At 29.1% G+C, this 144,179-nt stretch overlaps 3 protein-coding genes across 4 annotated transcripts; 2 read left to right on the top strand and 1 right to left on the bottom strand.

The window, feature by feature from the left end:
• The first annotated feature begins 29,160 nt into the window (after positions 1-29,160).
• On the top strand, positions 29,161-41,653 carry LOC136972927 (fez family zinc finger protein erm-like). Its single transcript, XM_067267586.1, is given in 3 exon segments — positions 29,161-29,459; positions 39,932-41,277; positions 41,280-41,653. Coding segments are annotated over 2 exon segments (1,461 nt in total). The 5' UTR covers positions 29,161-29,459; positions 39,932-40,062; the 3' UTR covers positions 41,526-41,653.
• A 32,611-nt stretch (positions 41,654-74,264) lies between these two features.
• Positions 74,265-103,728, bottom strand: LOC136972924 (vezatin-like). 2 transcript variants are annotated; one of them, XM_067267583.1, is made up of 13 exons: positions 103,603-103,728; positions 98,354-98,497; positions 97,316-97,390; positions 96,129-96,268; positions 93,760-94,071; positions 91,041-91,204; positions 88,966-89,117; positions 84,355-84,460; positions 84,050-84,278; positions 80,345-80,529; positions 77,935-78,038; positions 75,218-75,298; positions 74,265-75,144 (listed from the first exon to the last, which is right to left on the bottom strand). In XM_067267583.1, the coding sequence occupies exons 1-13, from the start codon at positions 103,636-103,638 to the stop codon at positions 74,545-74,547; spliced, it is 2,328 nt and encodes a 775-aa protein (XP_067123684.1). In that variant the 5' UTR covers positions 103,639-103,728; the 3' UTR covers positions 74,265-74,544. The 2 variants fall into 2 exon arrangements, with proteins under 2 accessions (XP_067123684.1, XP_067123685.1); XM_067267584.1 differs by lacking the exon at positions 103,603-103,728 and adding an exon at positions 102,528-102,696 and having other exon boundaries at positions 74,270-75,144.
• Positions 103,729-103,760: 32 nt separating this feature from the next.
• On the top strand, positions 103,761-139,023 carry LOC136972920 (translation initiation factor eIF2 assembly protein-like). The gene is made up of 8 exons (XM_067267579.1): positions 103,761-103,900; positions 109,679-109,747; positions 114,128-114,170; positions 122,635-122,673; positions 127,129-127,331; positions 129,879-130,021; positions 133,659-133,781; positions 138,968-139,023. The coding sequence occupies exons 1-8, from the start codon at positions 103,815-103,817 to the stop codon at positions 139,021-139,023; spliced, it is 762 nt and encodes a 253-aa protein (XP_067123680.1). The 5' UTR covers positions 103,761-103,814.
• Positions 139,024-144,179: the final 5,156 nt, after the last annotated feature.

Genomic DNA, 144,179 nt, shown 5'->3' with positions numbered 1-144,179 from the left:
ACCTCAAAAGATTTTGGGTAAATATTCTACTGAAGATTTAATGTAGACTTAAATCATTTACTCCGGTAATTAAAAAATAAATAAATAAAATTTTGTTTTTATCTGATTTATTTTTTCTTTTCATGAATTTTCGAACAGAACGATTTAACTAATGTTTCGGTTAAAGAGAAAAAAGGAGAAATTAATAAATAAAGAAGAAAATAAATTAAAAAAGCCATTTGAGAAACTTATCATTTAGTAAATTTGTAATGCACAAAAACATTCCAGCCTCAAAAAAAGAACATTGCACAAACGCAGTTATGTCAAACGTCAAAACTTATTTGTTGACATAAATTCCCTTTCAAAACGAAGAATTGAGTTAAATATGCATCCGTTAACTAAAATAAAGAGAAGGACCGATATTTAAATCTGGTAGGATATTAGGGTAAAGGATGACGTTTTCAAACGGAGCGTAACGGATCGAGTCTAAACAATACACACTCAACCGTCATTCTCCTCAAACGAATGAATGATTTGTGATGTTTAGAACGAAATGAATCTCTCATTTTCCTTGCACTTCTCCCGTGTCATCTCCAGTGGAACAAAAATCCGCTTTTATCCGGATTGCGTTAGTGTGCGCGTGGCTGGAAGTAATGAAAGTGGTCGGACCGCAATTAAGAGTCTAAAAAGTACACGGATCGACGAATCACAATACGATCCGAAACGTCAAACTACAGATCGACCCCGGGCTAATCAGGTGACCGATACGTTGCTATGGTCGTCCTAATCCACTTTGTTGCTCGACGTTACCGAGACTCCCCTTTGTCTATCTCGACGCATTGGACCTCTCGGCCATTGTCATCGACATATGATTCCTACGTCACCCGAATTCACCCAAAGGCTCCCGAGTCTTGTTTAAATTCCCTCACACCTTTCCGTCCCGGGCTATAATCGCAATTTTTTACTCCTGCCAACATCCAAAATTTCACTTCTATAAAACTAATTATGCTTTTAATAAGACGTGTTTTTCGGCGATGGAATCTAAATTTAACTTGAATAAAATAGGCCTATAACCTTTAAACCAAAATAACAATTCAATAAACGTATGGCTATCAGTCGATAGATGGAATCTTCTTCAAGTAATACACGCGTAGACCTACATACCGAGTGGTTGATCCATTTCATATAACTTATAAATCTGGCCTAAGCAAGTTTTTATTGTTTACTTTATAATTCAAATATTTACTTTCATAAATTTTCTATTTAGGGCAATGAGAAACATTAAACATGGAAGGAAAGGCTCGACAATTGGCAAGTTTATACATAAACAAACAAACTATTTTAAAACATGAAAAGTAAAGAAAAGCGATTAATAGTGAATTTTTATACATAAAAAGTATAAAATAGTGATTTGATTGTTTTTATAATATAAAGTAAATATGGAATCTCTCGGAATGAATAGCAAATGGATATTTCAGAATAGATTTTACTACTCAATCTACAATTTTGTTGTATTAATATTCATAAGTATTAAAAATTATTTTAAATATTATAAAACTCTAAAGCTTGTAAATTTAAATTGCATTTATTATTACTTTGATAAACATTGAATAATTTTTTGAATTTTATCATTCAAATTTTGCATCAAATACAATTTTTGAACGTTTCAAACACTTCGGTTTTATTTATTATAAATATAGGAAAATGGAAATTAATTTTTTGAAAATAATTATTATTTATTTTGAATTATTCATTTAAATGCTTTTTATTTTAATACAGAAAGGTATGAAAAAACTGATTTTAATTTTAAAAATTTAGTTTTTTTATGTATTTTTTATTTATCCAACAGATTCAAATCCTCGAGGACTACCCTAGTCCTTCAAATCCTAAATAACAAAACGCCTTTATTTATTTTGAATAAAATAAAAATTCAGCCTAAATTTTAAATAAATTTTAAAGCTGTATTTCTAAAGAAAGCACAAAAAATTTTAACGGTAATGAGAAAACGAACCTTTAAAAATTGGTTTTATCGTTTAAAATTCAGAGACGAAAGACCCCCTTTTTTAAAAGAACTCATTTATATCATCCATGTAAGATGAGCTTCAAACTCTTTTTTTTTTTTTTTTTGTTAGCTCTTTTCTGTTCTGCTGTATTGAAGCAGTCGATGCAGTCCTTAGTTAACAATGGAATAAAAGTGTGCCAATAGTAAAACCCCAAGAATATTAGATTTTTTCGACATTACTTTTATTATTTGGATACTTGTGTCAATAGGAAACCTATTTGAGACATTTTGACATTACTTTTGTTCATGTATCCTTCGACGATCAAATTTAACGCGATTTTGTAAATGCAAGAATTGAACAATTCTTAGCTTTGCTAATCTAATAATAGAATTATAATGGAGTTGAATTCGTCGTTTTCAATCCAATGAAGATGAGAAATTTCTTTCAAATTCCTCCTTTAAATTTCCTGGCAGAGAAATGAAAGTTTTTTTTAAATATTATTTTTAAATAGAAACTTATTTTTTAAAATAATAGAACGGCTTTAAAGCTTTATATTTAAAAAAAAAAAAAAAAAAAAAAAAAAAAAGAATTCCATTCGACTAGTGGAAATGACGTTCCCGCTTCATTTGATGACGAAAAAGAAGAAATTCCGGTAACATAGGCGATGCTGCGTTTCCAGCCCCACCTGCGGATAGGCATCGAAACGTATGTGCCCCTAACCGAGCGGGTCCCCGGCCCTAGAGAATAGAACTGTGGGTAATCGAGGAGGCGGGTCCCGCACGTGCAGGGGAGCGGTTGCAATGGACCATACGACAATAAGACGGGGAGCGGGAAACGGCTATTGGGCATGCGCGTTTATCCCATCTTTGGGAATCTCCGTAGGCGTCCGTGTAACCAGACATTCTCCATATTGTAGAATATTTCATATTAACATTGCCAAACCGGTGCGGGCTTAACAATGATTTGAAATCCGGCATTGAATAATATTAAAGTCTTTGTAACTAGATGGCACCACCGGCTTCCGATTCAAATCGTGTATTTAAAACAAAAACAAAAAAAAAAAAATGCATAAAGGAAGTTGAATTTTAATCTAATTATTACAGTAGAAAAATCCGATTAAAATGCGAGAAAGCGTGAAAATAAATTAAGAAACATCTTTTCTGTTTGATGGGTAATTTAACTTATTGTTTATCGACTGATAGGTGCCATTACGGCCGTTAAACGTATCCGGTTTCTGTCGCGTTTTGTGACGTTCGTGACTGTATCGGTTGGAAGGATTCACGACTTTCAATCGGAATTCGTGACTAAAACGATTCTCGGAATTATTTGAAGCTAAAAAACTGTAAATATAGGCTACAAATGTATATGCAAATATATTTTTATCTAAATTTGATCTTGATTTAAAAGTTTAACGCAGTTTTCTCTTAAATATGTTTATGGAAAGTTTTAAAAGATTCATTTTTTAAAAATATTTCTTGTAGATGTCTCGATTTTGTGTTGAAATTTTGACAAATTGTAATAGCAGAGGTAGGAGAAATAAAGGAGAGAAATACAAATAAGATTTAAAAGATGAAGATGGTGCTCATTGATATAAATTCTAATTCATATTTAGTAAAACTTGTCTAAAAATGGAAGCTGGATAAAACGGAATCCCGACTAAATGGAAAAATAATTCCGGTGTATATAGGTTTTACTATATAAGATTTTACTTTAGCATAATTTTTTTTAATTAAATGATATCATTATATTGAATTTGATTAGTTTCTGATGAAAAATTTAAAAATGTAAAAAAGAAAATATATTTTTAAATAGTTTTTAAGGATATCGATTTAAAACTCATTATAATTATTTTTTTTTTTTAGTTTAAAACATTTTACTGACAACAGGAAGAAAAAATTATATTTATGTTGATTAGAAAGATTTTTATAAATCAATTGGTTGTTTATTTTTTTTAAAAAACTAATGAAGTATTCTTATAAGAGCCTAAGTATTTCAAAGAGCAAATTTAAAAGAGTTCGGATATTATCGTAATTCTGTACACGTTCATCAAAACTTGTAAATTGATCGCCAACACATTGTTAGATTGAACAACTTTAAGACAATCATCAAAGAGTTTGACCAAGCCGAAACTACGTCATTAACAACAAATTAGACGGAATAAGCGCGTTGAAATGCCGTCGGCTTCTCCCCATTAAGCCAACAAGGACCATGTGTCGAGGTGTAGAGCTAACGATGCAAGTTGTCAAAAGCCAATCGTTGCGACACCCTGCAGACAATATGGAGACTGAGAATCGTTAGCTACCTCACATCAAATTGTCTTTCTTTTTTCTTTCACAGCTCCCTTTCCAAGGCGGCGGAAGTGTCGCCGCCTAGGGAGAAGTTGCTGTCACTACCAGGAAGTTTCGGCAATTACCCCACCTTCTACAGAAGCTGGTATTGTCTGCCTTCCCTGCGGGATAGGTGTTAATGATGCGGATGCAGTCGGATAGATCACACCTCCTCCTATCTCATTTCGTATTCAGCGCTTCACTAGGTTTGGGAGGGACTAGCGATATTCTAGAGCTCACCCAAATCCATCGGTCACATACATTATATATATAAATTGGACTACGACACAAGATTAGCTAATACTTTAATTAAATTACTATTAATGAATATTAGTGCATTTTACAAATTATCCTAAGATCGATCGCCTGAAGAAGAGTCTTTTCCTTATAAACTTGTGTTTAATAGGAAAACCAATCCATCTGGGGATAACGTTCCTTGTATGCTTAAATTCAGAATGAGATATTGGCTACTATAGTTTGATTTGGGTATGTTTGAAATCTAGCTTTTGTCGCGTAGTTATGTTTGACAAATATAAATATTGGGTCTCTTTAAAATACTGATATGCAAATTAGCTCTTCCACTTTGTTCCGTTGTTGATATGTTGCGGACATTCCTACTTGCGAGAAAAATTCCAAGAGGTTAATTAAGAAATAAACTTTAAAATATTATATTAATTCTATTCTTAGGTTACATTAAACAATTCTACATTTGTTCTACTTTTAAGACTAAGCCTATATTCGAGCAATTCGCTCTACTCCAATCTAAACTTTGTAACTGAAATTCAAACATAAAAAAAATTTCTAAACAACTCAATCAATGGATTTTTAGAGAAGTTATCTTGAAATATGGGTTAATAACAAACGTCCTGAGACACAAGAGAAAGAGAGACTACAGTTGGAGTTCAGCGTCAAGTGGAACCACTTCAAACCGTTTTATCTTCTCATTAGTCACGGAGATGGCTCCTACCGTCACGTTCTGAGCGTGATTAGCGTGTTGAGATGGTTGGTGCGCCTACTGTCTATCTATTGGTATCATCTCGCCCGTACGTGAGACTAGGCAGAGAAAGCAGAAGTGGCCGAGGAAGTGACATGACAAGTGGAAATGATGGGCAAGCGCGATCTGACTTATCAGTTCCAGTTGATGGAGAAGTAAGAAGTCTCTGAATCCTTATGATACTTTTCTGTCTCCGCTCGGGATGTCACGCAATGAATGTTACTATACTACAAACATAAGCAGGTTTTTTTAATGGCCAGACCTCAATAACAAGAACATTTTTTAAATTTGTGTTTAGAAATTTTTCAAAAGGAAAGATAATTTCGAAAATATCTATTGAAATTTCTCCTAACGCATGTAAAATCGATTATAAATTTTAAATTCTATAAAATGAAGCAAATTCAAACCGAAAATGCGAATTAAGTTAAGTAGACTCTTAATTTTTTTTTGTTCAAATGTAAACAAACAGTTTAAATAAGATATTAAATAATTTCATCGAAATTTGATCTCGACGACACACAAACACGTCCCTATTTATTATAAATCATCAGATAATTATAAAACTTTTCAGGACATATTTACAAAATCCTGAATACGAGTGATTTCACTACACTTCAAACGTAATTCTACAACAAAAAAGAAATTTATCGTTTGTAAAGAGATTAAAATGATAAAGAAAATTAAATAAAATCTGTAAATTATAAAAAGGAATGGCTTTTGATTATAAATTAAATTATTTTCGAAAATAAAGAGATAAAAAACAACTACCAATGAGATTAACTCGGTAGAATATTTTAAGTCAGTGTTATACCAATCTAGTTTGTTTCGTAAATAATAATTAGCTTGATTAATTAAATATACGCTTCCTAAAATATATTTTTTTGTTGAATATAGGCCTACAGTTAATAAATATTCATTTGTTTTGTTTGTTACGTATAAAAACTAAATTTGTCCTCAGGTGATTAAATTTTATTATTCAATTTGTCTTTTTTAATGCTTTAAAATATATATATATATATATGTTCTTTAATCGTTATTTGAGTTTTACTTCGATTATTTAAAAATCTTTTCAGCAAATTCCTATTAATTATACTTTCTATGACTTTACACTAATTGAATATAATTTTTTTTTTAAGATTCTTTTTAAAATAAGCCATTTGATTGGTGTTAAACCATTCATATTTTAAAAAGTATTTTATTTTACTTTTTCGAAACGAATATTAAAAATGTCTGAGACGAAACTTTTTACGTTTTTAAACGGATGGAAAACGAGTTGAAGTAATCTCATGAGATAGCTTAGGATTAATTCGATCCTCTAAATGTAAATCCTATCAGGGATGAGGTTAGAAATCAATAATCCAATCCTCAATTGGCTATCGGATGAGGCTGGGGATGGAGGAAAGAGGTTGACCGCCCTCGTGTCAACACGAGGGACCACCCGCGGCCTAGTGGGTCCCCCCGCCCTCACTTCCGACACTACGCCACCTGGTGTTGACAAGTGTGTCTAATCCTTGTGCAAGAAGAACAGATGGCGTTACGATGAGGAACAATGGGGCCCTTTTCCCCCGCTGTTGGGTCATACAGTCCAAGTTTCTTCCCTCGACAATAACACCGGATTGATCTTTCAAAGAGAATGTCGATCATATGACGAAACAAAATGTGTTCTGTAAATATTAAAAGCCGTCCTATTAAATCTATAGGATGTGGATTAGATGTGTCATCTTTATACAGATGATTTTGATAGGACTGAGCATCTACCTTTTTGTAAACTGGATAAAGCCCACCACATGAAGAGCATATCTTATTCAACAATGTCTATTAATAAAAAAATTTGTTCTTTTCTTATAAAGCTTGTAGAGTTTAATCATTTAAAATAGCATCCATGGTTCTATTGATAGAAAATTAAAATGTATATCGATCATTCTGATTTTTAAGAGAGCTTTTTGATATTTTCATCAAAAATGATGTTAATATTTCAATTAAAATGTTATATAAACATATCTACTTTCTCGTTATTACTATTTTATACATAGAAATTAATAGGAAATTTAAATTTAAAAAAAAATTCGAGTGTAGGCTGTTATAGAATCTGAAGTTGTGTGGGCCTTTTATAAATAAGCAAGATAGACAAAAAGTAGAGACTCAATTTAGAGGTTCAATTCAAGAAAGAGGGAGACAAAATTGGATTTTGACACGAGCAAAGAAGACACCCACCAGAGTCAGTTGGTGATTTCTAGAAGCAAGAGGAGGGACAGAGGTGGAGAGGGGCGTTTCCCAATCACATCAATTCGACTTCTTTCAGCGACCCGAACAGATCATATCTGCAGATAATCACTCGGAAAGAAGAATCCGACAACTAAAGTTAAACTCTAATCCCCGTTTCTAACAGGATCATAAAGAATAATGAAGCTGCTCTGGATCGTTCATCTCGTTATCTGAAGAAGAGAAGCGATGGGCGGTAAGCGAATTATATGGTTGGATGCAGCGTGTCATTTAATAAAGAACTGTTGATCTGGGAAGTCGCCTTGAGTGACGTGACCACAAATCCTATCAAGCTTCTCTTATTCATTCAGAGAGGATTGATTATAAGGATACATTGATTTTATGCATAATTCACAAATAATGTTTCTTTCTTGGTGTGTTTTATAAGAAAAAGTTTTTTTGATAAATTATTCTATTGCGGCTCATTGCATTTAGATATATCGATAATTTAATTATTTAAATCTTAAATAATGTGTTTAAAATTCTCTAAGATTTATCAACTGCACAAGTCAACTTTACTTCACGTATCGAATACATTTTATGTAGGCCTAATAATGAAATTTAAAATCTTTATAATAAATAATGCTTACTGCACTAATTATTCTTATATTGGTATATCATTAAAATATAGTTATCATTATGTACTTGTTTTGTAATTTAATTATTTACTAAGCGAATTATAACTATACAAAAGTAAATCGCGATTGTGTCTTTACCTTTGCATTACGAAGCTATACAGGAAAAGCTGTTTTCCGTTAAAGTAATTTATATTCAATATTTGCACATAAAATTCAAGCTAGTTCGTTTTTATAATTATTATAATTTAATAATAATTTTGAAACAAAATTCGGAAATAATCTGCAATCGCATGATTTTACTCAAAATACATTTAACTAAATGAAAGTTTTGCTGATCAAGTCTATGTTTATCATAGAAATTATGAAAATGTACGAGTAAATCTAAAAACAACAAAACATTTAGTAAACCATCTGTATTTCGTCGCCTAATTCAAAAAAATCCTTTTGTTAAATCTAAAAAACAACTGAATTTTCATAAAATAATTTCATGTTTAAATATATATAATAAAAATTTATTTATAAATTATTTTTTATATAAATTTCCGTAATATATTATTCATTTTCATCTTGGTTGACCATCTTTCAAGCAAGCAACAGTTTAATCTTTTGAGATGAAAAGCAAGATAAAACACGAAAGATCTTCAGTTTGTAACAAGCCTTTATCAGATATGTTAGAAAGAAAGAGAGAGAAACTTGTGTTTGTATCGCGATTTCCAACTCTTAATGGCTATCGTGTTGACAGATCAGACTGTGCACTTAGTCCATCAAGTCGCTTGGCTTTGTTCACATTCTGCGGTCATCGTGTCTTCGTTGACAATTCTTTGTCTTTAGTAGGAAAAAAAAAATCGCAGTTTCTTTGGTTTATTTTGATAGAAAAACTAAATGGAAACTAGAAAATAAAAGGACACTATTCCCCATTATTCAAACTATTCGGTAAACAAGATAAACATGACTTATATAAGTGTATACATTATTATACCTTTTCCATTAGTTGGATGGAAAGCATTAAGAGAATATACAATATTAATCAGTGTTTATTTAACGATGGATGAGTATATAGATTAATAATGAAAAATATTAAACATCTAATAGTGTTAATCAACGATTAGTTTATGTACGAAAGATAATTTTTTAACAAATAAATTAATTATCATTATCTGCGCACAGTTCGCTTATACAAATGTTTACAGATACGCTTTTCACTCCTATTCCTGCTTATATAAATAATATACGAGAAGGCCTATATAAAATATTGATTTTTTAAAAGTGCTTAAATATTTTTATTTATGATTAGGTCCATTTATTATTAATAAATCTACTTTCCCGTAAAAGTCAAAGCTCTATATTTATAAATACATGAAAAATTTAAGTTTCAATTTCATTAAAATATAAAGATGGTTTAATTATTTAACGGTTTTTATATTATTAATTTAATGATTACATTTTATAAATAAAAAAAAAATGTAAACTTAATTTTAAATTGATTTAAAATCAAAAATTATTTTTGTAAATAAATAAATATTATTAATATGCATTTATAAAACTGAAGCATTTTCAATAACTCTGGCAAATATGAAAGCTTGTTGAAATATAATGTTAAAAATTAATCAATTTTCGAGTCTTTAGTAGACGAAAAGTAATTTGGAACTATATGCATTAATGAGAACTGCACGAACGTGCATTATCCGCGCTTTTAGGAGTGTTTACATCATAAGCCAATTATGTTTGAATCAATTGCATGATAATATGTATACAATCTCGTTCACACGACACACTATCATTACGTCAACACGGCTGGTGTTTGTCTTTCCCACATACTTAATGAATCATCCACGTGTGTCTCGCGTTTTCCAACATCCCTACGGATTTCTCTACAGAGCCCAATGAAACCAAAAGTGTCCCGTGCAGGCGCCTTTTAAAATCACGTCACAGCATCCGGATCCAATAGCTTTCCGAGTTTACTTTTCTCTCCATTGGGTAGTTTAAATTGATCGTAAAAAGAAATTCGAGGACCGAAAATGCGTGGATATTAAAGTGGATCCGCTGTCACGCGGAGGACTTGTTTACATTCCTCGGCTTAGTGTCTAAAGCAGACGTCTGTGGAATCACGCAAAGCATTAACAAAACCTGCTATTGGTCGTTCTCACGCGTATCGGACACGTGAATTGGGAGATCAGAGATAGACTGTGATAATGCTCATAATTCGACTAAAAAAAAAGGTCGTAAAACAATCGAAAATACGATAAATATCGTTCCAATGTGCTTCGCGACCATTGAGAAAGAATTAAAATTTTTAAACCGGTTACGCAGCTAATGTCTAATGTTCGAGCGTTAACTAAATTAAAGGGAAAACCCCGTTCCAATAATTTATCTAAGTTATAAAAATCCACATAAGCGGATTGAACAATATCAGTTTTAATTCTGATTATAATTGCAGTAGTCATTCCGTTTTACACTGACGGAAGTAAAGTAAATCATAACATTATCTAGTACTCTGCGGAAGCGCGAGAGGGGATTAATTATGATGCGGGATTACAATCGAGATAAAACATAGTTCTTAACGAATTTATTAATAAATGAAAAGAAATATTAGAACGGGGAAAAGCGCGAGTGGGATTTCGATCGTCAGCGGAATCATCCAATCAGAATCGTCACGAGCCAGCAGAAGAAGGTAAACCGCAGACGCCAGTCTAGGTATTCACCCAATCGTCTGCTTGATCATTTATTCCCGTTTCCGTCTGTTCGACGCGTTATTAAGAACGCATTCGATCAGACGGACGACAGACCAACTTTCGAATTGCATCTAAACGCCAGACCGTTCCCATGCAAGAGGTGAGTCAGTCTGATTTTTGCTAGGGAAGTCTCTATTTAATGGGAATAAAAAGAGCAACAGATGCGCCATTACGAACTCGGACGTGACTGTTTCCCGTTTCTATGACAACCGTCTAGACATCATCAAAAATGGCACTCGTTTGTGCCTGTCATTTTAAACTCCCGCTTTTCTTACATTATTATTAGTCTTGTATTTTTGCAAAATTATTAAACAAAACATGATTATTCCCCTCGCCATCCGTAATGAATAGCGAAGGGAACGATCTTCCGCAATAGCTTTAAAAAAACAATCTTCCGATTATTGTATTGTTAATCGTTAGTGTTAAGTCGTATTTACGAGTTGTCTTAATTAATATTTCTAGAATACGAAGTAATTTTCCGCATGGTTTATTTCAATTCAAATGAATTGACTGTTTCGTTATAGGCCTGTGACCTGATTAAAAACGATAGGTCGGAAGAGTTTCGTTTGTAGGAATTAAAAGATAAAAGATTTTTAATTCCTAAGGAATTTTTTTTAAAATTTTTCTTTTAATTATTATAAAATACTAAAGGCATTAAAATTTTATATAAGATTATATAAATTAAAAAGAACAGGATGTATTAAGCTACTCTAACTAAATGTGTTTAAATTTAGGTTTACCCAATAAAAAGATTTTAATATTATTTAAATTTATATAGGGCCAAATTCAAAATAAATTATGCTAAAACAGACGTATACTTTTAAGTTCTTAATGCAAATATATTAAGCATATGAAATATTTAATAGATCGGTATTAAACATATTTGCTATCTTAAGAAACGCTTAAAACTGATTTTCTGTCTCTTATTTTAACTTTGAATAAGATTAAAATGTAACTTACAAAATTGTACTAAAGATTTTCAAAGTTTCATGTGATGATAATGGGCCTAAATCTGTTTGCATAAGATTTTTCATTAAATTTGAGTTTACGGTTCTTGGAGGATTAATCAAATTAGTTTGTATATAAATGCTTTTACCAAATAATTAATACTTAAAAATCATATCCGAGATATTGCATCAAAGTTTTATATAGCAAAATTTTTTATACACATCAATTAAATACATTTATATATTTCTTAAGCTAATAAAAAATTTTATATGTCATAGTTTGCTTACGCTGATATTATTTAATAAGTTCTTTTAAATACAAATGGTAATACTTTTAATTACGAAAATCAAACGTTTTCAGCTGTTCTTGCAGCCACCATCACAAGTTTATCATTACAAGTTACATCATTACAAGTTAAGAATATTTTTTTTGTCATATATGCATACATTATAAAAAAAATTAACTAATGGAATTTATTGTAAAAGCAGAAACCGAATCTGTTTTTAAAGTTAACGTTTGATATTGAGTATCTTTATAAGTTACAAAAGTGATAGTTACTAGATTTTTCTTTTTAAAAAGACATTGATTTATCATAGTTTATACTTAAATGATAGTGCTGTACTGTCTCTTATCATCTGCCACCCGTTCTTGAGAATGAGACGTCGCCACTTCTTTCCTTTCTAAACAAACATTGGAAGTGGATCGATGAACCAGGTGCGTATTTACAGCTTTAGTCGGAGTCACTTCTCTATTCGTCAACATTCCGTACTTACCTGAAATCCGATATTTATCGCTTCAAGTAAAAGTAGCTTAAAAATCATAATGTAGAATGTATTTTTGCCAATTGTTTTTAGAAAAAAAAATAATGGCAATTAAACGTTAAATGAAGTATGTACAGTACTGTACACAATTCGAAAGCCGCATTAAGCTTTTGATATTGAAGAGATATTTTATAATAGGTTAAAATATAATTAAAATCTAGCGATTTGTTACGCTAAGTATATTAGAAGTATAAATAGAATCAATTTAAATATATAAAAAATGATCATTTGAAATTCGATTATACATCTAAATCCACTAACGCTTACGAATAATGGGTATTATAGTTATTAACACTTCATTTAATGTTCAAAGCACAATTGCTAATGATACACCCCTAAAGTATGTCCACCCAACGCATGCGTACATCCTATCTATTGTCGGATTGGGGTGTGAGAGCACTAAGTGTAAAACAGCGATTGAAAGAGGACAAAACTGTAAGGGGGTCGACATTCTATATAATTGGGCGTCAGTCAGTACATTGGTAGAGAATTAGCGAGTTCGGACACAAGTCTCTTATTGTGGAGAGCCGATGGGGGCAAGATCCCCACTCACTTGGGACAATCGTTTTCCCTCCACTGGGGGTCGTGATTGTGTATTTGCGCTTTGGGGTCCGCCGGGAACGACTATATCCAGAGTTAATATGCGTACATAGGGTACAAATTTGACATGGGTTAATGAACTACGCGACATTCGATAACTGAAGGATAGAAGTAAAAGCAAGCTTGTTTGCATTTGGATAAATGTAAAGTAAATCTATTAAAATTAAGTAAGGGCACGATCCGATCTTAGAAAATTATATATAGCCTATATTTTCGACTTTATATTCACATTAAAACTAATTTCTAATAATCATATAAGGCCTAAAATTTATTTAACACACAGATCTATAATTAGTTACTTGCTAGATATATTAAGTTAAAAATACAATTAATTTTGGAAATCAAAAATACGAAAATATTTACTAATCTAATCTCGAAATTCTATAAAAGAATACATTCCAATATTCATAATTTATACTTGCATACATAATTAATTGATTCTTGTATGTTACAGTAATCAATATCAAATAGTGGCTGTGTTTAAATTTTATACTGGCAAAAAATAAAAATACTGTAGACTTGCAAGCATTAGAAACTGCTATGTTGGAGTATGAAATGGCACCTCTCATATACAATTTAGTTAAAATAGCGAGTACTTTTAATATTAATAGCTTAAATAAATTTTATTACTGCACAAATTTCTATTCAAATTTTATTATTTCAATCAATAATTATTATAAAATGAATTTTAATCATTTTAGGAATCTTCTATTACTAAAAATACTATCGATGTGAGCAGTTATTGCACAGAACAAAACGGTATTATCAGTAAGATGCGGGATCTGGGACGGTGAAAATGCTTTCATACCACAAAGAGATTTGCTGAAGAGAGGGATGGAAGAGGGTTATTTTTCAAGGTGTAAGACAACCATACTTGAGGGAAGTGGGCCAAACCGCCTCTCAATACCCTTTGTAGTTTTGAAATGTCCCGGTTATTGAGTTAGTGCTCTTAACCACTGGCAATATATACTAAGTCTACATTGCTAAGTGATGAAATAGATCGTGCCAATAATGGTAAAGGATTCTATAATTCTCAAAATCACTATATTGGCCTACCTGCTAGCAAAATAAATGCATTAAAACAATGCAGAGAAATAAAAATACGAATTAATAATCAATAATACTTAAATAATGTTATATGGCAGAATTATTGGGCAAGAAACAATTTTCTTCTAAATGTCAAATAGCCTATTTCAGTTCTATGAAGTATATAATTACGCTTGTTATTTCTTGAAGACGTTATCGAAAAAAGAAAAAGTATAGGGTGACCGCATCTGTTAGTAACTCTAAATATACGTCTGTAAATCTCCTTATAAGATAATCTGTAAAGGAGGATTAGTCTTGTGGATAGACCTATTTATCATCTGCGAAAAGAGCTCTGAAGATTAAGAATTTTTTGATCAAATTTTGTGGTAAACAGCAGTTTATTCAAGCAAATATCACTTTAGGTGAATAGTAAACTAATTAAAAAAAACAACTCATTATTATTTTGTAGATTTTTCCTTTTATATTTTTTCATCGGATATTAATCAACATGTTTTCGAAACGAAAGATCAAAATAAGAGATAATTGAAATCGACTTTTAGCTGAAAGAAATAATTAAAAAATAGATCTATCGAGATAATCTATGTAATAATTTATCTAGCATTAGGCCTATTCTAGCTAGAAAATCTTCGATAGACTAATGAAACTACAACCGTTAAGCCAGTTTACATTATAAGTTTAATGTTAAATTCTAGTAGATAATGATTAGTGTATAGTACATAATTATGTTAATTACATTATAAATAACGTAAGAATATGAGGTAATAAAATCAATTAGAATTCACGGAATTAGTCTATAATTTATTTTGTAACTTTCATTAGAATTGTCATTAGTTTTACGCGTAAAACTATTTATTATTTAATGAGTATATCATATACAAAATTTACAAATAAATTCGTTTCAACACTTTAGATATTGAATAAAATTGGTTGTAAAAACAAACAGAAAAATAAGAAGTAAATCTATATAAAATCGAAAACTATAGCCTAATTAACTGAAGCCATATTTACTGATTTTTTTTTGCATCGAGTGTTAATTAGAATTAGTTTAATGCTTCATAGAAGCAAGTAATTCGCTTCAAACGGAAATTTTCTAGCTCTACTGTTTTTCCTAATTAGGAATACATTACATTAATATAGAAAGAAAATATATTTCAATGCACTTATTTTGAAATATTATGATTTGATTATTAATCGGAAATTCAAAATAAAATGTATTAGTTTTAAAATTACACTGAAAATTTTTCGTGTTTACATCAATATCTGTTTTTAAAATTTAATTTAAATCACGACAAGTTATATAATAAAACGTTATCAACATTTTAAAATTAGCTTTTCAAACTTATTCATTACACAGTCTATTTTTGTGTGTTATAATTATATTAACACATACGTATTACATATATTAACACATTATATTAATACAACGCAAATAATTTAACATTAAGTTAAAAATAAAGTATATTTAATATACTTTATTGTTATCTTAATATTAAACTATTTGCTTGTATATTAGAAATATAAGAAATTACAGATGAACACAAAAATTTAAACAACGGCGATGAAGATAATTGATAAATTCTTACTGCATTTGGAAATTGAGGTAAAAACACTGATCAGTCGTTGATATCTGGTTTATTTATAGTAACTTAAAATTTATCATGTAGGCCTACACACTTTTGCCTTCAACGCCGTGTTTTATTTTTAATCAGAGAATAATCTCATAAATTAATCTGTTTTCTTCGGGTTCGTGCGAATGAAATAAAAAAATTAAGAACAAATTTGTGCATCACGTAACTGTTACCATTTTACTAATATATTTTTACTTTAATTGTAAAAATTTCTTACTTTCCTACTCCATCTTTATAGCAGTTCTTAGTATTATAAATACAGTTATATTAATACTTCAATAATGGATGTTTCTTTCTTTATCAACTCAATTATAATTTTTAGTAAAGTTTTTAAATTGTTTCCTGCTGTAAAAGTATCACTTTATGTTGTTGTTGTGAAATATTTTGTTAAAATAGAATAACGTTAAAAACAAGAATAATGTATTTTAATGTCGAGAAATCAGATTTACAACGAGTGATGTTAGTATCTTTATTCCACGTACAGTACTGTACAGTATATTTTCTTCTACAACTCCATTGTAAAATATTGTTGGAGTTTATAAAAACAAGAAAAAGTTCATTTTATATTAAATCGAACGATTCAGATTTGTTAACTGCAGGCTAAAATTTATTATTTAAACTGTCATTATGAGTTTTAATTTAAATGAATAATTAGCATATTTTTCTTAATAACTAAGAGACTACTCTTCCGTACTTGTAAATGTTTACAAATACGAAAAATAATTTTAAAATTATCATTATTTTCTGAATTTTTTTAAATCATAGAAACTACTTCAAATAAATCACAATTCCATTGGGATGCGAAGTTTGCAAAATGGTCAGTGAAAAACGAGAGGGAGAAAACAATTCAGTGAGAAAAAAAGCGAAGCGAACACGTGTTGAGTTGTAACAAGCGACAAAACATCGTTCCACTAGTTTGATAGAAAGGAGGTGGGTGGGGAACTCACGTGTGCCTCTACACCCTGCGAGTGACGACCGAGTGAAAGCTGGAACAAACGATAACTTGAATGGAGTTGCGGTGAATGCCGAGGACAGTAACTGAGAATGTCAGCGGGAGGGAGCAAAGCGGGGTAAAGCATGGGAACGGGTCACCTCAAATGTACCTGCTGCGACGAACATGTCGCGGTTTTTACACAACTGTCTTATCAACCTGTCTATCTTACAAGCAAATTTAACCGACCCAGGTCACACTACCCGAGATTTTATCTCCATTGGGACGACATATAACTTGACTTCTAGCGATTCTCGAATATTCGACCGTTTATTTTGCGTTTTGGCTCCCTCTTGTTGACTCACGGTGGGTGGAGAAAAACGTTGGAATGCGGTCTTCTTTCTTGCCACACCTGCGTGCTTTCCTTCATTCTTTGATCTGGTCCGCATTTAGACACCAGGATTCTGCTCTTGAGAAAAGGGATTCAAAATTAGCTCTAAAGAGATCGAAGCTTCAAGTGCTATTTCAATGCAAAAATAACTTTCTTTTATATAAAGATTAGAACTTTAAAATGTTATTCGAAACTTAAACAATATTGTCAACACAGTTTGTATAATCTGCCGAATAATACGATATTTTCTAGATTTAACGTTATCAAAATGTAAAAGATTTTTAATTCATTGAAATTACAGACTTATAAATTAAAATTTGCCATTTGAGATAATTTAAATCCAATTTATTTAAAACTAACAAATCTTTAAGCAAGTCTAATACTTCAAATTCTTCTAGAACATTCTTTAGGAAGAAAAAAAGCTTTCGATCCGTTGATGAGGATGTCATCCGAGAAGACGAATCGCTTCATTGTCAACTTGTACCCGCCTTTCCTCCCCCACTAGAGAGTCTTTTTTATACAAAAGCCGATTGCATCGCAGTAAAAGACTCATGCATTGAAAGTAGGTTACATTCCGACAAATGCAATAATGTAGTTTTGCTTAAAAGCTTGCCTTTTGCAGAAAGTGTAATCTTTCTGATCAAAAGAAGCTCACAAACCTACTAATAATTGTCATTGCTTTCCTTTTAAGAAACTATAATAAATTTATGCTTTTAAGTTAAAATAATAATAATAATAATAATAATAATAATGCAACGAATAACTAAACTAAAGCTTAAATAAAGACTAAAATATAAAATATTTCCACATTTTCATTAAAAGCAATGCAAAAAGGAAAAAGGCTCTTAAGAAGAACATATGCATCCGCAATTTACTTCAATTATTTTTACTATAAGAAACAATTTTTATTTAAGGCCTATTAAGCACCATTATGCTTATTATCTGTATAAATAACTTTACGACAGTTATATATATTTTATTTTAGTTTTTACGTAAATTTAAGTTGAAGTAATTAAGAACATTGGTAGTCTAACGTAGATTTATACGCCAACAGTATTTGTCTTAAATTTTTGTAAATATAGTAACATTTTTATAATGATAATAGCTAGACATTTTTTACTGCTGAAAGCTTCTGAATTATTGTTTAGTAATTTTTCCCCCAGACGTATTTGTTATTTTCAAAAGTATTAGTCTGGTTAGTTTCAATATTATCTCAGATTCGTAATATGTTTTTACTATCATTGTTATCCTGTATAAAATAACTATTCTAAATGCAATTTTTTAATACTTATCATTGCTTCCTGAAGACAACATGATTAAGATAATGTCACGTTATCTTATAAAAGATTCTTGTGTTTCGGCTTAGTAGGCCTTAGTTTATAGCTCATTAGTATAGAAAATAAATCTGATTTTTCCGTAGAGGTTCGGTAAAAAAAATTAAGCGATAAAATAATGACGACAATGAAAATATTTTATCAAATACATTTATAATAAAAACTGGAATAATTACAAACTATTAAATAAAATAATTTTACTATTAAATTTATAGATGCTTGTTATTTTAAATTATTTATAATTTAAAGTAACAAGCATCTATATATTTAAAACTAATAACCTAAGAAGCACAAATATAGTATATTTACTATAAATACAGAAAGAATAATAGCGCTGTCTCTTTGCAATTTGCTCAATACAGACCGCGTCTTTAAACCAACAACAAATTGGGAGGGAGTAGCGAACACGCCCCTCTAACTGGTGCTCTGTTGGACTAGCAACTGGCATATATGAGCATCTTCGCAAATGTGCGTGTTCTTCATCTTCAAAATAGCATTCGAGAATTTAGGTAATCATTTAAATTGACTGATTATATTGTTTTTTATTTTACTTGTTTAAAGGATTTCTTTGTCTATTACTTATATACGCTCGTATTTTCTAATTTTTTGGCTTATTAATTATATTTATAAAAATTATAATTTGAAATTTTATGTTGATTTGATAAAGTTTATTTAAGGCAGATCTAAATTTAAGATGCAAGTAGTAATTTTAATATTTAATTTAAGTTTAATAATAATACTCCGTTGTATCTTATTTTTATTATTTTTTAATAGATTAAACGTGTAATTTTCATCATTTATATGAAAAATATTCTTGTAGATTTTTTTCTTTAAATAGAAATAACTTGATACTTTATATCTTAAGCTAAAATTCTTTTTATCTTTAGTTATAATATGTTAAATAAGAGAACACATTTATAACAAATTAATTGATAATTAATACTGTTTAACTATTTAAGCTAATCAACAATTTATCTATAATATTTTATCGCACAAATTTAAGAGTTAGAGAGCGTATAAACTAATCTATTTATAAGCTTAGTATAATCTGACCGGTAAAGTCCGAGGCCTTGTAATCCAGTAGCAGCCAAGTGTGTCCAAACAGCGGGCGGAATATCAAAGGAGGAATGGGTAATCGGCTAGATTTAAGGGATAAAGAGTGTTGAATGCGCGGAAAACTGACTAAACATGGACGGGAGCAGAAATGACAACCCTTATCCCCCCAATGCCCTTCTATTGACGTCCCTCCTCCGGCAGTAATCAAGTGGGGTGGAAAACAGAACTTTATCTCCGTTTGTTTACTACTCTCCCAAGCAGGTGGCTCTTTTAAAAGGAAGGCCGCAGAAATAACAGACGTAAAGCACAATGAAGAGACTTATTACAGAGTAATTACTCTTTGCTATAGATCGACTCTTCTTCGTTTAAGATTGCAGCACATATAGTCCTTTCGGCAACTTTTCATCCAAATATCTTAAATTAAAGATGTGCTAGCCAACTATTTTTAATGACTGACCAAAACTTAAATTTAAAACTATGTAAAATTTGCAATTAATATAAAAGCAACTCTTCCTGAAAATATAAAACGAAATTATTACTATTTTATTCATCTTTTCCTTGCGAATGAAATCCGAAACAAGATGAATGGGCTAAATTTTACATTAAACGTTGAGTTGCATATTTTTTATGAAAGTTATAAAACATGTATGGGATTATCATCGTATTTTCTGAATAGGTTTTTTAAATAGTATTCTATTTATGTAACTTCAAAGTATTTAATTTAATCTAAGTTCTAAATTAATTAAGCAAAATTTATCGATAAAAACTTAATAAGATCTTTTAGAAAAGTAATTATTTTTGAAATATATTTCTGATAATTAATTACATTATTTGAATTTTATTTATTTTAACTGATAGGATTAAAAATATTATTAAAAATTTTAAATAACTACAATTATAAACTTTTATAGGCCTTACAACTTACACGTGGTACAACTATATCTTTCATTAAATGAACCAACCTTTTCATATTCTGATCGCAAAACGAAATTAGTAGGTTCAACTAATAGAATATAGAGTATAGGCCGGTTAAAAACTATACTAGTATATATGTCTACGGTTATTAACAATATAGTATAAAACTAATTAAAGCGGGCACATCGACCTTCCGATTTTATTTATTCTTAAAACTACGATCTAGACTATAGAAAATTGCGATCCATTGATAGACCCTCGCCTGTTTCATGGATACGTAACCTAGGCATTTTTGGTTTCAGGAATTTTAAGAAGCATTTTGTTTATGAAAGTACTGTACATGGGCCTTAGCCCAAAAACCCATGGGCTGAAGAAGGTTCAGTATTTTAGCGTATCCTGTTATAAAGAGCTATAGTATTTTTGTCCCTTTATTCCCATTCGCCTCAACAAGTGTTGGTAGCCCTCTAATCTGCCACATACACGTCACGGCTGATACCTTAATCTGGAGAACTCCCGTTCCATTGTGATCAATGCTTCTTTCCGAATGAATAGTTCTATTCATGTTAGCTTATAGAGCTTGGGCCTGGACGAGATGTGTAGCTAGACAGCTCCGACTGAATGTTACATGTCTTCCATCACGCTTAATTTGTCTTATATAAATAAGCTACATTTGAGTTACCCTGACGTCTTATTTGCTCATTCGGAGCCTTTTGCTGTGAGGACTGGAGGTTGAGCGACGAAATTCTTTTCACTCAAGCAAAAAATGATGAATATCTCGTGATTTATGGAATGCTTTACAACTAGTTTATATTAAGTCTTAAAAATTTCTTTGAAATAGTTTCGCTTTAAAAATTTTTATTTTTCTAGTATTAATATAGTTTTCTTATGGTTTCTGTTTCAGCAAATCTACAGCCATAAATATATTTCATAGGCTCCATTCAAAATTAGCCTCAAAAATAAAAATTTACAATACACCTATATAAAAGTAACCGAGTCAAATAAAAAACTTCAAAGATTTGAAATTTTTGTAACATAAGAATATAACTTTACAGTTAGGCCTACATTTGTTTTATTGTAAACTTTATATAAACTATTTTTTTAACGGTTTTAAATAAAAATATTTAAAATATTATTATTCTACATTTGTGTTGTAAAATGAAGTAATTAAATAATCAACAATAAAATTTTAGTTCTTTTTAAATCACAGCCTCATAGGCTCGGAATATTTCATTTCTAGGTATTGCTGGTTAAATCTCTACTGTTTACTTCAGAAAGAATTATTTCAAAAAATACTTAAATAATAAATAAATATAAATTAACTTTTTTCATAATATAAATGCAGAATATGATTATATAATAATAATAATAATTTTTTTTGTAATCAGTAGCCAACTAGTTCAAAAATTTATAAGTAAAATAATGGCCTAATTGAAAACGTTTAATAATAAAAGGAAATTATATATATTATCATTTATTCCAAAACAAAGATCTAATACTATTGTTTAAATTGTTTAGTTAATATTTTTTATGAAATTCAATGAAATTTTTCAGTTAAGATTTTTTATCTTGATTCAATCCCAGAATAAGTCTATATTTTAAGTCTATTTTGTTCTTGTTTTAAACGCTTTTACTTTGCTATTAAGGAGAAGAAATATTATTAATGGTCATTAATATATAGACATTTACGTGAATGTTTTTCTCTACTTTAAAAAGAAGCGTTATACAAAATTTGAAGTTAATTATTCTATTTTTATTAATGTCCGTGGTAAAAGAAAAGAATCGTCAGGTTCAAATTAGTTGAAACATCAAAACTCAAGTTACTATACGCGTCATAACAGCATATTAAACAGTGTAAATTAAATTTTCCTTCTTGACTGAAGAATTGAATCACCAAAAGAAAATTCTAATCGATGATCTTAATTAGTCTCTAGGCCTGAAGAGCTTAGACTGTGTGTGGTCTAATAAATGCGATATAGGCTACATAATATTCTAGATAAATATATTCTATAATCATTAAGGAATATTTCTTTTATTTTATATATTCGTTAAATCTTTAACGAAATCTTTAAAGACCACAACGACTGCTTTTATATATTTAAATTCGAGTAATTGTAGAATATAAGACAAATTTATAAAAAAAGATTTTTATTATATGACTTTATTATTTATCTAAACTTAAATATAAGATTGAGTTTTCGAAAACATTTTTAAATACAATAAATCTGTTATAAATTAAATTAAACATGACAAAATTTTATTGAAAGATATGATAAAAAGTTTGAACAGTTTGATTTATTTATGTTTAATTCTTTTAATAATAATAATAATTAAATGATTGAATGTAAATTTATGTTGTGATTTAAACTTTAAACTTTTAAAAACTATTAATAAAATATATTACTATTTTACATTTTTTGTTTTATCCCATTCATGTCAGCGTTATAAAAAAGCAATTTATTTTAAGTCAACGAAACCAGAATGAGCTTTGTATTAATTACGAGTATTATTATGTTATTCGAAGAAATTACTTGAAGTTTTAAGTTGAAAAAATGTTAGGTTAATAAAAGTATTGATTTTAACTCAAAAGCATTAAGTTGTCTTATATTATATATCAAATTTGTATATTTAATACTTTCAATAAAACTTAAAATAAAATTGAGTATCCATGCTAAAATCTCAGATTTAAATTTCTATAATTTATAAATTGAATTCCTTTCCTTTGGAACTTATCGTCAACGATTCTTTAAAATAAATTCTAATTATATCGTAAAACAGCTTTTAAAATAATTAAAGACCTTTTTTTTAATCATCAAGGAAAAAATAAGAAAAGACAATTACAAGAAATTAATTTAATTAAATTGCCATTTTTATGGAAATTTGTTTGCCATAACATTAAAAAATGACCTTTTTCAACTGAGGTTTGAAATATTTTAAGCTTTCAGTTTAAATTTAGTTTTTGTCGATATTGATATTTAAAAAAAAGAACTATAAATCTATATGCTCCCATAAAATCAACTTTTATTTGATTCGTGTATTTTAGAATAAATAAAATTTTTCATATAAACAATAAAAGTAAAAGAGACAGGACCTATATTCCTAGTCTGTGTAAATATTTTTTAATGTCGCCTGCATTGAATTGAGGGAAAGTCTGATTTCTTCGAACAAAAGGAGCTATTAAAAATGCTGAAAAAAGAAACAAACGAACATTTATTCAGTCATGATTAGACTCAATATTTACTTTGCACAACCGCATATTGCTTAGACAATCGTCTTGAAAGGAGTTTAATTTCCAAGCAAAGTTGCATTTTTCTTCTTCCTCTAGAGCAAAGAGAATATTTTCATTGATGAATATACCTTATCTTTTATAAATGGCAATTCGGATATAGCTACATCCTCAAAGGATTTAGGCATTCATCGCTGTCATAAACCTACTGAATTGGAGCAACAAGAAATTAAAAACAAATCATGAAAAGTAGAGAAAATTTCTGTATTATAATAGCATACGGTGTGTTTGATTCAAAAATCACATGTTTTTAAATTCCGATTCTCTGAAATTTTAAAATAATTCAAAATAAATTACAGCTATATATATATATATATATATATTTTTTTTTTTTTTTTACCGAATTCTTTAGATTATAATCTACTGCAATTGAAAAATTTAATAATTTATGAAGAAATCAGAGGAAAATTGGATTTAACCTAAGTAAGTTATTTATGATTTTGTAATGAATTCAATGGTAATTTGATAGGCCTAACTTAGAACACAATTAAACAATAACTAATAATTACAAGATTATAGAAAAAAATCTAATTTGTTTGTAATGCGTTATTTCTTTACCAATTTAAGACAAATTTAATGCTAATAGTTTTTAGTAACTAATTAAATACATTATAAGAGGTAGGCCTATATATGGAGCTTTAAGTATTTAACTTAATCTTACCTTTTAATTAGATCCATCACGCTCTAAATCAGCACTTTCTTGTATCAAGGACTAATTTTTTTATTAAGTCACAAAAAAGCAATAGGCTTACATGATATCTGTAAACAGCACAAACATTTTATGAATAACTTCATATATTTTTAAAATTTTATTACTAATATATTTAATTCGAGAAATAAATGTTTAATATTTTTGAAACTACGAACGTATTAATATTCGAAGTCCTCTAAAACTCTTTCGCCCACTGCATTTGGACAGGCTGAACTATCTTAATTTTATAATAGGCTATAATTTGAAAAATGGACCCTTCTAAACTTTAAAATATGTTAAAACTTATTTAATAGAAATCAGACTAAATAGGATAATCTTACTTTTAGTTTCGGAAATTATAAAAATTATAAACCGATCGTTATTAGTGTTAGAAACTTTGTATTTTATATTACAATGACATATTATTTATCCTGATTTTTCTTATTTATACTTATAATATGGAAAAAGTTTTCCATATTATAACTTATACAGGTATACCTCGAGTTACGTCGCTCTCGAGTTACGTCGTTCCCGATTATACGTCATTTGTCAAAAAAGTATATAAAAAAATAAAAATCAAGTTTAAGTCAGTTTATTCAACTTTAAATCCGTCCGCCATAAACATTGAAGTCGTAATATCACTAGAAAAGCGTTGAAAGCATATAAAATCATATTAAAATATGTACATTTACAGTAAATGTTAATATAATCATAAATCCTAGAAAACAAAACATGAAAACATCTGTGTTTCTGTGTTGTCGTCTTTAAGTGCTCATTAATTATTGGCGTTTCCTCTATTATTGGCGTTTAGTTACGACGTAAGTCGTAGTTTTGACTTACGTCGTAACTACACAAGTAAATTCGACTTACGTCGCCTCTCCTGGAACCAATTACCGACGTAAGACGAGGTATACCTGTATTATATTCCATATATTATAAATATGAGAAATAGGATATTTATACTTTATCATCCTATCCCAAATCCGAGATAAGAATATTTTCGCATGGAATTTCTTGTTGACGAAAATCTCATAAGAATTAATTAATGATCATAACAACATGAACAACTCACAGTTTATTAATTCAACTACATTTCGGAATAATTGTTTTATATTCTACGTAATTTTTGTTAGATTTAATTTTTTTTTTTTTCGGTCAAAAAGTTTGTTTTAATTCTAACTTAAATTCTATAAAGTGTAGCCTCTTCATAAAATTCACGTGAAAGTACTGTATACAAATAAATATCCGTATAAAATTGTGTATCTTCTTGTAAATCGTCTGTACTATTTCATCCAAATTCAACTGAAAAAAAAATCCTATTTGCATTTATCAATATGCATGACTTTATTCTTTTTGTTTTCTTTATTTCTATTTTTTATTTATATAAATATTATCACATGAAAAACTTGCAATAAAATGTACTATTTCAGTAATAGTAAATATGTGTTAGGTTATAGGCTACTCCCCGCTCTCCCCTACAGGCTAATATATTCATAATATAAAAACATCAATATAGGCATAATTTTACAGAACGAACCCAGTTTTCAAGCGATAAAAAGTAAATACTTTATTATAAAACCAGCAGCGAAGCGAATGTGTGTGGCCGATGGAGCCCGGCCATAGGCGCAAATTGATCTAAAGTACCTATATTTATTAAATCAATAATGATTACATATAGTTCGAGCAAAATAACTTGAGACTTAATATAGCCTATATATAGGCTCTATATGACGAGGATCTTTTTACTTTTCTTCATATATGCCAAATTTCCTTGTTTCGTTATTGATAAAAACTTGTGTTTATTATCAATGATGAAAATAAAACAATTACTAGAAAAGTTTATCGCAAAATACAGAACAGTATTGAATGAAACTGAACAAATATAAATTTAAAACGAACATAACTTCACAAAACAAGTCATTAAGCTACATTATATAACATATGCAAGGCATATTCTTCTTAGCATAAGTCTCTCTAATCTTTTAAATGATCTACGTATATTTTATAGATTTGTTAAAGTTTTATCAAATCCGCTGATTACCTGATCGACACTATCTAAAACATAAAAATTTTAGTAAAAAACTTAAATATTTAATAACAAACTTAATAATCAGAAATTCTAATTAAAAAATACAAAAATACAATGAATATTTTTATTGTATGTTAAATACACAGTTTTTCAATAATGCTTTGTTTATTATTCGGAATAATCTTCTATTTTTGCCTTCAAAATGTCCTTTGTAGAAAAACCATTTTTAGTATAGACTCATTTTTGGAGATTTTGTTAGAACATTCTCGATATAATATAAAACTTATTACCGAACTATCTTATACTCAATATGACAACGTCCAAATACGACGTTTGTCATTATTGGCTAGACTACGTTCCCGTCTCCCATTTGTCATTTACTCAGTAACGTGGTCTTGTTTTTCGGTTTATCTCACATTGATTCCAGAAAATTGTCTCTGATTTCTCATATTTATAAAAAGGCGTTTTATTATTAAATAAAAATTCTCAATTTATACTGTACAATTATTATTTTCTTACTTTTTTTTTGTGAATAGAAAAAATGAGTAACTTTTAACTTTTAATAAAAAGTATTTTCATTAAATGATAAGTTTAACCGTTTTAAAATTATCATTTTATTCCTGTGAAAATATTCAGATATAATTAGGTCATAAATAGATTAAAAGACAGTGTTTGTAAATAAAATCTTGCGCTCCTGAATTAGCTCTTCCTATTCTCTCGAACAATAAAATAAAATATATAATAATTAAATTAAGTTAAAATTAAATTTCGTATTTAAGAATATGACTATTTAAATCGTAACTAGAACTAAGAGTAAATATATAGCTTATTTAAACATAAACATGTGATAAATTTAATAATGGTTAAAGCTAAAAGATAAAATTTTTCTGGAGTCTAATAGACACTTCTTAAGCATTACGTTTATTCCTATTAAGCACTGTTGTGTTAGCAGACTGTATGAAATAGAATTTTATACAATTAAAATTAGTCACGTTTTTATTTGGCTTGCTAAACGTGGCTTCAAATCTCCATCATGAAGATAGAAATATACAGATTTAAATATCGTAAACAGGATTTTATAGTTAAGTAGTTAAATGTTTATTTAATTTTATGTCAAAGTATATAATAAGCTATTATAATGTGATGTTGGAAAAAATTTCTCGTAGAAAAATCAGCATGAGTAAAAGGTTTAATGCCGAAGAAACTCGACATCATTTATGTAGGTTATGGTAAAGTGAATTGTCACCTTTAGAATACAAAACCGAATTTCCTTTTGGAAATATTCATTTGTAATCCTTCAGAGCAGCATTAAAAGTGTTGAAAAGGTCTACGCTTTTAGATCCAACCAGACAAAAGAACAAGAAATGTATTCGAACGAAACAGCTGCTTGGAACAAGAAAAAGAGGGCGGTCTTTACGTTACCACGCCTTTAAAACATCATGTGATGTCTTTCTGACCAATGAAAGATTAGAGAATCGTTGCTCGTTTCAACGTGCTGTGTCTGTATGTGTGCATCTGGAGTGTTCTTTGTACGTCTTTTGAATGGATGGACATCTCTGATTGTCATCGACTGGGAAAAACCACAGAATTATACAGAAAATCAAACAAATTTCGTTTCGTTATCCATTAATGATGGGAGCAGAATAAAAATACTTTTTTTTTTTTTTTTAAATCGTTATATACTTAAAATTTGATAAGTTTAATCGTAAATTTACTTCAACTTTTGAAAGTCGTATATCACAATTTTAAGAAAAATTTACACTAGAATGAAATATTTATTATCTTTTGAAATAGTTTATCATGAAATTAAATTAGTCAAACAAAAATTTAAAAATTAGTTTAATTATTAGTAATTTAGGCTTAGTAGTATAAACTAGTTAATATTTTAATATTAACTAGTTTATACTACTATTAATATTTTAAAAAAATATTTCTATCATATTTACATACTTATTTATTTTCTTTTTAATTACTTAGTTTCAAATAATCGTAGAAAACAGAATTAAATTTAATTGAAATCTTCAGTTTAAGAAATCGATTATTGTAAAATAAAAACAGAACATTGATGATGTTTTTAAATATAAGAATAGATTATATGAGTCAAATAACTAGACTAATTTAGACTTAAAACCTCTCTAAACGGTTTTTTGTTTTGATAACTGTCAACTGCCCGAAGTCAAATATAGGCCTATATAAATTTATCATTTATTTAGTTGTAAATATTACGAAATTCGTCTCCTTTATAGTAATTTTAATTCAGAAATAAAATAGAGAAACGTGTTTAATTATTTTATAAATATTTATAAGATTTATATGATGATTAAAAATATTTTTTAAAAACTCAGTTATTTTGATATAAATGATCTTTCATATTGTGTATAGATGAGTGGAAAAGATTTTATTTTAAAAAGCATATTTATCAAATAATGGCTGTTCAATTCATAAATCGTTTCTATTGGACAATAGTGAGTAGGAAATGAGCCGTTGGAAAGCTTATTGGTCGCGTTGAAAATAGTCATCTTCTATTGGACGATTTCTAGGGATGACTGCACGAAGCTGCTTTTGCATTTATGTTAGCTCTCTGCCGTTTGTGGTTGATAAGTTAGCTGAACGATAAAAATTTCTGTTAAACCTAGAAGACATGAAGCTGCTAATGAAACTTCAAAATCTCTAAAAATCTTCTTAGTTTATAATGTAAAAAATTATTGAATGACTGTGTTGATGTATATACTGAACTTCATTATAAGCTGCTTTGTCTTTTTCATCAGAGTATGTAAATTTAAACAGAAAGAAAATTCAGAATTTTTATTGATAACATTCATTAGGTCTATTTTCAGAAATTTCATAAGTATCTTAGTCTAGTTAAACAAAGTTCAAAGTTTAAAACATATTTGGATCCAGTTTTCAAACGTGAGTAATTTAGATTTTTCGTAAATTTAAACTAAAATCGATTGCATGATAGATTATTTTAATTTTATTAAAACATTATAATATTATTTATTCACAATAATGAAATAAGCTTTAGAGAAATACAAAAAGAATAATAGCTTTTTGTCTAGAGGCTTAAGATATACGCGAAATTAAATCACTAGAAATAGATAGTAAACTTGAAATTCAGTTTAGTTTCTAGTAAAGAAATTAAAATATTTTATAAATTACATGTAAAATCTCAAGAAAAACGAACAAAAGATTAATTTTATATTTTAATTTCTTAGTATAGATTTAAAGAAACAAAGAAATAGACACTATAGCATTGGTTAAAACAAAAGTAAACTAATTTAGGTTAAATTAATATAAATACATAGCTTAATATCTATATTATAGGTACTGTACAAAATATATTTTAGGTTTAATTTCATATCTGAAAAATCGTAATTATTAAAGATTAAATCTGATTTCTCTTAGCTTTTATTCAAAACAATAGACTGTTCTACTTGAATTTGGTACAATTTCGTTTTTTATATTATTATTTATAAGCATTAATATGTTATTTTTTTTAAAAAATAAATTAAACAGCTATACGCGCTAAATTTAAACTATTTTTAATAAATTAATTAAAATGTTTAATTTATGTATATTATTATCAAATTTACCTCCGATTAAATTATGCACTAAATTAATACCGTATATATATATATAATATATATATATATATATATATATACGGTATTAATTTAGTGCATAATTAATCGGAGGTAAATTTAATAATATATATATGATATATATTATTAAATTTACATATTAAAATAATATATATATATATATATATATATAGCCTATATTTTATGAAAATAGATTCAGCCTAGAGCATTAAAATTAATAATCTAAATGTAGTCCATTTATTGGTTTTAATTTGAGCAATTAGGGCTTAAATTTTTTCAAAATCTAAATCAGTATAATATTCTTTTTCTATTCTTTTTTGATTAACTGAAGTTTTTTATTTTGAATTAAATAGCTTTCTAATATATAAACTTTTAAAAAATATTAGATTAATTACCTTATAATTATTAAAAGACCAGAAATAAATTTGAATATTGATAAAGGCTATATTATAAATTAATTTGAACTTTACAAAATATGTTTATCAAAATAAGAAATTCTTATTTTAAATAATTCAATTCTAATTCTAACTGTAATTTATACTTTTAACCAAAACGCTAACATCGATAATTTTATAAATTTACAGACTAATGAATACAGAAATTTCCTAACATTAATGAAATAAACTTATGCATAAAGATAGGTTATAGTGGTTAGTTATTTTATTATAAAAAAAAGAAAATTATTCTACTTTTCTATTATATGCGACTTAAATACAAAAATTAATAGGCCTATTTTAAATAGAAAATTAGTTCAGAAATACAAAAATATTATAAAATCAATAAATGAATTAATTAGTGAAACAAATTGACAACAGTTTTAAATTAAGACGTTGAGATTTATAAAGATTAATTGCTGCCATTTTTTTTATTTAGCCTAATAGAAGCACTGTAATATAGGCTATAATCTATCTATGTTAACATTTTCAAACAGTTTTTAAGTTTAAGTTAATTTGCTCACTTAATTTAAAAAGCAAAACTTAAGTGATTAACTAAATATTGTGTTATGAGATCGGCAATTTACAAAAGAATAAATGATTAAATTATCAAAAAAATATTTTATGTAAGTATAATAGATTATTTATAATTTAATTTTGAATTTTTTAATTCTAAAATCATTCAATAGAACATTAATCAAACCAATTTATATTATATTTCATTGAACTAAATAATTCTTAAATCAGTAAAATAATTTGACAAAAAAATCTTCAGTTTTTATTGTAATATGCAAATATGAATAAAAATTTTATTTAATTTATACTTGAAATTAATTTAAGATTATTATTATTATTATTATTATTATTATTTTGACGATTCTGATTTCTGTACTTATTTTGATAATTCAGAATCATCAAAATAAGTACAGTACCGTAGATAAGTTAAGTTATCTATGTAATAATTCATACAGAGATGTTATAAAAATGAATTATTACATAAGCTTCGTGTATATTTACCTAATATCTATATGTGTATTTAGTTTTACGCATTTAATTATTAAATTTATTAAATTTGATTTAATAAATTTCTTAAAATTGCCAAAGATAATTATAGTCTATTCTTATATTGATATTTGATTCTATAGTTGAATCGAACTTATGTCTTCTTGAAGTTGAAATGACAGCTTTTCTTTTTCCGTTGTTTAAAAACTTTTGAGAAATTAAATCTTTCACCTCGCCTTTACACCTTTTGAAAGTTTAATATTTCATTAAACTAGTCAAATTTCTTATTTTGAAAGTTGTGACCTGAATTTTGTAATAAATTAGTGCTGTTAGAAATTCGTCTGTTGTCTATCGACCACAAATCGATAACCTTTGTGACAAGTTTTTCAACGTAAAGATCACGTTTTTCATTCCTATCCGAACAAATCTTTTTAGCTCTTATTTAAAATGTTTTTATATTTAAGTCTACATTTATGTAGCCTAATTGTTAAATTTTAACTCATCTCTTTATCGTTTCCTTTACAAATAAAAAATTTTCATATTCCCATTTCGTAAAATTTTAAGAAATGGATTAGAAACGTAAACCAATTAAGTATTTTACAACCAATTTCTTAACCAGTTAAGAAATTTTTCGAGGAAAAATCCGCTTTATGATATAATGATTATATTTAAAGATAAATTATACAGATTTTACCTTATGCTTATTTAGCCCTGTAAGTTTGTAAGGATTGTCTTTATTCATAATTTATTTTAGAATGTCGATTTAAAACTTGCTTACGTTTTTAGATTAAACAATTGAGTTACAAACGAAAATTTAATATTAATTTAAACATTATATTAAATATTAATATGATAAATGTTAGTTAATCATCATCATTTTAATATTCAGTTTCCGAGTTTATTTAACTAAAATTTTAATTATTATTTAGTTAAAACGCAAGTGTAATCTACACTGAATAGATATAATTTAGTAAGTATAAAAACATTAAATTATTATTTATATAAATTGTTGGTAAAATTGTTTCAATTTTCATTAAAGCAATATATCCTACATTAGGTTAAGTAAACAGGCTAACTTTCATTTAACTTTATCATTATAAATCTCATCTAAATACTAATGAAGAACATAGATCTATCCTAAATTTCAAAAATTTAGATTAATAGGACTATATCTCATATAGGATTTAAAATCGCAACATGGGGATATTTAAAATATAAAATAAAATCGAGAAAGTTCAACGCTCTGAAAGAAATCAAACAAAAGTTAATTAATAAACATCGTTATTTGTTATTAATCATGGCTAATAACGTTTATTAATACTTTTAGCTTGCTTTACAAAATAAATTAATTAAATAAAACTGTTTCATAATTAATAAAAATTATATATATATAATTGATTAATGAGATAAATCTAAAGCTAACAGTTTAAGTTTCTAACTTAAAACAATTAATTAATTAAGAATTGGAAGCAATGCTTCGTGGATCTATTAAATTTAATGAAACTATTAAGTTAAAAATAAATTTTATATCAGCAGTATTGAGGTTCAGCTCAAAAAAGAAGAAAAATAAATAAATAACTAAATAAAAGTAATCGTTTCGAAATAAATAAAATTAATTATAGTTTGCCACAGTAATTTTTAAAGCGAGTTTTTATAAAACAAGGAATTAAACATTTTAATTTTGATAAATAAATTTTAATAAGCAATAGTTCATGAAGTAAAATTGAACGTGTAGGCCTATCAAATTCTAACAATTCTACAAAACTTTACTTATGCGAATTACTTCATTTTTTATTAAGTTTTTGAACACTACTTATCCTATGAAATTAAAAAAACTTAAAATATATAGTTAATTACATCGGGAGCTAGAATTAATGGAATAATCAAAATTTTTATTACTTTCCAGTAAGTATTTTTATATTGAACAAAACATATCTTTATTAATGAACTCAAAGAGCATAATCCGAAAAATTTCAGATTTTTTGACACAAATTAAGTTTTTTAATGTGTAAATAAAATATTTTTATGCACTGTACAGTAGGCCTACATTTAATTATTATTATTTTTTTTTTTTGTTTTTTGCTAAATCTATTTTTCTGTGTCAAGGTGATTTGAATAATGATAATTATTTCTATTTACACTTTTTAAAAATAGTTAACTAATAAGAGATTTAAACATGTATTTGAAAAATTCAAATGTTTAGATTTTTAATATATTTCAGTAGAAGGGTTGAGTAGGCTGTAACAACAGCAGTACTATAATAATAAAGATAACAATAACAGGAAATCACGAAAAGTTTTAAACTCTTGGTGTAGGCCTACTGATAAAATCTTAGTATAGAAAATATCAAATTCTGTAAGATGAAATAGAAAAAACAAAATAAAACGAGACTGGGAAAGCGAAAGTGCCTGTTTGCACAAATCCCCGAAGGCTACACAAAATCGTGTGCTGTTTTAACAGCAATCAATTGGTAACTGTTGCTGCAAATTGCCTATTTCCGTGATGCCATAGTGCCGAAGGGAAGAATTGTTAGTTCTTTCTTTTATTGCCAAATCATAGATGCGTCATCAAATTTTCTGATATCTTAAATATCAAATAATTTTCTCCTATAAACAATGTTCGAAAACTACAAAGATGTCGAGTTAGAAGAGAAAGAATTTCTGGGCCACCCCGAAGACTGCGGTCAGAATCTAAGTGGGTTAAAATGACCCTGTATGTAACCGGAGAAGTTTTTAACAGAGCGTGACCCTGTTCTATCTCAAGTTACAAGATCCTGACATCCGATAAACAGTTATCCCGCTTTTGCTTAGCTTCTATGGAATTATTGAAAGCTAGAATCTGTTTAAATGGTATATTTACTAATGCTAATCTGTCAACAAAATACCTAGCGATCTTTCGGAACAAATTCAATTTTGTAAAATGAAAAAGGATTGAATTGAATTTGTTTACAATAATACATTCTTGTAAAAAATATAAAATACTCATTAAATAAATGGCAGAATATTTCACTTTTATAGTTTGTATTTAATATTAAATAGATAAAAATAATTTAAATTAAAATTATTAATTTAGATATTTCCTTATATGCTTTCATTATATAAATAGAAGAACATGAAATTTTATCTTTAGAATTAAATAGTTTATTAAAATTGATATAACTACTGTATATAATTTATAATATAGTTGTTATTTAATAAAGCTACTTAATATTCTAGCTAATGAGTTAGTTTGAGCTGAACATGTCTCTAGGCAATTTTGTTTCCTGCACTTTAATGAAATGAATTGAAATTTGTCGTCCCGAGAAAGCAATAACAATTAATATTGATTCAGAACCAGACTAAGTTTACAGAGTGGCTATGAATTACAACAAATATAAAGGCTATCAATTAATACAGATGATCAAGAGAACTCTTCAAAAATTAACATGTTTTTAATGCATTCATTAGAGAAATGTGATATGCATTTTATTTAAGCTTTAGAATGGTGTATACTAATTTTGTACATAGGCTATTTAAAAACAAAAGTTGAAGAAATCTTGATTAAAACAACTGAGCAACATAAACCATTTAGTAAAGTTAAGGAAATTACTGTAGTTTCTTCACTCATAAAAAAAAAAAAAAAAAAAAAAAAAAAGAAAAGGAAAATCCTTGATCTTAATTTAAATGACACAAAACTGTCTCTCCTTCTCATCTATTATGGCTTACCATTCATTCATTCATTTTAACAGAGATGGACCCATTTCTTTGCATGGGACGAATACAATGAACCGAATAGGTTGTCGTCCAGGGTGGACTTACTCGCAACTGAAACCGACCATACGTGTAATGAAAAAAGACATTAAATAGTCTAATGCTAGTTATGGTTTAAAAACTGGAAGAATCATAATAAAGATTTTCGAACAAGAATATTGATCATTTATTTTAAAACATATATATTTTGTAAATAGGATGTTAATACGCAATATACGATTTTTATTAAATTTATGTAGCTAATTTTTAATCGAAAAAATTAAGCCAATACTTAAATAGTTAATATTTTTAATGCATAATTTAACACGTTTATAGCAAGTTTGAATGTATTCATAGCCTAATATAAATTGATATTTTATTGAAATGTGTATGAATTGCGTACTTGGACTTAAACATTTTTACCAAGTAGCTGTTAAAAATAGTAAGTTATATATTTTTCATTTGTAAGTTATATATCATAAGAGATGATCACTAAAAACTCTGTAAATATTTGACGTTATTAATTTTGTTTCATAGATAATTCGATATATTTACGAACTTAGGAAAGTTTTAATGCGAGATTGTGAATATGCATTGTTTAAAGATCCTTATAGTCAAATGTTTTTACTTTACAAAAGCTAAATGTTTGTAAATAATTAATTTCATCGATCAACTTTATAAAATTCTTAATGAATTTAATTTGTAATATGCCTTCGATGTACTTCAATTACCGATATTTAAATGATAAAAATCTGAACAAAATAACATGTTTCTGCTGTATAGGCCTGCGTATCATTTATCTTTATTGAAATTTCTTGTTTTTCTTTTTTAATTTTAAATTCATATTTGCTGTTCGGTGAAAGTTTAGTCCTATATTCTTAGAATTAATTTTAATGCATTCTAAATATCTAGCAAATCAAATATAAATAGTCCACATTTTATTGATTAGCTCTACATAAATTTTTACTAATATTTCTAGATTTCAACGCAGCTTCGATTTTCTTTTATGTAGTTTTATTTACTCTTAACTTGATGGATTTGTAGTAAGAAGACAGTTTTCTGTTTTAAAATGTTGATCCCGCTTTACTTTGGCAGTTAATGGATTTTTCTTAGCATCTTAGATTTTTGCATTTCTCTAATGTTTTGTTTTCAAATACTTTATGTTAGATTTATTCCAACCACGATAATGTAAAAGTCAATATTCAGTTTACCACATAATTTATTTAAATATTGGTAAAATAAGGCTCTTTTTAAAGCGTAAAGTACATAGGAATTTTATATTAAAAGTATTTACAGTTCACATTATATTATCTACTGCAAATTACGATTTCGGCCTAAATGTTTTGAGATATTCTCTTCATTAGATATACATATACGTACATTAACTTATGTAATATAATTAACAGATACGAATATCCATGAGAAAAATATTTTAAAAAACAAATATTAATTAATTGTTTTACTTTTATTTAATTCTATGTGAAAAACGAAAATTGAATCAAACGGAGAAAAACTAAACTTAGCATCAATTATTTTAGAGACTCTTATTACAGATTAATTCAGACTTCACTCCAAATTTTACTAATCTTAAAACTTAAAATCTGATATTAGTAGGCCTAAGTAATTAATTTCTATGTAATCTTAAATTAGTTTTTTCAGCTGTAGCATTATATCCTTAAAGTTTGTAAGGTTCATAAGACATAAATATTAGTAAATAACCTTACAAACAAAATTTTATAGATTTATTTAAGTAATAGCCTATAACTATAAGTTGTTATTTAAATAAATCTATAAAATTTTGATTGATGATAGTTTAGTTGATGTAAGTAAACATTAATATAATTTTGATGACAGCTTTATAAATTCAGCGAATATATGATGAAAATTAATAACTATTATTCATCTAAAATAATTTTTTATTATACAAAATAAATCTATGTAAGTTTGGAATCTGTTCTCATTTATTTTGCTTCATTCTATGAATTTTTCATATTTAATGAAAACAATTTATTTTAATTTATATTTTTTTAAATAAAAGGTCAATTAATTTCAAGTAATAAATTGTATTTTTATAAATTATAAGTTATCATGATTTGCTTCTATTCTGTTTGCAATCCTGTCTGTTCTGATTACCTTTAATCAGGAGAGTTTGTTTTATGAATTAGGAGTGAGCAAGTCTTCATAACTCTTTACAATAATCGATTCAAAAATAATTATAAAAATTTTAGATGTAAACTTAAATTTTACTTCCAGTGAATTCGATATTTTGAAAATTTTACTCAAATAATTCCTCACTAGTTAAATACATGCTATATATAAAATAAATACATCAATTAATAGTCTAATCTTGAAGTTTTTATTTCTATTAAAACAAAGATTAAGATGAGAATAAGATGGAATCATTTTAATATGAGGAGCCTATCATCAAAATAGCTCATTATAAGTAAGCTATAGCCTATATTTAATTCTCTTTATTATTATTATTATTATTATGGTAATATAAATCACGATTAATAAATTATACATGAGAAAAGTCCTTTGAATGATTGACATGTTTAGACTATATTATTATAAACTTAGATTTATTTGCATGTATTAATATTCCATGTTTTAAATTATAAACTTAGATGTATGCAAATTTTGTTTTATCGAATGATACTTAAATCCTACTACAGATTATAATTGGTTTTATAAATTGATAAAAATAATTCTTACATTACTTTCAATTACGAATAAATTATTGATACATAAACTTTACCTGTAAAAGTTGAAATATTAAAAAATGATTTTAAAATAAGATTAAAGTGTAAAGAAACGTAAAAGCGTATTTTTCTGATTTCAATGTTTTAGGCCTGGTTAGAAAATCATTTGAAACGAAATTTTCAATGACAAATTTAAAATTCGTTTTATGAAACTGGTATAGGCCTAATGGCGAAATTATTCGAACTATTTAGTTTGCAACTATTAAAAGTAAATTATGAAATTTATTCTTAATTAGTTTCACAGTATTTTTCCAATTGTTATTTAAAGGAACGTTCTTCATTTTCAAATTTTAAATAACAGATTTAATTTTTGATAAAATTTTGCTAAATACGATTTTTATTCTTAACAATAATTGTATTTAGGATAATTTTATGTTTATATTAGGATTATTATAAGGTTTACAAATTAGTCAAATGTAATAGTGTAGTGGTCTGTTTATGCACATTTCTTATAAACGTGTAATAAAAAAAATAATTACGGTTAAATGAATGTTAAACTTTTATCAGCAAGGCAAAAATTTCTAGTTTTTCTCCAGCTCGCACGGATTTCTTCTACATAAATTATAAATATACATTTCCGTTAGAAACAAAATTTATGTTTTGTGAAAATTTAAATATAAAGTAACAGCTTCTACTCCAATAAATTCACTATCAACGCATCAAATTTAATTTTTTTTTTCAAATTCATTTTGATTAACAAGAAAAAAAAAAGTAATCTTTCATTTTGGAGCGAACCTTTTTCTTCCATGACGCATCGTTCGTTGTATAACGCATATTCTACAACCAATCAAATCGAATGGTTAGTCTACAAGGCTGCCCTTTCCCAGCACAATAGGGCAAGAGAGAAAGAAAAAAACCACGGTACATTTCCTGGACGATTGCCTCCTTCAAATCGTACAGATAGACAAGGCAGGTGTGGTGGACCGCAAATAGAGCCCACCTGTAGGGCATCTGTTCTCGGTCCTTATTGTAGCTGTTAACTATGCCGAATACTACGTGAGAAATAACTAAAGCGCACGGAATTTGAAATTGAAAGTTTTACCACCTTTTCTTACACTTTTAATAATCGGTGAGTAAGCGAAACGCAAACAAACTTTAAGAAAATAATTAAAATTTGTATGAAATATACGAAAAAATTATAATTTCGTTATTGATTTATCAGCGTAATTATTTTATTCAAAATGATTGTTCCCGGTTGTTTTCTTAAATTTTGTTTAAAATCAAAAGTAAAGTTGACAAAAATTTTCGTGGGGAATATGAAAATAAAATTTCAAAATACAGATTTCACTAAAATTATACCATTTTATTTTTACATCTTACAGGAAAATAATAATAATATAACTCAATTATTATTGACTCGTGAGATATATTTAGTAATATTGCATTATTATTTCAAAATTATTATTGAAAACTAATAGAAAATAGTATAATAGACATTATAACAATTTTAAAAAATTAACTTTAAAATCATAGCTATATTTATTTAAAATTTAAAAACCTTTAAAATCTCAAAATTTTAAGCAGTCTGTAAAAGTTTTTCAGCGACACTTTTTAAACAAACTAATCTCTGATAATCCTCTGGCATTACAATAATCCTTGGGATTACTGTTGTAATGTCTACAATAGACTCAGTTTCTATTGACCCTCTAACTCGGCTAGAGTCGAAAGAAAGAAATATTGACTCTTCTAGATGTCCTCAAATATACAAAAATATTTCTTGATTGGATCTTACGCATATATGATTTTAAAATTATTTAATTTAATTATAAAATTTTTTATTAATAATATGAAAAGCACATACAAATTAAAGGAATTATTTATTTTAGTTAAATAAATCATGTTTTTCTCTTTCAGATTTGGAAATTCGTTTTAAAACTTACAAGTAGATCTATATATCATGCGACATGCTGTAGAAATTAGCGATGATAATTAAATTTAATGAAAACCAATTGAAGGGATAATATTTTAATTCTACGAAAACCATCATGATGACGGCAGCCTCGTGTCGTCCTTCGACATCTCCGAACAATAGCTGTGATGATGAAAAAAAGATCGGCGACGTCACCCCATCCGTGCAGTCATCACCGAGTTCCAAAGCAGAAGCAAAAACTCTGGCCTTCTCCATAGCCAAGATAATGGAACCCGGTCCAAAGAAGCAAACAAATCAGCAGCCCTGTCTGGATTCCGTACTCCTAGATTTCAAGAAAAAGATGAAGAATATTAACTTAATGAATCCTTTAGGTAATATGAACAGTGTGATGAATAACGGGGTTGTGTCGGGGGTACATTCTTACGGTGACGTACCCGATATGCACCAATCAACATCGTTTGTTGATTCTGTTTATGAGGCAACGTTTAAACGATTAGTCGATGGAACGGCTCTAAGATACCATCTTTCATCCTACGGAACAGAAGCACTTTCTCGATTATGGCAAAACAGATCGCATGAACTATTGAGACAATACAGTTTACTTTATACTCTGTGTCCCTCTCAAGGAATGATAGGTCAAGTGCCTGAACCTCCTCGAAATCGTGATAATTGCTATTGGAGAGAACTACCAGTCTTTACAAGACCTTCCGAACCTTCATACGGAGGTAAAGTGGTTCGACCTCAGCCGTTAATTCCTTCTGCAGGATCTTCGAGTACTATACACCAGTCAGAACATAGAACAGTTACCGATAGGGCACCTAACACAAGTTCTACAGCCCTCGAAGAAAGAAACAAGAATTCAAATAATGGCGATTACCAGCAACAATCAAACCAGTCTATTAGATCGAAAAGATCGAATAACAAACATAAAACTTTTACTTGTCCCGAATGTGGAAAAGTGTTTAATGCTCATTATAATCTGACAAGGCATATGCCTGTTCATACTGGTGCTCGACCGTTTGTTTGTAAAGTTTGCGGGAAAGGGTTCAGACAGGCAAGCACACTCTGCAGACACAAAATTATTCATACTCAAGAGAAACCCCATAAATGCCAAACGTGTGGCAAGGCATTTAATCGGAGCTCCACTCTCAACACTCACATCAGAATTCACGCAGGTTACAAGCCTTGGGTATGCGAATATTGTGGGAAAGGATTTCATCAAAAGGGAAATTATAAAAATCACAAATTGACTCATAGCGGGGAGAAGGCTTACAAATGTTCGGTGTGCAATAAAGCTTTTCATCAAGTATATAATCTAACCTTCCACATGCACACACACACAATGATAAAAAACCCTACACGTGTAAGGTATGCGGCAAAGGATTTTGTAGAAATTTCGACTTAAAAAAACATATGAGGAAATTGCACGAATCTAATCAACAATCTCAAAATGGAGTGACTTCCACTATGTCAAATTCGACTCATTCGAATCCATCTGTAAATGTGAGTCTCGTAAATCCATTTTTCGTAACTCCGAGCACTAGTAATTATTTGGAACCTCTTTCAGGAATTATATAAATTTGTCCATCTCTCTAATCAGTTTTGCAATATAAAAATTATAGTAGTATGGATTCACAATGTTCTCTAAATTTATTACGCGTTTAGTTAGATTATCTTTAATAGGAATTAAAAAATCTGTCTATGAATTTTATTATATATTACTATTCTGAAGTTAAAAATAATAAATTATAATTTAAAAGTATTAATAAAGTTTAAAACTTATTTTTTATTGCAGAAATAGCATTAAATTGCTTACTGTATTTATCAAAAATACCGTCAAATAATTTGAAAATCAGGATGATTTATATACAATCAGGCCCGACTAAAGTCTGTTTAGGCCTATGTATATAAAGATTTTATTATGTGAAATGTTTAATAAGAAACCTTCAGAATGAAATCAATTTTTTATAAGATTCTGTTTGCTTTGACAGATTATCTATTGAGTAATTCATCAACTCAGAAAATTACTGCGATTATGAATTATCTGATGAATATTTCTTTATGAATCTACCAAATTATCTAGTCACTTTAATTTAGTGAGTTGAGGTCTATTTATAATTAACCATCTACCATTATCTGAGTACTTAGTGATTATGCCTTATAAATTTAATTGACTTGATTATATAAAATTGTTAACGGGAGGAATTTAATTAAACATTATTATTTTTATTTGTTACACAAATTTTATTTTTATCATTTTATAAGACAGTTAAGTTATTTAAAGTCCAAATTTGGGTTTTTATTGATGACATGAATTTAAATTGACTTTATTCTTATTATTAAATGCTAATATCACCATATTTAAACACAATATTTTGGTTCTCTCTTCTTTCTTATACAATACTTTTTAATTGAATTAAATATTTTCAAAAATTGTTAAACTTATAATTGTCGAAACTTAAAGTAAAACTTGTGATATAAGATTCAAATACCTTCCTAGAATATTATTATTTTAACATTTTATGGAATATAAGCTGTTAGAGATCTATAATATAAGATTTTTGCAGAGGTGTAGAGGTGACAAATAAACGCAACGAAACGCAACGCAAAGCTAATCGGAGATATTTGAGGGATATTCCCTTCTGTAAAATTGTAGTCATATTATAAATGATACAAAAAAAATATATAGATTATATATAGCTATGTAAATATTATATGTACTGTATGTATGTACTGTACGTAATCAATCACATGTAGATGCGAATCACGTGTTTATGATGTATATTTTCAGGCGAAAAAATAAATACATTGGCACTGGAATAAATGTCTTCATTTTTCATTCACGTGAAAAAAAAACCTATCTCGTCCTACGTGTTATGTTTCTATTATATTTATTATACATACAGAAATAATAATATTGAAAATACATTGGTAAATTGTAAATTTATTTGAATCATTTCACATTTAAAAGAATGTAACTTTTAAATTGGAATTATAGTATTTTATTCATGTAGATTTATTATCTATAAAATAAGCATCTTTGCGAAATACATTTTGTATAAATATTTATGAATAACCTGATAAATTATTTTTTAAAAAAACTAATTTTTAGAAGGTTTTATCGTCTAGGTCTATGAAACCACGGCTTAAGACACAGATTTTTGCAAATAATCAGCAATTTTTTTAGGAAAATAAATCGCGAAAGCGGGAAGAAAGAGACCAGAGAATATACATCTAGTCTATTTTCCACATAAATTAAGATATCTTTGAACATATTTTTGAAATTTGTATAATTTTCTCGACATTTTAAATATGTAAAGCTGATGAATTAAATTATTAAATGATGTAAGAAAAGTTCATACCTATTAATTAGGAAAGGCTACTTAAAATAAATAAGAATAAATTTTTTAAAGCTAAAACCTCATTAAAATTACCTTTAAAATTTTATTGAGAGGGAGTGTTTTTTTTTAAATGAAATAAGTTTGAAAATTTTTCACTTTTATGAAAATAATTTGATGGATTAATTCATTAAAAATAAAGATTTAACTATTAAAACATAGGAAAATTGATTTAATTAATTAATTTTATTCTAAAATATTTTAAATAAAATTATTTAATTAGTTAAACATTTTAATTTTCAAATAGTTTAAACGATAATTTTTCAAACTTAAAATAAGTTACATTTTTAAATAAATTTTATTAATAAATATTAATTTTTTTATTCCAAAAATATGCGAAATCAAATTCAAAAAATAAAATAATTCTGAAATCTTGAAACGTTTACAATATTTTTTTTAGCTTTTTATTCTAAAAAAATTCAATTTATACCACTTAAAAGCGAGGATACAGTTATGGAGATAAGTTATCAACAATAGGATATGTTTAAAAGCTGTATAAAATGACTAGATTATAGTAATATTTATATATATCTGCCTATGCGTAACTTTAGTCGGTTCTCAATATTTTTCGATTGGATCGTTCCATCAAGAAAGTTTCATTGTATAACAGTTTTACTCTGCAATTCATTTATATTTCATTAAATGTGCAGGTTAAAGTACTTGATTCTAATTAAAAAAGAAAGAAAGAAACTAGAGAGATAAGAGAGAGCGAGGGAGATAAAATAAAATGCAATTTAGAAGAAATGTCAAGAGATTGGAATGATTGTACTTCTAACCTCTCGTAAAAGAAATAATTACTAAAATTGAAAATTTGTCTTACTAAAAAGAGGTTGTTCAGAAAGAGCATCAATCTTTCCCATTGATTTACCTTCTCAATTATCTACATCTTCATATCTCAACACAACTACAAATTTTAAATTCAAAAATTCTTTAGAATTTAATTTTAAAACTTCTTTTTTAAAAACATTAAACGGAAAGAATAAATTAATTATTAATAAGATATTAGATATAAGAGATAATAATTAATAAGATATTGCAAAGATTTTTAAAAGGAAAACATTTCATAAACATTATAAAATACAAAATTTTATCAGAATACACGTATAAAATATCTCATTCCTTACGCGTTGTCAAATTTTGGTTTTAGAAATAATAAAAACGTTAAGAAATTTAATAGGCCTATATTTAACTTTCTAAAGTAAATATATGCATGCAAGTTTATATTGCTTTTGCAATATATTTATATAGGTTTAGTATACAAAATAAGGATTAAGCTATTGCAAATACTAAAAGAAAGACAAGTAGATTATTATTATTATATACAGTATTTAGATTTACGAAGCGATGACATTATTAGTTTCTCATTTTTGGCCTTTTGCTCCCTGTGAGCACTAAGAAGGCCTTTTCTCCATACCCATTATGGGTTCGGTTAGGCCTACAATGGGGCCGGCTGTGGGACGAGGTCCAACATATACGGGACAGACGGCTCACGAAAAATTCCCGGAGTTGTTGGCCCGATTCGGTTTAGGGTCTCCCAGAGTGGTAGGCTGTCGCCTTAACCGATTCGCCTGTCAGATGGTATTATTGATAACAGTTTAACAGTAACAATAAAATATATTTTATTGCTTTTCTAATTCAGTTACGAATGTAATGTTGTTATGCCTAACTTCTATTTCTAATAACTTTTGAATACGTAATTTGAAACAATTTCGTACAGAATTTAATAGAAATGGTATATAAACACATACACCATCACACCCACATACAAACACTTAAAAAAATAATAATACAAAATAATTTTTTTTTAGTTATTTATTCAGTTAAAATAAGATTCTGGAAGATAACTGTATTTAATTTATTTAAATTTAGTTTATCTTACTGTCTGTTCTTCTACTAAATAATTTTCGAAATGAATTACTATGATTATAGAAAAAGTAAAGATCTAAAAAAGAATTCGTAACCAATTCATCCGGCGGTCATAGTTAAAGAATTATAACAACAGTAAAACTTTGATTTAACGGACCCTTAAAGCCGAAAGCCCGTTTTATAATAAAGTAGGTTTGCCGAATGCGTGTCTTAAAAAGTTGACAAATTGGTTAGTTTATCTGTTTTCACTTATATAGTTACATCTGTGTAATTAAAATTTCACAGGAGAGTATCCTATATGTATTCTGGCTTATATACTCATCGTTGTTCCGAGACTGTAGTAAACAAGTATTAATACACGATCTAAATCGAAATAAACAAACGAACATATTTTGGAAAATACACTTTAATTATATTTAATTAAGAGTGGCGACTCTTGTATTTAAAAGAAACTTATTAATTTGATTACATATAAAAAGCGTTTTCAAATTAACAAGGTGTTAATTTTCACGCAAGTCTTACTAACGGAAATTTTGTCCGTTGAGATTTTACAGTATTATTATTACAACGATATCTGAATTCAAGATTTACAGATTGGATAGAATTTTTTACATAAGCGCAGTTAACAATTGACCACATATCCAGCCGAAATGTTTATTCCTATTGATTTGCCCTTTAATTAAATCGACAGCAAGTGTGAAAGGATGAATATCAAAATCTGATTCGACCTCGAATTATCATTAAAAAAAAATATGAGGTTCTAATCGGACCCGAATCTCTCTCAATACTGACATTTGGTCACTGAATAAATACAGTATTAAATATTGATTTTCGTAATGTGTAAATCTTATGCACCTATCATTGTTAAAAGAGATTATTAAATTATTTTACGATTAATCAGAATTAATGTACTTCAGAAAATTTTATTTATTTTTTGTATAAATTACTTTTTTAAGAAAATAAACTAAAATAATAATTTTTTTAAAAAATATTGTTTGCTTCTAAACTACTATAAGTGTGCTTTTTTTAAAAAAATTTGACGCTTAGACTACTAAGTTGCTACTGTTGGTAGGTAACGAATATTTCATGTTTATAATTCGACTTAAAAAAGCATATGTCTAACAATGATTCTTCTACATATGAATAATTAGACCTGCAGATTCTACGTCGAACGCAGTGTATGGTTTTCCCGTCTGATGATACTTGACCGGTTATGGGCATTCTGGACGTCCCCTTCCCACTTCCCGCAGATATATGCACTTGTAATTCAATGAAGAAAAAGTACATGTTCGCCTCTTACATTGTACAACCTTCCAGAAAATGGACATACAATAGCAACAAGTAATCACATTTGTTCTGTTATCGTCCGCACTCGGTCAACACGTGCGGGCCAGATGGTCACCGCGGAGCCAAAGTGTTCCCGAACCTCTTCACGTCCAATACGCATTATTTCCATTAGAAGGTCTATACTTCCGATTCGCCACTTCAATCAATTTCCATCTGCTCCGGTTAGTTTTAGCGTTTTAAGAGAACTTTTGATGAACCGCTTTCTTCCATACAATAAATACATTAAACCCTTGTCTCCTAGGGCAAAAATTTCAGTTTTTAGATCCTAAAAACTAATAATTTAACTAATTCTCCGAATTTACTAATTTTACTTTATTTAGACATAGGGCGGTCGACTGTCCTGCAGATATAATCGGGTTCCTTGGAGCGAAGCGGGATAACTCAATTCACTTTTGAGAACCCAACCGGGTTGAAGAGCGAGTTGCGGGTCACGCTCTTCTTTCGTGACGAGAGCCGCTCTTGCAGTCGAAAGAGCTTCCGTCTCACCGAACCGTCAGACGAGTGGACGAAATCTCAGCTGCGCCTGACAGTCGCGTAATCAGGCGCTCAAGTTCGTCACTTGGCCGCTCTCCTTCTCCTCTCCGTCTGCCACAAAAGACTTCATTACCGGCGGATCCCGTAAGGGGACGGAATTAACTCGTCTTTTCACAACCGACTCCGGGGGGCGAGGGGAACCGTTAAACTTTGCGAAATTGGCCAAATTTCCGAGGTGCTTCCCTCCCGCTGCAACCTGCGATGTTAATTGAAATGAACGAGCCTGTCTTTTAATAGTCCTCGAGAATGTCCGCGGAGACGACACAAATTACATGACGATTGCGTGACGGGGTTTCGTCTAGTTCCGCTCCTTTGTCACCGAGTTTTGTTCGAAAACTTGTTGAGCGAAATCAAACAAATACAACGTGAAATCTCTGAGATAATATTTGTAAGAAATTTACGTTTTAAAATTGGTAACAATATTATTTTATTTCGTTTTCATCTAAAACTGAAGACTATCCTATAATTTTCAAAAGTACCGACTATTAATGATTATTTGATAGTAGTTAATTATATTTATGACTATCGAAATGATATTAAGAGTTTCTTTTTAATTTTTAAAATACAGCCCTATATTCGAAACAGGCTCGTGGTTAGAGGGCCCAGGGATGGTTGAGCCACCTGTAAAACATTTTGAGCTACCCCTGTCCGTTGTTCCAAATTCATATATTTATCTACAAAATAAAAAAACGAATTTTTAACGTTTAAATTTTGAATATTTTTGTACCATTTTGTACTAAATTTTGTACTCCATTAGTAATAGTATAATTTACAATAATAGGTATATAATTTATACTATTATATCCCAAAAATTTACCGAGAAAAGACCTCAGACCCGTTTCTCGGGGCATGACCACGAGACCCCAGTAAGACCACGTCACAATTTTTTAGATCTACCTCTACTACAATCGATCTAACTACGCCTCGATTCGAGATTAAATATTTTTAAATACTACGAAAGCGTTAATCAGATTTTTGAGGATTTCTTAAATTTTGAGCTGACTATGGGATAAAGGACTTGATAAAATATTATACATTTATAACAAGAAAATGATAAGTCCTTGTTAAGAGCCCTTCCCCAATGGCATTCTCCATCAGTGAGTCAATTTCTATGAATAAAATTCATCAATCGAAATATTAATCAGGAGAGATAATTAAAGCTTTATTCTAAAAAATTTTACGAGAGAGAGAGAGAGAGAGAGAGAGAGAAAAAACGAATACAAAAACCGCATCCATTCACCAAAATACAAAAATGGCTGCCGAAAAGAACTCTTGAATAGATAAACGCGAACAGAAATAAAAGATGCTACTCCAATGTGAAGTAAATTAAACACTTTCTAATTTGCATGTGTGTACCTAATACGCGCAATGTTTTTCTTGCTTTTAATATACTAAAAAATTCTCATAGAAAAATATGTTAATAAGGAGTGTTTTTATTTTATAACATCTACTGTTTATATAGCAAGTTTCGATTTATAGAATATAAAGACTAAAGTAAATTTGGAAAAATCATTTCATTCCGCCTCTTATTTTTGTATAGACTGATATACTTTTTAGTTTTTAGAAAGTGCAACTAATTAAATAATGCAGATGCTTCTTATTCGTGATTAGTTTCGAAGTCTTCAGGGATTTAGGAAATCTGGGCAAGAACGAATTTATTTACTTTTATTGAAACGACTTCGCTTCATGTTGATGATGATGACCGTTGTCGGATTCAATTATTTTGTTGGTTCTTAAGTTCGTTTTAAAAAACAGAATACGTAATGTAAAAAGGTAAAAAAATAATGTTTTGTCTTAATAACGAATCATTATACCGCTCTAAGATTTCTCTCAATAAATGAATTGAATATATAATAACAACTGTTAGAAGGAAAGAAAAAATAAGAAAACTGCTAATTAATTCTGTCGAACTGACTTAAATTTTCAGAATAATTTTTTTTTTTATTTTATCTTGTATCTCTTAGACAAAGATTAAGCATTTTATCGTTAGAAAAACGATAAAAATCTTCTAAATTTTGAAATAATAAAATGGACTAATCGGGAAATGGATGTATGCAACTGCCGAAAGATCGTTAAATCGAATATGCTTAATAACGAACTTAAAATGTTATTATAATGTATAAGCATGTAAGCGTGAATAAATTATTACTATAACTCGGATTGAGTAATTTATGCTCACTGACCCATCTTTTAGCGGGATCTATTCGCGAATTTACAAAAAAAAGTTATAAACTTTTGCCTTTAAGACAAACATTTTTGTCTGTTAAATCCAAATTGCGTTAAATCGAGGGTCTACTGTACAATAAAACAAGCTGAGTTCATTCTGCTTAAAAAATATAAGGAAAATTACTAATTATTAGATAAATTTACAACAACACTCCAAATTACAAAGAATTTTAATATTCAATATTATACGGTATATATAAAACAAAATTTAAACAAATACAAATCTAATAAATTATGTTTTGAAATATTTATATTTATAATTGCAATTATTATTCACGAACGAGAAAAAAATAAAAAGAAATGTTCAAATATTGAGTATTATATCATATCATACATCTGTATACAGGCCTATCCTAATCTGCACGAGGTAAGATATTATTTTTAGTCGTGCTTGTATCACGAGAAAAGCATTTACGGACGTAAATTTTTGCAAAAAATTTGCAAGAATCATTCAACAGGTTTGAATAGTAAGCAATCGTCATATAATAGGTTTATACAGAATACATAGCATAGGGAAGTATCTACTTTACTACTGCGTAACAGTAGATCGAGTACAGGTCCCACAATGCAACCAATCGCCCGCGGTGCCATTTTTTCTGTCAACAAAGAGCAATTTCGACGCCCGGTTCAAAAATTAAGCCGATATTTACACAGGAGTCAATATGCATGAAGACATGGTGCCGATGCGAGACGTCGTCGCATTCCATAAAGCACGTCGAGCATCCGTATTTTTCCGGAGGCAACGCGACCGAAGACGAAATTGCGGACAGCTCGTTTTAAACATGAAAACTGGAAAATAGAGAACGTGGAAAATGGAGTTATTTGCTCAGCGTCGGAACGTTGTAGAAATGGTTATAGGCTTTTGTAAGCAGAAGAGCCCGAGGCTAGGAGTTGGATGGAACGCGGGAAAAGTTTTCCAGCAAGTTTTCACCTCGAACAATGATCATATTTCTGGATGCGGAGCTCTTCCACAATGGAGAGTGATGATGCCGAAAAGACAAACACAACATCAAAACGAGAAGTTGATGTGCCAAATAGCGGAAAATGAAGTGACGTCAACTGATGAAAGGAATCGCTTCGGGCCATCTATTGCGTTGCGTCTTGCCATGTCTAACACACTCCGTGAAATGTGAAATCGTTCATGCGATATGTAACCGCATTAATCGAATTTTAATAACTTTGCTTCTACTATTGTTGATTTACCTGAATAGATTCTATGGAAATGCAAAACTTTCCATTTTCAAAACCGGTGCTGAAAGTTATTTTTTAACTTTGATATTTAGAATTTTCTCCCCCTTCCGTATTTTAACGAATGAATAAACTTCTTAAAAAGAAGAAAAATTATTTTAAAAGTATTGAACATGTTAAAAAATATCTCCAAGGCCTATGCCAAATCCATTGTATTTAATATTTTGTTGACTCGATAGAAATAGAAAAAGAATTAAATGAAAATACATAGAATAATCATCTTTTTTAAAATTCGAAATAATCCATTTGCATTAAAATGGTCGACATTTAAATTCTGTAAATGAAATTTTTTTCCGATATTTTGTATAAATTATAAGAAAAACCGAGGGCGCATAATTTTTCACTTTAAATAAAATAAATTTGGAATTTTCTTAAATTACTAGGACTGTAACTAATTCGAAAATCCCTCGATCAATTTTATTTACTAGAATCGAACATTGTTTAATCGCATTTTAATAACAAATTTCATCATTAAAATTTATGGATTATGCGTGTAATTAATAACCATACTGTAAGTGCTAGATATCTGAATAGACTCGTATTGCTCTTCGGTATAAAAAAATCAATTAAAGTTTATAGCAGACTTTTTGAAATGATGCCCTCAAGCTACATTTGAAAATGTTTGCGAATTGCACGAAGACCACTTATATGACCGATGACAAGTATTTTCGTACTCAATGATGAATTAACACACACTGAAGAGTTCAACTAATTTCGGATTCCGTTTGTTGTTTCATTTAATATTTATAAACTGTATTTAACATATAATTATTTCTATTTGGGACTGAACAAGCTCGAAAGCCCTTCAGTGCGCTTAGTGATTAATCGCCACTGTTATATCTCACGTAAACTTAACATAGTTATAATTCACTACAGAAACAATTATATTATGAAAATTGCGTAAAAGTAAATACAATTTAAATTTCTCCATACTTCAAAATGTAAACCGCAAAAAATTAACTTAATTATTTACAACAGTTTCTCTTAAGGCTATAGATATAGGCTATAGCTTAAAACAGATCTTTCCATTTACGGATTTAATACACAGCTTTTCTATTCATATTTTAAATTCGATACGTTTATTATTTATTATATATTATTCATTACATAAATATAATTATTGTAATTCAACTGGTACAAAAGTCAACGAATAATATAGAATTTCAAAGCCGAACTAATGATATATTATTTATATTTGTAAGACAGATTATTTTATATGATTTATTATGCACAAATTTATATTTTGAAATATCTAAATGAACTTTTCTTATAGTTATCGTTCAATATATTTGATAAGATAGCGCTTGATATAACCTGTGTTGAATGAAAGCTTACGACAGAAAACTAGAAGGGAAATTCTAGGAAAATTCAAAAAATTTTCACCTTTATATTTTTCCATGAAAATAATTCAAAATTTTTGTTGTTTCTCTATTTTCAACATTGCAACGCCCCATTGAAAACAATTTTAATAAAACTATCGATGTGATTAGCCAAAAATCTTTTCTAAGAAAAACGTTACATAAATGACAAAAAAAATTCAAACTAAAATTTTCATTTAGTAATTTAATATAACATTTCGAGGAATAATTTAATTTAAATACTCTGTTTAACGCACCTCTTTATTTTACAGAAAAATCGACTAATAGGAAATATGCAAAGAATAATTCAATTCCTTCTGCTAGTTGATGCTATAAAAAACCGATTTGTTATAGAGACATTATGTATTATTTTTTAGAAATATTTTCTCTAATTTTATTTAGATTTCAAATGTTCGAATAAAAGCATATTCAATCCTTTAATTATTCCAAATATATATATATATTTTTGCCATTTTTGACTTATTTTAGTGCTTATTTTACACTTAAGAATATCGAATTTAATGAAATAAAAGAGAGACTTTTAACAGCCAATTTTCTAATTTTTTTTTATTTAAAATACTTGCTGATATAACTCGAATTTTACTTTTTAAAGTAGATTATCCGAATAAATAGAAAAGTTGTTTTAAAAATCTACAGTATAAATTAACAGAATAAAGTATAAATTGTTATGTCATTGTGAACATATAAACAAAATAAAAATTCTGCATTAAATAAGATTTTATTTTCCGTTAAATGTTTTGCAAAATTAATATTGATTTTAGAGCATATGAATAATTTTATATTAGTATATTTGACTTCTAGAATAATTTAATATTTATTTATTAACAGAAATATTCACATTTAAAATTTCGAAATTTTCTGCCTTCATTAATTGCTAGTTTCCTATAAAAGATTAAAACTAATTCTATTTGACAAAGGAAATACACGTTTAAATAATTCATATATTAAAATATAATCGTTAAGCAATTTGTTAATAGAATTAATTATTTAATATACAGATAGTTTACTTACAGTAAATAATTTAAAATGTTTTATACATATTTTTGAGTAAATAAAATCGATAAAATATTAAAAATTCAGTTGTACTTAAATATTTCGCCCCAAATGTGTATTAACAATATTTCTCATTGGAAATTTCTAAATCTAGCATTGTATTTTAATTTTCCTCTATGACTTCATTTTATAAAATGCGCACAATTAATTTAAAACTCTTATAATTAACTCAATATCACTTTAAATTCAGTCAATGAAGTTCCCTAGATACAACAAAAATTAATTTTTTTTTTATTTTCCCTCGTTATGTGTTCGATCCTTTCCAAAATTTTAGAATCTTGAATCCTTTTTTTTATTTTTGCTATTTTAGCAACAAAATGTTATCTTTGACATAATTAATTCTCTCTCTTCTATGTCTAATGATGTGAAGTTCATTAAAATATTTTTGTATTTAATTTATTTTTAAAAAATCAAAAGTAAATATATTAAATTATTGTTCCTGAAGATAATCAAGCTAAACAATTGAAATTAATTGAAAATAAAATTATAATATAAAGCTAATAATCAAGATAATTAGCACACTTTCACTCATAATAAACACTTTCCAAAATAAATTTTTTGTTAATTCGTTTTATTGTTCAGGTTTTATTACAGTAGACCTAATATATATTTTTATTCTACGGACGAATCAGATGTAATATTTTAAACTTAACTTCTTGCTATCGAAACGTTTATTACAAAAAAGAATCGTTTCAAATTCAATCTAACAATATTAAACTGTTTCATTTCTTTGAACGATTCACAAGCTTCTAATCAGCATATTATGAAGCATCATTGCTCTCTTTGTGTATCATAATAGAGCATCAGAGCAGAAGACTTAATAGTGACAATTAGTACATATACCACGATTCAAGAGTTAACACGCTACGCCTGACAATATCGATAAAACGACTATTATTTATAAGTCGGTATCTGTAATATTTACCCATAGCTTTAATATCTAAGTAAATAATAATGCACGCTAGCTTTATCTGTCGCACGCATATCACATACATATAAAATTCTTTCGGAAAAAAAGGCGTATATAAAGGCGTACTACTTTTAATGTTCCTTTTACATCATTTCACATTTCAAAGCGCCTTCAACGTTGGGATTCTCTCAGAGATTCAAAACAAGAACATTTTCCTTTTTATTCCATTGCTCTAAATACTTTCGTTTTCTTTGTCATTAACTTTAACCAATGAGAAGCATTATAATGGATGGAAGAGATCAATAGGATGAGCCTGTGGATAGATGTCCACAAGAATCATACATTAGCATTTTACTAAGAGAAACACTAGAAGACAAGAGCGACTCTTAGAAAGAAAATGACAAATTAACGTGTTTTCCTCTTAACCCCAATTCCTTCTATTGAAAGAAAAATCTGCGGTTAGAGAAATAAAACGATTTCCCTGTATCAGTCACAGGCACAGTAAACAAACGGCAGAGTTCCCGTGTCACGGATGCGTGTGTCAACAGCGGCCGAACCGGGCATGAATATGTAAATGGGACATTAGTGAAATGATTGGGAGAAGAAGATAAATAATTGTGCGGGCGACCTTCTAGCAAAGAGAAACGAAGTGGTGTCTGTCCCTCAGGTGACACTCAATACTTTCTACTTTAAACAGGACGAACGAGTGCGCACCACTCATAAAAATGCGGGACTCGATTCTGATAAATGATCAGCATATGGATTATATTCAGGCCTCAAAATATGGGCAGAGAACGAAGAGACTTTAAATAACTATTTAAATTACTATTTTATCTCATTTCGATGAGAGATGCAATTACGTAATCATTTTCAATGTCCGATTTTAAATTAAAATAACAAAATTATGATGTAGATTTTATGAAAAATATCGTGACGATACTGAAAAAAATAAGTTATTTTAGATTTTAAAAAGTTATTTATAGTTATAAATTTAAAAGAAAAACGAATTAAGACAACTGAAAATATAACTTTATCACTTTTAAATAATTAATATGAATAATTATTAAGTTATGACAATTTTTCAAACTATTAATGAAGAACGATGCCCTATACTTTCACGAGACTGGAAATACCACGTTAGCGTACAATAGTTTTTATATTTTTATATAATACAGAAAGTTAACGCTCAGTAACAATGCTATTAACTTATTTAAAGTTTATGTCATGTATTATTATAGAAATAATTTATATAAGTCACTTTTATTGCGTTTGTGCAGCATCTTTTGCTAAACAAAAATGCAGATTTTCATGATTTAAATACTCGGCTAGGAAACTCCGTTTCTCGACAATCATTAAAGATTTCTATCACCGACTATTAAATAATAGGCCTATATTTAATTTATAATAAATTAGTTTTCATAATAAATTAACAACGTTATGTATACCGGCACTGTCAATGATAACCTATAGAGAACTTTCAAATATGATAGCTATTATTATTTTTTCACAACAAAAACAGAGTAAAACATTCTGAATTAAGTCTAGTAAAATGTTTAAGAGCAGTTAACTTTGTTTTATTGCATACAAAAACGTAAAATACCTTAATATTCCGCATTTTGATAAATATGTTTGGGATGTTTTAATAGTAAATTAAATATCTTTATGATTTTCCTTAAGAAAAATAAAATTGTAAATACACTCGAACGGCCTTTTTTTCTAACACATTTAAAAATGAAGGTTTAACATTTAAAAAATGTGAAAATATTCATAAAATATTTCTCAAATGACACTCAGTGTCTCCATCTAGATGTAAAAATTGTAACTAGCAACACGATCGTGTTTTTCTTCTAGAATATACAGGATAATTATTATTTTAAAATTAAAAATTAAATTTATTATCGTAAGTTATTTACGTCATTATATTACTTTATCTTATGTACCTGTAAACGTAAAAAGTAGCTCAAATGGAATCCAACGAGGAAGCGGCGTTATATTTTAATTCGAATTTAATATAAAAAACTGAGAAAAAATAAAGCGAAGGAAGAGAAAAAACGAGGTTATATATGGACCTCCGACGGGTGAAATGACACTAACAGAACTGCGGAGGTGGAAGAGCGATTCCCCGAGGAGTGCACTGTCTCGCCGTGCATCAGCCCCGTGCTGATACAAGATCCTTTCAACTGACAAAACGGAAATCTAAAAGGGGGCCGGATGGCAGAGAAAGTCATCAGAAGATAGTCCCCCGAGCGGGGAGGAGGGAACCAGTTTCGCAGGGGGTAACTAGCGGGTCTCCTCTATTGAGACTGTGTATCTATCCAGGTCCTCTATTGTCTGAGCACCATCCATGTTTGATCAGAGAAACTGTAGGCGGGCTGCCAGTCCGGAAAACCATTCCGAACATCTCCGGTGGTAATCGTTGACAAACAAGAGACCGGAGAACAAAAGCGCACAGTCAAGCCGGCAGGGAATATCCGTTCAGTCTGTAGATAGAATTGCCGCCGTCTTGACAAACAGACAGCCAGATCTTTCAACTTTGGGTTTGTCAGTTTCCGCCATTGGCCACGTTGTGGCGCTCTGGATGAAAACCAAAAGGAACTCGCTTCAGTCATTCAATTGAAATAAAAAGGGTTGGAGAGCTTTTACAATCTCCTCGGGATTTCTACAAGAAACTCTTTAACGCTTGGTGCGCCGTCTGCAAAAACAACCTTTCTACTCGTCTCGTCAACTTTAAAATCTACCCTTTCAACTTGTTTTTCTCATTTTTTTTTCAAATGCAAAAAACCTAATTTCATTTGCAACTAGTTAATGATGTCATGTGTTTACGACTCTCCAATTTAATTAATTAATAGAAATTTTAATTATTCATTTACATCTTTTCATTATTAACTCATATTATATTTCAATATAAGAAATTTTTTTAAATTCTACACGACACTATTTATTTATTTATTTTTAATTATACAAGTGTGCTTATTTTCGTTGTTCTTTTATTCAACATTTTATTTATTTATTCGACTTCTTGAACTTGTAGTTAAAAATTTATGTACAGAAGTGCCGATATATGTAGACCTTTTTAACAGGCTTTTTATTTAATTATATAACTTAAATTTTCAAAATTACTCTTGTTATTTTTTAAATATAAAATCTGTGCATTGATTCTTACAAATGACTTTACTATAAACTATTATAAACTATTAAATGAAACTGATATGAATCATTAAAATTATTATTAACGACGTGGTCGATTTATGCTCTGAAAAACCAAAAATAATTAAGCGCAAAAGTGAAAAAGGTAATTTAAAAAATAAAATAAAAACTTAATTTTATGAACGAAATATTTAAATAATGAAAAAGCCCGTAAAGTTATCGTACAAATAAAAATGCATTTAATAAATTAATGAATTGGAAATTGTTCAATAAACTTTCATTATTACTAATAATATGCGAATTCAAGCTTTAGTCTTGCTGTTTTCTTTTTGTTTTTTATTTTTATAATAATAATAAATACAATATTAGACCGTTCAAGTACTTGTACATAATGTTTACGATACATAAAAAGGAGGATTATTATTCTATGGTTTCAAATTAGTTCAAAAATAAAAATACAAAATACATTATAAATAAAGATTCTTTCACGATTAATTCTGAATCATCTAATACGTCACAATGCCGGCTGCATTTTTAATCATATTTTTAATTTATTTAATTTAAAATATATGCTCTCCACCTCAAATTAGTACCGTAGTGTCTTGCCCCTGTACAGTACATCATACTTTTCCTTTAACAATAGAGTCGTGCCGGTCATCTATTAACTGCTTTCGGAAGGAGGAAGTTTTGAATTGAAAAAAAAACGTGACTTTCAGTTTGCATCGGAAGTTAATATATAGTTAATTAGGGCCTCCTATCCCTAATGTCTCCATATCTGGTTTTAACTCTCATCTATCTAACTCCGTTCTCGAGTTTATGCAAAGACAGGAGTACAGACGGACGACAGTGGAAATTTATAGGTCTACAATTTTTTTTCCAATTGCAGCCCAATAATGCTTGTTATCCTTAAAATAAAAACTTTTCTATTTAGGATAATTGATATTTTATAAATTATCATTTAATCAAATAACGTGGATATGTTATATTTAAGCTCATTTCTTTATTTTTTATATTTAAAATTTTTACCATGTATTTTTTAATTAATTATTTTTTGGAATTTTTACAGTAGCCCACATTTAAAAAAAATAATTTTCGTTTATAAAATCTTCGTAGTTCCACACAGGATAAACAATTATATTTAAAGAGAAACTGTTTATCCTCCGATGCTAAAAATCACATATACTTGGATATTGACTTAGATTTTTTTTTATGCTGATAAAAATATGTTATTAATGTACAGTACGTAATACGATCAGATAAATTCTTTTTAGGGAAAATGGCTTGGTTTATTCATTTGAAATTAAAGTTATTAACACTTAATAATCGAGTGAATAAAATATATATTTTTGTTTTGACATTACATTACTTTCTTGTAAAATGAGCTCAAATTAAACGATTAGATTTGCTACGGTTGTAATTATCATTAAATGTATTCTATATAGAGAGCTATTACTGTTTCTATTATCTTTTCCGCTTTTAACTTCAAATATTTTACTATCATTTGTTTAGTAACAGAGGGACACGTGTTTTTTTTATATCTAAACTTAATAATTCCTGTCTATAATGTTTTTTGTTTTATTAATTCATCTGTATTTTTAATTAATTTAATTTTCTTTTCGTTACTTTTTCTCCAAACTGTACCTTGTATAATTTGTATCAATTAATAAGCCATGCGCTTCATATTTTTTTATGAATTTTTATTTTGAAGTTTAATATTAGTTCTCTTTTTGTATGTTTTTCCTCTAACTTTTTAATTTATTTTCTTTTTAGACTATCTCTAATTTCTTTTGTAAGATCTTTCCTCAATACTTTGTAATTTCAATCTTGAAATATTTTTATCTTTAATTTATTTGTCTTTATGTGTAAGTGCTATTTTTTCAGTATTATCGGCTTTAACAATCGTTCTTTCTTCTCTTTTCACGAATCTCCAATTCCAAATACGTTTTTCCTGTATTTTTTAAAATTTTCATTCTATTAAAATACCTTTCTTACTGCTTAATCTATTGACTTTGTACAGCATATTCTTTATCATCATCTCTTTCTCTCAGACTCGGGAACATTAGATAATATATACTCTACTTGTGATATTCTTGTATTTTAATTTTTTTTAAATAGAATATAAAAACTCAAGTGCGAATTTCCGGTAAAGAACGATAAAATATTAAAAAACCGCAAACGTTTTTAACCAAGTCTGATGCTGCTTCTAACTAATTCAGATGATGTTTGTGTGTGGTACTCAATTTAGATTTGCCTGAATTGTATGAGATTAAATTCACTTAATTTCACACACAAGTATTTAAATACGCATATATCGTGGAAAATACATCAGAAAAATAAGATAAATTTTATATGAACGAAGAGTTTGCAATGCAAATAAATGAATTTTAAAATGTAAATTAATTTAAAATATACTTTAAATTGATTTCATGTCTAGTATTTTATATTATTAAAATTTCATTACTTTTTATTAGTAGGCCTATATAAAATCTAATTTTAACATTTTTTTGATTAGGTTTACCCAGACAAAATCTATTAACAAAATACTCGTGTATATAGACCTATATATACATAGCGTAGTTTTTACATTTTCATGCGAGGCATGGTCACTTTTATCCCATTAACCATAATGGGAAAAATGCATTCAAAGCAAAATTACTTATAACATCAACAAATTCATTTTAAAAAGTGATTTTATTTGTTTTTATATTGATTTTCACAACGTTTTTATTATTTGTGTTTTTTTTTAATGGTTATTTAAAATTATAGTATAACTAGAAATTCCCCCGTCATGCATGAACTAAATGAGATCGCAAGTGCGATCACCGATCCCAAATCGATAAAACATTTATTTTATAATAACTAATATTTCCACAAAATAAGTAGCCTGTACTTTCCGCCAGAACATAAAACGGATATAACCAAAATTTCGTCTGAATTGGACAAAAATTGCAGGAGTTATAAGGAATACACACACATACACACGACTGCTTTTATATTGTTGACACACAAAATATTTTATGCAATTTCTTAAAAAAAAAACAAAAAAAAATTGGAACGTAGGCCTACAAGAAATTAATGTGACTAAATTATTGAGAAGAATTTAAAATTAGTTAGTTACTTGTTCTCTATAAGAACTAAATTTATGCTTACGTATTTTTAGAAAATACTGTATATCTTATTTACTGAACTTCATTGTGCTGTACAATGAAGAATTACGCATGTTAATTTTTTCATAATGTTATTAGCTCTGAAACTATTATATCAAATTGAATTTTTGACAGACACTTTAGATGAACATTCAGCAAAATTCAAAATAAATCAAATTTTTATGCTTCTTTGAGGCAGAGCGTTAGCGAAGCCTTCTATGTGGCTTATAGAATTAAGTTCGCTCTCAAAATTTGATCGCTCGATTTTGGTTAAAAACTTTGCCATTTTACATGAGACGAGGAAATTAAAAATGAAGTAAAACTCGGAGGTCCACGATTTCGTTTTCGAGATATAGTAGGGGTCAAAATGACATTGTCATTTTTTATTCTTTTTCTATGCCAGCGGCATGCGATCGGAGATATTCCTTCGAAACATTATTATAGACTTGCTAGCTCTTTGATTCAATTCTTAGTTCGTGTTCGGACAGAAAACGAACTGTGCCTATTGATAACTTATCGCGTGATAATTGTTTTGATTAAAGCTATTTTAAAAATCGGTACAATATTATAGAAGAATCATAATCAATTAATATTTACCAGAGATGATATAAACAAGATTTAAATGACATCCTCTTGGACTGGGTTGATGGAATAAGACTAGAAATTCAAGGCAATTTACTGTTGTGCGACAAATAATCGCATAAACATAGGTCCGGTTGCATCTTTTTGATCGCTGCCAAATAATTTACACGCATTCGCATTAAAAACTGTGCATTTTTGCAACTAAACAATCGCGCGACAGAAAATCGCATGTGCCTTTTTAGGTTTAGGCAATGCAACACATGGACTATCTGCCAAAGCGAAGTGCCTCCCGAGAGGACTTTCTAAGAGAAGCTGCCCCTATTTAGGTGTTAGACACACGAAGAAACCCGAAAAACTCCACGAATACACCTCATTGGTCAGGTGCGAACCCACGACCAATCAAGTGTTCAATGGTTCTATCCACTGGACCACTAATGGTCCGCATTATCTCATGATACAAAATTAAATATAATTCATAGGAGATAGTTCTTACTGAAAGAATGATAAGTCTTTGCTCCAATAACAAAACAAGAAACTGGATTATTCGAATCATACTGCCTCTTATGAAAATTATCTTTCGCAAATGTTTGGATTGATATGAAAGTTTTACAGACATTTCAAAACAAACAGATACAACATCTGAATATAACAATAAATTCCTAAAAATAGAAAATGATTTATCACATTCTACTTATCAAAAGCTAAAGCATTAAAAATCCAGAGAGAGAGAGAGAGAGAGAGAAGAGAAAATTATGAAGGAAAAAAGAATTACAAGCTTTAACTAAGCTAAGTTATTTTTAGAAAGATGAAACTTTTCTGAATTTAAAACAAAATAAACGTAAATAAAGCTCGGCAAAGCGCGGCTCAACTATTTGGAAATATCGAACTGAGCTGTCTTGACAGGCGAACTGTGAGCTGAACTGTGAATTCGGGCCGTAGCCGAGAGCCGAGCTCGGATGTGTTGCAGCAAAGTCCATTTTAAAAATTAAATTGCATGTGTAATAATAACGGATACACAGTACGTTTATCTGTTATTAAAAATGAGAGCGTTCAAATAAAACTAACTTGAGCATCAAGTAATAAATATATAACAATTTTTTAATTATTTAAACTAATAAAGGGTAATCTTTTAAAATGATACATATAATGACAACCATTTCTAGCAAAACACGTACAGTAAATTGAATTGAACGGGACAAAGACTATCTCAAACTACAAGGAAGTCCGAATATGGACTTGAGCTGAGCTGAGAGTCTATTTGAGATTCTGGACTCCGACTGAGAGCCTTGAGCTGACCGTCAAAATCCTGAGCTGCAGCTCAGCTTATTCGGTAGAACTATAAACGTAAACTAAAAGCTTTACATTTTGTAATTGTTTTAAAATCAAGTTTAAAAATTACACATTTTATTTATTTATTTATAAAATAATACGAATATATATGAGTTATTTGTGGTACGTTTCAAGAAAGATATTCCATATTTTTTAACATTCTAAATGTTTTTTCATGTGGCGATTATTACTTTGACTTGTATGATATTAAAAAGCAATTATATTTGTTATCGTAATTTTTTAAAATACTTTTCAAATTTAATTTTATCAAATCAAACACGCCTTTATATCATTGGCTACTGTATCTGCACTATGTTTTGACAAGATGTACAGTTTTATGAGTAAGTTGCATCGCTATATAATATTCTATATAAAAAACAGCATCAACAATAACAAAAAGGTTATGAATTATCTACGTAGCTACATTTATTATTTGTGAGTTAGAAATGTACTTATTTAGGCATTATTGACGTACAAATAATAAAAAAGAAAACAAATCATCTGTTACAATAAGTGTAAACACATTTTTCCAATATCAAAAACAAAGTAATATACTAAAATAGAATAAAATTCTGTTTTAACTATATTACATTTTTATATTTTGAAATAAAAGTACAATATAATTATTAAGTTATCTTAAAGTTTTTCTAATGTTAAAGTTCAAATTCGAAAACTACAATAAGTCTATACTGTACTTCACTTATTCCTTAGGATATTTTAGAAAAATTAGCTTTGCCAACAAAGACTATTTTTGTCTTATAACATTTTCATTATTCATAATTTTATAAGAAATATTGCTTTACTATTGTTTATTTGTATTGATATAACTAATACGACTTTACATTTTTCCCGTAAAGTCGTATTTTCTGCAGGAGTTTTCTGCTCGACAGAGAAGCCAAGCACCTCTAAGTTAAATGATAATTTATTTCAATTAAATCTGTGTTGGTTAATTTTACAATTTAAATCACTCGGTTTCTTAAAATGTTGTAATGGTGGAAGATTTTTTAATCATAAACAAATATTCAATATAAATAAATTTTTCTAATTACAATATTTGTGAAGGAATTGCGATTGGTTAAACGTGTAAAATATTGTAAGACAAATTTTGGAACAATTTACAAAAATCTTTCTATATATATATACCTATAATAGTATGTCTATCTTCTGTCTGTTAACTAAGCACTTCTAAACTCTGACCGATCCGGACCAAATTCTTCACTTACTCTCTAGGAGCTTGCCGAAAACATAAGTTACAATGAAACCTGTACATCCCTCTGATTTCATCCTTTTGACGCTTAAGTTTAATGTATTATGACACAAGTAAGCATTATGTAACAATTAACGAAGGAGCCACAAAATCCGTAAATCATATTCTTAGTAACGATTTCAAAGAGTATAGTCCCCTGGATTTAGAAACTCCACCGAAATAACATGTTTGTCTTCATTATTTTTCGTCGGGCAATGCCGGATATATCTGCTAGTTCGTTCATAAATTACAAATAATGGATAAAATGTAGATGATATTTATAATTTCTTAAAATAAGCCAACAAGGTTTTCGAAATTTTATTCTTAACTAGCTGACCCGACCACGCGTTGTTGTGGCTCAAAATGTATCTATTATAAATGTATAACACTTCCCCCGTGGGGGGAATTTCAAAAAATCCCTTCTTAGTGTACATTCTCTTGACGTACCCTATTAAAACGCAATCAAAAACGCATTTAAAATAGTATAATAAAAGCCGAGTTCTTCACAGTAAGCCTTAATCCCGTCACTTTTCCCGCTGGGGAATATCGAAAAATCCCTTTTTAGTGTATATTCTGTTGACGCAATTAAAAACGCAAAAAACCGCATGTAAAATAGTATAATAGAAGCCGAGTTCTTCACGGTAAGACTTAATCCCGTCCATCTTTCCCCAGTATGGAGAATTTCGACATGTATATTATATAGAAACACGTGCGTATTCGAATGCAACGTTGTGTCAAAATTTCAAAGGAATCGGTAGGAACAAACAAACGTTATATTTTATTTATATAGATAGATAGAAAATGATCTGCTTCAGTCCATTTTCACAGAAAAGCAGAATGCCTCACAGAAAAGCAAACTTAGGTCGTCGGAAGGTAGCGCCATCTGTTGGACATAAAAGCCTTAATCCATATATAAATATATTTTTGAAAGGGAGAAATGGTGTAGGGGTATGAAAAATAGATAGTAGCCGATTCTCAGACCTACTGAATATGCATATAAAATTTGGTAAAAATCGGTAAAGCCGTTTCGGAGGAGTACGGTAACTAACATTGTGACACGAGAATTTTATATATAAGATTTATTCATTTCTTTTAATTATTAGTAAATATATAATTAATATGAATTAAATTTTTAACATTATAACTTTCTTAATTTTTAACTTATTTTGTTCATTCAAAATTTTGAGGGTGGAGAAAATAGTAAAGTATCTAGGCCTATACAATAAATTTGAATTATAATTTACGTTATACCAGTAAGATCCACATTTTCGAGACTTGCAAAATTCGCAATACACGTTACATAATTACTTATTAGTCCTTTTAATCCTGGAGATATCCAATCTTTTGAAACAAATTTATTCTAATATAAATTAATATATAATTTGTAAAGGTTTCAATGTAGATAACAAGAAGAAAGTTCAATCATAATAGTAGAAAATGCATTAAGTATGTTGAACATTTTGTATTGCTGCTACATTTAGGCTATTGTTTCATCGTAAATTGTTTAAGTCAACGAAGTTTAAATTACATTTGTGAGGTAGCAAGAAAACGTTTTGATTTATAAGTTACATGTAATTACTTGCGTTATTTATTTTCCATTTTGTTTCAGTTATTTTGAGTTTTTGGGATTAAATTATGCTAAATCTGGCTCAATTTCGGAGCTTAAATCTTACCACACAAATTAAACAAACCATGAAAAAATATTTATTTTTCGATAACATAATTACAGTAGAACGTCAAAAATTGGCGTCAATTGGGGACTGGGGTCGTTCCAATTAGTCATTTGTTCCAATTTCCGACTTTGTACGAAAAAATATATTAACATGTCCGATGTTCAAATTTTTCTCCGTTGCGTGTCGCTTCGTGTTGAATTTTCGTCGATTTTAAGCCTAACGAAAATTTTTATAATAATCATCGAGGCTATCGTATCGTTAAAAATTATTTCTTCATTTTGTACAAACAAAATAAATATATTGAAGAATATAAAAACATGAAAATTATACTTTAGAAGTAAATCTAGTATCAAAAACGTTCGATTCAGCACGACACAGTCCGACTGAAAATCGTTCCAATTTCCGGCCATTTCAATTACCGACGTTCCAATTAACGACGCTCTACTGTATTTGAAAGTAGGATTTGATGTATTGCTTTTAAATATCTACCTTTCTTGGAATAATAACAACTCAAAAATCAAGATTCTCAACAAAATCACAAATTATAGGCTTAATTTCATTAGATTACAGTATTTTTAATGGGCTGAAAATTGATTAACAGATACATATACTGCACATAATTTATACAGCAACTGAGATTTTTGGTTTTACAAACATGTATGTGTTTATATTGTTTAAGTATCAATTTCCTTTAAAAAAATTAATTGATTTAACTTCACAGTTAGTTTAACCGTTGTTGCACCCGAAATGCATAGTGGAATAAGGAATGATGAGAATAAAACCCAATAGTCTGTCTCTGATAAAATGCGGTACAGACAAAATAACAACGGTTAAACTAACTGTGAAGTTAAATCAATTAATTTTTTTGAAAAAAGAAAATTTTTTAAAGGGAACTGATACTTAAACAATATATAAAAAAACCGCACCATTAATATCTAGTACTTATGTGTGTGTTTATTTTTATTTAACAAAATCTGCAATACAGACTATATTGGAATTAGTACAAAATATTAGTTTCACTGTAACGGTTTTAAACTCTCATTATCATAAATTTAGCAGCTTTTTTGGTTTTGAAACTTCTTTTTGCTCTCTTTTTCTGTGTACTTTTCGATGTGTCATTTATGTAGTCAACAGCAATCAGCAATCAATGTCCCATCTTCCATGATATCGTTTCTTAATTTCATCTTGATGGTATATTTCCCCTTTGTTCTTCACTTAAGGATTCAAGATCTTTGAAAAGTAATTCATATAAGATTTAGGAAATAAATTTACGAACTCACATTGCAACTAGGATTCTTGAATACACTTAGCACTTTGTTGACTATTTGTATCCTTCTTATTATAGAGAATACTACAAAAATTTTTAAAAACTTTTCATGCTACCTTTTCTGTTGCATTCATTGCACTTTCAAATGTAGAATTACACAAATTTTTGATCTCAGGATCCGTGAAAATAGACTATTCTTTTCCGACTTTTCTTGTGTAAGAGCTGGAAATCCTTGATGTATGCATATAAACCAGCCTCCTTCATTATTTGGAGCTTTGAGGAACTGTTCTATCACTCCAAACTTAAATACGAAGAGGAAGTAGAGTTAGTTTATAAGAAGTAATAATGTTACGAAACACCTGAATCAATGTAACATGCACTTTCTACAGTAATTCTTGCCGGGTCCACAAACTTCATAAAAACATTTTTTACATATGATGCATTCAATCCAATTACATTTACAAGTACATCCTCTTTTGTCATAAAATATCTAAGTGGCTCGATTATTTTTTCTTCGGTAATTACGAGGCATAATCTAGCAATAAATAAATAAAAACGACAAGCTCCTTTTTACCAAACACACGTTGCAGCATCACTAAAGTAAAATACATTCTAAAACTAGAAACAAGTAATATTTTCAATTGAAAACATCGTTAACTGTACAAAGTGTTTTCCTTATATTGCATCTTAATCTAAATACAATAAGGCATCTTATCTGAAATGTTAGAAAAAGATGCTAACGCAAACAAACTAGTTCTTTGAAAATATTTCTCCACCCACTCTGTCAGCTAAGCCTCGTAGTTCCCAATAATATAAAAAAATATCGGCAGTTGAAAGACTGTTGTGTTTGATAAATACACTTTATTATCAGGAAGAGAAATATAACATTCTGCACACCAGCAATAATGAGCTTAAACCCGCAAATCCCACGGATAAATGACGGTAAACAAAAAAAAATAAAAAAATAAAAATAAAAAATATCTTACATTACACAATTAGACAGCAATAATAGCAATTGAAATTGCTCTGATATCTGTTGGCTGATGGACGAATTACGAGTATAATGGCATCTTCGACTTCATATCGATATTTCAGTGTGATACTACCTATATGGTAAATTTCATGCTTGTGCAAACCAATATGAAATCTCTCTGTTAATATCTTGATCGTATAATAATTTTGACTAATTTTGTATTGGTCCACAGATAGATCCTCTGTAACTGAGAATAGTCATAAATGAATACTGTAAATCCTCTAATAGAAGCCCGGGCGTCTATTGGGCAGAATATACAGAATATACTTAACCTAAAGAGTGTATAAGAGACCCGGCGTTTACTCCATTCTCGCAGAATTTCGCATTCAAACTAGTGATGTAAAAAGGGAGGAGAAATACAGTTCATTCTTCTTTCCACCACCACCTTTTCCCCTATCCATTCTCTTTCCCAAATAATGAAAACTACAAGTAATTAAACTTTTAATTTAACAGAAAAGCACACTACTGGACAACAACATTACTACCGTAAGCAAACTTATTACCGTATTTACGTTTCGTGAATTTTTCTAGTTCTGCTAGTTGTGAATACCGCGTTTTATCACTTTCATCTAACTGGATGATTTCTCTTGCATTGTTTATCAGCATCGGTCTGGAGACACGATTATTTTTTTTCTCGCTGCTCACAGATCCACTGCAGAACCTTTTCTTCTAATTCTTCGCTGATCTTGAGCCTTCCTTCTGCTGGTCTCTTTGTTTCACTCTTATTCTTGATAGTCTTAAGAGCGTCACGCTTGCTTCCCCACTAGCAAATTGTCTTTGGATGCACTTTGAATTTCCGCGCTGCTGCTTCTCCGGACTGTTCTTTTGAGTACGCAACTGCATTCATTGGAAGGAAACGTTATAAGGTCTTTTGGTTGTCATTCCGATCGACGTCTACTAATAGTTCACTGATCTATGTGAAACGGAGAGTTCAAAAGAGAAAATACAGGAAGATGAGCCCATCGTATTATTTATCCTATACTACAGTTGCGCCCCATGTCGTACTAGAAACATTTTTCAAGGGTTCCACGGGAAAATTACCACAGCACATACAGAACACTCTTAAATTTCTATGCGCAGCTCGCGAAGCTTAACGACACCCGACATCTATTTAGCAGTTTAAGTGAGGCGGCCAACGGTTACCAAGATGGAGTTGATTTAGATTAAAACATATGTAGCTTTACAGAGGAATTTCAGATGTATACAGTACAGGGCTATCAGAGATTTCCAGTATTGACCGTATAGATAATCAATATATTACAAATAAACTACTGTCTACTATCAATTTTGATCTCTTCGCGAATTCATAAAATTTCTTCGTTTCGTATTGAGTCTGATCTACTTGAATAGGATTTGCCGTCTGAAATTCACTGCCACTTGTACCATTCGTACGCTTGTGTACAGTACGTGACAGTGTCATTGATATAAATTTCTGGCAGATTAAATTGTGAGTCAAACATTACCGAAAAATTAAATTTTGATTCGCTGTTCGTGATGCGTCACAAAAACTTTACTTACATACATTAATAATTTGACATTTTGTATTTTAATCGAGCCGAATATAAATTTACATTTACCTCGTGTCCAACAAGCACTGATATGTTCAAAAAAATGTTAGAACGCACGCATATTCGCAATTACAGCTTATTGCTAGGTAATATCAAAAACTGTTTATTTTTTACTATTATGCAGTGCAAAAACAGGATACATAATGAAACATAAACTAAATTTTAATTTGCTTTTTCTTTTTTTGAAAACGAACCGAATAAATTAGATAACAATTTTATTTAAAGTAAAATTGTTTCGAATTATTTAACAATACAGTAATAATATTTTTGTTTAATTATCAATTTTAATCATCATGAAACCGTACATATTAATTTTTGAAATCTTGACCGTTTGCCTCCTCGCCGGTTTCTACTGTTCTAAGTGGTACGTAGTGGAAGATAAAAGATATAAATACAACCTTACAAAAGATTATATTAAACATATTGTCTACGAATTGATAGATATCGTTATGGAAATTTTATGGAATGTTTTCGATTTTAATTTGGTGAACTCAAGAGCTATTTCTCTATTTATATTCCTTTATTTAGTCAGTTGTTATTATCGTCAAAGAAAAAATCAACTGGTTCTTCACTTATTCCATACTTCATTAAAAGGTTTAAAAGACGAGATACAAAAGAACACCGATGTCAAATTAAAATTAAAACACGCGTTAACACAGGAGTATCCGGCATTCACCAAATATTACACAAATTTGGATGAATTAATAAGAGACAACGAAGAAAATATTTTCAATTTACATACAAAAATTGATGCATTATCTACGGACACGAAAATGGCTTCGGATACATTTATGAAAGAATACAAATCAATTAAGCCATTTATGCTAGAACTGAAACATGTTATCGATAGTTTAAAACAAGAAAACGGCATAGAATTGCAAGATCATATACCTGGACGTCTCTCTTCTCTTTTTGGAAGGAACGAAAAAAATTCTGTTCTGTCACCCAACAACTATAACAAAAACATAATTGATATTTGTAGTCAGAATGTCAGCGCATTGTGTCTCGCTTCATCAAACTGTAGTAATTATATAAGTGCCGAAGATTTTGAAGAGGATTGGCGCAGATCCCGAGAAGGAAATTATAGAGAAATGAAAACAAAGATGCTAATAGAAAAAATGCGAGCAAAAGAGTACTTAGAAAGCATCGATTGTGAAAAAGCTAATTCATTTTATGAGGAAGACGTCAGATTCATCGATTAATAGGCCTATATATTATTCGTTTTTAAATATTTAAATTGTTCTCGTGAATTTTGAAAAATTTAACTTAAAAATTTTAAACTCATTTTCATGCAAAATATTAATAATCAAGTGAATAAACATAAAATTAATTTTACTCGCTATTTGTTTCGTTGAATTTTATCATTTTTGAATCCTAAAAAATTTAAAATTCACCAAAATGGATTTCATACTTTTGTGTTGGGTACATTCTATTATGCATCAGTCTCACTTGTCAGTCAAAACCGTTACCGTCCGAGATTACCGAAATGACAAAAAGGTTATTTCTTGTGCTAGCATAATAGGACTAAACGAAACAAAAAACTCACCTTATTCCATTGAGTGGCCATATTTCTCCCTGCAAAATCGAGTCGGGCAGCTTTGTGCTCAGGCCTAAGAGCAGGGGCACTTCTCATTCGAGACCGAACAATGTTGTTGTTGTTGTTGTTGTTGTTGTTGTGTACGGTTTCGTGATGTACTTGAATACCCAAATCGTCCCGAATTTGATGCGTAGACGGAGTGGAATTAGAGGCTGTATTCACAATTCGTCTGCGGTCTCACGGGGTAAGCTTGGAAGGACGTCCACTTCTACGCTTTGGTCCACAATTTGACAAATAATGCTGAACTACCTTTTTCGAACGCTTGATGCTGTTCGTTACTGCCTGATGACTTAAACCAGTGCTTCTCAAAGCTACAATTTGACCTTTCTCAAAGCCTGTTAAATGGGTAACACGAGACACGATAGGAGGAAAAAAAAAAAAAAATACTTTCACACTTGAAACTTGCGAGAAGGACGGCGATTCTATACTTACGTGGCAATATGTAAATTAACTTTATCGCTATTCCGCAGTCAGCAACGAATATAAGCTCAAGTTTCCTAAAATTACGCGTAAAAAATCTATTTCTATCTATTAGTGCATGTTCTGACCTTAAGACCAATTTTTTGAGCGGTTCTATACTTTTGTGGAGCACCCTATTGATGTTTCTTGTCTCAATTAATTTTCACTAAAATTGTCTAATACACTATATAGCGGAGATATCAGAGACTTATCACACGGTTACTGAGGACATCAAAATGACACTTCTATCATTATCATTAGAATGCAACTTTATTTTTGGTACACATTTTGGTCCCTTTAAAGAATTCCTAATGTGAACCAGAAGCACCAAGAAGAAAACCATATTTGCTTCTGGTTTTCTATGTATGTAAGCTAACCTTTTTTCCACAAGTGTAATTTCAGGATACTAAGCTATGCGAAAATAATAATTTATTATTAGTTATTTGATGTCATACAATATGTTTAATTCAAATGTGAAATTACGCTCATTCGTTATTAGATAACCTGTATGAGTGTGAAGGACTTATTTGATAACACGATACTTGCGGCAGATATACATGATATTGAAACTTCAATTTATTTTTGACTATAACTTTTATTAAGTTAATAGTACAACTATTTACGGAAGACAACCTTGAAAATAAGCTCCTGCAGCTACACACTTCTGCCAACGTTCGTACCACTTGTTGAAACAGTCATACAAGTTACAACTCATTCTGCATCATCATCTTGAGTACAATCGTCGCTGCACTTTTCACCTCCTCCCGTTTATTTGAATCTGAGACCCATCAGTACAGCTTTCATTTTTTAATAAAAAAACAAAAATATGAGAGAACGAAGGCCAGCGAGTAAGGAAGCTATAAAAGTATAGATATTTGGCGTTTTGCTACATAGGCTACTAACCAACTAAGAGAGGCTGAACCGGGGATTGTCTTGTTGAAGAATACAGCTTTTTATTTACCAGAGATGCGACTCGTTTCGTCTTGTGCCACAAAAGCGATAGAAAATGTCAATGTAGGACTTCTTGTTAATGAGTCAACCGTCGGCTGTGAACTCATGATGCACTAGGCTTTTCACAAATGGTCACAAGTATTATCTTCCTGTTGGATCTGTTGAACAGAAATTTTTGTCTTGGTGAAGAGGCTAATTAGCATGCCGATCAGGAGCATTCGCTCTCGAGTCGTATAAGAAACAACAGATTTTATCATCAGTAATCACTCAGTTTAGGAAATCTGGATTTCTATAAACTTTGTCAATCAGTTCTCTGCTAATGAGTGCTTGTTCTTTGTATTGCTCATCTATTGACTTCCTTGTAACAATGCGAGAACAGACGCGATGCATTTTAAAGTCAGCATGACGATTAGCATGTACTGTATTGTACAATACCTGTGGCCGCCATATTACTGTATTTAAAGAACTCTTATGTAATACGAAATTTCTGGCATCGACTTCGCATTTAAATGGCAAAATTATTCTTAAAACATTCATTTATTCCCTTCAATGAGTGTAATTTTGTTTAAAAATCATTATATACTTATTAATAAAAATGATAATTAATAAAAATGATGACTATTTGAAATAGAATTATCTGATTTCTGTGATAAAATATTAAAAAATCACATGTATCTTTCATCATTTGCTTCTTCCAACCTTGAATGTTTGATAAAGCTGTTGACTGATCTACTGTTGACAAAACATATTTCCAGAGATTTTGAAATTTATTTGACGAATAAACAACAAATACAAATATTGATAGAACTATAGAAAAACAGGAGGAAAATAGCATACATCAGCATTAAAAGAAGGCTGAAGATATAGAAATTTAATGATCAGCCAGTTTAATAGTTACCGTATTTTACGGACTATAAGACGCACTTTTTTCTTCGAAAAATTGCCTCCAAAATTCAGATGCGTCATATAGTCCGTAGCGTCTTATAGGTATTTTTTTTTTAAAAATTGCTTAAAAATTAAGGTGCGTCTTATAGTCCGTAAAATAGGGTACTTGTTATTGTGTGCAATTCCTTATAAACCTTTTCATGACAGATAATTTGAAAATGAAATATTCTTTGTTTGACCATGTTTTATATAAAAGAGTTATTCATAATTTAGCGAAATATTTTAAAATTCCATATATGTAGAGAATTTTTAAAAAATAATAATAGTGAAGTTTCAGTTAAAGATTTTATAAAAATGATATTACCAATGTAAAAAACTAAACCAATTAAAATATTCCTTCTGATTCAGAAATTTCTTTACAAATGCAAAAAATTCTTACATGGGGGAAAAAGGTTAAATAAGAATGTCAACAACATCAAAATAAAGTAAATATATATTATGTCTTTGTCTACTTTGGACATTCTTACTTGCTATATATAGAAAAGTGAATCATAATTTTTAGGTAAAACACCTTTAATGTAACATAATCCTGTTCCAGGATTACATCTTATGTATTTGAAAGTAATTAATGACAAGAAGCATGCATTTAATAGTAAAAAAATATTTGAATTAAATACTTTAGTTGTTGGCTTATTAGATATTTTATTTACTAAGCAAAAACTCAATAGAAACTCATTCTTTAATTTGATTATTTAACTGTTGAATGAAGCTGTTTCACTAAAACATCATCATTCAAGTTAAATAATTAAAGAACAAATATTTCTTGAGTTACATTTAACTGAATAATTACTCATTCTTTAGTTATATAACTGTTAATGCTATTTTAGGTATCAGTTTTTGTTAGCATGGTTTAAATATATCTTTAGTCATTCTATCAATATATTTAATTTGTTTTGATCTGTTACTCAAATGTTAGAAATTTATTTTTGTTAATAGTAGTAGCAAAATGTATCTATGCTATTTTTTCTACATATAGCTGAACATCTAGAAAACTAATCTAGATGTTTTCTAGATTAGTTTTCTAGCTAAGGTAAAACACAAAGTATTTCTAGTAAGTGCTTAACTTTGTAGGCTATGGAAAATTTAGTAATAATCAATAGTATATTACATATTTTCTATAATTATTATTATTTTTTAATTATTTCCAATCTTATTAAATTTTTTCACAACAATTTGGATTTTTTTTTGTTTTTTTGAAACTTCTCTCTACCTTATAGCACTAATACCCATCATGGGCTCAGCTATTCAGCCACAACTGAAAAAAATTGGTGTCCCTTTTGTGGCTGTGCCTAATCTAACTGGAATGACATAATCAAACCTTGACGAATACCTAGAGACGAATACCTTGCAAAAGCTCGGTGACATGGTTCCTTATGATTGTTTTGTTCACCCAGGAGGGTCTAAAATCCTAGAGAATCATAATTCATCACTGCAATTTTATCATTTTAACAAAATATAAAAAATTAAGAAACAGTTGATAAAATAACATTTATTGACTAATAAATAAAATATAATTTTATGTTAATTCTTAAAATTTGTTTTGGGCTTTAGTTTAATTAACATTGCTTTAGTGTACAATATTGCTTTTATATGAAAATATTTTTAAAATTTTGAAATTTTCAAAGGTATTTTTCTATAAAATTGTATATATTAAATATGAAATATGTATATTTTTTCTATAATTAATTGCCAATTAATTGCCATCATCATCATCATCATCATCATCATCATCATCACCATAGCACTCCTCAGTTTCTTTTGTTGAAAATGTTTGCATTTGAAGTCCTAAATTTCTACATCTTGCAGCAACAAGTGCAGCAACTGAAGAAGCAAAAGAAGCATCTACACTAGTAGTATAATTAACATCCATAGGTGTTTCATTATTTTTAACTTCATGTTTATTATTATCATCACCACTTTCATTTTTTGATTTGTCATCATTTTTATCACTTTCAGACGAATTTAATTCCTTTTCAGTTAATAGCTCCCATCTTTCAATTTCATCATTTTCTTTCAAAGTTTCAATACTTTTATCTGTGTGATTTCCTTGATGTGATCCTTCACTACTATTTTCTTCTAACATTTGATCTTCAGAATGTACTTTTTCTTTTGTATGCTGTAAACTTTTACTCAATTCAGACTGTTCTATTTCTGTAAGATTTAATTTATTGACTTGAACAATGCCTAAAGCCTTTTCTTCTCTTAACTTATGTTCTTCAGCTTTAGTTACAAGAACTGATCTTAATTCTTTCAGCAGATGCACAGAAGCTTCTCTTTCTTTCTGCATTCTTATCTATATAACCCAAAAATTAACTTTTATTAGAAAACTTCTCAAATAAATTTATTTTCAATTATATAATTATTACCTTCTCTTCTTTTGTATATATTTCATTATCTTCCAATTCAGATCTCCCCATTTCTATTCTATCTGTATATGCTTCAAATACCTATAATTAAACCAAAAATTTTAAAAATGCAAAAATTTTCTAAAACCTTCAAGAAAATAATTAATTTGAATATTGTAATAATAAAATATACACTAACATTTGAATATTACAAATTGCACATTAACAATAAAATTAACATTTTAAATTTTTTAAATTTATTTTATAAAATTAAAAACTTAATAAAAATAATTTCAATGATAAATTACAGTAGAGTCGTTAATTGGAATCGCTGGTAATCGGAACAATTTTCAGTCAGACTGTGTCGTGCTGAATCGAACGTTTTTGATACTAAATTTACTTCTAAAGTATAATTTTCATGTTTTTATATTCTTCAATATATTTATAATTTTTAACAATACGATAGCCTCGATTATTATTATAAAAATTTTCGTTAGGCTTAAAATCGACGAAAATTCGACACGAAGCGACACGCAACGGAGAAAAAATTTCAACATCGGACAGGTTAATGTATTTTTTCGTACATAATCGGTAATCGGAACAAATCACTAATCTGAACAACCCCAGTCCCCAATTGATTCCGATAAACGACTCTCTACTGTACTTGTAATGATAGTATTATTTTTTAATTTTTACTTATCTGTTTTTTTGATGTCAATTTGAAAGTAAGATCTAACAATTTTAAATTGCAATTACAAGCTCATCAAACAATTTTCCATTGTGTAAAATTATTAAGTGTCTTTAAAAATTATGAAAAATTTGTGTGCTGCTAGTAGTGGAGTTTCAAATTTTGGGCATCTGTGCAAATGTGACAATAAAGGTCCCATTTCCACTGTATTGTAATTACACTGCAAAATCGTTCTTCCCCATCCACCCCACCCTCTCCCAGTCACAGTGGCTGCATACTTGTAGATCACCCATGCCAGTTTCACAAGTGGATTATGTTTCTTCTTATGACTTATATGACCAAATGAGTCACATTACCTAATCCTAAAGTTACTTGAAGCTCAGCTGCTCAGTTCCAACTTCAAAAGTACTTGTAGACTAATAGTTTAATGATAATATTTATGATAACATGAATAACTTACTCTCAATAAAACTTTGAATTGGAAACTTGAATTTTTCCTATACTGGTCAGTTTTTCAAAATTTGGTTATTTGCAATTTGCACCAACATTAGAAGTTAGCTTAATCTGCAAAAGCCTGTATTTAGCTCTTTAAACATGAAATTGGTCAAAATTGGCTTAATCCATTCATGATGAAATTGGTTGAAAGGAAAGTTGTTTGACAGGTTTCGTTATACAAATTCCCCTTGTAGTCTGAGGAGTAAAACAATTTTGTCTCCAGGTACAGAGAATGAAGAAATTTTCAGAGCTTAAAGAATTAAAGGTTAGTGGATCTGAGACATTTGATCCATGTAAGTGTAATGAAAATTTCCATAATGATAATACTGGGATTTAATATTTTAATTTACAATAAGGAAACAAAATAATCAAGAAATGAATTAACCAAAGTTTATTTAAAAAACAAAGTATAATTGCTACAACTGAAGAATACAAGCCTGACTTTTCTGATTGATGTACATTTTGAAATAACATAAGGAAAAAGAAGAAATAAAACAAAATAACTAAACTAACATCAACATATAACATTTCACTCATTCTGAATGATTAAACAAACATTAAAAAAAATGTCAGAAGATGAAGACAATGCTCAAAGAAAAGTATCCTTAGTTAACATTACAAACACTTTCTTCAGGCATTGGCAGCTGCAAATGTAGAAATGATATTATCTATTAATATATCTGGTTTTTCAGCTCAGGATGACTCAATGCAGAAAAGAGCTAAGCTCCATAGCCTCTCCTAAAAATTGTGTTTCATGAATATGTTTAGCTTTGAGAACAATCTCTACTATTTCTGTCCTCACAGGGATTGTCAAGAAAAGAATGAGGGCAGTACAGACATCGGGACAGGTTGGAGCAATGCATAATTAGCTGATGTGGTGTGCAAGTTTATGGTACTAAATTTTCTAATTTCTCCCAAAAAAACTAAACAAAATGACTTCTGAACTCTAGGTCTATCAAAAAGTCATTGGAGAAAACTTCTCTAAAGTTTCTCACTGCAAAGTTCTTTTGTAATTTCTTATTCCATAACCTCAGTTAGATTGCCATGAATAAAAATTTTGAACTTGTTGCACAACATGATTCATTCTGTTTAATCTGCTTTAGATCTATTAAATAGTGATGTCAAGTACGGCATTGAATGAAATTATTATAAAAAATTTTAAAAAAGGTAGGACCAAATTCAAGCACACAACATATTAATCCAGTTTCTTGAAGATGAATCTTGTTTGTCAACAATAATCCTCTGATTGTATAAACACTGTACATTATAAATAAAACTCTTACATTCTGCCATATTACTGAAAACCTAAACCAGAACTAAAAACAATGTCATTACAGTTTGAATTTATTTTCTTCATGTTTTAGCTCTAGGTATCATTTTGAAGTGTCATGTCTTTTCAAATGTGCTTTCTGTAGTTTTTGTATTATGACCTGTCTTGTATCACATATACAGACTCTGACTTGAATTGACTTAAATGTCAATATTATACTCAATATTTAAAAACAAACATTTATTTAAATAGTTAAAAATTATATTCAAAATAAACTATAAGTACCTGATCATGTATAACAGGTTCATCTAACTCAGTTAAATGAGTAATTTTGTGTTCTTGTTCTGGAAAATGGCATTTTGTTGGAGGAATAATATGCAAATTATCTACTGCAAAATAAAAACATTGATTGCATTTTTTATTTTGTATTTATTTATTTAGATAATAAATTTACAAATTTATTGTAAAACTTTCAACATCTTAATACTATAATTATAAATAAAATAACTTCTAAAATAAATTTAAAATATTTGGTTTATATATTACCAAGTAATTGTGACATTGTCACAATGCTGGGCTGCAATTTTTAATCATATTTTTATAATTTATTTAATTTAAAATATATGCTCTCCACCTCAAATTAATAGTGCTTGTCCCTGTACATCATACTTTTCTTTTAACAATAGAGTTGTGCCAGTCATCTATTAACTGCTTTCAGGGAAAAATTTTGAATTGAAATAATGTGACTTCTGATTTGCATCGGAAGTTCATGTACAGTCAATTGGGGTCTCCTACCCCATATCTGATCTCGGATTTCATCTTTCTAACTTTGTTCTTGAGATTAAGAAAAGACAAGACAGATGAACGACAGTGGGGAATTATAGGTCTACAATTTTTTCAAATTGCAGTCCAATTATTCAAATATTCATAATATATTAGAAGCATCATCCATATTCACAGAAATTATTTCCTGCAATACTGTTGTGAATATGAAAACTATTAACACAGAAAGCAGAAATACATTAAGAAAATAAGTCTAAGAGATTGAAAAATGTATGATTAGAAAATAAATCACATTTTCATATAAATAAATTTTTGATTTATTTTATTTTAAAGTAAAAGTTGAAAATTATTATAGTTTGCATATATTGTACTTATTTATTTATTAAAGAAGTGTGTAATTTTCATCTCTTTTACCTTCTTTGGAAGTCAACCAACAGTTTTTGATAATACAACAGGGATTCATTAATTCTTTCCTTAAATCTTCAGACTGTACAGAACATTCCTTTTCTTAAATTTTTGAAATGCTCCTTCAAAATGAATTTAAATATTCTGAAAGAGCATTTCAAAAATTTAAGAAAAGGAATGTTCTGTACAGTCTGAAGATTTAAGGAAAGAATTAATGAATCCCTGTTGTATTATCAAAAACTGTTGGTTGACTTCCAAAGAAGGTAAAAGAGATGAAAATTACACACTTCTTTAATAAATAAATAAGTACAGTATATGCAAACTATAATAATTTTCAACTTTTACTTTAAAATAAAATAAATCGAAAATTTGTGAGAGAAATAATTACCGATAAAGAATCATCACTTTTTTTTTTTTTGAAAAAAGGCAGTCAACTTTCCTTTATTGTGAATATTTTAATTTTTGTAAATATCATGAACTTTTAACTAAATTTTCATCTTTAGAATTACTTCAGTTGGTTTTTAATAAATTTATGCTGTGAATAGTTCTTAAATGAGTATGCAACTCATTTGTACTGCCACCAGCTGCTTTAATTTATTTTCTTAAATTATTAATTTGACATATTCTAGCACCATTTACATGTTTGAAATATTTCCAAGGAGATTCCATTTTGAGTGCTATAAATAACAATATTTATTAAAGTAAAAAGTAAATTAAGAAATTAATAACTCAGATACATATTATGTATGTACTGTACTTAGCTCTTACATTTGTACACTGCAATTACAGAAAATAAAAAGAGGTTGACATGAATTCACGTCTTGACTTTTCAAACACAGAACAACATAAGGCCCAGGCCCACAGATCAATGTAATTTCTGTTTATGTGACTTCAGATTACCTGCATCCATTTATTACCTCCCATTTCCACATCCATTTCTACTAGCATCTACTAGTCCACTATGTACTGACAATATCTACACTTTCTTCATATTCACCCTTCCCCACTCAACCAGAACACAAAATGCAGTTGAAAATTAGCATCCTGGTGGCACAGTTACTGAATTTTCAAAAATTTCTACAATAAGGTTCTTCAAAAGAAATTTTTTTAAATAAAATATTTTGAACAACTGGAACATTTAAAATACAAATCATAAAGCAATTCTTATTTAAAGGCATCATGGTTATGTAAACAAAGAAATGTCAATCAAATATTATCTTATGCAGACTATAGTTAGCTTTCATTACAACAGAAGTATTGGTAATAGAGAATGGATTACAATAATGTTGGTAATGCAACCTCAATTGAAAAAATTTGTTTTTTCAATAAAATTATGTGGAAAATAAATAATGATCATTTTTATTTTATTATAATTTATCAAGGAAGAATAATATGAAGAAAGTAAATAAAAATTATTTATCTTTAATTAGAAAAATATAAAATTCAGAATATAGTGAAAAATCACATTTTAATTTCTTTTCTCAACATAACTGAATAAAAATTTTACCTGGCAATTTTCTTCCTGTTAAAAGATTTAGTTGTTCTTCAGTTTCAGCTAAGCATTCTTTACCCGCATCTAATTCAGATTTTACTTCATTCAGACAAGGATTTAAAACTGCATCAATCTGTGATCTTGTTTTTGCATTGACATCTTGTTCAATTTGTTCCATTAACAATTCTGCATCCCAAACTCTAATGAAATAAAATTGTTATTTAAAAAGTAATATTTATTTGTACTTCAATTTTTGTAATCAATTGGCATTATGCTTAATATTGTCACTATAAATATCTGAAAATTTTAAATATTTATCATTTCATTTAATGTAAAAAAAAATTATTATTCTATCAATATCCATCAAAACTCACACAGAAATGAGATGTATAAATCATTATGATTGTCTTCCTCCAAAATATGTGAATTAATGCCAATTTACACATTATGATATTATTTAGTAAAGGATGGCCTCATTTTTTGCCAGTGATATTTTGGGAGGAGGCAGCATAAACAAAATCGATGCAAAATAAATCCATTTTATTATGGAATAAATAGAGATTTGTCCCAGGCATCCATGAATGAATATATTGTACTGTTTATATATTTTTCAATAACAGATTTAGTACTGAAGTTTTTATGAACACAAAATAATATCAAACTCCTCATTGACAAAGTGCACAAAACTACTTATATCATTGACATCGCTATGACAAACACACAATCTACAAAATAGCTGTACAGAAAAACTAAGTAAATATACTGAACTCTCAAGAAATAAAACAACTATAGAAAATGAATAAAGTTCACACCACACCTATAGTTCTCTCTGCCACAGGAATTATCCCTCATTTGTTACCTAAAAGCCTGAATACGGTACACATTCACTCAAATTTATATAGATCTTTACAAAAAGCTGGTAACTTGTCATATCGTCAGAAAATTTCTTCAAACTGTTTAAGGTTTCATACTATCTCACAGGCTTGGCTGCTGGGCCAATTTGATACTGGACATAATTCAAGAATGATACACAGTAAAAAATAATAAGTTATAATTTCTGTATTATTATTATTTCTTTATAATTGAAATCAATGATGTAATTTTTATACCATCACTGTGTTTATTTCATGCAGCAGTGTCAATGCATACAACTTCAGTTCTGTGATGATGGCCCTAGTTAAGGGTCATTCATCAATGACAAGTTAGACTGAGGATCATGTACTTTCATAAAACATTATAATCTAAAATTGTTTGTTCTGTCTTTCTTTTCCTCTTCTTCAGAATTTCATAAGGTACTAAGACTTCATTTAAACTCATTCTTACAAAGTCACTTAATTCCTAATGAGAGTCCATTTTGCAACACTTTTTTTATCAATGAGTTAAAATTAGAAACTACTTAAGGGCATCAGTAGTTAATATCTTTCTGGTTATCATCATTCATTTCCTCCTTTCTTTGTGCATCTAAATGTTCTATCAAATTTGCTAATTCTTCTACATTTGCAAAAAATATTCTGCACATTATGAAAAAAAAAATTTTGTTGAGTTTGTTTGGAGAAAATTTGAAACAAGTATTATTTTGTAAAGTTGCAAAGCCTGTAGAACGATTCCATTAATGTGATAAATTATTTGTCATTGCAATAGTTTTAAATTAAGTATTCACAAATGTTTATCACAAGCTGTAACTGTTATAATTAAAATAATATATATAAGATAATTTTACATACAGTAACAATGGATATAATGTTATATAATGTAAATTAATTTTTAAGAATTAAAAACTTTTTCATTAATTTCTATTAAATATAACTGTAATTATGTACATAATAAAATTTATGCAAAATGAAATTTTAAACAAGATTTACTGCATCAATTATAATTAATATTGCCACTAAGCAGAGGAGGTCATACAAATCTGTGAAAAGTGGAGACTCTGGGCCAACCCGTTCCACATACAAGATGAAAATGAAATAAAGATCTGTGGAATCTTTCTTTATAAGAGTCCTGACACCAGTTAAGATAAATTATCTTGCGTCCTTGAGTTAGTTCTTTTCTGAGTGGAAAAAGTATTTTAAAAACTTGACCAGAATTTTAGGATGGTTTAATTTAAATATGTTAATTAACAAGGGATATGTGAATTACGTGGGCCAACAATGGAGTTAGGCATTAATCAAATAGAACAACAATTAGGAATATATCTATATATTTATTTATGCAAAAACTATATTTATCATATATATGTGTGGAGAGTGGAACTTCATGCAATGCCATCTGCCGACGAGACGAGACTTTAGGAGAGTAGCCAGATGATAGTTAAAAGAAAAAGCGGTAAAAAGATGGAAGACGAATCCAGACAGGACTTTTTCTCCTTTCTAAGATAAGACAATTCAAATTTAATGTTCAATGTTTATGTCATTAATTGTAATGTTAGTTTAGTAAGCAATTGCCCACCAGTGGCTGAGCGGTTCTGTCGCTAAACACTGGGAGTTCGGGTCGCAGGTTCATGCCGTGCTCAGACGGGCTGGCCATGTGAAGTTTTCTGAATTTTCTCCACATTTGTAACACCTGAATAGGGGCCAGTTTCCCTTATAAGACCTCTCGGAAGGCATTTCGAGAGGCCCATTGCGCACCAGAGAAGGCAATGGGGAACCACTCTGGTTGTAACTTCCCCCAGGATACACCTTTGCACCTTAATAACCACTTATTAACCTGTGCCAGGTGATTGTCAATGTCAGGATTTCTGATATGGCATGCAGAGAGAGTAAGCAATTAAGTGTCTTTATTGGACTAAGCACAAATGAAGTTACAAAAGTAGGAGAAAAGACAAAAAAGAAATCCTACATATGTATTAAATGGAAATTCAAAAACTATAATAAGAATAAAATAAAAAATGTTTTGTTTTGATATTTCTATAAGAAAACTTCAAATTCTAACCTACTAACTCTATCCCTGATAAGAGAGAGTTTACATAATAAAATTATATTAGTACATGTATGTTCTACATAGAGTTGAGAGTTCTTGGGAACAAGCCAAAGTAGAGAACTGGGAGAGGGACGAGAGCATTGGTTGAAGCATTGGCAAAAGCTTTAGCAAGTGCAAGTTTGAAGGCGAATTCTTACCTTTCATGCAAAATTCCATACAATAAAATTATTAGAAAAAGTTCTCCACACTTCTGCCGCATGACAGAAGACATGCAATCCTGTGGATAGAGAGAGAGACATTGCACTCTAGCTATTACTTTCGGAGGAACTAAATGGCTTTCCTCTAGAGAAAAAGGAAATTCCTTTTTCAACTTTAATAAAAATTTTGATAGATAAGTTTCTATCGAAAATTAAATAAATTTGTCAATAATATAATCTCCCAACTCTATATTCTCACAAATGTTAATAAAAAAAAAACTGTTTGAATAGAGGAATGCTTATGTAACTAATCTGTTCCAGAACTTTCTAGAGAGTAAACTGTGATTTTGCTTTTCTTTTGTAGATTTATTTTTTTGCATTTAAAAGTTTAATTATTTCTATTTATTTGCTTCATTAATGCATTTAATAAAGTTCATTATCATTTGCAAGCAAGTTGTCTGCTCTAAATTTTACTATGACAGTAATTATAGAAATTGTTATGTACAGTACATATATCTGTATAATTTCTTTACTATTAAATAAATATAATGTAAATTTGAAATAGGAAAATTTAAAGGCCTAATAATGATATATAAGTATTTACCTTTTCAAAGCAGCTCTTAAGTGAAGATTTAGACTATGAATAGCAAGATTAATTGTAGAATATGGAGAATTCTTTAATTTATTTGGTAAATTTCTTTCATCAGATAAGAGATTTGAAATCTCTAAGCTTTTATAATAATTAAATGTTGAATTTAGTAAGCGAAGAGTTTTATCATCATCATCTATTAACTGTTTAATAAATGGTATTAACTGTGAGAACGTCTTTAGTGCTGTAAAATATCAATTAAAACTTTTTAAAATGTATAATTCTTCTATCAGATATTACATTATTTAAATTATTTTTACCAAATAATGGATCCTGTTTCATATCTACTAGAGCATCTGGAATAAATCCCAATGAAAATAAACGATAAAATTCTGATTGCTGAACTTCCATCAACTGAAAGATAGACTAAAAACAAAAGTTTTAATGATTGAGAAATTTATTCTTGAATAAATTATTTAAGACAATACATTAATTAATTTTAAAACAATGTAATATTAATCATTTAATGTTAATATAGATAAATATAATCATTAGTAAGTCTTTTTTTCAGTTTTGTTGTAGCAACCTAAATTTTTTTCAATCCAGAAAAAAATTTCTGAATATTTCATTTTTCTGTTCCTTTATTAAATATATATATTAAAGTAATAAAATATATATAACTTATTTGTTGCAAAGATGCAAAACAATTTAAAATGTAAAATAATCAATTTGAACTTAAAAAACATGTTTAATTGTTTTAAATGTTCTTAGAAAATACAATAATCACAAGGCCAGTTCAGTAATTCAAATTGAAATTTATTTTTAATTTAAAAAAGTTTAATTAGTTTAGTCACTGTAGGTAGAGTCATCATTTTGTATATAATAATTTGTCAGTAATAGTAAATATTAATTTTTACCATTACTAACACACTATTTCATTTAAATAAAAATGAGATGATTTTCAGTTTTTCTCATTCAATTACTTTATCTAACAAAGTGAGGTTATGATGTGGTCCTTAGTGAATAATTGTAAATTATATATATAAACCCATATAATTTACAATTATTTTATTTAATTATTTTTATTTTACAATTATTATTTAAAAACTGCATTGACTTAGCAAAAAGTTCACTCATCAAGACACGAACCAATGATTCCACAAACATAAGTAAGGCATACTGCGACTAAATGATGTGGTCTTCAATGAAAGGTTCTGCAAAACTTACTCATAAGCTGCTTGGAATTTTTGAACTTTGATTTTCTTGAAGGTGTTTGAGAAGTGTGTTTTCTCTATTTGCTCAATAAAAGTTCACACCAAGGCTTATCCACAAAGCATTATTATTGAAATCCCTGAGGACCATGCCATAACCTCCCCTTGTAAGACAACTTAGAAAATGTTGTATTCTATGTTATTAACATAGAATATTAAAAATCAACATCTTATGAATGTAAAAATACAGGTAAATGAAAGATGATTTTCAAGCATCATTTATTCTGTTCAATCCACTTTAAAATGCAAAATGATTGAGTGATTCTGCACCTAGCCTTCTTATGATCTTTGTAAGATATTTTAAAAACTTGATTAAACTGACACGTTTTTAAAAAATGCATTTCTAGACCCAAATTATAATAATAATAATATTTTTAAAAATTGATCCTATCTCGTATATATCATATTATAAAGAGATCTAGAATCAATCTTTTCAAAATTTGTAACGAATATTATCATTTCAGCTTTAAACCTTAAATACATTGTGATGAATAAAAACTACAGAATGGAAGAAGCAATAAAACTATAACTAGTAGTGGCGATTATTAATAAAAATTTTCTTGATTAATGAAGTTTTTCACCAAAAAGATAAGCACTTTATACTGTAATGTTTGTAATATTTAATAGAAAATCAGATACAATTTTACATTATTCATTATTATTTCAAAATATTATAGTATACACAGCATGTGCCAGAAACACCTGACAGTTTTTAAAATAAAATAACACTTCAGGAGAGGGTGTAAATATTTATTACTTTGTACAGATATATGCTTTTTAATAAAGAACAAATGTATATCACTGTTATTTCTTGAAAATAACATTTTGTAAATGACCACTATGTCCAGCAAATTAAAATTTAAAAATCATCTGGTGCACCCTGTGTAATAACATGGAACACTCATTAGATTGTTTATATATTCATTGACAAAAAATGTATGCACCCAGATGGAATTGTCCCTTACTGCAAAACTCTTCATACATACTGTATGTATATGCATAATTTTGCAGTCTCAGACAGGTATGTAAATGATAACAGTTGTGGTCTGATTACTTGCCAGGTAATGCAACAAGAGTGCCTTAAAAGTTCTACTCCGATATCTTATAATAAGGCTTGCAGAAGCTCACTGTGTTCAGAATTTTTAGTAAACCTATTGTTTGGAGATGTTTGAATGCTACACATACCTGTACAATGCAAATACATTATGCATAGCTAATGGAATTTGATTGCATTATTGAACAGTATTGGGCTAATGGAAGCAAAGTAGCTGAATTGTCTACCAGCTGAGCCATTCTGACTGGATTGTAAGGAGGTGTTAGGCCAGTGAATATGTCAGGACATACACTCACAGAAGACAGGCTATGGACATCCCAAATAAACTACCAGAAAATATCATCATCTGATCCAAACACAAACAGCTGAAATGATGTCTTTGTTCACCATTCAAAGACAGATGGAAGCATGCTCACTATAGAAACTTGTACTCTTCCTGCATCATTGGCAGGATATAGTAGAGACAAGTTTGCATGCACAGTGACTGCTATATATCCTTTCAACAGCATGATAACATCATTACTTTGTTTATAGTAGGGCTATGACAAAGAAGCATGGCTTACTATGAACTGACAGTATATCATTTCTAGTAATAAATCCTGATTCTGTTTGAGAATAGACAATCATTGATTTAGAGTGTGGAGGACCACTGGTGAACACTTCAATTCTGCCTTTACTGCCTTCATTTCTGGTGTGCTCTTCTGGGGAACCATTCTCATATGACAGTCAGTCACTCCTAGTAGTGGTGTGAGGGAAACTGATGACACAACAGGATGTTTAAGAAATCCTGCACTCTCTACATGTTGCCTTTCTTGGTAGAGCTGCAAACAACCATTTTCCAGCAAGATAATGCTTGGCCCCACACAGCTAGGGTTTTCCAGGATCGTCTATATCATGTTGCTCTACTTCCTTGTCCTGCCTGGTCCCCAGATTCCACAAAGGTCCCAAAAATATGGGACTGGATGAGATGCCTACTTTGACCATCTATAAGTGTGAGCGAGTAATCTGAAGTGGTACTTGCATCATCTGTGGTAAAATCTGTCTCAGGATAGTAAAATCTGCCATGCTTGATCATATTGGTACAGGTATGTAGACAATAAGTGCTCTTACAAAATACTAAAGATTCCTTTAAACTGTATCATTGTTTCACTGGAAATAGTTCCTTTGCTATGATTAGTGCTGAGCTGATAACCAATGTATCAAACCAAAACTGATGAATGTTTCCAATATCAATATTAATATTATAGATAAATACCAAATATTAATATTAATATCAATATTCTAGATTTTAGAATATTGATATTGATATTGTAAACATTTAATAGTTTTGGTTTGATATATTTGTTATTGTCTAGGATTGCCAACTGTTCAAAATTTTCTGAACTTTACAGAATTTCAGTTATTTTAAAAAAATTGTTTAGAAATTCTCTGAAAAATAAATAAGGAGTTATGTGTTTCTTTTAGCAAGTCTGTTTTTCTTCATAAGAAATTGACACTGCTAATTGTAATCTGAGTTATTTTGTTCCTGCCAGTTTGCATTTATTTCTCTCATTTCTCTCTCTCTCTCTCTTTCTCCTGTGAGCACTAAGAGAACTTGTTTTAATTATACCTATTGTGGGTTTGGTCAGGCCATAATAAGGGTAGCATGGTAGTAAGGGATGAGACCCAATATGTTCAGAATGAACTGTTCATGAAACTTCCAGGGATTGCTTACCCAGATTCAATCTTGGATTCTCAGAGTGGTAGGCTGACATCTTAACCACCTTGCCATCCATCTGACTTATCATCATCGCCATCCTAATCAACTAGAGAAGGAAAAAATGTTTTCAAGTTTGTAAGTGTTTTTGGGTTCATCACTTTTTTGAACTGGTGTTTTTTCATACTATGTTTGGAATTTGTTACTCTGAATGTTGGCAATCTTATTAAAAGTATAGAACTAAATTGTGAAAACTGTTGCTGCAGTTTTCACAATTTAGTTCTATACTTTTAATAAGGTTGCTGCCCCCTTGAGAATTTTTAACACACTAGTGCAATTTTCCAACAGCTATGGAAATTATTATGTTGAAAAGAGTTGTTGATTATTATAATTAACAAATACTGAATTACCAAAATCACTATTGATAACCAATGCCAATAGTCAAAATTGTCTATAAAAGTTGCTATTTTATCAGTTTGGTACTTATCTAAAATAAAATAATTTCCGATATTTGATAATTTTTGGTATTTATTAAAATTTATTGATTATTAATAATTTGAAGGAATCTCAGTATCAAGCCTAATTGATATTGATATCAAAAGTTTGGTTTAGCACAGCTCTAGCTATGATATTGTGATCACTTTATATTTGCACTAAAAATGATTCATTCAATTCTAATTCTTCCTTGGTACATAACTTTTCTGTCAATAAATGTATTTAAAATTAATTATTGAGATTTTTTCTTATATCTTATTTGATTTAAGTTGTAAGATTATATTTTAGTTAACCATTAAATCCTTAATTTCTGTTTAATCACAATATAGTCTAATAATATTTAATTTCATAAAATAAGATTAATTTTTATATTTTAAATAATTATATCTCATATTATTTCTATAATATTTCATACCTTTAAAGAAGAAATAGAAAACATGTCTGAAACTTCAAACAATTGTTCTTTTTCATTCTCTTTATTTAAATCAAGTTTTAACAAAGGACCAAATTCATCTAAACTTGTAGTAGCTAAATAATGTGAATGTACTGGTAATAATGGCTGAAGAGGTAGAGTGACTCTGAGTTAAAGAAATTATTATTAAAAAATTTTTTCAAAATACTATGATAAATTTAATCAATTAATAAAATGAAATAAAATAATTAAAAAATCAGTGTCTTTTGAAAGTAAGTATCATTTGTGATTATTTTTGCTAAAGCACTGAGATGTGAATGTGATTTCACACATGTTCTGGCTTCACTATTTATCAACAAACAACAGCTGCTATTATAAGAACATTAAATTATGTTTACTTTTTTTTTTCTATGCATTTAACATGTTCAAGACAATTGAGTGGGCTATTGATTGTGAAATGTGGTCTGTTATCTGTTGTTTTCAGATGCAAGAAATGTGAAATTCATGGATTTTCATTATTAGGTCTATGATCAAACTACCACAAATCATTACTCATCGCATTTTGGCAAGGAAAGAGTAAGAAAATGGGTCAAACATTCAACAAAGTTCATGAGAACATGCTTTGACAAGGTGCAAAGCAGCTAGCTGTCTGTGGTCGATGATGATTTGGTTTGTACAGTTGATGAATAACATAGAAAATGTTCATATTGTTTATGAAAACATTTTCATAAACAATATGAACGTTTTACTAATCATATAAGTATATTATACTAAGTAACTATATAAATATACTTAATTATGTATAAGAACAAGATTTTAGGAATAAAAGCTTGAAAATGTCTTGTTTATTGTTCATTAACATTCAAACACCCTATTACAAATGTATGAAACATTTCAAAAACTGAAAAAAAAATTTCAAAACTATTAAAATTCCAAATTTACTATTAAGATGCAGAGAAGGCTTTTCAGCAGTCACAAAAATGAGAAATAACATTCTAGTCAATAAATGCTTGTGAAAATGACAGAAACCATCCACAACATTAATTTACAAAAAATGAAAATATTATTTACCAAAACCAAGAACTTCAGTTTTCAAATCAAATAAGTAAAATAAAGAGAATTACTATGCTTCAAATTAGGAGTTTTCTTCATTAAGTGAGATGATTGGAAAAAAATCCAGTTTTAACAACTCTAGAAATTCTAAAATAATTAAAGAAACACCTAAAATTGACACAAGCCTATAAAGCAATTAGAAGCACCCTGTTTACTCAATGAATCAGCATGTAAGTTTCTTCTTAGGTTCCATATCCATAGGAGAAAAATATTATTCTGGACAGCCAGTTCATAGATAATAAAAAAAAAGCTTTCAAATAAATGCTAATGTAAACTGAAGAGTCAAAGTTCTTTCAAAGCAGCCTAATTACTAAAAACAATGTCTCACTAAAGAAGTATCTACTCAAAACAGCATAAACACATCAGATGATAGTAAATACTTTCACGTGAAATACTATGGGAACCCATTGGATGATATACTAACATTCTTACCTATATCTCCATAAATATAAGAATCATCCAATATCAATCTTAAATCCACCTGTAAACCAGACTAATCCTAAGAGAAAAAGTGACTCTTCCAACTGCCAATCAAAATGGCTAGGAAATAAAAGCTGAAAATGTTTATCAAAGTTACATTGATGACATTTTGTCATAGTCCATCAAATTCTCTATCATCATGTCCATAAACAAAGATAGACATCTACACAACTCTAAAATACAATTTTTTATTACATTTTAGTCTGTGTGCACTCCAAGTAAACACAAACTCAACACAATAAAAGCATCAAGGAAGAAAGTATTTTAACATGAAAGACTTAATTTTTATGACTAGTGATGTCAGATATTTATAATAGCATCATAACACTATATAACTTATTGAAAATATTAAATAACTGAAGCAACTATATATTGCTTACATTTTGTTTATAGACACTAAAAATATACTATATTGTTTGTTCTAATGAATATATTGAAATAGTATTATGCAAAATTTTATACATTATTAAGTTATAATTAAAAAGGATATAGATGATATAAATCAAGTGTGGCTTGACGATATCTATAATATATATTTCTTATCCAACAAAAGATATTTTCTCTAAGTTCAGGATACTGTCTTTTAACTGACATTCCAGAAGATCTTGATGAGAATTCCAATCTTTGAGCTGGAACTTTTAAAGAAGCACTGCAATACACAAAAATTAAATCATTGAATTTTTTTTTTATATGATAAAAATTATTATAACATATCCAATAATGTTAATCATAATTATAATATCATTATAGTATGCAGAAACAAATTTTTTTTTATACATTACAAGTTTTACAATTTCACTTATGATAATGTAAATATAAAAACTAAAATTAAACTACATTTATTAATATATGCTTTGACTCCTAAAAATTTAATTTATATATAATTATATAATTTCTAAAAATTATATAATTATATATAAATTGTTATAGCTTCCAACAAAATAATTTATACACATAAAATTACTTATTTAAAAAATCTATCAAGTTTTCTAATATTTATTTATTTATAAAACTATTTAAAATTCTCTTATTTCCACTATAAAAGAGTATTTTAATTAAGAGTCAATTAATTTATTCTTGGCATAGGAACCAATTGAGAAAAAGTGTTCGTTTTATATTTGTTATTTTCATTTAATTATGAATGTATCAACTTTTAATATCACAAATTAAATAATGCGAAGTTGCTAAAGACTGGAAGCTCTGAAAAAATTACAGAAATTACTTTGAATAATTATGAAACTTTTATTGATATTATAAACTGATTGAAAAATCATTTTGTTTTCAATCAAGTAACTTTATATCACTCATATCTGAATTATATAAAACAATTAATAAAAAATATTTGGAACTTTAAAAATTCAGCAATTCAACTAAAGAAATATATTTAAGAAACAATGTATTTTATTCATCATTAATTAAAAGTATACTTTTTTAAACCAAGATTACAAATAAATCTTTCTTATAAATATTTGAAAATTAGTAATCCCATTTATTTTTCATATACATGGTGTAAACAAAAAAATTACATCTAGCTGTATCTTGCTTCTGCTACATATTAGATAAATACAAGTACACAACACTATAGTAATCTGTAGTAATAACATAGTAGCCATAAATATCAATTTCCTTTTTTTTATGTAGTCAAATCCTATCTTGGCTCCTATGAAAGATAGAGAGACAGTTTAAATTACAAAGTCATAGCAGATCTCAAGATCAGTATGAAATGTTTTTGTCTGGTTGAAATACTAAAAAAAAGCAATCAGATACTGCTGAAAAATGGCTAGGGAAAATTATGAGGCTTCTCTGCATGCCTTTGCACACTACCTTGAGCATGCAAGACAATGCAGATAAAATTTTTTCTGAACATACAACTAATAATTTAAAAGACAATTCAAAATATTAATTTACATAAATATAATAAAAATGTTTGTATAAGTAAAATAAATTGTAACAAACTTTTGTACAGCCTTCAATATAATTTAAAAGACTAAAAATATAAAACTGAGCATTTACATAAACCCAAAAATCTAAAATATTAATTTAAAATGGAAATATTTAATATAATATTAAATAGAAATATATAAAATGTAATTATTATATGGAAATTTTATCCACATAAAATGCTAAATTAAACAGAACAGAAAGCTATTTATTTATTTATTGTCATTATTGAATTTAATTCTCTTTATTTTAATTTTAATTTTTTAGTTTTAAAAATGTTATTTCATATTTCAAAAACAAAGTTCTTATTTACAGTTTTGAAAAAAAAAAAAAAAATTAAAATTGCCTAAAAATATTAAACATTAAAATGTCTAATTTCTTAAATCAAGGCTGGACAAGTTGTATATTATTACTACTGTTATAACAAGCAAATATTTTTTTTTGTTTTTATGAACCTGAAAATTTTAAATATTTATAGTTCTTTAGTAAGTGATTGATTATGTTGACAGACATAATAAAATTTTGATTAGAAGATAAATAAAAAATTTGAAGTTTAAATCATGAAGTGAAAATGCTAACGAGTTCTGACATTTAAGACTATTTACTAGAATTTTTTTTGTTAAAATTTATCTCAGATTGAGAGCATAAAATGAAGTTCTTCAGAATGCTTTATTATAAAGGTAGGCTAACTACCAACATACATATTCATTTTAATTAAAAGACAAACTATAAATCTTAATTTTTGTTAAGAAAATTTGTCTAGTGAAATATTTAAATTTGAAATTAAGCAAATAAATGAAAATAACCTATATATTATAATTTTCTTTATTTCATTAACAATATTTAAATTATAAATTCAATTAATTATTTAGTTTAATGTATTTGCCTGATAAGTATTAATTTTGCATTATCTTTAATCATCATCATTAAATACATGGCTCATACAGTAGATTATATTTGCATTCAAAATTATATTTTGCTTCTATAAATTCATTTCATCTTGACCATTTTTGAAAAATACAATTTGTATCAATGAATTTTATATTTCATTTTTATATAATTTTTAAAATTGTTTGTCAGCAGTATCTGCCACAGTTTTTTCACAACTACAGTAAGGACTATATAAATTTTTAATAAGAAGTAATTGGAATTATTATACAATAATAATTATAAAAATCTTGTTTGTTGTATAATAAAACATAAAGATGTTTTTATTAAAATTATTAGAAACTTTATTTTATAATAAATAATCTGTTTACTTACAATGTAAAACCTCTTGCAATAATTTCTGCTTCTTGAACAATATTTATTAACTTCTTTATTAAACTATTAATGTTAATGCTTGTATTAGATAATTCTTTTAACTGTTTAAGATTTTCTTCAATATTGTTTTTAAAATGATAATATATGAAATAATGTGAGATATAACCGATAGTCACAGCAACAATTATAAAAATGAACAGACTATCTAAAATAGTATATACAGTAGATCTTTTTGAGTCAGATATACACCAAGAAAGCCAAACAAAACTTCCAGCTAAGATGTAGGATAAAACAGTCGCTGGTTTAAATTTCCTGTAAATATTTTAAAATATTATGTAATATTATATATCAAATGAAATCATATAAATATTAACTATTATAATTGTTGACCATTTAACTTATAAATATTATTTGAAACAAATACATGAAATCCTCATTAATTCAAACTTGGATAGTTAAAATTCCATTAGTTTGTAACTATACTAATTGTCCCCTCTGGGATATAGGAATTTACATGTTAAGGAATTTGATTAGTTCAAAATATGGCTACTTTGATACCTGTCTCAGTAATGATATAGAGCATCTATCTTGCACTATATTATTGTTGCAGTAATTAAGTGAATATAATGTATATTTTTAAAATTATATGCTTTTTTTGTAGGAATTATATTTAGTTTATTATTTTGTTAAATGTTTTGCCAATAGATAGTGCTACATATAAATCAGCAAATTGAATGTAGATAGAAATTAATTGATTTATAGAAATGCAATTGATATTTTGGGGTGAAATGTATGACATTATCTAAGTTAAAAGTGTGTAAACATAACTGCCAAGTTTCATAGCAATTGGTTGAATGGCCTAGGAATGCATAGTGAACAAACAAACAACAAACATCCTCATTTATATACATAGCCATATTCCTTTTGTTTAACAAATTATATCAACTACATGGCATTTGGCATATTGTACAAAAATATGTAAATCTCAGATAATTTGAAACTCAATATTTCAGTCATGGTTATTTTATCCTTTGAATTTCAAACTAATGAGGATTTCCTGTATGAGAGAATAAAATACAGGGTGTAACAACAGTTTCTGGTACAGCTGTTATTGAGATTGAACCCATTGCTTTGAATCAATTACACAAAAACAGAAATAAACAGCCATTTCCTAAATAGTGTAACTTCATCAATAGTCAGTGTGTCACAATTTCAACTCAGACCTTGTTCTACATGTTGCTGAAAACTTTTGACAAAATTATAAATAATGAAATACCAATGATTGCCTTAAAAATCGGGCTATAAATTGGCTAATTAAATGATTGATATAAAGTAATCTGTTACTAGAGGTAGACATTAGATGCCATCTCTTATCTAAGTTAATAATTATAATTTAAGTAAATATTAAATAAATTTAGAACCTTCTGGAATAAAAGAACTGACCTGGGGCAGGACTTGAACCCACAACCTCCGTTTGCTGTGTGGTGCACTTGCCAGTTACGCCACCCGGACCCCAAGAAAGTCTTTGCTTCCAGAAGTATATTAATTTAGATATAACCTTACTTGGTTAAATACGGTACTTCATTAAATCCTCTACTCTATTTTATTTATTCATAATTACTACTGACAATGAAGTTATAGCTATATTATTATATATTACTGTGGTATATATCAATCACAGTAATATGCAATAAAGATATACAGTCAAACCTGTTTTTATGCGGGGGATAGGGACCGCATTAAAAAAAACGCATTAAAAAAAATCTCACAAAACTTCACGAATGGCTGTAAATAATAGTTTTCGCAACACAATTAAAAAAATAATTTTTTTATGCAGTCAACAGGGACCGCATAAAAAAAGTCTCACATAGAAAATAACTCAAAACCGTACGAAATAGAATTTATTGACAACAGATGTCAGCACTTGACTGCATCGTCTGGTCTATCGTCTGTTTTACATATTTTTGTCCAGGTGGTGTTTTGTTGACTTAAAAAGTAAATTATTTCATTTTTCGCATATTCATGCAATAATATTACTATAATAAGTGCATTTATGCTATAATAAGTTTATTTAGCTATAATAAGTCAACGTAAGACATGACGAATCGCACGAGACTAGTCGCCAACTATACCGCACAAATTAAAAATTCGCATTAAAAAAATTGCACATAAAAAGAGCGCATAAAAACAGGTTTGACTGTATATTAAAGAATGATATACTGTACAATTATTATATATAAAATCTTTTTATGAATAAGGTATTATTATATTGTACTTACAAATGATGCCATTTAATAATTTTTAAGACTAAAATTAAACAATTTGTTTAAGTTACTTTAGTATATGGTGTAGATAAAGGTAAGACTTACCATTTTAATATTGTTAAATTATAATTCTCATACTTTGTTAAAATGTCAGATGCAAAGCTATTTAAAAATGCTTGATCATCTTCAATTAATAATTTTGTATTGCTAATGAATGTGATTATTTCTTTTCTGGCACAACAACCCTGAAAAAATTTAAAATTTTCTGTCAGTTTTTAAAAAATAATTTTTATTCACAAACAAAAAATGATTTAATTTGATTTTTGTTCTGGATAAATTAGAACAGATTAATTTTGTTTTCAGTCTATAATAAATGTGGTAGTTGAAAAATTAACTTTCTACATAGTGGACTCACCTTAAAATGAAAACTGATAAAGTGAATCTCATACTAAAGTAAATTTTGCCATTGCCCTGACTAAATGCTATTGTCATAATGTTAATTCTTGCACAATAAAGCAAATAACAACTTTACTAGAATTCATTAACTGAAATGTAAATCACCTTAACAACCACCAAGAAACATTATTTCCAATAACAGTTGCTTTTTACACTTTTTGACATAAATAATAAAAAGTGGAAGTGTAATAAATGTTCCATTTTGTGTAGAATAGATTTTCTTTTTCCAGTAGGCAAAGACAGGTTCAACTTCTGATTATAGAGCGATTCAAGCATCTAATATTTATGGTTTAATGATTTTTTTTGTAGGATGTGTACTTTTTGAGTTATTTCACTGAATTGATTAAAATGGTCTATCCTGTATCAGGAAATTCTAAATTTGCTTCAATTAATTATTACCCACCCTTTATATATGGTTTTAAGATGTAATCTTAAAATAAATAGAGTTTGAAATAAACTATTTTGAAATGATTTTAAAATAAACCTTAATAAATGTTTTTAATAACTTTATATTCAGTCAATTATTGTAAATCTATTTTAATTTCATATTGTTAAGATAAAAATGCAAAAATATTTATTCTAGAATAAAAAAATAAATAAAACGAATCAATATTTAACTATTGAAAATTGAACTACATTTAAACGAAAATTGAACTACATTATTACTTTTTAATATATTGAAAATTGATACATCAGTCTTAAAATATTAAATGAATAATTTTAAAATAAATTTAATAGTTATCTTTTCAAAACTTTTAAGAGAATTTTAAATCATTTACATTAATATAAATCTCATAATTAAAATTTAGTTAGTTACCACAGTGATAAATATTTACCAGTTCATAAAAATCCTGTAGAAAATTCTTATAAAATAAATTCCAACAATTTTTACTAGAATTTTTCATCATATTCTAAAAAATAAAAATAGGAATTTTTAACATTTCAATAAGATTATATTAAAATAAAATATAATTTAAAATAATGTATTATTTAAACACAAACATTCAGTTTTTCCAATCATAAATATTTTGACTTTGAAAACAGATTTCTTTTTTTTCCCCTTTTTCTCCCTCTTCTGACTATTGGCTAATTCACAAGTGAGAAATTTTTCAATTTATTTTCCCATGATGGTAGGGTGACGCTATGCTGGTAGCAGGTAATTGATATTTAAGTAATTATTTTACCAATTTTGTAAAAATTGTTAGCTCAGTGGTATTTTTTCTGTTGGTTTTGTCTGTTTTTAGAATTTGTTCTTAAAATTGTTCTTTGACATTCTAATATGGCATAAGGTTGAGAATTGTTTCTTGTGAAGAATGAGCCACTCCTGATCTTTAACCTTCATTTATCTTTTCATTACAGCAAAGTTTTTTGAGACTTATGGAATATATAATTGGAAACATCATAAGAAAGTATTTGTCAAATTTAAATTGTAAAGTTAACTGGCCAACAAATAATAAGAAAGCTTTTTAAAATTGTTTCTTTTTATAAGATGGTCCAATTGTAGATTTACAGTTAAAAATAATGTGGCAATAACTTTTTAAGATAGTTAATTTATGTTTGAAGTAATCACTTTTCATTGAATGAGAAATACTGTGTTTAAAGGAAATCATTGTGTGTCTTCAAAAAACATTTAATAGATTAAAAAAGAAACATAGTTTTTCAATCAAACTGATATATGACATATATTTCATAAAATCAGTCAATTAAATAATTTCTAAGAACCTATTCCAATATAATTCTTTTGCAACTTATTTGATAATATAAAATGTAATAATATTTTGTAATTACTTTTCCTTAAAAGATAATAAAAACAAATTAGCTATGTTATCATTTATATTAAATGAAACATTATTATTTCAATTTTCCATACTCACAATTATCTTCTGGAAAAATGATGAAAACAAGCCTAAATTAAAGGAATGCTTTTCATATTTTAATTCTCGGTTAAATATATTTTTCATGGGATTGTCATATTCTAAGAAGCCTGTTTCTTTCAAATGGAGGAAAAGAGGTGTATTCTGTTGAAAAAAAATGTAATATTTAGTCATTAATATAGGCTATTTTGCATCTCAAATTTCAAATTACAGGTTATTTAAAAAAAATAACAAATGCATATAAGGAAACAAAAAAGTTTTACAAAATATTTATGTTTCTCAAATTTAATGACAAGATTCTAAAATTAAAAATTGATTTGTTGGGGAGCTAAAAGTTTCATAACTGTAATTTCATTTTTTATGATCTGGTGTTACAACACTAGATCATAAAAATGGAATACAAGAAAGATTGAATCATGTCCCACACTAATGTTTGAATTGAAAAATAAATGTTTAAAATACAAAATAAAAATATTAATCATACAAAACAAACAACTTGCAAAATTTGTTTTACAAACTATACTTTTCTTCTTTTGAGATGTCCATTGATCAACTCATGGACCAAAAAAATGGAGTAATTTTAATTTAACTGTCTTCTCTCATGATGCATATGTTATAATAAACATTAATAGATATTATCTGCATGCACTTATGGCTTTAATACAGGGACATAGAACAAAATTGGCTTCTGGCACTAAGTGATGGAAGATTTTGACCATACAAACTCAGTAGCATAGCAAGGAGGTGCAAGGGGGTGTATCATGCACTGGGCACCACTTGCAGAGGGGCGCCCAAATGGTCTCCAAGACAAACTATATGTATTTCTGGAGGGGGAGGGGGTGCCAATAAAGTGTCGTGCCCTGGGCGCCAGTTATGTTGGCTAAGCCACTGTACAAACTATAACTTTACCTTCAGTTTATTAACTGTAGTTGGTTGCAATGTTGCTTTTTCCCAGTATTTAACAAGTTCTCAATTGAATTATGAGTTGCCTGGCCAAGATAACATTGTGATGATGTATTGTGAAAACCAATGAGTTGTGCTTCAGCTAGAATGAACTGGTACTAAATCATGCTGAAACACAAAATCATCTGCTGCATAAAGATCTTCAGTTGATAGTAGCATGAAGCATTTCAAGCTATTCTGATACATGTCACTATTAATTTTTGTATTTGCAAATGCAATGCTACCAACACTATTGACAGAAAAAACCCCAAACAGTCACACTTACTGGAAACTTAACCAAAGTCTTTGAGCAACTTGGATTGTATGCTTGATGTTTTCAATGACTCATCTAAAAATAACACTTTTGACCAGTCATCTGTTGTCCATAATTCATGTTGCTTCCACGATTGTAGATGCAGTTTCTTCTGCCATGGGTTAATCAAGGTTTAGTCTCTCTAGCAGTGGTGCATGCAGAGGGGAGCCAAGGGAGCTTGGCACGCCCAAAGACAGAGAGGGGGAAAAAACACTAGAAAATTTCCAAAAATCTTTTTCTAATTAAAATTCAGTTTTTTCTTTATATTTATGTCATGTTTTTTGTTTCTGTGCTACTTATGAATTAGTGGTAATATAAAGTGAGAATTTTATTGAATTATTGCATTAAAATATTTTTTAAACAGTTCAATTTGGCACCCTCCAGATTAAATTCTGTGTGTGCCACTGCTCCCTAGAGTCCCTGTGGGCTTTCGATCAAGACTCAAGTTGTGGTTGAAAACCCATTGAACCAAACATCACAAAGTATTCAACTTAGATGCAGCTGTTTCATATTCATTCCACAATGCTTGAAGTTGGCCAGCAGACTGAAAACAATGAGTTGTTGCAAAATGTTTTAATGTTTGTTCTTATCTTTTTGTTTCAATTTTCATTTTGAAGAAGCAGTTTTCTTGAAAATTTTGCTAACTGTTGACAGGGCACAGCCACTTTCCTGCAAATTTGCATTGTGAATGTCCATCACTGTAAAGAGCAATTAGGAAGTTCTTGGCATCAATTGAGAGATTTTTTCCTCAACCAATTTGATGCATACAATTTCCTAGCAAATTTCAGTAACCCCACAAAATTCATAAAACCACTTAGATACCTATTTACTCATAATATTAATGGTTCATATCTTTAATTTGCATTATTCCATCATTTTGACACAGTTGATGATTCCATTTTTTTTTTGGTCCCAATTATTGAACAGTAATGAAGACAGATAAAATTGAATGTATTTTATATGCATGAAATAATTTATGGTTAAAGACCAATTACATCCTTAATTTTTTTTTTACTTGGTATTCCAATGAATTCTTTTATCATAAGAAATATATTTAGCCAGAATATAACTCATTTTTTCTCTCATATCCCATTATTTTGATCTGGTATTGTATAACTTTTTAAAATTATAATTTGAACTTATACTAATGGATTTAATGCAAAAAAGTTGAACTAATTTCATTTGCACAGAGAAGCAGTGTTAAAAACTAAACATCTGCTTTTTACTAAAAGTATTAAATCTTTTAGAAAATGATTTCTAAGTTTCCAAAACTGTTTTGGTATAAAAGTTAGTATTTATAACAAACTATTTTGCAATTATTTATTTTTAAATTTTGGAAAAACAAAAGCTTTCCTTTTTCAATATCTTCTATAAACATGTTTTTCTTCCAAAAATTTAATTTGTTTTAAAAATAAGAAGGAAGTAGTAATATTTATTTTGCAGCTTCACACTTATTATATTTTCAGTAACTTTTTGCATTTAAGATGCTTATCTCTATGAATTTCTATGAATTTTTTGAGGTAATATGAGAACTACAATTTGATATTTTAAGCATTTAGCATTGTAATCATCTTAAGTATTAAAAGGCTTTAACATTGATTTGTGATTTTCAAAATTACAAGACTGCTAATATTTCAAAAAAATTGAATTATTAAATAAGAAACTGTTTTATTGGAGCCCACTTTATATAGAGTAAGCTGCAATAAAACAGCCTTTTATCAATATTTTTTTAGAAAAGAAATATTTTTCAGAAATTCATAAAAACAAACTGTGTTTTCATAATAAAGAATTTTAATAATCATTTAAATTAAATGTAAACAGCCTATAAATTATTATTTAAAAAAAAAAAAAACTATATTATAGTTCAATCATGTTCCATATCTTTATTAATTTACACATTATAGAAGAATTATGATACAAATACAGGTACTCCTCACTTTATGACCTATCTGCTTAATGACCACTCACACGACCAATTGAGCTTCGATCTGCAATTCGGGGAATCCCCTTTCTCAGCTTGAGTGTCTATCAGTGGCGAATGGTGACATGCGCACTAAGTATACTATAATTGTCTTATAGTACTATAATAGTCTTTTTATGAATAAATTTGAAGTTTGTTGCATAATTTGTATAATTTTTCAACGATCCTATATTCCCAGCACAAGCTCCTCGCTTATCGACCAATTCGCTTAACGACGTAGTCATCGGAACGAAACTTGGTCGTAAAGTGAGGAGTACCTGTACTACACACACATATAATACAAAAAGAATATAATAAAAATGAAATTTCATGATAATTACAAATCTTTAATAAAAAATGTTTTCAGAAAACTAAGTTTTATCATTAGTTATAGTCTTACTTCATAATCTCTCTCTTGCTTTGCTATCCTCTATAAAATAATTAAGTTATAGTGAATTTTAAAACATCTTACATATAAACTTAATATAAATCTTTCTTTACATGTAACAGGTAGTATATTTATAGAATATAGATATGCAAGGCTGCTGCTAGCAATCATGGGGCCCAGGTCAATCATAAAATGTGAGGCCCTTGAAAGATATACATTGTGTAATTTTTACAAAAAAATAAATTTAAAGGTATTTCTTTTATCTATGTATACAAAAAATACAATAATAAAACTACATTGTAATGTTTTTAATTATATAATCTAAGTTATAAAAAATTTGGAGATAAAAATAAAGAAAAGTATAAATTAAAAATAATTATATCATAAAATCCTTATTATATTGTCAAAATCTAATTTTTCACATATTTTTCACATATTGACAATAGCTAGAACTGGGAAGGAATCTGCAGTTTAGACAGCATATTTAAAACATTGTAATGGAGTCACATTAGTTATATTATTGCAGCATACAGTACAAAATATTTTAATTTTGTCATATAAATAGAATTACCTTTAAATCCTGATTATCACCATTCCTCAGTGCAGGATAAAATCCATACAATGATTCATAAGGTCATCCTCATTCATAGTCTTTGATATAGAAATATCAATGAAAACCAAATTTTTACTATGCTCTTCAATTTGTTTAAATCTTTCTTCTGTAAAGATTAATCCTCAATCTACTATTGCTAAAAAATATTTCCAATAGAAATTTGTTTTGGGGGTATTTGTACTTGTATCTGTTTCTTCATAATCAAGTAAATGTTTTCGTTTTCTCGATCTGACTTCTTTGTATACAGGAGGAATGTTGCATTTTTTACAAATTTTATCTGCTATTAATTTTGACTTTAAGAAACTAAACCATAGTCCAATTAATTACAGCAACCCAATACATTGATACTCAACCTTAGGTTGAGTATCAATGTATTGCACTTGCCCAGGCCCCTTTAGGTGCAGAGACCAGGGGAAGTGCCCCAGTTGCCCAGCTCTAACAGTGGTACTGTAGATACATACATAATAAGAAAGAATGTACTTGTATATTTTATTAATAGCAAGCTTTTGATCAAACCTTTATACATTTTTACAAAGATTAAACTTATACAATTATTATATTATGCTAAAACTAAATCATTCATTTAAAAACAATACTTTCAGTGGAAAATATGAGGAAATTATATTTATAATGTTATTATTCAGTTTACTTCTTCCTATAAAATTGTATTTGGAATAAAGTTGTGAAATTAATTTTTAATCATAGAATTGAGAGAAAAATAATAAAAATAACAATAAAAATCAATGATTGCATCTAAAATTTTTAAGAATATCATTTAATGTTATAAACTGTAATAAACTGCATTGATTAAAAAATTGATGATTTAATTATTTGATAATTGGAAAACGGTTTGTTTGTTATTTATGAACCATAGTTTTTAATTAATTAATAATGGTTATTTCCATGTTTCCTTACTCATGTTTCTTCGTATCTAAACTTTATAAAGTCGCTAAAACAAACATTTAAACAATTATAAATCAAAATATTATAGTTTAAATATAATATATAGGAAATTATAAATTTATTTTCATACCTCAGCTATAACATCCTCTGATTCGGAATCAGACATTGCTTTATTTTGCGATCTAATTCTAAATTCTAATTCGTGTCTTTCCCGATAGATGTCAATTTCAACACAAGCACGTGTTTCCGTCTGTTATCAATTTCCGCTTATTTACAATCACGTGGTTGTGATAAGCTGTTGGTTTCAGATGATTGTTTTTTTTTTTAATATTATTAACGTATATGAAGAACACAATGAAGGTAGAAAACGTTTTGAATTGCAGCTTCAATAATTGGTTTTCCCAATTTCAGAGAGTTACGATGAAAAGGTAAAATAGTTACAACCATATTTATTCTTAGGCCTAATTTACTAAGGTTTTGAAGATTAGTTACGAATTACTAATACAACAAACAAATAGTAAGTTTTATTAATACAGTAGTTTTGAAACATTTTACATTACATCAGAAAATCTGATTGCCACCATTGGTGTGAATTATTGAAATTGTAATAGTTCTATGCGCAAATTTTAATTGGTTTTATTCATATTACTCCGACAATTTGAATCCAGTAATTATAATAGTGAATGGATAGTTTTAAAGATGACATTGCCATATGTGCCAAGATATGAAAAATGGCAATGAGTGAAAATAAAGGTAATGGGTAAAAGTTGTTTGTTAGCAATATGCACGTTTTCTCGAAAAAATGATGAGAAATTGTGAAAAATAAAGTGCGTTTTCAAATTTTTATTATCTCAGACAATTTGTTTATTGCTTTGTATTAATATTTTATCTTTACATAATACAACTGTTTCTATTTTAGGTTTTTTGAATCATTAAATTCAAATCTGTTGTGAGATAACTTGAAAATTTGTCAAAAGTTATTTGCTTTTTCTTCCATACATTAAACTTTTCACTTTGCAGATGAATTTTTATTATGTAAAAATAAAAAGTGTTAAATCATATATTCATATGTATACATACAGTTGTGGCAGTACACCATTATGTATTGGGTTGAACCAAAAGTTCATTCGGTTTTTAGAAAGAAATAAAGTATACTATTTTGAAATAAATAAAAACCTTTAGTTCACAATGTATTCACCCTTCTGTTTGATAACCTTACGCCACTTGATGGGTAGTTTCATAATTCCGTCTGTGTAGAATTGGGTGGGTTTCTGATTGAAGAAATTATCAATGTGATTTTTGATACCTTCTAGAGATTGAAATTCAATGCCATTTAAATTATTCTGCAATGAACGAAAAAGATGAAAGTCTGAGGGAGCAATATCTGGAGAATATGCAGGGTGACTCAAAACATCTCAGTTAAAGTCTAGAAGTTTTTGGTGCATGTTTAACGATATGTGCGGTCTTGCATTATCACGATGGAATACCACTCCTTGTTGATTTGCAAGTTCTGGATGTTTTTGATGCACTGCAGCCTTTAGTTCATCCAGTTGGAGACAATATTGGAATTAATTGTTTGGTTATTGGGTAAAAGCTCATAATAAAGAATCCCTTTCCAGTCCTACCAAACTGAAATCATTACTTTTCTGGGATGCAAACCAGCTTTAGGTTGTGGCACTGGAGGATCACCTGGCTTACTCTAAGATCTCTTGCATTGAATATTGTTGTAAACAATCCATTTTTCATCACCTGTTATTAATCGCTTTAAAAGGGGATCATCTTCATTGCGTTTTAAAAGGGAATCACATACAGAAACATGCTCAATAAGGTTTCGTTCACTTAACTTATGAGGAACCCAAACATCATAATGGGAAGCATATCCAAGGCTAGCCAAATGTCTGACAACAGATGTTTGGGATATTTTTAAGATGTCAGCTATCTTTCGTGTTGTTTTATGTTGATCATTTTGAATTAAAGCCGTTATGGACTCATTTTCTATGGTTGAAGGCTGTCCTGACCGAGGTGCATCTTCGAGAGAAAAATCTCCCACCTCGAATTTTGAAAACCATTTCTGGCATGTTCGATCAGTAACTGCATTCTCCCCATATACAGCCCATATCTTTTTTTGAGTTTTTGTTGCATTTTTTCCTTTTCAGAAATAATAGAGCATCAGATGTCGGAAATGCACCTTCTTATCTTCCATTTTAATGTTTTTTTTTTCCTTAAAAGATAACAAAATTTTAAAAAGTAGCTGTAATTAAACTTACGTAATAAATATGCAGATATTTGTAATGTCAATCTAAACAAGTTAAAACTTGATAAGCACGACAGAGGCATAGTTGCCAGATTGGGCTACAAGTAGCGGATTGGGCTACTTTTTAAGTGCCCTCGCTACAAAAATTTTAAATTGGGCGACACGCTACTTTTTGGGCTAGTAATAATTACCTTCAGGCTACAATTCTTAAAAATACGCTACTTTATTTTCATATATAAAATCGCACAATATTTATTGTATCATACAAAACTAATAAAGTTTTATTTAATTTCATTACACTTAATTGTATAAATAAAGTTGCAACGTTTAACAAAGATAAAGATACTTCGCTTCCGTTTTCTATCCGTCGTTCGCTCCAGTAATCCACAATCCATTGCCACTAACACTGCTAATTTTATTAATTTTTTTCCTCTCATATATCTATCAATATGCGCCTATTTTTAATTATTTTTTTAAAACGAAAATATGCTACTCACAAATTTATTTGTACTTTTACTTCGTTTTCCTGTTTTTTCCCGCTTGACTTCTTGACTCTACTTCTGTTTTAGAACGTTCCTTTCTCTAATTTGACGATTTCACTACATTTTTAGTAGACGTTTCCTTTTTTTTCTTTTTTTAGGTATTCCTTGGAATACCTAAAAAAAGGGGGAAAAAAAGGAAACGTCTAATAAAAATGTAGTGAATAGGCCCAGTGTTACTCGGGCAAAAGTAACGACAGCAAAGATTAAGATTATTACATTATAGCCAATCTCCATCTTTTTTCACAGAATGCAAGAATTAGGTTTTCCTGTTCCCAGACTAATTAGAGAATTTTTAGATGAGTCTGAAAATATGTTCGATTTCCCGCAAAAACGCATCTGCGCCTGTAAATATTGCACGTCGCTTTTTCTTAACACTTCCATTGTTAACCCTTCGGGGACGGTGACCTCGTTTCACACTCCCCTTCCGTGAGTCAAGACAGTGTAATCTTTGTGTATTCTTTGTTGTATAACCAGTTACGCGAGTTTAACTAGTTTTTACTAATCTCTCCGAGTCTCTAAACTAGTCTAACAGATACAACAGTTCTTGATACAGTGTAAACAGAGAGGCCTTAAAACTGAAAACAAAAGTCGCAGTCGCTAAGTTTCTAAGTTCAAAAAATGAATCGCAGCGCCTGCGAATGACTCGCTTTGATTTAGAGAAAATTGATGCAGATACACCGAATGTCCATATATATATATATATATATATTACAAACTTATTTTATTAGTAAAAGTGCATAATTGCAAAATAATTCGGTTTTATTGTTTGGGCTACAAACAGTTCAAATCCGCTACTTTTTGAGCACAACCACGCTACTTTTTAACCTTTAGATCTGGCAACTATGGACAGAGGCGCCACAGACAAGCAATAGGCCTATGATAAATGAGAAATCTTACACAAACATTTATGTGAATTATGGTTGATTTTCTACACAAACCTCGTATATAAGCTGTATTGTTGCAGCAACATTATAAGGGGTTCCTACTATTGGTGAACATTTCAAAGGTACCACCTGCTGCAATAATCACAGCCAATATTTTTTAGTTTATCCATTTCTCTCTCACTATCTGAATCCTTCTTCTCAGTGATCCCAACTTCATTTGTATTTAGTGATGCAAGAACTTTTCTGCGTTTTCCTCCTCTGCCACTACATTTCCTGAAAGATCTTTCAGTGTTTTTTTTTTTTTTTCTGTTTTTCCATTTTCCCCCTTTGTTTTCTTCTGTTTTGCTTGCTTTTGCTCTTTCTTTTTGTAATATGAACTCTTTCCATGAATTGGATGCAATAGCACTTGGTGGATGTTCTTTTCGTTCACATTTCTTTTTTGTACAAATTGGTCCTGGTTAATACAAAGGATGAAAAAAGCCAGGAGACACATTTCCTATAATGATGTATATGGAATTTCTGGAGATACAGTAGATTTGAATCGGATTGGATTGTTTCAGAATTTTTAGAACTTGATGCAGCTCTGATAGACACTTTTTGGTCTCTAATAGCAGAAAGAGTAGCAGAGAGTCCCATACACTAACTTCTTTTTTCTACTTCTTCGATGCTGATAAAATTTATTTTGCATAATGTAGATTGGTTCCTAGTGTTTAATGACTTCAGTTTTCCAACCGTAGGGCCAAGTTGATAAAATTAAGGATAATGAATTTTATCAAAATTTTCTTCAGATTTCTCTCTCCAAAAGTTTTTCTCCAGACAATTTTTTTACTGTATATTTGTCTCTGAACATTTTTTCTTCAAAATATTTTCTTAAATAATCTTTCACAACATTGTAAGTTTTTATTATTAATAAATCATCACTAAATGCTAAATGTCATAGAAGCAATGTCATTGTGTGAAATAGATTGTAAAATTACATACTCAGTCACATCTGCTATGTACTGTACAATACAACATTTTCATCAGATATACATTTTTGATTTGTTATAAAAAGTAATAATAATAATAATAATAATAAATTAGTTCAATGGAATATGAAACAAAACTGATTTGTAATTTTATTTTCATAATTTGAAGTTTAGACTATTCACAAGAATACAGGTATACCTCGAGTTACGTCGTTTGGAGTTATGTCGTTCTTGATTATATGTCGTTTGTCAAAAAAGTATATGGAAAAATGAAAATCAAGTTTAAGTCATTTTATTCGACTTTACATCCGTCCGCCACAAATATTGAAGTCGTAATATTACTAGAAAAGCATTAAAAGCACATAAAATCATATTAAAATATGTACATTTACAGTAAATGTTAATATAATCATCATAAATCGTAGAGAACTAAACATGAAAATATCTGTGTTTCTGTGTTGTCATCTTATTTAGCAGTTTTTAAGTGCTCATTATTGGTGTTTTCCACTGTAGTTTTGACTTACGTCGTAACTACACAAGTAAATAAGACTTATGTCGTCTCTCCTGGAACCAATTACCGACGAGTAAGGCGAGGTATACCTGTATAACATTTTTGAGTCTATCTTTTAATCCTTTAACATAACCACAGAAGTAACAGTTACAATGGTTTTGAATAACAAACTTCTTTAACAAAGATAAAAATAGGTAAAAGAAATTTACAAAGTTAAAAATGATCAAGTATCAGCCTTTTATTAGAGGATCTGACACCTTTACATTGAAAACACAAAGAACTCTTCTCACCATACTATCCTTATCCAATTTGTAACTGCTTTTAGCCCTCTGGTGGTAGGTACAAGTTATCCATTTCATTTGCATATGGTTACAATTCTCATGATGACTCAGGATATTTTTTCTTCATAATTTGAAGTTTAGACTATAATTTTATTTTGGCAAACTCTTGGCATGGTTTTGTGTACTACTGCTAAAATGGATCGATACTTATAAAACAATAAACTTAAAAAAATAACTACTCAACCAAACAATCACCTTAAACAATTGGGCTATCTAGTACCAAATTACTTAGTATCTAATCATTAATAATAGAGGATTTATAGCTCGATTGTGTAAAGTGATCATTTCGTTGAGAATGTATGTATCGGGCTTTGGGATGTGTAGTAAAAAAATAACCTTCATAAACATCAAAAAAGTTTAATCACTAACATTTTCAATGACCTTCTTCAGGTTACATAAAATAAATCAAACAATAAAAACATAATGTAAATGTATAGAATAATTGAATGTCAAACAAATTATAAATCAAATAATAAACAAATACAAGAATGAAATATAAATGAAAATAAAATCATAAACAGGGAAAAAATATGTAAAATGTACAAAAAATAGATATATAATAAGAATGTATTCAAAATTTTATAATTGCTGAAATGATTTATTTATTACTTACAGTATTATAAGTACTTGTATGGTATATATATAGTATTACATAAATGCATAATTTATTTTTTTACTTTAATTGATTTGAATTAATTTTTTGCAGTATTATATTACCATTGAGCATTGAATTTGTGGATTATCTATTAGCAGATGGGGTATTCCTTCCAAAGTGGTAAGGTTAAAATTTATCATACACTGTTATATGCATAAAGTATAAGTTTAGTGCTAATCTATGTAATATCTAATGCTGAGTAGTGGTCTTTTACCATTTTTAATTCCAGAAAAATCTTTTGCTTGAGATATACAAATATATGCTATCCCAGTCTTTCAAAGTTTTTATTCTGTTATTGATTACTAACTCAGATTACTAACTACATATATTTTGCTATTTTTATGACATCAAAATGTCATAAAAATAGCAAAATATATGTTTTTATGTTATACAGGGTGTATCAGTACAGCTGTTACAAACTTTCAGGAGAGATAGAGTACACCTAGACGATGGGAAATCACATAGTAATGCATGATCGGAAACGATTTCCTGGCATGGTAGTGACAACACAAAACACAAGAAAGGATGCGAACAGGGTGAGAAAACAAGTTTACTATCCTTAGTACAGCAAAAATGCTGGGACGTCTTTGGTTGGTGTATGTGATACGTCAAGGCACTGGTGTATGAAACTTCCATTAACAGTCCTGAGGAACTTGTTGCACACATCGTGGCAGCTGCTGGGGAAGTCCAGGACACGCCTGGTATTTTCAACAACATTAGATCTTCAATGCGCTGGAGATGTGAGGCCTGCATCACGGCCCGGGGTCATAATTTCGAACACCTTCTTTGAGTTTTATCGTACTAAGAATAATAAACATATTTTCTCACCCTGTTCGTATCCTTCCTTTCTTGTGTTTTGTATCGTCACTACCACGCCAGGAAAGCGTTTCCGACTATGCATTGCTATGTGATTTCCCATCGTCTAGGTGTACTCTATCTCTCCTGAAAATTTGTAACTGCTGTACTGATACACCCTGTATACAGTAAAGGAATATATAGTCTTAATAGTTGAAATATGTTCTACTTGTATTTATTTTACAAAGTGTACATTATTAAAATCTTTTTTGTCAAAGTTTCATTTGTTAATTAACATTATTTCCATAAAGGGTTTTATAAGCACAGCTTTCTATAAAATACATTTCCAAGTTTTCTGGTAAAAGAAACTACATATGTTGTCTGAAAAGATACTCCTAAATCAGGGCTTCTTAAACTATGGGTTGCAACCCCATTTGGGGTTGCTTAGCGAAATCTTGGGGTCACGAGATTTTAATGCAAAATATAGAAAATAATTTGTGAGAGTTTGAAAATGGCATGCTTTGTGTTGTAGGTTTCGTGAGTTGCACTTTGTGTCACTTCTGGTGCAGCGAGACAACGATTCAGCAACACTGATTGTAGTGTGAACTAGTGTAGTGTTGTTGCTTTTCAGTGTATTCAGTTGTCTCTGTTCCATTGTAACACAAGAGTGAACTGTGGTAGTACATCATTATTGTTTTTGCAAATTTGTATATATCTTCAATATATATGTATATTTTCATTGTATTTCATATGTATATTGCAAAATATTTATATATCTTTATTTTATATTTTTTTGGGGGAGGGGGGTCGCGAAAAAAATCACAATCATAAATGGGGTCGTGAATAAAAAAAGTTTAAGAAGCCCTGTCCTAAATGCAGAAGAAAACCTTTTTTACATTACTGATGTTAGATGACAGAACCTCAGACAAGCTATTTCCACAGGTTATAGAGAAATTTCATAGTAACAGATTCAGTGGAAATAACTGCTAACATCTTGAAAATTCTTACATCAAGGATTTTTCTAGAGAACTTGTGTTAATTTTTTCTGTATTCTTCTTCCCATTTTGCCAGTTAATTTTTGTATTTCAATCACAATTTGAGAAACTACTTCCAGAGACTCTGTTACCTCTAGTCCCAATGTTTCCAATTTCTGTAAAACTCTCAGAATACAGGAAAAATTGGCTGCTATGTATGCCAAATTATTTGAGATGTTACTAACAAAAAACATTTCTTGTGCAATTGGAATACAAGTATCCTCTGGATCAAGGCTGTCTGTTATTGTGTTAAACTTTATAAAAGTTACTTGATAAAATTAACATAAATATATAATTATTAAAAACTGATTTTATAAAAACAGTACTTGTTTAACATTATTGCTATAGAAGAAAGCTGCATCTAACCAGGTACCCCATGTAATTATGATTGGTTGAAGTGGGAGGGCAGTGTTTGGAAAGCTTTTCCTGGTAAAATTTTATCTGTTTAGGAGCTTACATGAAAACTTTTTAATTGATGCTATTAGTTTGTCTACAGTTTCAAATGTGACTTGTATTTCTTCAGCAAGTCTAAGTCATGAGCCAAGCACATAATTTAAATTAAATTGGGATACAGAATGCTCAGTATTCCTGTTTCTTTTAATGTTTAAGGAGCAGCATTAGTAACAAAAATTAGCATTGTCTCCTCATGCATTTGTTGATTGTACAGTTTATTTAAATTTAAAAGAAGCAGAATATTTAGGTAAGTTTGTCAACCACATAGTGAAGAAGAAAGAAAAATTACTGAGTGAATTGTTAACAAATTATGATTGAGAAATAGTTAGTTTTTTTGCAATTTTGAATAAGAACTCAGATGGGATCTGCAAACTTTTTCCTTGTTATATTTACTGACTAAGCAGCTTGCCAAGTATTTTCTTTCAACATTGGTTCTTTCATCTATGGTTAATCCAGATATGGGAATCTGCTCTATATTTATATACAGTGTCTGCAAGAACATTAAGGAAATTAAGAGAACACAACTGCATAAAGGAAATTTTTAAGTTTCAATTTTTTTATAGCACATTATAAGATATCTTAATGTGGATTTGCAAGTAACCAGTCTGATACACCATTTTTCTAAGAAATTTTGAAAGCAGAGTTTCACACCTTCACAAATGGAATGCTGACAACTAAAAGGATTAAACAGAGCTCAAATGAAAACTCATTCTGATATATAGAAGGTTCACCTACTGATGTTTCTTTGATTTTTGTCAGAAGGGTTTGTGTGTTTTTCTTGCCTTTTTCACTGTCTCATTTCTGGCATTAATTGTTGTTTCATTGTGTTGCTTAAGCTGATACATTTTGCAGGAAATCTGTACAAATGATTACATTAATTACTTAGCATAACTTCAAAACAGAATATTAATGCTGAGGTTGCACAGCTTGCTTATCTTTTTCTCACATGCTGGGAAAATACTGTTTTTCATTGATTGTGTATATACATTTGTGAAAAGATTTTATACATTCCCTTAATTTTGTTGAAAATGATTTTGATTTTTTGGCATTCCAAGAGTAAATTGCAAACCTTCCTGTTACACAAGTTGTTAATAAAATGCTAAGAAACTCATTAAAAGAAAATTAGTTAGGAATCGTAATCAGTTACTCTGAAAAGTAACTGAATGCAATTTTGAATTAACTTTAAAAAATTATTATTACAACAACTAATTATAATTCATTTTTGCAAAAAACCTTTAATAAAAAATGTACAATAATGATGTTTCTCTATAATAAAAAACTATGTGAAAACTGACTGAATTTGACTGAACTGAATGTTACTATGTTTTTCACTTGCCAAATTGATTAACTCTGTCAATCACACCACAATTGTAATAATAATAACGATTATAGCATATCTATGCTATTTTATACATTCTATATGTTGTTAAATAAAAGCTACATCTACAATAATACATTCTACAATGTTTATTTGAATTTATATTTTAAAGGGAATTTTAAAAAAAGTATGTATACTACTTTCTCACTTTTTCCATTTTTTGTTTTATGGAATTAATCGATTTGGCAAGTGAGCATCACATATATATAGGTACAATTTTGTAGATAAAATCATTTGATTAGACTAAAATTTTAATAAAAATTATATTCAAAGATTATTTGGATTATTTCAATTCATATATATGAGCATTAGTTGAAGAAAATAGTCTTATAATCATTATCCAGTTAATTGCTTTTTAAAGAAAATTTCTAGAAAACTTCTCTTTATAAATTTGTGAACCAGACTGTAGTATTACAATATATGGAGGTAAATAATTCTTGTAAGGCAGACTTTTAAATCAGAATTGTTCAAATTTAAATTTGAACAGTTGTGATTTAAAAATGTACTGATTTATTTTTCTAAAAATTGCATTTCTTATGTTAGCATTGTTTTTGATTTTTTAACTGTTAAATGTTTCAACTAACTTAGTTTCCTATTGTTTTAAATTTTATGCTTCTTGCTATTAACAATTAAAAAATCAAAACAGTGCTAACATAAGAAATGTATTTTTTCAAAAAGTAATCAAGAGATTTTTAAATCAGGATCATAATATTATAAATATTTTATAATAATATATAATAATTAAAAATATTTTCCATAAAATTGTATGATATTGTAAAAATTTAATTAATTCATATTTCATATATTTTATAGTTAATTTTTTATTTCATTTTTATATAGTGAAGAACATAAATTTCCACTAAATGAAGATGACTCTGACACTGTAAGTTTTTATGTATTATTCATTAGTTTTGTAGTATAACAGAGCTATAACAACTGTTTTTTTTTTTTTTTTTTTTTTTTTAAACTAGTGCAATAATTGATACTGCTTATAAGTTCTAATATAATAATAGAATTATTAAAAAGTCTTAAAACAAACACAATATAGCTCAAAATATTTATATATATTTAAAACTTTTAAACTATATTTTTTGACATAATATATGTACAAAGGTTGATTGATAAATAAGATTTTTGTGTATATAAATTTAGTTTGGGAAGAAGTGCATGTGAGCAGTTTTAAAATGTAATAAAAATTGGTACTTTTCTGTTAATGGGACACCAGTCGATATATACTTCAATGTGCAGAGAAATTGCTATTTTATTATGTGTTATTTACATTTTGAAAAACATTGGAAAGTGTAGAAATTAACAAATAAAAAACTTACAAAAAGGTTTCTTCACATTACATGGGAGGCAAAAGCTGCAGATTTCATTTATCGTTGCCAAAAACATTGAATATTTTCATTCAAGTGATACCACATTAGTTATGAATCTAGGTGATGACAGGAAATGCTGCGCTGTTGTTTATTTCTCCATTTTGCACTCCCTCATAATCTTTCTACAGTTTTTATATGGAGTCTGGTTTCCAGGTCGATAAAGTTGTACTTATGGTTAACTTGCAAGTGTCCTATCTGGTGTCTTCTAATTCATCTGGTTTGTATGCTTTCCAACAGTCAGAGTAGATTATACTAACCTTCTGTCATGTTCTCCCATACTGCAGTAATCAAACTTTTTGCTGAATAGTTTGCCACGGTCACTAAGAAACACTTATTCAACTCACAGCAAATCCCATTGTATACCCACTGCGGCAGAAGAAAATGCCCAACATGGTGTTTTCTGTAAGTAAAGAGACTTTTGTCCACTTCTACAAATTTGTTTGAACCGCTGATTTTTATTGAAGGTTGAGAAAGTAATGAATTGGTACACACCTCACGCATGTAATTATTTCAATCAACAGTCATACAGTGATTCATTCCTAACTGTAGTTGACAAAATTCTACCGATGTCAACTTGTGACACCAGAAATAAACAAACTGAAGCGCTGTCAGAAATGAAACACGGGAACTTTCAAACCAATTTTGACTACTCAAACCTTTTTTCTTGTGGCACGATCTTATGTTGCATTGACATTTTGATGCTTCAATAGCAGCAAAATATAAATTCATTTTGTGACTTCTGGAACAAAGTTGTTCAGCATGTATGACACCATTGACTTTGAAAAAATGAATTGCAGATTCTTTGTCTTTTGGCAATTGCCATATTATGAAATCCATTTGCACTCAAAATGAAAAAAACAAAAGTTCAAAAAGAATAACAAATGTTAACCTCACAGACAACATTAAAGTATCAAAGTTTGTTTTGCATGCAGTAATGTTCAAAATAACCACTCAGTCGGTTTGACGAAACACAAAGTTTATATTTACAATACAAATGTACAACGTAATACAAATTAGAGTTACAATTAATTATGCACAAACACTAATCCAAACGACAACCGACTATTTCCGTACAAGTTCGTTGGAAAAACTCCTTACGATCTTCGCAAACAGACTTATAATTAACCACACCTCCGAGTCAGGAACAAGTTCGTACTAAACCACTGGAGTTCACTTTCCCCAGATTTCCGTAACGTCCAACGAGAGAGACAGAACTTCGATAACAACGATCCGAATCCGATCTGATCTCATCCAATCCCTTGTTCCCGCCGAAACTACTGCTTATATAGCGGTCGGCGTTTAAATCCTCCGCCAATCAAATTTGAATGTTTCCACAACGTTCGGCCAACAGTCACTTTCCGCCGGCCAATCGTCCATCTATTGTCGATTTGAAACGAAACGGTTCTTCTAACGGATCTCTCTAACGGTCCTTCTAATGGTTCTTCCGTTACGAAAGTTCGTTAACTTAAACCAGGGCGGGAATCGCGCGCCTAGGCGATTCCATACCCTACACCTCCGCGGCCAAGGATCAAACTGCGCTTAGCTCAAGCCTGTTTGATCCAACAACACTCAGCAATTTTACAAATGTCCTCTAGTGCGGACTGACCCTTAACCTCCGGTACAACCGGGAATGTTCACTCGCACCTACGCACAGAGATGCTTGCAGGAACCTGATACGACACGATCAGTTCGATGTCCACGCGCATTTTTACTATGATCTTATGCGTATCTTGATGCGATTTCCCTAGTTCGATCCATGACAAATATCCTTTAAAACTACTAGCCCGAGCGTGGGACGCTTGGGCTAGTAGTTTTAAAGGAGCGGGGAACGTAGGGAAAAATCCCCAATTTGTTTGTGTTTCCGGCCGCGATCGTACACCTGACGCATAGGCCGAGCCGTCGCTACTTTTCTGACGCTTATGCCCGAGCCAAATCCTATTTTGACCGTAAGTCTGTGTTCGGCAGACTTCTAGTTTGTCCCTTTGGCCCAACTGCTTTCTGCCGTTCTCTAACCTTCTCCGGCGGCCACCCTCGCATTCTCCCCTTTCCAGCGCGTTGATTTTGTTGACCCGGTACGCTTTCCTCACCAAAATCGTACCATCGACACTCAGTTCCTCAACCCCTGTGAGCGTCGCAATGCGAGCCGACGCGCTGCTTAGGTACTCACGCCAACTCTGGCCGTACCTTCGGATACCTGTCGCCATTTCCCGACGGTATGAACCACAGTGAATGCGACTCGTCACCTTCTGACCGCCTAATTGTTCTCCCTGCGGAGTCTTGTAAGCTAGCCCCAACATCCTTTCCCTCCTTTCTGGGAGTTTTACAGCCTGTTTAAAGGGTTTGCTGATACCACCATTCTGACCTATGCTGTCTTTGGAGACCGACGCGTCTTTCCCGCTCCCGGCGGCTTCCGACGGTCGGGGGAGCGACCTATCTTGGACTTGGGTGTCCCGTGGACCCGACCCATTTTCCTTACTGTCACTAATTCCGCTGTCCGCTGTTTCCGAATGACGTTCCGGTTCTTTCCCCCTTCCCTGGGTATCTTCGTTCCGGTCAGCCACCTTTCGGTGATCCTCTTCCGCTATAGGTACGCCCGGGGTCTGATTTAATGTGCCCGCTACCGCACGCGACACCTGCCCCGATTCCCGCGATCCTGTGAGCCCTTTCTTCCCCAATTCTACCGGATCGTTACCTTATCAACCCGGTGACCGAAGGCTCCAACGAGTTAGCTTTTTTCCTTTGTTCCCGTCACCGCTTTAGGGACCCATGACTCCCTTAAACCTGACGCTTCCGTTCCCGAAACGTCCTTATCTGGGGGACCACTTTTGCTGCCTACTATCTCAGTTCCCTTCAGCGACCTCCCGACTTCAGGTTGGGTATTGCGAACTTCCTCCTCTCGTCTTGCCGCGACTCCACTAGACTCTCTAATGTCCCGGTCTACCTGTGAGTTGAGCCTACTTTCTGCTATTAGCGTGGGGACTTTTGCCACTCTGACCCTAGAGGTTCCCGTCCTCGATCCGACTACCGGCATGGGCCTCTCTTCTCCCCGCATTGCCTCGACCCGATCCTTTGCTTCCCCGCTCCCCGGTGGGCAAGAGAGTTTGGATGCTTTCACCTACACCACCCCGCGGTTAGCTGCCTTGGGTCGCATGCGTTCGGCCTCGCCGTCTATTAGCCTATCAGGACATCCTCTCTTCTGTTGGTCAGTTTTCCTTGGCCTATCCCATTCCACCCGCGGCTTGTTTCCCGACGAGCTTGTTCTATCCCCGAAGTCGCGGTTCCCCTCGACTTTAACTCCTTCGGATTGTGTTTGTCGTTCCTGCCGCCTCGTATCGTCTAATTTTTCGGTGATCCCCAGCCATAACTTAAGCCGTTCTAACTCTATCTCTTCCCTTCTCGTCTCTGACTCGATTTCCACTCTTCTCGCCTTGGCTTTTGCTACCCTCACCTCGGCCTCGGACTTGATTTTCGCAATCTCGAGCTGTATCTTAAGCTCTTCGAGGTAGTGACTCGACCTGCTTATCCTATGCGATGTTCCCTGCTTGTCATCCTCCCAGTCCCTAGCATCTAGCTGCCGCGATTTCGTGCGTCTAGGTATGTCTGTGTGCTAGCGAGAAACAAATAATTTACCTGAGTCTAATTGCTGGTGATGCTCTGTATGTCTGCTCCTCTGTTGTAGCTCAGTTCTTCCAATTCTTTGGAGTGTAATCCAGGCTAATTCGACGTAATCCAACGTATCCAAAGTATCCTGTCGAGACTGCGCCAGTAATGTTCAAAATAACCACTCAGTCGGTTTGACAAAAAAACACAAAGTTTATATTTACAATACAAATGTACAAAATGATACAAAATAGCGTTACAATTAATTATGCACAAACACTCATCCAAGCGACAACCGACTATATCTGTACAAGTTCGTCGGAAAAACTCCTTACAATCTCCGCAAACAGACTTATAATTAGCAACACCTCCAAGTCAGGAACAAGTTCGTAATAAACCACTGGAGTTCACTTTCCCCAGATTTCCGTAACGTCCAACAAGAGAGACAGAACTTCGATAACAACGATCCGAATCCGATCTGATCCCATCCGATCCCTTGTTCCCGCCGAAACTACTGCTTATATAGCGGTCGGCGTTTAAATCCTCCGCCAATCAAATTCGAATGTTTCCACAACGTTCGGCCAACGGTCACTTTCCGCCGGCCAATTGTCTGTCTATCGTCGATTTGAAATGAAACGGTTCTTCTAACAGATCTCTCTAACGGTCCTTCTAACGGTTCTTCCATTACGAAAGTTCGTTAACTTAAACCAGGGTGGGAATCGCGCACCTAGGCGATTCCATACCCTACACATGCCTACTCCTGACAAACTTAATTTAACCCTTAACCCGTGAGGTGGGGTCACTGTGACCCCAGCAAAACTTTGACTGGCTTTTACTAGTCTGTCAGCCAATGTTAGTAGAGAGACTCCTAGTACCTTCAAGTTAGTTGACCTTGAACCATTGGAATATAAGTTTATTTCACTGTCAGTCCATACTTTTTTACACACGCTTAAAGTTTTTGCTTTGGAGTCAATCTGACCCCACCTCACGGGTTATGTAAAAATTTTCTTCAATCTTAATTGTAATGTTAAAAAAAAAATGTGGGAGAAAAACGTTTTTTCTTCTTTTATTACTTATTAGTAATGTTAAGTTCCCAAATATATAGGAATGGTGGCAATACAGGGTGTAGCTGTATATTTAATTAAGCGCCAAACTTTTTGAAGTGTTATTAGTACTCTAAAAGTTTAAAGATTTTTTAAAATTATAATTGATTATTAAAAATTCTATTTTATATTTCTGGTGTGTTAAATAGTGTAAAAAGTATTTTATGATTATATTTTTCCTTATCTTCCTTTTCTGAATTACACAAATTGTAACAAAAGTTCTGGGGTCACAATGACCCCATCTCACGGGTTATGTATTTTTTCACCTCATGGGTTAAGGGTTAATATACATGTCCACATGACATGAAATGACGAAACAAAATCAACACAAAAATTGCAAAGCAATTTAGGAAATTAAAAGATATTTAATATTTTCAGATTTTTAATCTGTTTGTGTGATTTTTTTTAAATCAAATTTTAAAAATATTTCGTGTTTTAACTTTAATATAAATGTGGATGTGACATTAAAAGTTGAAATGAAATCAAAATCAACACAAAAATACAAAGCAGTTTAGGAAATTAACATGTATCAATATTAATTGGTAAATGTTAATTTTTTATCACAAAAATGGATTGGATTTGATTTTAAAATCATGATTTAAGTAAAGTTTTACTTAAGTCATGTTTTTAGAATCCAGTTGTCTTTAATTACACTTCTACCTTTGTGTTATGTGAATAAGAAGACTGAATCACATATTGGATTAAAGTTATAACTGGCATCTCTTTAACAGAAAAGTACCTAAAAATCATTATTTTACTTTAGCATTTTAATTTTTAATTGTAATCACCATTTAGAATGAGACATTTTTCTGAATGAATCAATCCATTTTTACATTCAATGCATGAAAAAACATTTTGGTTTTTCCTCGGTTCAGATAGCAGCTTGAACTTTTTCAGCTTGATGTGACATCTGATGAAAAGCATTAACCTTTCAACATCTTTAATTTTGGGAACAACTGAAAGAGTGATGATGCCAGATTTGGGAGTGTAAGGAGGGGTGCTCCTTACACTCCAAATTAACGAAGTGGATTGAGAAAAAGCAGAAAACTCTTTTGTGCACAAAATGCAAAAATAGATTCAATGTTTCGAAAAATGCATGACAAATGTTTGTATACAGTCAAACCTGTTTTTATGCGCTCTTTTTATGTGCGATTTTTATTTGTGCGATTTTTTTAATGCGAATTTTTAATTTGTGCGGTATAGTTGGCGACTAGTCTTGTGCGATTCGTCATGTCTCACGTTGACTTATTATAGCTAAATAAACTTATTATAGCATAAATGCACTTATTATAGTAATATTATTGCATGAATATGCGAAAAATGAAATAATTTACTTTTTAAGTCAACAAAACACCACCTGGACAAAAATATGTAAAACAGACGATAGACCAGACGATGCAGTCAAGTGCTGACATCTGTTGTCAATAAATTCTATTTCGTACGGTTTTGAGTTATTTTCTATGTGAGACTTTTTTTATGCGGTCCCTGTTGACCGCATAAAAAAATTATTTTTTTAATTGTGTTGCGAAAACTATTATTTACAGCCATTCGTGAAGTTTCGTGAGATTTTTTTTAATGCGTTTTTTTAATGCGGTCCCTATCCCCCGCATAAAAACAGGTTTGACTGTATTTTAAAAAAATGAATATCTTACATACTCATAAAAGTATATATTTTATATAAATAAGATTTAAAAAATAGTACATAGGTGCTTTTTAAATTCTTTAAAACAAAACAAAATATATGTATGTAAACATCAAAGTATAAAATGAATTTTATATGCAGTAATAAACAACTACTGTGGTACCTTGTACTTTAAATTTACTTCATTCTTAGAGGCTGTTTGAAGTCCAAATCAATTTTTTTTTCAGAAATAATGGAAAGTGAATTAATTCATTCCCAGACTCTAAAGAATATCTATTTTGATAAACATAAAACAGCAGATACACATAATTTAAGGTAAATTAACACAATTAATGTCCTAATAATAAATTAAAACATGAAAACAATAAATAAAATATGTAAATATTGTATAAGAAAATAAAAATTGCATTTATTGGTTGTACACCATATACTTTGTCATCTTAAACAGCCATTAGATCCACTACACCTGAACTGCAGATAAGTTTATTTTTTCGTATCAATCGTCATTATTACAACCTTCCTTTTAGACTTTGTTAGATTCCATACTCTTTTAGGATACCATGGTTAATAAGTAAAAGTTATATTAGGTTGAACAGAAAATTTTTTGTTTATTTTCAACAGCTGTCCTTACTTAACATAGATCTGTGATTTAATTATAACAGTTGTGAAATTTTACACATTGCTAGTGTGAGATTATATTCTTTGTTTAGAAACTTATTTTAAGCTTTTTTCTTCACATTTTGTTTGAATAAAATTTTGAAGTTTAGTCTTCTGATAAAAAGCATATTGGGCATATTATGCTTTATGAGTTTCAGAAAGGATATGCTGTAGAAATAGTAAAAACAAACATTCATAATGTGTACAGGGAAGATGTTCCTAAACTTCAAATTTGTCAAATGTGGTTTCAAAAGTTCCATTTGGGAAATTTTAAACTAAAAGATAAAAAAAATGTATGGGATGTCCAAAAGCTATCTATGAAGAAAAATTGCAGGAAGAAATTCTTAAACATTGATAAATAACATATTATATCAACCAAGTACATCAAAAGTAAAGGAGAAAACAACACTGAAAACATATGAGTGCAAATTGACAGTGTGAGATAACTTGTGCACACAATAGATTGCATTTATGCTTCATGCATGTTTTTTTCACTGCATTCACAGTTCAAACTCTGAAGTGAATTTCTGTCAAATTTAGTATTTGAACTTTGACGTTTTCAAAGAATCATTTCAAGTACTAGGTACCACTGTATTGTAAAGTTTGAATAAGGAAAAATAATATTTAATAGAGAACTGAATATTAGAAAAGATACAATTAATTGTTAGTATAAAATATTTGAGCTGTTCTTTTCTTCCAGAATATTCTAAATTTAAATTAAAAATTAAATTTATTTCTTATTATAAAATTTATTAAGAGATGACAGCTTATCTTTAAGACAAATTGCTTTGTTTTTGATCATTAAAGTAGCCATAATTTAAACCAAAAAAATCGAGCATATTTTTTGGAAATTTTAATATATCAGGTTGGTTGTTAGTTATAAAATGCAATATGGATAAATTTAAGCAGTATTTCAATTTTTATGTATTTAATTTTAATTCATATTTGCATATTTTTAATATATAGGAAGGATGGAGTGATAGTGATGAAGATGAAGAAGACAAGGTATTAGCTATAATAAAAATTATATTTGATCAAAAGTTTATAATAAAATAAATATAGAAACAATATCTCATAAATCCAGATTTTAATTATAAATAAAATGATTAAAGCATTTTCATTTTTTAAAAATATTTCATAAGATATATAATTTAAAAATGGCTATTTATTGAATTAATAATTTGAGTTGTTAAATATTAAAATACCATTGTTAATTTGGAAAAATTACAATCTTTCTTTTACAGTTTTTTCTGTAGTTTATAAAGAAAAAATTGATCTCTTACATAGATGGAAAAAAGGTTTTGTAAAAAGATTTTTTTCCCTTTTCTAAATTATAAAACTATAATGATCTGTTTTTTTTTTTAAATCCAAATATATGATAATGTACTTAAAGGAAAATTGTTGGCAACACTTTAACAAAATCTTGGGCTTTCAGATAAGTTTCCAGGAAACATTTTCCCCTGTATGAACTTTTCCAAGAAAAATTACATATTTACCAATGACATACAAATTTTAACAATTGGCTACAAAAAAATATCTGAAGTTGTATGTTCTTTATAAATAACAGTATGGCTTTAAAAGAAATATTTAAAATAATAATTAGGGCCAAAAAGATATTAAAGAAAATATTTTGAATTAGTAGAATATTTTACTGATTCTAAAATCAGTAAAAATGTTGAAAAGAAAGAAAATTTTACATATAGAAACTAATAACAATATGTTAAACTATACCATATAATTAATTCATTGCATTTGAATTATTTTTAATGAAAGTAAATATGTATATAGATTGGGAATCCTTTGTCTGAAATGCTTGGAACTGAAAATGTTTTGGATTTTTTTTTTTTTTTTTCAATTTCAGAATATTTGCATCTGATTTGATTTATATTAGTTTGATTTTACTTTTTTTATGTTGCTTATTTAGTGATTATTATTAACTGGAAATTTCCCCGTCAAGCATGACTGAATACTTTTTATGCAAAAGTAAAGATTGAAGAATTGAGAAGAGTAGAGATATCAAGAAATTCAAGATCTTTTAGATCTAGAATTTACCTGATTAATTTTACTCTTATGCTTTCCTTAGACATTTTTTTTTTTTTTTTGACAAAATAGCAAGTCTTTTTAATTTCACATTGATAAAACAAAGATGAATTGTATGTATGTCAATTAGATGAGTGATAACACTTTCTAAGTGATGGGCTTGTTAGATTGTTACTTCTGATTGGATAATAGAACATCACGTGGTCACTATAGAAAGATTTTTAAAAAATTTGTTATAGAGGTGATACTATGTGACTATATTTTTTTTAAGTTTAAATTTAATGAAGTAAGTTTAAAATACATCATATGCTAAAATATTTAAAAATGCACGTTAAGGGAAATTCCCTCTTTAAGCATGAACTAAATGAAGTCACTAATGTCACTGCAACGTAAGTGCGATCACCGATCTGAAATTGATAAAACGTTTATTCTATAGCTAATATTTCTGCAAAATAAGTAGCCTATACTTTCTGTCAGAACATAAAATGAAAATAACCAAGATTTCATCTGGATTGGACAAAAATTGCAGAAATTACAAGGAATTCACAGACAGACAGACAATGGCTTTTATATTATTAATTGTTGATAAAACAAAAAATTTTCACTCGTCTACATGAATACATTTTTTTTTTTTTAAAAAACCTACTTACCTAAAAACTACTTTAGGGTATGAAAATATTTTTAACAGATATTCATATAGATATGTTAAATTAATTTTAAATGTATCTACATAGAGGTAATAATTGTTCTGTTTGAAAAGGTACCTTTTGTTTTAAAATTTTGAATATGTTATGGTAAATATGTGTTAAAAATTGGGATTGAACTACAGTGTGTAACTACAAAGCTGGAACTTATCCTTACAATACAGGTATACCTCGCCTTACGTCAGTAATTGGTTCCAGGAGAAGCGACGTAAATCGAAAAACGATGTAAGTTGAATTTACTCGTGTAGTTACGACATAATCGAAACTACAGTGGAAAACGCCAATAATGAGCACTTAAAGACCGCTAAATAAGATGACAACACAGAAACACAGATGTTTTCATGTTTAGTTCTCTAGGATTTATGATGATTATATTAACATTTACTGTAAATGTACATATTTTAATATGATTTTATGTGCTTTTAATGCTTTTCTAGTGATATTATGACTTCAATATTTGTGGCAGATGGATGTAAAGTCGAATAAAATGACTTAAACTTGATTTTTATTTTTCCGTATACTTTTTTGACAAATGATGTATAATCGGGAATGACATAACTCGAGGTATACCTGTAATCAATTTTACACCTTTCTTACATTTTCCAGCAATATTTTATTAGAAAATGTTTGTTTCTAATAAAGTATTGCTGGAAAATGTAAGGAGGGTGTGAGATTGATTATTGATTGAACTATACTTGGGGAATATGAAAAAGTCATGTATATCAAGGATTGTCTCTATCTTTCCTTTAGTAATAGTGTTTTTATACTCCAGAATACAAAATTTAAGGTGTCTAAAAGTGGTCCCTATGTAATGTAAGACTGAGTTATTGGTTGGGTTTATAATTAGTATATTGTAAAAACCTGAATGCCTAACATAATGAATGGAGATCTGACCAAACCAACAATCATTTTAAGTTAGGAGTTGGCATAATTGGGAGGCTGTGTCCATATTTTTAAACAAGAAATAAGTTTTGCTGACAGATATGACCAATCTTTGCCAAACATGTTTTACAGAAAGGATTTATACTAAACTGGGATGAAATCTCCTTGTTAAAACACATATCCAATCCCTATTAATCTCTAAATGTAACCCCATTAAGTAACTAACATTTTGTCCCCAGACCATTGGCTGATCCTCTACAAGTGCTTGACATTTCCACTCCATCCTGACATTTTTTAACACTTTAACATTAATGATGCTGCATTTTCCTGCTGTTTTATGCTTAAAATAACATAAGTTAGCTTATGTTTGGTTTTTTTACATCTTTTCAATACAGTGGTGCCTCATACTTCAAATTTAATTCATTTCAGGCAGTCATTTGAAGTCTGAAGCAATTTTTCCCATAAGAAATAATGGAAAGTGAATTAATTTTTTCCCTGACCCCAAACAATACCCATTGAAATCCAAAGCAAATTTTTGTTGAATTTAGAGTTTGAACTCTGAAGTATTCAAAGTACATACATGGTACCACTGTATTTTATAATTTTGCTTATTATTTTTGAAAAAATATTTGCTAATTCCACTTGTGTGTGAGTAATGATCTTGTGATGTTCGTTATGTGACGTACTGGATCCCGCAAGCAGGATGCTACAATAAATAGACTTTGATAACAATTTTTATAACACAAAGTATTTTATTTTGTTTACAACGAACTGGTTCTTTTTTTTTATTTTTATTTACTAGATTTCAACTTTATGACCTTATCCTAGTTCAGGTATAGGTGTTGAAAAATTTTCACAATCAAACCAACAAACTCTTCATAGCATACGACAAATGAACGCGGGATGATCTAACTTACTCTAACTTAAAAACTAACTTACAACTACCTTATAACTAAAGGAAATAAAAAGATGGAAATTAAGAACAAAGAACAGAGAGGAAGATTAGAAAATACCCAGAGTTTTTAAATCGATGAATCCTGGAGTAAGACATCTTCTCTGATTCTTTTCTCCTTTTTTCTTTTACTCTTTTAATTTTTTATTTTGCTGTAGACCTTATCTCTCACTGGTCTTGATATCCTACTTCATGTTTGCTGTTCTGTAACTTCTTTTTCTGATCCTTCAGCACCTTGCAGTCTCTGGTCATATTCCTTTTCCTTTCTTTCTTTTCACACTCTCAAGTACTGCCTTCTTTGTGCCTTTTCTTCAGGATCTCCTCACCAGATTGGTCTCTCTTCAGCTGTTTTGCCTCCGGTCTCAACACCTTCTTTTGTTTTCACACATTTTTAGAACTGGTAGTCTTACCCCCACGGGAGAAGGATTAAGAAAGAACATTCTAGAAAGAATTTTTTTGAACAAAGAGACAGGAAAGAACTTAAAGCTAATTCAAATAAAAAAATAATATACAAAAATATACAACAATCATGGCCGACAGCTACAATCTCACAAAATGTATTGTAAAGTTTGAAATCATTTCTGTGAAATTAACAAATTGAGAACTAAATTTGATTCTTGCATATATTATGTCTATATTGAAAATATATATTGAAGTAGAATCATTAATCTACAGTAAGAAAACATTTACTTTAAATTAAATTCTAATAAATGTATATTTTACTTGTAACTTTCATGATTTTTGTTTACTGCGAATACTTCTTAATGTTAACTGCTGATGTAAATTAAAACTATAATTTTAATTAATGGAATATTTTTTATTATAAACAATTTATAATTTAAGACTTTTAATTATAATATAATTAATAACTGTATTTGATAGGCTCCACATTTTCCTGAATTTGATGCAAAGGTAAAATCAGCTATTCAAGCATTAGGAGGAAATGTATTTCCTAAATTAAATTGGAGTTGTCCAAAGGATGCTAATTGGATTGCTTTAAATAAATCTCTTTGTTGTTCATGTGTTACTGATATTTATCTGCTTTTAAAAAGTTCAGATTTTATTTCACATGATTTAACACAACCGTAAGTTGTTTTTTGTAATTAATTTTTTACAGTAATTAATGTTTTAAATGAGTAATTTTTTAAATGTAATATTATGAAAACAGTGTTAATATTGATTTGGTTGTTTACTAATAACAAGTATAACAAAATATGACCTACTTAATCTTTAACCGGTGCATACAAAGTTTAATCATCCAAAACAAATGTTTTCCTAGCCTTTTCTGGGTTCTTCTTCAGGTAAATCAGCTGGACCAAACTCGAATACAAAAATTTGAACTAAGCTGAACGATGTTAAGTTTTGAATGTCCAGTTCGTTTGCATATTTCTGTCACGTGTTGATGGTTCGAATTTAACCATCAACATCCAAACGGTAATGAATGTTAAGTCAAAATACATATGTGAGAGATGAGTCATTGATAATAATTTCACATGTTTCCAAGTTTTTTCTTTACAAAAACTTAAGAGTAGAATGCTAACTCTCCATAGCTATCAAATTTTCGTATTTGAGTTCAATATAATCAAATGACTTTATTCAAAAATCATTAATAATAGGAATAGACAGTAAATAATTATATTGGAAATGTAAATGAATCCCTCTGAACCCCCATTTTTGCACAGGTCATTATGATAGACTCCTTATGTTGGGACTGCTTTTTGGCCTTGCATTGTTCCTTCTATCTCTGTCCAAAGTTATGCTTGTTTCTTGCTTAGTTTCCACTCTCCCGTGGCTTTGAGTACAATCATCAGGCACAATATCTTCAATTGTGTTACTGATGGAATGGCTTCAGTTTCCTGGATGTTATTCACCATCTTGATCACCATTGTCAATACACTTGTTTTGTTTAGGCATTTCAGTAATGATTTTATAGATCTGCTTAATATTTTTACTGGAACTGAGAAACACTGCAGCTTCTTCAATAAATTGTCAGTCTTGAAATTCAGATTATGCAAGTACTTCAGTAGATCAGACAATATGTTCTACTCTGTTGTATATGATGAATCAGTGCATTCTGGAAATCCTTACTTAGTTGTAGGGTTGGCTTTCAAAGGTTTTTAGCAAAAACAACAGTACTGTATCACAATAAGAAGATTTGCATTGTGGTGGCATCATCTATTGTCAGTTTTAAAGTCTACAGAATACTGATAACTTCGCCAACAATTGAAATTCAGACTTGGAAAATTTCTCCAAGCAGTGATATGGTGATTAGGTTAGTGCTGTTTTATTTAATGATGATTGATATTTTCTATTAAATTGGATCATTTGCATATTCATATCACTTATAACTTAAAACCATACTTTCAGTCACTCTTGCATTTGTGTTATGCAGTGATGCACTATTACCCCTTATATGTTGTTCAGTGAAGCATTTACCTGTCACATTTTAGAGCCTGCTTAAGGCTTTCACCTGACATTTCAGAATGCAGTAAAAAGATAGTACATATTTTTCATGTGCTACTACTTTGTAATTGTTCTCTATTTTCATTAGGGTCTGAGATTACAAGTTATCTTTGATAGAGAGGAAATTTGCACTATCATTTAGTGCATGCCCAACATAGCATACATCGTCAAAAGGTCTACAGTGATTATCCTATTAGTTTTTGAAATAATTGAGCTGGGAAAGACTTTTGTTGCCAACCTGTATATACTCTGAATTATGTTAACAAATCTTCCATAAAATTTAATTGAAATTTGGCTGGATTCACAAGAGCTGAAGATATGTTATCACTTATCAGTGTAGAGACCTTTAAATCAAGGTTTCAGACATCTCTGAATCATGAAGAGTCTAAAAGAAGTTGAAATTCAAAATATTATTTTTTGTTCACTTTCATTCCCATCAATAGTTCCAAGAAGAAAATAACAAATATGATAAAAATAATTATACATATACAGTCAAACCTGTTTTTATGCGCTCTTTTTATGTGCGATTTTTATTTGTGCGATTTTTTTAATGCGAATTTTTAATTTGTGCGGTATAGTTGGCGACTAGTCTCGTGCGATTCGTCATGTCTTACGTTGACTTATTATAGCTAAATAAACTTATTATAGCATAAATGCACTTATTATAGTAATATTATTGCATGAATATGCTAAAAATGAAATAATTTACTTTTTAAGTCAACAAAACACCACCTGGACAAAAATATGTAAAACAGACGATAGACCAGACGATGCAGTCAAGTGCTGACATCTGTTGTCAATAAATTCTATTTCGTACGGTTTTGAGTTATTTTCTATGTGAGACTTTTTTTATGCGGTCCCTGTTGACGGCATAAAAAAAATATTTTTTAATTGTGTCGCGAAAACTATTATTTACAGCCATTCGTGAAGTTTCGTGAGATTTTTTTTTATGCGTTTTTTTAATGCGGTCCCTATCCCCCGCATAAAAACAGGTTTGACTGTATATATTTTTTGATTTATAATATATATTATGGAAATAAGTGAATTTATTTAAAGAATTTAATTTCAAATAATAAAACGAATTTTGAACATTATTAATAATAATGTTTTTTACTTAAAAATTTAATAATAGAATTCTTAATGTTTAAAAATAATATTTATGTTTTTAGTTTTAAATATTGCCTTGATTTACCACGTGCTAAAGAAAAGTTTGAAGAAACACCTTTGAAGTTTTATTTAATATTACGCAAATGGATTGAAATTGATCCAAGCACAGAATACAGATGTTTTGTTAAAAATAATAATTTAATAGGTATGTATTTAGTAAATTATTGATTAACAGTTTTTATTTTATTTTATTTGAAAAGCATATAATATAAAACTTTTCTTTTTATCATTTTTTATATTTTTTTGTCATTAAATGTAATGATTATCTTATGTATTATTTTTGTTTGCTTTGATTTCCATTTTTTACGACTTTAATGTTTTTGGAGAGGAGAATATTTGTAAAATGACCCAAGGACAGAGAATTAGAAATAAATTATATCTTAAGCTAACCAGATTGTTGGGTAAATCTTAAATAAAGTTATAAATAGTTAAAAAATGAACCTAACTTGAGATCAAAAATTAATCATAATAAATAAAAATATAATTTCCAATAATAAAATTTAACTAATAAAAAAATATTTAAATTAATACACAAATCTTTGCTAAAAAATTAATTAAACACATTTTATTGAATCAGTAAAGAACAAACATCAAATTATAACGAAAATGCTAAAAAATTCACATAATTCTTAAAACTTAAAATAAAGAAAACCAATTCTGATTTAAGGCTTTTGTCTTTGCATGTAAATGAACATACGAAATAATTTTCATAAAGAATACATGATGTTTTCTGATTAGTTGCTGAAAAAAAGATCATAAGTATGGCCTGTGGAAAAGAACTTTCAGATGATATTAAGAGTAGAATAACAACATTACACAATAAACAAAAGTCCCAAAGAAAAATGGCTGAACAACTTAAGATTAGTGAAACAGCTGTGCAATATGTACTCAACAAATTTAAAGCTGTAGGAACTATCAAGAACAAGAAAACAACAAAGAGACAAAATAGAATATTGCATGCAATTTTTAAAACAAAAAGAACCAGCTCAACTTAGGAAATGGAAAATGAATGGAGGAAATATGATGTCAGTGTTTCTGCAAAAACAGAGTGTACTTGTTTGAAATCAATGGGTTACATCTCATGTAAAACAAAAACCAAGTCTTTTTTAACATCACAATAAGTAAAATGCTGGTTGACCTGAACAAATAAGCACAAACATTGGACCACTAATGACTGGAACCAGGTTATATTTTCTGACAAGTGTTGTATTGCTTAAAATAAGGTGACAATGTGGGAATCAAAATTTGGTGACAATCTGAAGCGAAATTTAAAAATGATTGTCTCTGCATGGGTGTGAAATTTCCATTATCTGTGATGATGTGGAGATAGGAAAAATGTTAATCTGTAATGGAACAATAAATATTAAGGCAAACATTAACATTTTAAACAACAATTTACTTCCTGCAGCTGAAGAACAGTTAGGGATAATTCATTTACATTCCCAGATAATAATGCATCATGTCACAGATGCTGCCATGTAACATCCTGGCTGCAATCTTTGTGTATTTCTTGTTTGGATTGGCCTGCAAATAACCCTGACTTTAACCCAATAGAAAACCTATGAGCTATTTTGAAGAGAAAGGTCAGAAAAGTTGCTCTCTGTACTAAAGAGAAATTGAAAGATGCAATTCAACTGTTCTAGTCTGAAATATATCTTAAGATGTGCCTTAAGATATATTTAATTTAATTCAAAAAATGCCACTATGGATAAAGGCTGTTTTAAAAACAAAAGGAGGTCCAATCATATTTTAGAAAAGATGGTCTAATAATTATGTCTTTGATTTCTTTTTGCTTTATATTTTTATAATGAAATATGCAACAAGTAATGCATTAAAATATTGAATAAATCTCTAAAGACATTAGTGAATCATTGTGTATCATTATATTCATCTCTACTTGTTTTCGCATAGTATATTCAGGCTTAAAAAGTTGTGCATTACATTTCAATTGGAGGGGTCTAATACTTTTGTCTTAGGGTTGTAATACGAGGGTGGATCAAATATAAACAGTAATTTTTTCTTACACATTTATTGATTAATAATATATACAAGTGAAAACTTTAGTTCTACTCTACATATCCTCCTGCAAGCTCTATACACTTTTGCCAACGATTTGGAAGCTTCAATATCCCTCTCTCATAAAAAGATTGAGGGTGAGTTATGAGCCAATTGCACACATGCTCCTCGACTTCTTCATTGCTTGTGAATCATTTTCCTCCAAGTGATTCCTTCAAGGGTGTGAACAAAAAATACTTAATATAACTTCATCAAAAACTGGAACAGTACATATAAAGTTGCAAATCACACCTAAACACAAATTTTCCAGCAAATAAACGTAAAAAACTTACCAATTGAACGTTTTTGGCCACAAATTTATTGGTCTTCTTCAGGAAAAAATAAACGGAAAAAGCCTGATTTGCGACTCTATATGAACAAAAAATAGTCACAGGGGGACAAGTCTGGACTATAAGGAGGGTGATCGAGGGTTTCCCAGCCTATTTCTTCCAATTTATTTCTTGTCAAGAATGTGGTGTGAGGCCAACAACCTCGGAACCCATTGGGCACTAATTTTTGTGAAGCCAAGATGATCAGTGATAACAGATTGAACACTCCCATAGCTGATACCCACTTCTGATGAGATTTCTTCAACAGTTAACCAGCAATCACATTCAATAAGCTCTTGAACAGCATGGATGTTGGCTTGTCCTTGGGCATCGATCATGACCTTCGTTTTTGACATGTTCTCACCCACCCTTAAATTCTCTGGCCCACGTATACACATGATTCTGAGACAATGTACTGTCCCCAAACTGTGCTTTCAATCAACTAAAAATTTCTGAGGGTTTAACACCCTCATTAGTTAAAAACTTTATGATGATGCGTTTTGCAACAAATGAATGTACCTTTTGCTTGGTCATGGCTGTACTGACGACAGAATGAGCGCGATTGTTAACCAAGCCAGTTCCCCCACTCCTCACAGACCAAACATCAACTGCCTTCTATATCATCTAGCTAGGAACTGCATGTTGAGCAGAATAGCAAAATTACCATTTATATTTGATCCACCCCTGTAGAATCAGTGTTTATGTTGTTATGAATACATACAACTGTAGCAGTTAAGCTCTCTCTCAATTATTTTATAATATTATTGATTGATGTAAATTGATTGGTTTTAGCTGTGTGTTAACATCAAATATTAAGAAGTAGAACACATTTTATAATTAAAATTTGAGATAAAATCTTGATATACTTTTTTAAATTTCAAATTTTGTACTAAAAAATATATTACTCATTGATATAATTGAAGAAATAATACAAAACCTATAAACATCTGTAATCCTGATGATTATATTAAAGCGAAACGATCATTGGATTAACCCAATTTAATCTGGTGATTGTTTGGCTTTTATACAAAAATTAGGATTTATTTGGTGATCTAGCTAAAAATTGTTTAAATAAAAATTTTAGATTAATACAATGTAATATTTGAGTCTGATAAACCATTAGAATGGGAGAATGAGATGATTATAATTTTCACATATAAAATGATGTAAATTTCAAAATTTTAATTTTTTAATATTATGCCTTTAATTTTGATAATGATGCCTTTTGCTTTTTTTATTTTCATGTAAAGACATAGTATATTAATTTATTTCAACTGCAAAATGTTGTATTTCTTAAAATTATATATGCTTTTTAACATTAAGTGACTTAACATAATTGTTCATATTATGTTACATTTTATTTTCATTTTTAATAATTTATTGTTTAATTTTTTATAGCAATTTCACAGAGAGATTATACTAATTTTTATGATCACATCACTTATCAAAAAGATGACATTATTGAAGACATTTCAACATTTTTTGAAGTCCATATAAAAGATAATTTTCCAGATGAAAATTGTAAGTAATTATTTCATTTAAAACTTAAAGAACAAAATTCAAGTGATGCTACCTTATAATAATCTGAATATAAATAATAATAGATGTACATGAAATTAAAAATTAATTATTATTTTTTTAATTTGAAATTTACCCTAACATAAAAATTACAATTGTATATATTCTAAATCATTCTAATCTGTTAAATGAATTGTTCTAAACTGAAGATGATCATATATTTGACTGAAAACATTTTTATTATAAAAAGTGTTGACTACCTGTTGTTTGATTTATGTCTTTATCCATATTAAAGACAAATTTTATCATAAATTTATATGTATACTAATTTTATAGTTGCTTGAATGCTATTGGCAATTTTTTTTATATCAAACTTATTATTTTATTTAAAAATTTACAGAAATTTTTTCAGAAATATTCATATTTTCTGACAAGTATCAGAATTTTCAAATATTGTATATTAATTGCAAAAAGTTTAATTTGATATCAATTAGAATTTCTGAAGTATTAACAAATTGGGCTGTAATTTTTGAATTGCAGACTATACATTTCCACTGTTATCCATTTGTCCTCCATTAATTTCAAGAATGGAATTAGATAGATGAAAATGAAGACTAGATTTGGAAAGCTAAAGGGTTGGCCTCAATTAACTAGATATAAATTTTCACCCTGGACCAGAAGTCATGATTTAAATTCAAAAATTTTACCTTGCTATATAGAGTAGTAAATTTGGTGTAGAACTGAGCCTTATAATAAACTGAAATCAATAATATATCACTCAACCCTTAGATGGTTGAGTGATATATTACACCTTAGAGGTGTACAATATTCACATGATCTCATACTTTCTGTGATTAAAGTCACCTGAAAAATAAAGTCAACATAAAGAAAAAGTAATCACAGTTTCAGATTTAGTGTCAAAAGTTATATTTATTTTTAAATTAAAATCTGAATAAAAATTACAGCCCACCATGTCACAATAATCTATTTTTATCAATAAATATTTATTTTAGTTTTTTAAATTTAATTAAATTTATGCTTTCTATGCTATTTATTTCTTTACTTCTGATGTAGAAATACAGTGAGATATGAAGAATCCAGACTAATTGCAGCCTCACCCATCTGGATACATTTAAATTAGCATTTTAAGTGCTGTAAACTCCAAATACACTGTAATTCAAGTTTAGGGGTTCTACAAGGAATTTAGGAATACTTACAAAAATTTTAAATGTAATTTACAGAATTGCTATATTTAAGCAAAATCTACACTAATAATTTGAAATTTAAAAAATTATGGATTCTGAATAAATGTTAGAACATCAATATTTGAACAATGCAAGGCTGAAAGAACACCACCAACCAAATTTCCATTGAAAGGGTTAATATCTATTTTTAATGGCCAAATTCAGATTTTGGATGTCTAGATTTTCAATGCCTCACTATATTATTAGAGTTATTACAGTAGACTTCCAATAACTCAAAGTAAAAGGACAGAAAAATTTTTGACATTAATGAAATTTTAAATTATAGAAACTATTATTATTGTAATGATATCATAAATATCATAATACAAATAATATAGTTACACTTACATACATCATATTTTATTATTTTTTAGATGAGTATTAATTATGAAATAACAAAACATTGTCACTATTAATGAAAAATGGCTGTTACACATGCCATCAACAATGATGAATTTGTCATGAACAATTCATTTCTTCTTGCTCAACAATGCTTTTGATGTAGTCAATTACCTTGAAAATATTGTTTTGTGAATGATGATGTTTCTGGAAAGCCCTTTAAAAGCTTGAGCTTTTCTGGCTTCTCTACATGTAGGGGATTCTTTCTTCTTCATCTTCATCGCTTGTTTTCTTGTGTTTGATTGTTTGCTTCAACAATGACATCTTTAGATAAATGTCTGCAGACAGCTAGATTATTGTCAACATTGACAAAAATCTTTGAATGCTACTTTTTCATCACTCATTGCTGTAATAAGTTGACCCAGTCATCTTCAATGTATCAAAAAATTAAAAGTTAAAAAATAATAATGGGATTGGCTTTTTGTCTTTTTTAAAAATTGAAATATTTAAAAAAAAATTAAATTAAAAAACTTTTGTAAAGAACTTTCCTTTCCTTCCTATGCTGATTTTGAGTTGATTCAATTAAAATTTGCAACACAATATCAATAGAGAAATTTTTTTATTGTTACATCTAAATTTTCCACTTTCAGATGCATTTTGTCTAGATAACAAGCCTAGGCCTCCTCAGTGTACAAGAGAGAGAGAAAAAAGACACAAAAAAATACAATTATTTTTAGGCATAGGAAGAAAAGTTCTTTTCAGAAGTGTTTTCTAATTTAACATTTTTTAAAAATTGAAATATTTTTTAAAAGATTTTCAATGTAGTTTATGTAATTGATGGAAATTCCAATTTATTTGAAGTGTCAAAAAATTGCTGATTAAAATCTGCTTTTATAAACCAGTTTGCAGTGATGCTTTGCAGAACTTCATTTCAAGCTTTGTTAATCATTTGCATTCCATCCAACAGATTCACTCCAAACTCAAGTGACCCATCTTTAGTAACATGCAACATCTTTCATACAGTAAACTTTCTGTATTGTAATTTAAAAATTTGATTGATTTCTTGATCTAAAGGTTGTAATTCAGAAGTTATTTTGTGGCAAAAATTAAACTGTTATAGCTTTCAGAATGGGAGTCATCAAATTTGCAATGCAATTGTCAATAGAGAGTAATTTTCTGTTTTCAGCAATCATTCAGTTACCTAACTTTTTCAGCCAGTTAGAAAAAGTTCTGATGTTATTCTTGCTTTCTTATTTGCTGCAAATTGTATAGATAATGTTTTGGCATTGTGAAAACATCAAGACTTTAAAGACTTTCTAATTAATAATAATGATAGTTTTTCATTATCTATCATACTCTCTTCCAAAAAAAGAGTTATATGTTCTTTGCAGATAGAGGTAAAAAGTTTATGACGTGAATCACTTTGAATACCATTGTTTTGTCTGGCAGATATTTAAAATATTAGCCCATTTCATCTGCATTGCTCTGGTTCTGAACAATTTCTGGTGAACTTTTCACTTACTTCAATACTTCATGCAATTTTCCTTTCTCACTTCTGCCCTTTCATCACAGATTTTACTGAAAATAATTCCATGTCTCTTAAATTTATTTACTGCTTGCTTTATATCTGGTATGTTCTAACTGTTTTCTAAATTGCTTGGCTTTTCTCAAGTAGTTTTCCACAGACAGGAATAGTCTTGTATCTACAGTGTATAACATACTTTTCTGCATCTCATTAATCACATTTTCACTCACTTTTTGTTATGTCTGATTCTGTTGTCAATTAAAGCTTTCTAAAATCCTTTTCTTTTTTCAGACATGTAGAAAGAGTATTTGATGGAATGTCAAATTCTTTTGCAATTTCAGATTTTAACTTTTTCTCCCTCCATGGTTTATGTGACAGATACCTTTTCTGCTATAGTACAAGATCTTTAGCTTTTTCCTTTTTTGTCATTTCTATATATTTTGGAATGAAAATGATCATTACACTTAATAACTGGTTGCTGTCCATAATAAAAATGTCAACGTGCAATTCAAACTTTACAATGAAATTTATATAGTATGAATGTTTAGTCTCAAATATAGACAAATTCAAATTTGATTGGCCAATAACTCAGTAAGTTATCATATTATATGTGTTTTGCAAGTTTAGAGTTAGCAAGAATTTTGAGTTAAGAAAGTTGATTTACTGAAAGTCTACTGTAGTAAAGAAATGGATGTTTGGTTTTTCAAAACAAGTATATATAAAATAATTCTCTTTGAATTTTATAGAATATGAATACTCTAAGCATTTAGTACAAAAGTTAATAGAAATACTGAATGTTTAAAACTGATAAAATTGTAAAGTACTATTTTTTTAGTATCTTAGGAAACAGACTATAATTACGGTCGGTGAAACTTCCGTTAACCTAATGGGTACTTTACGCGGATTCGAGATTAGTTTGCCAGGCCTGGGCTTTTAAGCGTGCACCGAAAAATTAGTAATAATAACGACAAATATCAAGTCAGATCAAAAGTTCAAATATATTTTATTAGCAACTAGAACGTACTACGTACAAATATCAATAATTCCAAACAAAATTTATTAACGAAAATCAACAAGTCAACCCGACAATAAACTTAGCTACTTAGCTTAACTTAATAGTAATTCCCCTTTGAAATTCGACAAATCAAATACTTAGAAACTATGAACAAAATCTCTTACTAATTAAACGTCTATCCGTCACCTCACTATACGAAGAAACTATTTTCTCAATCCTTTCGATATCGTCAAATCGTCAATCGAACTCCTCTTTAACACCTTGGATCGTCCAATTATCAATCTGGACTTCTATCAGAAAATACTTCGCTTTCGAATTAACCTCGCTCTCACAGTCGCCTCGATTTGGAATTCACCTCGGTTTGGAAATCACCTCTCCTTCTTTGGTTAACGTACGGGTTTTATACTGTGAGGTGACGTCACACTTGAGCTGGGTTACTCCTCTTATTTACATACTTAGTTGCTAACATTAACTTTCTGTTCTGGCAGCTTTAAGTTTCCGACAAAGCTTATAAACCGTTTACAAAATATTTATCATAATTTTCTGGGATGTTTAAGACGGTTTATCAAGTATTTCTCTACTAGTGATTGTGGGGACTCCCCCCTCCATTTTTTTTCTGCGGACTGTTACTTCTCGGGCAGCACAAGTGCGCAAGATGTTTTCTATGGAGCTTATTATTTATTGAGCTTATTATTTGTTGAGCTTAGTATTTGGTGAGTTGTTTTATCTTCATTTTTCATTACTAACAAGAGAGTGGTGGGGAACCTTCGTCCTAAATAAACATAAACCCCAAACAAAAGATAATAAAACGGAAATAATAATAAAATAAAAATAACGTTCGGACTCAGTTCCTTACAAAATGTTTTAAAAATATGCAAATTTAAAAAATATTTTAGAGACTTAGTTTGATAGTAAAATTCATTGATTATATTTCATTCTAGACATAAACATAATTTATATTATTTCTGTAAATCTTAATCATAAAAATATGAAATTATTACAAAATTTATTATAAAAATAATGTAATATAAATGACTTCACTTAAGCTATTTTAAATATTTTGCAGATGTATTTGATGTGTATCGTAACAGAAAGGTTAGTTTTACATTACAATCTTATTAATAAAATATGAAAAGAAACAATGATAACATACAGTGCTGGACAAACGTTATACTTTTGTCCAGCACTGTATGTTATCATTGTAAGAAGAGTGATAGTTTGTTAAAATAGTAAAGTAAGAATAAAAAATTGTAAATATCAGAATCAATGGCACTGGAAAATGTATGTATAATAGGGATTGTAAAAAAAAAAATCAGTTAAGATTTGTCACAATCTTTTATTCAAGTCAACACATTTTGGACAAAATTATAATGTCAAAACAGAAATCTGTCAAATTGCATTGCAAAGTATTGATTGAGATGTTAGAAATTAATTACTGCACCTTTCTTTAGCAGCACTTATAGCAATCTGTTTATTATGGATGCTGCAAGGTTTTTTTAACAAACTTTTATCCAAGTTCTCCTATGAAGTTTGTATAGCATTTGTTGTTTTTTCCTTTGTGTCAAATTGGTGATGTCCATTATCATAAATGTTGCATAACAAGCCCACAGATTCTCTAATATTTAGGTCCAAGCAGTTCAGAACAGTAACATTATTTGCTGAAAACCCACTCATTGGTGCTTATGGAACAATGGTATGAAGCATTATCCTGTTGAAAAATTCATTTTCCAGACATAGGGTGCTTGTGATAGCAAATGTTCCACAAACATATCTTAATATAATGAAATTATTTGTACAGAAATCATTAAACTTGGTAGAGCACCATGGACAGAAAATGCCCCTAGATCATCACCAACCTACCTCTGAACTAACACTTGAGAAATACTACTTGTCACAGATATGATACCAGTAATGTCAGAAGTCATCTGGCCCAAGAATTTAAACTTCTTGTCTGAGAAGACAACAACATTCTATTTCTCACCAAAGATTTAGCGCTTACAAGCAAATGATGTGTGGTTTTTTTCTGGACTGTGGTTAAAGGTGGATAGCTTTACAATTTTGTGAAATGTAACATTTTGTTGGCAGCTAAGACTCTTCAGACTGTTCTGGAGGTACATGGGAGATCCAGATGTGCTACTAATTCCAAAGAAAATTATTTGTCATAATATGCAAGAGATGTTGCTTGGTTTTTCTGGTAGTTGGTTAATGCTGGTGATTTTCCTGACTGCTTTCTTGTTTCATATTTGGCTGGATTTTGAAGGAGGTGTTCACAATCTTATAGCAGCAGCAATTTTTGCTCCATTTTTTTGCATTGTTTCATTCCCAAAATTTCCTCTTTCAAACTCAGTCAATTGTGTAACCTTTTGGTATATTTGTTGCTATCTGTTTGCTTCTGTACTGAGTGATAATTAACATTATGTTAACTTGGTTTATCAAGCTAGCAATGTATGCAAATTCTTTCTTGGTTTGCCTATTGTTACTTCACAAATTGCAAAGACATATATTATTCATAGTATCAATGTTATATTTTTGTCAAGATGCTGTACAGTACATTGAGTTAAGTAACAGACCATAAAACACATATTCTATTTGATTTTGTTTACAAATCCTTTTATGCAAATGTTTTCCTATGCTACTGATTCTCATATCATTTTGTCTTATTTATACATAGCGATTATAACAAGTTATTACACTTTTTGTAACAACCTTACACTTTTGTCCACTACTGTATAAGTAGTAGTAGTCAAATGACACATACGAATCACAAAATTCTCATAGGATAACATGTATGACACATTCTAATCACAAAAATTTCAATTCCCATAGGATAACATGTATGACACACACTAATCACAAAAATTTCCCATAGGATAACATGTATGACACATTCTAATCACGAAATTGCCGAGTAAATAATTTTTTAAACTATTTTGTTAAGTTAATATAAGGTAGTTGATATAAAATTAAGTAAATTATTTTTATCAAGTTGAAATAATTTAACACTGAAATTATTTTAAAAGATTTTTATTTTTACTTTGCATTACAGAGTTAATAATTGTATCTTTCTTTCAGTTTTTCTAAACAGAGACATATTTCTGACATTAGGTACAGGAATAAATTTTCGCGATTGCTAACAATGTATTCCTTGGTTAAATTTTGGTATTTTATAATGTAAGACCAAGAAAGTTTAGTTTGGAACGCGTCGATGAAGTCTTGATCGAGTTTTTGATAACGAGAAACAAAAATCCAGTTTAAGTGATCTTTTATTTTACGTAAAGTTGATGTTTTTAATTGTTGGTGTTTTAATAGTTTTTTTATATCAAATTTATGTATGAAGAGGATAATAAAATCATCCAAGAGAGTTTGAAATTCAGCGACTTTGTTCCAATCAAGATGGTCTGCATAATTTGTAAGGAAAAGATCATTTAATTGTTGATATTGGCAAATTAAATCCCATTTTGCGTAATTAAGATGGGTTGAAATAAATGTGGTTGAAAATTTGTAATTTTTCCATATGTGTTCCCAATCTAATTTATCCGCGAATTCCGAAATAAATTGGAGAGGTAAATCGCATCGTCGACTAATTGCATCCCAGTCTTGAAATTGTGTTATTGTGTATTCGTCTGTAGAAGATGAGAAAATTTTCCAGTCAATTGCGGGTGGTTCTTTGTCTACAAAGAAATAAACATTTTAATATTATTTGTTGCTTTATTTGAGTACAAAATGGAATGAGTACAAAATAATTGAGTATATTACAATCACCAATATATGAGTACAAAAATAATTGGGTATATTACAATCACCAATATATGAGTACAAAAATAATTGGGTATATTACAATCACCAATATATGAGTACAAAAATAATTGGGTATATTACAATCACCAATATATGAGTACAAAAATAATTGAGTATATTACAATCACCAATATATGAGTACAAAAATAATTGAGTATATACCTAAACCATTACAATTTACTTTTTGTCTCCAGAATCGGATAAGCTAGAGGTTTCTGAATTATCATCATCATTTTTTTCATCATTTTTTTCACATGAGTCTTCAGAATTGAGAATTTCGTCACAGTCATCAAATCTCACTTTCTGAGAATAACTATATTCGCCAAACCCCATTTCACTTTTGTCGCTGTCACTTAATGATTCCTTTTCCAAAAAAGTTGGATGCATTATTTTCTCGAATATTATTTGGGCTATTGGCGATCCAGGTGCAAAAATAACAGTTTCAGGTCCAAAGTTATACATCATTACACCGATGTTTCCGCGGTAATCGGAGTCAATAACTCCTGCATTTATTATTATATTATTTAACGATAATAATGATTTTGGAGCAATTCTAGCATAGCAATTACTGTTTGACATTTTAATGGCAAGGTCTACGAATACAACTTTAAGTTCATTGGGTTTAAGATCAAAGCAGTTTACGCAAAAAATATCGTAACCAGCCGCCCCTGCAGAACTTTTTTTCGGGATTTTTGCAGTTTCAGATAATTTTTTAAAATATACAATTTCTAAAAAAATATTTAATTATTACATTTTATACAATCACAATTTATAAAATATTTGTTAAATGTCGGTAATGTTATTTTATCGTTAATTATAAAAAATTTACACTTATATGTTTTATTATTCGGTAATTTTAGAGATGCCGCTTTAATACATGCTTGTTTTAAACAAGGGTAAGTTTTACTACATATACTGTGTATTACATAAGTATATTTTCTTTTGTATACTATTAAAAAGCCGTATTGTGGAGATGATGATGATAGATCTGTAAATTAAAAGTAGAAACTGTAGTGACCAAATGATAGCACGTCTATTCCATTATCTAAAATAAATTTTTTATCGTAAAAGGGAGAAAGTGAAATTTTATTTTGTAGATATGTTGTTACTACGTGATTTTTGCTTTTAATACCATACTGTTGGTGTCTTAATAATTCTGTATTAAACAAAACTTCTTTATATTTATCGTGATTAAATGTTTTTATAACAGATTTTTTAATACCTTTAGCAGTTTTTTTATTTTGTTTATCGAAAATATAAGAATACATTTTTGGTTTTAGAGAGCAAAATTCAATTATTGGTTTTGATTGAGTTTCATCTTTAAAATAACCCAGTTTGTTTTTGTTCGTTTCGTTATATAATTTGTGAGTTTTAGGGTAATTACTGAAGTCAAAAATATCAGGAAATGATTTAAAATCTTTGTATACGTTGTTTGTAAATATTTGAAGTGTGAGAGAATCGGTGTCCGTTTATAATAATCGTACGTTTTCACCATATCTATTTTTAAATATTTTATAAAATGTTTGGTAAATATGCAATTTACTTAATTCTAATACACAAAAACCTATATAAATTGGTTTATCTAAAATTAAATTTGGTTTTTTCATTTTAAAAATTGCAAGATTGTCATTTATAATTTGAAACTTTTCTACGGACGGTTTAGACAGATATCTACGATATTGATTTAATGTTGTAGCTGCTTTTAAATTAATACGCTTTCTTACATTTTGGCAGGTTTTTCCGAAAAAACTATTATTCATTAATTTAAAAAATGATTTGTCAAAATCATTAGTTGATTCTTGTCTTTTTTTATTATTAAAATGAATATATTTTCTAAGCCATGGACTTTGACAAAATGCCAATACTCTATGAATTTTAGTTATTATCAAACCCTCTTCTAGATAAAATTTTAAATTTCTATAATGAACTACATAGTTTGTTTTATCGAAAAGAGTGGGAGTTAATTTTTTATTAGTGGTGCCATATTTTAAATTTAATTTATTTAATACTGTTTTTTGATAATTAGATAATAAATCGTACGGGATGGTAATGTGCTCTGCAGCAAGCGGTAAGTCGTTATGTCTATCATGAAGAGTTTCGGGATATTTTAAATCGACTTCTAAGATATATCCTATGTTACTTTTATCGGATATATTAGCTATGTCTAAAGCGTCTATTTCGTCTCTGTGTAGCCATCTAAAATTATTTACAGGTAAGTATGCGCTCATTACAAACCCGTAAAGATTATTTGCATCTATCGACAGAATATAATTATGGGGTTGATTTTTATCATATGTTTGCGGTATTAATGGATTATTAGCTCGCGCAAATCTTTTCCCTGCTAAACTTATTCCTCCCCTCATGGCTTGTTCAATATATAAATATTTATCAACATCGCTGAATAATTCTAATTGGATTTTTGTCATTTTTAAACCGCAATTCCATGTTAAATCAGGTGCAGATATAAAATATACGGGATC

This window comes from Centruroides vittatus, unplaced genomic scaffold (assembly GCF_030686945.1).
Source record: "Centruroides vittatus isolate TY-2023 unplaced genomic scaffold, ASM3068694v2 contig_3063, whole genome shotgun sequence".
Taxonomy (NCBI): domain Eukaryota; kingdom Metazoa; phylum Arthropoda; class Arachnida; order Scorpiones; family Buthidae; genus Centruroides; species Centruroides vittatus.
The sequence above is the reverse complement of the archived record's forward strand: the minus strand, read 5'-3'. Positions and strand labels throughout refer to the sequence as shown.

Bases quoted from the DNA above. Each gene is read 5' to 3' on its own strand.
- LOC136972924 (XM_067267583.1), bottom strand. From the start codon at position 103,638: ATGTCTGATTCCGAATCAGAGGATGTTATAGCTGAG. The intron at 80,530-84,049 runs GTAAATACTTAT...TTATTTCATTAG, and splicing joins TTAAGAGCTGCTTTGAAAAG to AGTTTGGGATGCAGAATTGT. The intron at 75,145-75,217 runs GTAATAATTATA...TGGGTTATATAG, and splicing joins TATATACAAAAGAAGAGAAG to ATAAGAATGCAGAAAGAAAG.
- LOC136972920 (XM_067267579.1), top strand. From the start codon at position 103,815: ATGAAGAACACAATGAAGGTAGAAAACGTTTTGAATTGCAGCTTCAAT. The intron at 103,901-109,678 runs GTAAAATAGTTA...AATTTTTTGCAG, and splicing joins CAGAGAGTTACGATGAAAAG to TATTATATTACCATTGAGCA. The intron at 127,332-129,878 runs GTAAGTTGTTTT...TTATGTTTTTAG, and splicing joins TCACATGATTTAACACAACC to TTTTAAATATTGCCTTGATT.